Source organism: Rhinolophus sinicus, linkage group LG02, assembly GCF_036562045.2.
Source record: "Rhinolophus sinicus isolate RSC01 linkage group LG02, ASM3656204v1, whole genome shotgun sequence".
Lineage (NCBI taxonomy): Eukaryota > Metazoa > Chordata > Mammalia > Chiroptera > Rhinolophidae > Rhinolophus > Rhinolophus sinicus.
Genome location: NC_133752.1, coordinates 130,345,570 through 130,489,748, shown reverse-complemented (window position 1 = coordinate 130,489,748; position 144,179 = coordinate 130,345,570). Strand labels below are relative to the sequence as shown.

At 39.5% G+C, this 144,179-nt stretch overlaps 2 protein-coding genes and 1 long non-coding RNA gene across 10 annotated transcripts; all 3 read right to left on the bottom strand.

The window, feature by feature from the left end:
- Positions 1 to 16,387: 16,387 nt before the first annotated feature.
- PHLDA1 (pleckstrin homology like domain family A member 1) lies at positions 16,388 to 23,733 on the bottom strand. Its single transcript, XM_019755059.2, is given in 3 exon segments — positions 16,388 to 20,588; positions 21,038 to 22,109; positions 22,112 to 23,733. Coding segments are annotated over 2 exon segments (1,590 nt in total). The 5' UTR covers positions 22,656 to 23,733; the 3' UTR covers positions 16,388 to 20,588; positions 21,038 to 21,063.
- Positions 23,734 to 42,459: 18,726 nt separating this feature from the next.
- NAP1L1 (nucleosome assembly protein 1 like 1) lies at positions 42,460 to 72,578 on the bottom strand. Of its 8 annotated transcripts, none has more exons than XM_074325397.1 (16): positions 72,380 to 72,567; positions 70,529 to 70,644; positions 63,197 to 63,233; positions 58,842 to 58,927; positions 56,805 to 56,907; positions 50,894 to 51,035; positions 50,553 to 50,633; positions 49,686 to 49,814; positions 48,813 to 48,884; positions 47,885 to 48,024; positions 47,313 to 47,458; positions 47,202 to 47,221; positions 45,450 to 45,572; positions 44,665 to 44,694; positions 44,109 to 44,432; positions 42,460 to 43,536 (listed from the first exon to the last, which is right to left on the bottom strand). In XM_074325397.1, exons 3-15 carry the CDS (start codon positions 63,211 to 63,213, stop codon positions 44,370 to 44,372), a joined length of 1,152 nt encoding a protein of 383 aa, XP_074181498.1. In that variant the 5' UTR covers positions 63,214 to 63,233; positions 70,529 to 70,644; positions 72,380 to 72,567; the 3' UTR covers positions 42,460 to 43,536; positions 44,109 to 44,369. The 8 variants fall into 8 exon arrangements, with proteins under 8 accessions (XP_074181498.1, XP_074181499.1, XP_074181500.1 ...); XM_074325398.1 differs by having other exon boundaries at positions 70,529 to 70,638; XM_074325399.1 differs by lacking the exon at positions 70,529 to 70,644 and having other exon boundaries at positions 42,460 to 42,780; positions 43,465 to 43,536.
- Positions 72,579 to 75,844: 3,266 nt separating this feature from the next.
- On the bottom strand, positions 75,845 to 102,439 carry LOC109460033 (small ribosomal subunit protein uS5). Its single transcript, XR_002139472.2, has 6 exons — positions 102,350 to 102,439; positions 97,853 to 98,056; positions 97,348 to 97,523; positions 92,460 to 93,271; positions 91,395 to 91,481; positions 75,845 to 77,201 (listed from the first exon to the last, which is right to left on the bottom strand). It is a non-coding gene; the product is annotated as a small ribosomal subunit protein uS5 (long non-coding RNA).
- Positions 102,440 to 144,179: the final 41,740 nt, after the last annotated feature.

Below are 144,179 nucleotides of genomic sequence, written 5' to 3'. Positions count from 1 at the left end.
CTCTACCAGACCCCTCAAGTGACGTTTATTGGTTCATTTATTTATTTGTCAGTTAGTTCATTTGTGGCAGAGACTGTGTCTTATTCAAGTTCGTATCACAGGCCGACCTCATGAAAGTTCCCGGAAAGTAGAAAATATTCAATAAATAAGATAATGAAATATTGAATGATATTTATTCAATATATATTGAATGAATAAATGAAAGGGGAGAGAGAGATGATGAACTAGAAACACACCACAGTGGCTTCCTGTCCTTCGAGTATTCTCAAACACACAGATGCACAAACACACAAGTGTACAAATACACACAAACACCACACGCACACACACACACATGCACGCACACATACCATCACCACCACCACCACCCACACATACAGTTTCCCAAGGATTGGCTCAGGAATACAGTGTTTCCCCGACAATAAGACCTAACCAGAAAACAATCCCTAGCATGATTTTTCAGGAGGACACCCCCTGAACATAAGCCCTAATGCGTCTTTTGGAGCAAAACTTAATATAAGACCCGGCCTTATTTTTGGGGAAACACGGTAGCTACAAGGAGCCACTGCTTGGGATAAGTGGCAACAAGGGCCTCTAGCCCTTCTCGCTAAATTCTTTCAGAGGCAGCCAGACCAGGAATCTTCTCCTTTTCTCTCCTCACAGGTAGGAATAGGACAGGGTTCCTTCTTGCATTCCCGAGCCTCAAGTCAGCTCCAACCCTCCTTCTGCTCACGACTTTCAGGCCTAGATTTTGGTTGTAACTACACTTAAGTTCCCTCCGATTAGCACTGAAAGTCTTGCTAATCCTTACTTTTGTCATCCTAAATTAAATACCATATACTACCTTCCTTTTTATCCTCACCTCTGGTAATGGAGTCTCCAACAAGATGTTGTGAAAAAACAGTGTATAATTAAGAGATACTGTGATATCTATCCTTCACCATAAGACTAATAATGTCCCACATAAACAGAAATAGGAAGAGCAACGGGTGGTATGTATTAAGCCTTTACTAGGTGCGAAGGTCTTGCGTGTACCGTCTTGTTGAATCCTCCCAACAATTATTAGAGGTTGGTGGTATTATTATTATTGTTATTACTATTAGTATTAATCATCCCTTTTTATAGATGAGAGACTGACTCTTAGAAGCATTAATTTGCCCACAGTCACACAAAGGGGAAGCTTGGACTAAAATCCATGAAATCTGACAACAAAGTCAATGTTCTGATTTCTGATATACCAATCATTCTGAACATCTGTGCCAATCATCTGTGGTAGCAGAGGGAATATTGGAAAGACCCTGGTTTGAATCCTGATTGTGTCGCTGTGTGTTTGGGGCAAGGTCCTTGACCTCTCTGTTTCCTCATCTGTAACGTTCCCATAACAATAACTAACTTCCAGGGTTTTTGTGGGAATTAAAAGAGGTAAGACACGAGAAGCATCTTACCATAGTGTCTGGCACCAAGAATGGATCGATAAGTATGTCCTTCATTTTTGCTACCTCACTGTTGTAGCCCTCGTTCAATGACGACGTCAGAGAAAAATGTGTTAAATCCTCTGTCTGTATCCCAAAGAGACTCGATCACCTCAAGCCACCAGCCAGGTTGAATAATTTAAAAACAAAAACAAAACTTCCTACCCCAGAGGAAGCACAGGGCAGAGAGCCTTTACCAGACACCCTGCAGAAAGGCCTGAGAGAGCTGTGGTGTTTGTTCTGCACAGACTCGGCCTTCCCTCCTTGGGTGAGTGACATCCCACGGAGAGATTTTTATTCAACTGGGTGCTCTTACACAACTCAGAGTTGAGGCACTCTGTGTGAGAATCATCAAAGCTACTGATTCCCCACTTAAATGGATTGACACGTGATGTAGCAAAGCTAATGATTTCAGACTCCTCGCAGATATAGTCTAGAACAGCAAATGACTCCTTTCTGCTCATTAAAGAGCCCAGAAATTTTGGATAAATGGAAGGTGGTATAAAGAAGTTGTATCCATATAAGAAGTAGAGTCGAGAAAGATTATGTTTCATAGTAAAATAATTAAAACAGTTGATACCTAATACTTGGATTTCCATTACTTACTGTTTACCCAAAAGCAGGTTGTTTTGTTTTCCTTTTGACCCCTAGGTTTTTAATCTAGCCTGTAGAGAGCCAACTGTCTCAATTCTTAACATCCATGTAGAAATTTAGAAACAGGCTTAACACCTGCTGAAATATGATATTGTTTCTTGGCACCAGTACAGATTGCTTGTAAAATATAATGAGTGAATTTCAGGTAAGCAAATGCAAACAGAAATGTCAGTCTATTCAAACCTCCCTTCCCTGGCTGAGACTCGTATTTAACTAAATTGATATATAGCAGCACACCACTGTATTAAGAACCATGATTTTACAAAAGTCTTCTAATGGAAGTGGCGACCACAAAGTGTGTATATTCACAGTATTAATTCTGTATCAGCACATAGTAAGGCCTCACAAGTCAGCAATTACTTTACAATAATTGTAGAAGTAGTAGAAGTGATCCTAATAACAGTAACATCTATCTCCTATGTACCAGACACTAAAATACCTTCGTTTATATACATTTATAATTTCCAAATAAGGTCTATCCATGAAGCAGGAATTACCCTTCCCATTTCACAGAGGAGAAAACAGGTTCATTAAGGCATCAAGTCTGCTGAGTGACAGAGCTGAATACTGGCTGTAGAATTGTCCAATTCCAAAGCCCGTGCACGCCTTGCTCTGCGCGACCAGGCTATGCCGAGCACATTACCAAGGTCGTGTCAAGACCATGACCACCAGGACCTGCCCTGTGTAACATCAAAGGCGATCCAATAACCTGGCCATCTTTCCTCGTGTTGCTACCATCTCTCTTCTTCCCCACCCCAGGAAAATCTGGCTGAGAGATGGGTGGATCCCACTAGGGAGGGGTGCTGTGGGGGCTGGAGGTGGGGTAAGCAATGGTCCTGGGTAACAGAACACGTGTGTTTGCTTAGTTAAAGTCAGAACGCCCTGGCATAAGGGGTGCTACGAGTTGATAAAAAGCCAGGCGGGCATTTTTCTACTTGCCGAGTGGCTGATGCTGGTATGTATATGGATCGCTCTTCTTTGAAGCCGTTCTGTTTTGTTTACCGTTATGCCCTAGTCATGAGCCAACAGGGACTTTGTAAGCAGAGTGTTCTGGGAATCCTTGCTGGCAGGTTTTTCCCAGCCTCTCTGTGGAATGCCTCTGCAATGCACTCTAACTCTGGGGGTGGTCCAGTGTGCCCCAAGGGACTCTGCCTAGTGTTGCTCAAAAGGATTCCCAGCACTCAACCTCAAAAATAGCTCGGGGCTTAAAGAGACTTCATTGAAATAGTCCTTGTTTTTGCTTAAAAACACAAGTCTGGCCTAGTTGCTGCAAGTCACCCACAAAGAATTATGTTGCTACTTACTTTTTAAATTATATGTCACCGGAGGGTACTGATCTGTATGCTTATTTTGGAAACTCTGGGAAGTGGGACAGGCTACTAGGATTCTTTTATCTGTGTGAGGAACCCCTAAGGCTCAGCAAAGGAACTTTGGTCTTGACAGTCAGTCAGACACCTGGGATGCTGTGATTAGCACTCCCGAGCAAGGAGGGGAAGGAAGTAAATGCCGCCCTGATTTCCTGGAAGAACAGAGGAAGAGGTAAGAAAGATGAATTGGTTATCAGGGACCACCGGAGGAAAAGGCAGCTAGAGGCAGGTCCTGTGTGGGGACTGACCCTGATGGACACTTCTGAACATCACACATGGTGGGATCTCAAATGACATCTGGCCCAAGGAAGCCTTACTAAGTTTCTCAGGGGATGACAGCGCTTTCTGAGATGCTGGAGTTGAGTCTGGCTTTTTAAATTTATATCATCGTCCTCCTTTCCCAGAAGGTCTAGACAACTCGTTAGCTGCGTGGTGTTGACCCTTTGGTCAAAGCTATTATCAGCCATGGCTGCTGCTGTGACCTCTGTCATAGCCATCTCAGTGTGTCCCTCCGGGACCTTTTAAGATCCCAGAGTTGTGTCTGGCTTTTTCAATTTCCATTGACACCAAGCAACCAATGAGTTGTCCAGACCTTCTAGGAAAGGAGATGAGGAGGCAAAGGTGATTGGGCGGAGGAATCAAATAAAAAACTACGACACTGCTGCCCAAGCTGCAGTTATCTCCATGGACGGGGGGCCTGGGGAAATTTGGATTTCTTAACAATTCAAGGAGACTAAAAAGGATTGTATCAGCAGCTTCCCCCTATGCTTTGCCCTTCACCACCTGTGCTCCCACCTGCAAGTTCCCACAAGGCCTCAGTCTTTTCTGAGCCACTTGTGATTCTGATTCTCCACTGAACACCATTTCCATCTCCAGCTTCTCCCCTTGGCTGGTGATGTGCTGTCACACACTCTGAGTCTGTATGCTCACTACCAAGGAAGTTAGAACTGCTCCGTTTCTGGAATCCTGACCCTCTCAAGTTCCAGGCATTCCATGAGAGAAGCCTCCTTCTGGAAAGTACTGTGAGCACCCTCATATTAAGTGGTCAGACGTGCACTGAGAGCTGATCATGTGAAGTGGAGTGGGCAGGGGGAGGCACAGACTGTGGAAAGGAGTCAAAGATGAAGGTCCCATCCACATCTGGGCAGATGGTCCAGATGTCCAGGGCAAGGGCTTGGGAGAGATGAGGTTGCAGGCTGACCAAGGGGGAGGTGCTGGGAGGAGTACAGAAACACAACTCTGGAAAAGATGCCCGCTGCTGGGCAAAACGATACCTACTTTAGAAGGCACAGAATCAGGTAGAAATGTGAGAGCTTCCTCATTACCCTTCTAAGGCTATTTGCCTTTAATCCTCTCTTTCTAAGAGCTGTGGTTTGCGTCTGCACTCAAAATCCCTCCTCTTTCTCCTACCTGAAAAACTCTTACCTTGCTTTTCACATCTCTGCCTTCTCTATAACTTGTACAACCCCCCAGAAAACTGGTCCTTCTAGGAAAATGTCCCCAACACACACACACCCACTTCCACCTTCCATCTCACCTACCTGACACACTTAAAAGCTCCCTACATCCTCCCAATGGGAGATGGAGGGACCCCGGAAGACAAGGGGGTGCTTCTCATACCTGAGGAGCACCCTGGATTGCGAAGACTTACCTAAGCTGTCACTCTGCAGACTCAAGAGCAGCTCTGCGTCAGGGCTCTGCAGTCTCCAAAGGCGAGTGAGGCACAAGCTGGGATGAGAAGCGCCTGTGCTCCCACACGGAGCCTCAGCGCGCCTTTGATGCAGTGGGGGCACTGCCTTCCCGTCCTGGGGCCCTGAGGGTTACGCCTGAATGCAGTGACCCCCAAGGAATAAGGAAGGAGCTGGAGGAAACCGACCTACCGGGCCTCACATTGATATCTCTGTAGCCGGAGCACCCACCCCGCTGTCAGACGCAGTGAAATGGGTCAGCCCAGGAACGATGGGCTGCAGGTGGGCGTCAGCACAGCGTCACGTCCGCAGCGCCGCAATCATCCTCAAAATTCTGATTTTTTAAAAAGGGGAGGAGCAAGAGGGCCAGAAGGGGCTTTAATAAATTACCAAATAATCAAATAAAGTTGAGAGACAGTGAGAACTGGGTGAAGGCTGAGTGGGAGTGGGCCAGCTCTAGAATCTCTGTCTCCCGGCCTAGATTTTAGCCCCTTTTTGCTTGTTCTGCGCAGGGGCCGTCGCCCCCCTGGCTGGACGGTCCTCCACCAACAGGCCTCCACCAAGCATTCCCATTAACCACGATTCATGTGTTTTCCTCAGATGCAGCCAAGGGTGCAGCCTTGGAAAGGATGGGCAGGGGGCTTGTCTGGGACGACAAGATGTTCTTATTAACTCCCTAGGAAGTGGTGCTTGTTGACACTGCCGTTGGGAAACAAGGTTTTCTCATTCCTTAAAGAAGCATGTGTTTTTCTTGAATAAATGCTAAATGAAACTAGTCTTCACGTTTTTTCCCCTTGATCTACAACCCCATTATTCCGTAAATGAAATGATGCCTTCAACGCGCACAGACTGCTTTGCAGGGTGGTCTGGGGAGGCCATCCGCACGGCCTGTGGGATGGCCCTCTTCTCTGCAAAGTCATGCTGCCGGCAGAGCTGCCCTCTGCCAGGCTGCTCCACCCAGAGAGAGGTGAGCCCACGTGCACGCGGTCCCCCCATTCCTGCTGACTCTGAGGGGCTGGAAGGCAGCCTCCCATTGGGAAAGGAGCAGGGCCTCGCGAGGCTCCCACATCCACATAATTGCCTTCTGATCATCGGAACTTACTTAACTTTTCGGAAGCTTCTGTTTTCTTATCAGAAAAGGGGAGATAACAAGACCTGTTATGATAAAGGAGATCCTGCCATAAAGGAAATGCTTGAAAAAATAGTAACTATTGTTGTTAAATTTTTATTATTTCCTCAATCATTATGCTCTCCAGTTACATTATTGAAGCAAAACACTGCTCATTAGAGTGTTCAGGCAAGAGAGAATTTAGCTTAAATAAATGTTCTGCCTAATACAAGTCTTTCAGAGGACCCATTTTCATTTCAGGCCATGGTGTAGAAAATAATTCTAGATCATGGTAGAATGCATCCCAACTTTAGAGAGTAATTGGGTATTTTGGACCATTTTGCATCTTTCATCACTCTGGTCAGTAGTTTTCATTGTGCAGTTGGGTTTTCACTGGATGGGAGCTGGAGGAGGCTGAGTTGAAGGCATATTGAGCTGTGAAAACAACAAAACTAAAACTACAAAGTGGTGTGTCTTGTGGTGGTTTCCTTTTTCCTAAAGGTAGGAGTGGGGGAAAACACAGAATAAAAACAGATGGTTTTGTGAGCTGATGGCGATTTTTGCTGCTTGTTGCTCCAATGGATTGAAATAAAGAGGTCATGAGATGGGGATTCTCTTCAGCAGACACTGGAGACGAGCTCTTCCTAGAGGCTTCCCGGCAGGGAAAGAGGTCTTTGGTGTTGCATCTAAACTTGCTAGATGAACTGGAGACACCATTTTTCCATCTATGGTTATAAGTTGTAAATCCCTTCTTTTCTCTCCCAATATACAGAGAGAGGACATCAAATCTCTCTCTCTCTCTCTCTCTCTCTCTCTCTCTCTCTCTCTCTCTCTCTCTCTCTCTCTCTCTCCCCCCTCCCCCCGCCCCCGTTTGGGTGTAAAGTACATATTAAGCATTAAGTACTGAAAGAAAGTGCTAGGATATGTTAATGACATATTTACTGATCACATTTATTGACAATCTACTACTATACAAAGTGCTTGCACATATTTATTTTAATCCTCACAATAGCTATATGGGACAGATTTCAAATTATTTCCACTTTACAGGTAAGGAAACTGAAGTTCAAAATGTTAGGTGACATGTGCAAAGTCACACAGCTTATGGGAGGCAGAGCTAAGAGTCAAATCCAAGTCCTCCAAATTCAAAGTCTGTACTCTTTCCAAAGAGTCTAGAAACTGAGTCTAGAAATAACTAGTAATTATAAAATATTATAATTGAAAGGGAGCAATTGAAGATATAGCTTTACTTTCAAGATGTGTCCAGAGAGGCAAAATCATCTGCTTCAGATCACACAGCTCATTAGCAGCAAAGCCACATCTGGAATCCGGGATTCTTTCCATGATTCTTTGCTGCCCCTTGAAGTAACTCCCTCAAGAATAAAAAGCTCTCAGGACAGAGTAAACACTAAGGTGCTCCTCTCATTGAGCATGAAAGAAAAGCCATCACTTCTTCTATTTCCCTGATTTGGATCTTGTCATGGAACCTATGAATGGTAGTGGACGTCAGGTCTCTAAAAGGACTGGCTGCTGTAAACACACAAAGAGGCATTGATGTGTTTTTAGGACTGCAGATTTCCTCTGAGAACCTTAGATCTTTCTCATATTGCTCCTGTGTCAATATGACTCTCATATGAAGGCATGGAAAGCCACTACATGTCACTGTTATAAAAATTAGTTGTGTCCTGTTTAAATTGTTCAAATGTAGAAAAGAACCAATTGCACATCATTACAACGGTACCATATTTGAAAGGAAAATATAAAATCTTAGTAAGAGTTGTGAACATATGTAAAAGACTTTAAGTTAGTTTTCTAAGCATCTGCCCCTCTGTGAGAGGTCGGTCTTATATTTCCTTTCCAGCACATGCTCATAGTTTGCACAGGAGTTAAACACAAAGGCAGTGGAGGTGGAGAGATGCCTGGGTGATGATCCTGGCCCCACCATTTGCTGATAAATTTCTTCAACTCTAATCCTCAGTTTCTCATCTACTAACTAGAAGGTGGTAAAAACTGTGGCAGAGAAAGCTAGTTTCTTTCCCAATAACCATTTTCCCCTTCTGTGCTAACAGAGTCCTGATTTTATTTGGGATGGTAATATGCCCAGATGAAAGAATACATTTCTGGCTTTCTGTGCAGCTTTGGATAGAAAATAAATGGAAGACATCACATGAGGGTTCCAAAATGTCTCTAAAGAGAATTACACATCTAGACAGTATTCTCTTTTCCTCCAATCCCGACCCGTCTTTCTTCCTGTCTATCAGGAACTCTAGCAGCTATCTTGCATCGTGAAGATCCAAGCTCTGTCCCAAGGGTGGGGGAAGAGAAAGGTAAAAGGAGTCTGGGTCTGCGATAACCAAAATGATACCTTACCAGCCCTGGAACACTCACCTCTGGATTTCTTGTACATAAAAGGGAAGTAAATCTTTATTTTAATACACTTATTTGGAATTACCAATTATATAGTCATATCCCATGCTGACTGAAGTACCTAATTCAAAGATTTTTATAATGAGTAAATAAGATAATTCATATAAAACATGCGGTGTAGGGCCTGGCATTTAGTAAGTACTCAATAAATGTTAGTTGCTGCTACTGCTATTACTAAAGTTCTATTAAGTACTATGATTAGAACTACACCACCAATAGTATTACATCTTATCTTCCCCAAGCTTCCAATGTAAGTTCCTTGAGAGCAAACCTTGTATTTTACTATTTGTGTCCCCTGCAGACCTGCCACTGTGCCCTGCACCTATTTTTTTTAAAGGTATCTTCTACTTACAGAAAAGGTAATGTTAAGTTGATTTTTTAGTTAAATCTGCTGAGTAGAATCAAACTTATCAATCATTGATAATAAAACCTGGACAAATAGTTCCAATTTTTACATAGGTATTTGTATTTCCAAATTCTTGTTTTAAATTATGTATTGTCTCATTTATATGTGAATTAGTGACCAGTTTTGCTAAGGTCTGGTATTAATAAAACATTACCTTTTTTTTTTTACAACCAAATGTGCAAAAAACAGAGAAAGTCTGGCCACTGGATGCAAAAACCATCATCCACCTCTGACTGTCTCGTGTTATTATTGTGCCTATCCTTCATTGAGCTCTTATTACGAACTTTGCAGCAAGCTAGGCACTTTCTGTACATCGCCTGAATTAATTGCTGATATCCATCTTGTGGTAGACGTATAATTACCCTCACCCCTTTTTGTAGGATTACGACCTAGGAGGAAATAATCTAATAAATGTCAGTTTTTCAAACCCAAACCAGGTTACAGAAAATGTTTCTTAAGAGACTTGAGCCTATAGAAAATACACAAGAGTTTTGCTTTAGTCTGTATTTATTTCTTTTCCAGAGACTCATTTAGAGGAGAAACAAAGTCTTCAAAAGAGAAAAAAAAAAGCTTCATTTTTTTTGTTTCCATTTTCCTCTAAAATAATCTCCATTAGTTAGAAAAAGATGCTCCACGGGGTGGCCGGATGGCTCAGTTGGTTAGAGCGCGAGCTCTGAACAACAGCGTTGCTGGTTCAACTCCCACCTGGGATGGTGGGCCGTGCCCCCTGCAACTAAAGATTGAAACCAGTGACTGGTCTTGGAGCTGAGCTGTGCCCTCCACAACTAGATTGAAGCTGAAGGGCCCTGAAGAAACACTGTTGTTCCCCAATAAAATTAAAAAATATATACATATATATTCTTAATCACTAGTTAGAAACAAACCAAAGACTTAAATTTCATAGGAAATTTACATCCTAAGAAAAAGGGAAATTTTTATTGGTACTTGGGGAAAACATGAATTGAGGAAGTCTTTAGAAAAATACCTCCCCACCCCACCTCCTCCATTTTCTTGCAAGATCTCACTTCCTAGGCCTGCCTGGGTCCCTTGTGCCTATGGGGAGGATGGAATCCTCTTGCCCACTCATACGACTCACACCCTGTATTTCATACTCGATTCTTTCCATATTTCTAATTCACAAACGCGTTGTGTCTCATTTTTGTTCTATATGTTAATTTCTGTGCAATAAGCTTGAAGTAAGAATACTGATTCTGTATGTCAAGTTAAATGCATACAAGTAAGAGGGTAGCCTGCTTTTGACACCAACATCACCGCGAATTTGTTTAGGGGCACTGAGAGACAACTAATCCCACAAAAGCTGCTCTGTGGACCTATTTTACACAGTCATTTGGTTCAACTGGGTATTGTTTTTTAAAGCCGCATTGAAATCAAAGTGTTTTCCCAGGCTCTTGGAGTGCCCGGGTCAAGAATGCTGACAATCTGCTGTCAGAGAGAGGCTGTCAGCATCACCCCCTATCAAGCCCTCCCAGTCATCACTTGCCTAAGAACAAGCAGGCAACCCGCTGCCTTGTGACAAGGGCTGTGACTCCCGAGGGAGCCAAGTGCTATGAATGAAGCCCTGTGAAAGGTCATTTTATGTAAGAGGAAATAATGGCGTCACCCCGGGTGCATACACAATTTTGAATTAAAAACCTGTTTACTGGATGCTGGAGTACGTGTACTTACTAGGGATCTCTCTCCTTATTTCTCCCCTATCCTCTCATTAAAAGGTACGAGTTCTGAAATCTTTTCCAAGTTGTCAAGTATGGGGTATTTAATGTACTAGGTAGGTCATAAACTGTTATTTATGATTGAATTTGGGGCTATGTGGATTACAGTCACCTATTTCCCTGGAAGGGAAGCAACAAATTCAACCACAACACCTATCGGGATGTCATGGTCACCCATAGATCCATTACCCTTGACACACCTTCTTAGGGGAATATTTCTCCCTACACCCACACAGATAGGTGAGAAAAGCCAGTTAGCTCCCTCCTCAAGTAACTGTATAAACATTCAAGTCACTTCAACATTTTTCAGCTCCAGAGATAATTTCAACACCTTGTGTGTGTGTGTGTGGGGGGGGGGGGGGTTGTGTGGAAGGTGGGACTAGTAATACTGGAAACATTCCATGAATATTTTAGGAATCATGTGATAAAATAAATTCCAAACAGCTTTTCAACCTAGTTTCTAAATAAATGATTTTCCATTCATTTTTGAAGAATATATTCTGAGAAGCATATTTGAAAATATGTTTGTTTCAAAATATATATCTCCTTTGTTTTGTGAATTTTTCTCTTGCTTAAGGTTTCTGGTAACTCACATGGATTATATTTGGAAGGTCTAAGTCACAACTCACTTTTTAAAACTGTAGAATTAAAAAGTTTATTTTCAATTTTTATAAACCCTTTTAGACAGTTTACATCATTTAAATTAAAATTTATAGTTTTGGAGGAACAATATGATGTCTGAAAGCTTTAAGTGATTATTTGCAAGAATGACAATACCTTGAATTTACATAAATTATCTTCCAAGTCGTACAAAGCAGTGGTAAAGTGGAAAGAGCATTAATTAAGAATCAGGGAGCTGGGTTTGGTTTCTAATCCTGTCCTTGACTTTAATTGGTTGTGATCATGGGGAGTTCACTGGTCCCTTGTACGTTCATTTTCTTTCTCTGCTAAAAGGGGAGGGATGAATGAGACTTTGTCTAACATCCGAAAATTCCATTTTCGGCTCAGGTCTCAAACTCACCATTTATACACGTAGAGGAGATATGATTGCCTACCATTTTATAGAAGGCAAATACAAACCAGGATCCATCAGCTTGAGACAGCCATGCAGCTCAGGTCTTCCAGTAGCTACCTGGCACGTTTTTTAGGCATCAGGAATTGAATTCGAACCTCTGGCAATAATTATAATTATTCTATAGTGAGCCAGTGCATTGTGGCAAGGATCAGGTTCACCCTCACACCTGCAAACACAACTCATACTTATCGCCACCTTAAGAGTATCCTTTGCTGTCAGAAATTAAAAGAGTAAGTTACTAAATTGTGCTCCCACTGAGACTAGAGCCATTCCCTCCAGTGGTGGTGTTGAAACAGGGCAACAGGCAATTACAAAGGGACCTGGCACCACCACAGACTACTGTTTTGTTAATATGGGTTTCGGCAGGCTGGGGCTAACCCTCGAAGCAGGGTGTTCAAAGGTCTGAGGAGGCCAGCTCTGCCCAGTGCTCTTCCAAACCCTTCAGATGTCAGGTTCCACAACCAAAAAGTGACCAACTCACCTTTATGAGCCATGCAAGTTACTAGCAAGAAAAGTGAATATATAAACACACACACACACACACAAATGTATGTACTGGGGGTTACTTGGAAGGATCATTAAAGGCAGATGTATGTTTATAAACTGCAGCCAAGCTTTGTAGAATTGAACATTTCTACATTTCTTCAGCAGCTAAAGAGTGAAAAAGGAATATGCTTAAAACTATTACATGGTCAGTTTCTTTCACTGTGATTAGTTACAAAGCCGGGTTGCTCTTTAGAGGTGATGAGGCAGCCCTGACAGCGTAAGCCACACCACTCGACAGGTTTTGCTATAACCGAGGACAAAATACTTGCAAAATAACTGAACTGCTTGCTGGCTTCAGTAACAACTGAACTCTGTATGTATCAGCTTCAGGAGAAAGTCAGTGGAGGACAGTGACACAATGAAAACTTTGAAACTCCTCAAGGGTCAGTTCCTGTTTCTTCCCATATGATAGTTGAATATTCATTTCTCAGTTGCTTCAGAAGTGCAGGCTGACTGGTCTGAAAAGACTGCAGCATGTGTTTCCTCACTCTGTCATAAATGACTTTGGCAGGGTTTGAGAGTATGCAACATAACCACATTGATTTTTTTCAAGTTTTCATTTCCAGGGTCTAACTAAACATCAAATGCTTCAGGTGAACGCCCCAGCGGGGAAGAAGTCACTTCCACATCTACCCTATCTCAGAGCAGACTCTGTATCAAGGTGTAGCCAAGTGGACCTCTCTCTGTCTTCAGGTCCTAAAAATCCCTTCAAGATAAAAGCTGAAATAATTGCAAATCAGATTCAGAGCAAGATAAAACCAGACTCAGAACAACCCTCCGACCAAGGAGACCTGCCTACTCTAACAGCCCAGCACGCCTCAGCAGCATGCATCATTTAAATCTCCAAAGTCCTTTGGCCCCACCCATGCCATCTTTGATAACCAGACTCACTTTGTAGGCAAGGAAGGCCAGGTCTCCAGCACACTCACCATGGCATTTATTTGCCTTTCTGTGTGGTGAGGGTTTCCAACAAGGTCTCTGAAAAAGAAACAAAGCAAGGAAGAATACCTTGCTGAAGAAACTCATATGATCAGTGAGTTCATTATTCACCGAGTCAATAATTCTGGACAGCTGTAATGTTGTGTTCATATGATTCCTTCCTCTTGAACATAAATATAAATTTGGTTCAAGGTCTACAAAAAACAGGAATTACTTAGTGCTCTTTTTTTAGTAGCAATAATATCCTGTTTCTTAAATCCAAATTATTTGGATTGGAATACACATTATGCATACTATATACACATGTAATATCTGTATCGATGTAGGTATAATAGAAATATAGATATAATACCTAATCCCTCTTAAAATGGTCTCCAGATAATAATGTTTTCATTTACATAATGGTTTACTGCAAGTCAAGTGGTTAAGCGGTGGCTCTGAAACTTGAACTTATGTAGATTTCACTGCCACTTTCATCCGTATGTGCATAATAGTATGTGAAAACTATCCCTCAGCAGGGCTATTATTCCCACTTACAAATGAGCAGACTAAGGTGCAGGGAGATTAAGAGAACTGCTAATGTCACAAAACTAAGCAGAGTCAGAACTAGAATCCAAGTCCATGCTCTTTTCAATAAGATGTATGCATGAAGATAATAATTATTGCAGCAGTATTGATAACAGCATAAATACAGAAACTCACTAGATGACAATAGGCAAATGAATGAAATAATACATCAACTCAGTAGTCATTAAAATGATAACTTTAGATAGTAATAATGAGGATGACAGCTGCCTTGTATTGAATGCTTACTTTGTGACAGCAGCAGCCATAGTTCTTTATGGGAACTATCTGATTTGAGGTTCACAACCCCATGACACAGGTATGATCATTGTCTGCATATTACACAGGAAAACTGATGCTCAAATAAATTAAATCACTTGATCAAGAGAACTCAGCTAAAAAGAACATGATATCTGACCCTAAGCAGGGTTTCCCACCTTAGCACTCTTGACACTTTGGGCTGAATCATTCTTTGTTGTAGACAGCTGTCCTGTGCATTGTAGGATATTTAGCAGCATCCTTGACCTGCACCACCAGTTGTGAAAGGAAAAATTCTCCAACTTGTCAAATGTCTCCTGAAGAACAAAATCCCTCCATGTTGCGAGCCATTACTCTAAAGCACAGGCTTAACCATCAGGCTAAATACATCCTTCCAGACACCACCAGCCTTCCTGCAGAAACATAGAGGTAGAAGTATATGTATATGGTGTTTCCACACACAGTCATAGACAGAATTCCCTGAGAAACAGGTTCTGGGACTCTAAGATTTGACTACAGGAGGTTTGGGTGGGAAGAAGGGGAGAAGGGGCAGTGTTCTTGGGAACCTCACCTGTGAGTGAGCAAAGGAAATAGAACTGGGCGGAGGGTGAGTTGAACTATAATGCCAGCTGATTGTTGAGACAGGACTCTGCCAATTCTACAGGGAGCTCTGGAGCTGGGATGGCCCTCGACAGTTGTCCTGATTCAGACAACAGGACTTGGTCTTTAACCATTCTCCATAGACCAGTCATTGCATGTGGGCTACCCCCAAGGGGTGCATCCTAGGACAAGCTGGTTCTCCCTGAGACCAGGTAAGGATGGTTCTGAGAAAAGGGCTCACCAAGAGTACAACAGCCACCAACACTACCAGACCTGTGGCCTGAATGCCTCTCTGTCCTGAAGTGGCAGTCGGGATGGAGCACTACAGCTTCCTCTACAAAATACGTATATGAATATTTTGATTGTTTCATTATAACTCACTTAAAATACATAAGCATATGAGCCAAGACTGGAAAGTAATAGGCAAATTAAAATGGTAATACTACAAATAATGCTTTTTTTCAAAGTTGGATACAAGGATGTTGCCATCATAGTGGTCTTATTATTTAAAAGAAGTGCTGCGGTTTCAAAAAATGAAATTCATAGCTTTGAAACACCATACATTATATATTCATATATATTCACATAATGATTCCCAAGCCAGTTTATGTGCCATAAATTCAGGGAGCTTCTAAGCACTCTTATGTGTACTAATGCATTAAATCTTCTCAATAACCCTAAGGTGGGTACCTTTATTAGCTACATTTTATGGAGAAGGAGATTGAGTTTCCACAAGGTTAAGTAACTCAAGATCTACATGACTAGTGAGTGGTGGACCTGGGACTTGAACCCATGTACTGTGTCTCTCAAACCCTAGCTCTTACCAACCATGCTTCACCACCTATGACATACCTTTATTTCACATAGTACCCCTGAAGTCCCCTCACAATGGCAGTAGTGTGTCTTCTCAGATTTCTTCTTAAAAAATAAACAAACAAAAGAAAACAAAAGCCCTGGAGAAAACAGTAGAGTAATAAAACTGTCAATATAAGGCTACACTAAGGGATAAAAGATTGCCTTCAAATTTTCTATTTTAAAGTCTTTTGAGATTTAAAGGCTTTAAGATGCCAGTGGAGATTGCTAGAGTGAAGTTATGCTATTTTCCTTTAAAGAATCAATTCCCTCTTCTGCTCTTCACATAAAACAGGAAGTTGCATAGATACCTGTTTGAAGGGTGATTCTCTTAGTGTCAAGGCTTTTTACTGTCTCAAAAGACCTAGGAGGACTAGAGTCTCTCTGGGACTAAAGAGGAAATTGCCTTTAAGCTCATCACTAAGAACCATTTCTCATCCTCTGGGGCACTACAGAAAATTCAACTCAAAATCATTAGCATTCAGAAAGGTAATTATTTCTCCAAAAGATCTGAGTGGATTTCTATATGCTATATTCAAAATGCTCAGGTAATGTTTTTAAAAATCAATTTCCAGCCTCAAAAATGGTCTTCTTCCCAGAATGGTCATGGCCTTGATAACAGATAAGCCCTTTAGAACCTTTCTCCCATAGAAACACATACATCCGTGCCAAGTGAACAAGGCCTTTAAAAGGTCCACAGATTGGTCATCTCAATACTTTATTTGAAATGGAATGCATTTTCTTTTAAATATGAAAAATAAATCATATCTCTCCAAAACCGTGTAAGAGACGTATTTACACAAATTAGGATCACACTAAGTTCACAAATGTGATGGTAAAGCATTTGGTACATGGTGATACTTGTTTTTCAGAAGCTGACATCTGCATATTCTGAAACTTTAAGCGGAAAGCTGACAGTGGAATGTAATCGTTGTTTTGTCTTTCTTCTCAAAATAAATACAGTGATCCAGAAGGACCATCTATTATTAAAACCTATTTCCTCACCACCCAGTTGATCACCAACAGGCCAGCTTCAGAGCAGGTAGGAGTAGATCTTTCCAGCTTTTATGCAGATGCTTCTAATGACCCAAAGTCCTTTTGCTTCCTTCATGGGACAATAATGCCTCTCTGAGAAAAACCTGATGGATCTTATACTCCATTTGGCAGACGTCCTACAAAAAGTCACAGCTCACTTTGTCGTCCAATATTACGTAGCTCTAGATTGGCTGTTCAACACTGCAGATCAAAAACTCACCTTTCAACTGTGTCCAAACTTTAGGAAGTAGTTCTTAAAAACCCATCTAACACAATTTCACAATTAATACATCTTAGGTTGCTTCAGGCAAATAGTGTATTTCTCTTGAAAGAGTCACTGGTGGATTCAGTATCAAGCTCTACAATTTCCAAATTTAAATTTTAATCTGCTGAGGGCATTTTACTGGTAAAGCAAAAACAAATTGTTTGACACTTATCAAAAAAAGAGAGAGAATGAATGCTCCCAGGCCCATTCTCATCCTGCAAAGCTCTGTGTTCTGCGGGACTGCTCCAATTTCAGTCAAGCCTTAGACCACTCTTCAGAGCCTGCCATTGAACATGACACTGTAAACACATGGAGCCAAGCTACAACCCTGGGGACAGAAAACAAGTGATGTGTTTGAATTCCCACACTGGCAACAAACTCGTTTAATGTCAGAATTAAATTGAGGAGTCTTTAAGAGAAACAGTGTTTGGTATATGAGAACAGAGTTAAAACAGGCCTTTCAATTTAAGCCGGACTTCCTAACAGTGTTTATATGTGAGCGGAACTCTGTTAAGCAACGACTTGGGTTTTCTGTCTGTGGGTGTTGTTTTTTTTTAACCTCCATTGGAAAAAATATGTTAAGTGAAATTATAAAGTGGGTTCGATTTCTACACGATAAGAGAATCCCAGATTTCTCTCTGAGGGAAATGTTCATTTTGAAAGGGCCCTTTATAGCCACTTATTCTCTGACCTCAGTACTCCCTGTAGGGCATAGGCAAATCTATGTGATTTCCGCTGAGAAAGGATCCCTAAGGAGCTTCGTCATGTGGTGCAGCCTGATCCAGTATTAGTTGTTCTCAAGGAATGACATGAGAGTGAGTAAAGGAAGTACTTTGTGAGGCAAGAGAAACTACCTCCTGGGTGCTGGGGAGTTACACATTTTTTCCTTCTTTCTTTCATTTGTCCCAACAAATAGTTATTGAGCTCACTGTGTATGAGGCTTGGTGCCAACCCAAGTTCAAGGACAAAAGTTCAGTTTCCAGATGGGACATTCCTTTTAGTTTTCCAGCATTTTACATTTTATGTTTATTTAAGGGGTGGGTTTTCTATTAGACCTGCCCTTTCCTTTTTCCTTTTCTTGAGTTAAAAGTAGTTTTACCTTTTACCATGAAGCTGATTTGTCAGGCCTCATAATACCTTAGGTGGTTTGCATCATTTTCTTATGGGTAGAATAGAGCACTGACACATTAAATGACTTGCATCTGTATTTTGTTTTCTTGAGCTTTGTTAAGCAGATTTGTTTTTTTGTTCTGGAAAAATGATTAAACCATAATGAGTTCAAAGTGTCAAACAACAGAAACCACCTTACTCCTTTCCTTTCTCATTTCTGAGGTTTCAGTTAAATGCTAAGAGGCATTCAGACTAGAGAGCCACTAAACGGGTCAACTCAGCATAAATATCACAGCAGACCAGGGACTAAGTGCTGTGAGGACCCATGATTCTGGTGGCCTCATTAAGAATCATGGCCATTGTGGGAAAAAAATATTCCAGCAGCCAGCTTATTTTTTTCGATGACACTACCTAGCCTGTATGTAAACTAATGACATACAAGTGCCTTTTAAAAACCTTCATGAATCTTAATTTTAAAAGTGCTTAGTATGGATTTTACTTTTTTTATAGCACAGGACTTTGAAGGAAGAAAATCATTCTATGTGGAACAAACACTGTGGTTTAATAAGGGTTATATGATCTACATGTATTAAAACTACAGTACAATGAGGCATTCTATCTCAAAAGTCCAGCAGTGGTTCCAAAGAAGCCAAACCAAACTTGACTTAAGGACTCTTTAGATCTGGCTCTCTGAGCTGCCCATAATATATATGTTTATAAATGTCTGAGTTTTTAAATCTTTGCAGCATATTTTTCACAGCCACAACGTAAACAGCCATTGGAAGTGGGAGTCTACTTAAGTTCTGCTTGCCACTTGCTCAAGTTTCAGTTTTCCCCTGTAACTTTTTGGATTAGAGGTATGAGCTCAAAATTTCATCATTTATATATTGCACTAAAAAGTAATTTGACCATGAAACTCCTTTCAAGATGGAGGGAGAATAAAGACATCTCTGGCATAAAATTCTGTTTTCATTTTTGGACTACATAACTTAGCACAGGCCTGACCTGACCATTTCAAATTGGATGCTGGAAAAATACTGATCAAGACTTTGTGAAAAAGATAATGGAAAACAGAGACCTGTTAGTAAAGCCATGCAGATAGGAAGTGATTTTCAGCCCCAAGAGGATTTGGTATCATCTATGGCTCGTTTTAAACTGAAGTAGCATCTGCCCTTGTGGATTTTGACCATTCTTTTGATTTAACACAGAAGAGGGTTTGTTCTACCTTTAAAAGCACATCCTCCCCCACCCCAACCCCTCCTGAACAAGTGGCTGTTAAAACAAGACTGGGGTTGTTTTCTTACTGAAAATCCAGTGTTTATCCAGTCCTTCCCTTTTCAAGTTCTGAGTTTAGTTAACCTAACAACAAAACACATAACCCTCTAATTTTTCACAGAGCAATAAAAAGCAAAACAGTTGGTTTCTCTGATCAACATTATTTTCAGTGTGAAAACAAAGGTATGACTCCTAGTCCTTTGAAATATTTATAAACTGTGTTTTTGAACTCCAAGATTCTAGAGTATGCTTCTAGAGTAAAGTAAGAAACCGTGGTTCAAATAATGTATGCAAAGCCCTTGGAGAAGGGGTATCTCTAGTGTGGACAGAGCACAAACGCTGTCTCAAGCGAGTTGAATGATTCCCTTTCCCCCCTCACTATGTTTTTGGAAATGAAACACCTACTGCTTTCATACTCAGAAAGCATAGAAATCTCCCTATTAAAGCCTTCACACACAGATCATACAAGCAAGGCTTTTCTTCTCCTCCAGTAGATGCAGCCCTACTACACATTCATGATAAAACCATCCTGCCATCAGTTGGGTTATGTTGTAAATATTTTGAATTAGGTATCATTACTACCAATTTCCTTGTAGAACAACAATGAGGTTTTCATAATTACACAATTATGAACATTTAGCTTCTTTAAACTTCTATTCTACACAAAATATATGCCCAAGGGGGGGGAGAAAAGAAGTTATATCACAGAGTTTAATTTCAACCACCTGGTATAACAATGAAAGTGTCAGACACTCTGAAAATGCCCTAGAAATAATGAATGACTTCTTAATGCTTTCCCCTCCACTGCCCTTTTCTTTTTCAAGATTAGAACTTACTAGAGAATAGGTTTTTGAAAATAAAGTTTCCTTTTTGGAAAACGGCCTACATTCAGAAATGTCTAAGAACAAGTATTTAAAAAAAACAACTAATAAATAATCATAAATCAAAATACATTAAAATAAAATTACAGTACATCATCGCTCCTAGAAGGTCCCCGCTCTAGAAGTTCCTTTCAAAGGTTCATAAATAAAGCTTCTGGACTCAAAATCGTTTCCTGCATTGTGATGCGTATGCAGAAAACTAAGAAGAATTCCAAGTTATCAGTCGGGTGCCGTCCCAGATACTTGGTCTCGTGCGGGGCGGGGAGAATGTTTTGTTTTCCATCCAAGTGAAGACAATAGAAAGATGCTCGTCCCACTTCCTTAAGTCCTCAAAACCTGGAAAGAAATGACACGGAATGAAGTAGGTGGCTCAGAGTCCTCAAATACCCAGTTCTCTTCGGGCCAGTCGGCGGACAAAGCGCGCTCGGAAAGACACCACCATCGCTCCCTGGAGTGCCCAGACACGGTCCAGTGGCGCTTGTGACACGGAGAGAGTAGCGGCGTCGCTGGGGAGCGCAGGAGGGAACGCGTGCAGGGTAGCGTGGGCGGGGAGGCCACGGGCGAGGCCTCTTTGCCTGGCCAGAGTCCCCTTGACCCTACCCTCTCGGCCCGGCCTCTCCTGGCTCCAGCTTGTTTCCCTTCTTTCTACCTCCCCAGAAACTTGGAATAACTAATCATTTTTCCACCCAAGAGCCAAACCCGTGAACTCCTTTCTCCTCCTCCTAACAGCCGCGACACCCACTCCTCGGAACTGCCCTTCGTAGCGGGACTTGCCGGGACCTTACCTTGTCGGGCCCGTGTGCTGCCCCCTTCAGGCAGAGTTGGACGTGCTGCGGAGAAGCCGGTGGCCGTGCGGCTGCGAGAGCGGCTGTTGGTGCGGGTGCGGTAGTTGATGCGGGTGCGGGTGCGGGTGCGGGTGCGGGTGCGGATACGGATGGAGCTGCTGGGGCTGCGGCTGGAGCTGAGTCTGAGGCTTGGGTTGGGGCTGCGGCTGAGATTGCGACTGGAGCTGGGGCTGGGGCTGGGGTTGAGGTTGAGGTTGGGGCTGAAGCTGCGGCTGCGGGGGCTGCTGCTGAACCAGGTGCTGCTGCTTCTGCCGCGTGGACTTGACCGCCAGGATCGCCTGACGATTCTTGTACTGCACCATCTGCAGCGTGATCTCGGCGTTCCAGCCCTGGTCCTGTGGGCATCGAAAGTCGATCTCCTTGCCCTCGGTCATCACCACAGTGAAGTACATATACTTGCCCTTGCGCTCTACGCAGTCCACGGTCTTCATGTTGGAAAAGTGCAATTCCTTGAGCTTGACCGGCGGCTCGAGGCTGGCCACGGCGGGGCCTCCGGGTTGGGACGGTTCGGCCGGCCCCTGTCCCGGCTGTGGCTGCTGCTGCTGCTGCTGCTGGTGTTGCAGCTGCTTGGGTGGGATGAGCAGCAGCCCCTCCTCAGTGAGGATGCAGCACTTTTTCTTCCAGAGCTGCAGCAACCCGTCGCTTCGCTTCTCCAACACACCCTCCTTCAGCGCCTTGCAGCCGCTGCTCTCCAACATCCTATCGGCATAGGGGGGGCCGCCGCTCGGCTCGGCCTCTCCACTTCCAGCCGCCCGGGCCCGGGGCAGCAGCAGCAGCCGCGCGCCGTCCTCGCCCCAGCGGCTCCCGCGGCCGCCCGCCCGGAGCGCGCAGAGGAGGCTAACACGAAGGAAACAGAGCGGCCGCGGCTCGGGGTCCGGGCAGAAGGGCAGCCGCGTCCTGGTGCGCCACAAGGTCCCGGAGCTGCGAGCTGCCGGGCCTCTGCCGTCCTCTTGCGAGCGCTCACTGAAGGGCACTGGCCGGGCCCCCTCGCGGCGCTTTTGAATGGGCCATCCCCCCACCCCCGAGTGACACCCAGCGGAAAAGGCGGCTCCTGGCGCCCGCACCGCGGGGGAAAGCCCAGCTCCGAAAGGCGCTCTGCCGCGGGCGCACGCCTCATTAACTTGGGGCCTTTCCAAAGCCGGTCGCGTCCACGCCCCCCGCGTCCCTTGCTCCGCCTCTCGCCGCCCACTCGCTTCCGCGCTCCTTCCCCGGGATGGCAGCAGGGACCCAAGCCCCGGAAACTCCTCTCCTTTGCCAGGGGCGACAGCCGAGGGCGCCCCAGCTGCCCGGCGACAAATGCCGACGCATAGAGGGCGCTGACAGGCCATCCCCACCGTCCCGCCTCTCCCCGACCTGCTGTCTGCTGAGGGTGTCTGCTGAGAGCCTCAGAAATGGAAGATGGGGCTGCGCGGTGGGTACAGCTACCAGACAGTGCCTGGAACGCCAAGCTGTCTCTCTGCCCTCGGGAACCAGCCCTGGGGATTTGCGCTGAGCTCCGGGATCCCGCAGAGACAGTGTCCTGGCCAGGGCGTGCAAGGAGGCTGGGGATGAGGCTCATGTGCCACGGAGTCCCCGGGAAGTGTGCCTACCCCGGACCCTATGTACACATCAAAGGCCGAGAGGACACAGTGTCTCACATTCGCTCACGGTCATTAACTAGGTCTCCTTGGCATCGAGAGGGTGATTGGTAAAGCAATAGCGCTACAGTCTGTCCCTTTTGGAAGGGGTAGAGGAAGGTGACCCACTTCAGATGGCATCTCGCCTTCCTTTTCTCTGCCGGCAGTGCAGGCGCTAGCCTACCTTCATCGGACACAAGCTCTCCAGCGTCCTTCTGGACTTATCCGTGCAGTCTGCCACATCTCAAAACAGTTTAACTACTAATCAGGGAACTGTCCCGTCCTGAGACCCCACACTTCAAGGCACAGCCCAGCCCTTCAAACAGCAGATTGGCATCTGCGGTTCCTTCGCTTTGCAACCATCTCACGGGCCAAATCTGTTTCGCAGTCTTATTTGTGAGCTGGGGAAGGTAACGCTGTACTCGCCCCTAGCTCTCTCCTGCTCCCACATTCAAACAATTTCTATAGAAATTCTGGGAGACAAAGGAGAATAAAGAGCACAAACGGAAACCAAACCTCTTTTTGGGGGAAATTCATCCATTACGTAAACACAGACCCCCAACTACGTATTTTCCCTAAGGATACAAAGAATCACATGAAGAAGAAAACCGGGGGTGGACAAGCCAGAGTTGGCCAAGGTAAGAGGAAAGGCTGCGGCTTGTGCCTCAGAAGGAAGAAGGGAGAGAGCTTAGCTTATCTGCTAGATTCATGTGGCTGGAACAAAGAACTCAATAGGGGAAAAGAAGTGAGTGATGAGCTTGAAGAGCAGAGCACGAGTCAAATCCTTTGTGCCATGCTAAGAAATTCAAAGTTAATCCCAAGGCAATTGAGAACAAAGGGTAATTTTTAAACACAGGAGAGTCCTGAATCTTAATCTAAGTAAGAATGTTTTAGCAAACGGGACAATTCCAGCGCAATCCTGAGTCCTACTGAATTGTACTTGGCAGGTTCTCAGAGCCTTCACATTGTTAATGGATTAGCAGTCTTTTAAGGGAAAAGGAAATTATTAAAATTACATAAAGATTTCTAGTAAGATTATGAAGAAAAAAAAAACACCAATTCTCTATACCAATAACAAACACTACACCTAACATCTCAGTTCTTTCCTTGCCTTTGAAGGACAAGTGAGCATTCCAGAGAATTTTTACGTGACCAGCTGTTCGTCTTAACAGAATGCCATTCTTCAGTTCATTTGGAAAGGATACTTTCTTTAGGTGTGTAATTCAGAGTCCCTGAGGGCAGGTGTAGTTGGGAAAGACATTTCATATAGAAAAATGAAACAATACAAACTTGACTGGGTAAAAAATAAGACATAATCTGGAAGCCCAAGCCATTTCCTTAGGAGAAACTCAATATATTTGGAGTTATCTAACCTGCAGTTTATCAAGATACAACAAATGCAGTCTATCTAAATTACTTCAGAATGTCTGAACAAAAAGCACGGTTTTCAAACGCACTTATTTTTATTATAACTAGAGACTTTAAAACTCAGAATTTCCTGGTGGGTATTTCACGACTTTGTGACCAGCCTAGAAGTAAGTACAATGTGCTCACTGACCACAGTGCACGGATTATTGGAAATCTCAGTAGTATACAAATCTTGTAGATTGGTGACAACTTTGATAATTTATTTCAACAGTCACCACCAACTCACAAAACCGGTCATATTGGCAATGAGATAAATTCACAAAAGATGAATTGTAGCAAAAAAAACTATTTCCAACACTATTAAGTTTAGCTGTAGATGTAGTGAAAATCTACGAACGTCGCTTAAAATTTACTAGTTAGAAAGCTAGCTAACAAAATCATTGCTTTGGTAAACAAATTTGAAATGGCCAATTCAAACTGCACATTATGGATGGCTGCATCAAGTTGTCTTGTGGCATCTGACAGTCGATCATTTGCTCCTCTGGGATACACTTCTTCCGTTGGCTTCAAGGACATTACTCTTAGTTTTCCTTCTACTTCCCTGGTTACTGTTTCAGTCTCCTCCACAGGTTCCTCCTCTTCCCCCCAATCTCTTATTCGAGAGCCCCAGAGCTGAGTTCTCGGTTCTCTTATTTATCTACATTCACTGCCTTATTGATCTCATCCAGTCTCACCATTTTCAGTAACATCTATGTGCCAAAGACTCCCAAGTTTATATCCAACTGCTTATTTCCAAAGAATAAAATAAAGACTACCAAAGTTTAAAAAAAAACAAAAACTAATACGCCAGGCAAGAGAATACATACTAGTGAAGACGTTCGCTGAGTAGTTCACTAAAGGGAAAAGTCTGAAGGGATTTTAGGTCATAGAAAGGAGGGCTCATAAAGCTTTGGCTAATTAAAAAAATTCTGGAAAACTGGATAGGATAGAGACCGTAGGTTTATATACGATGGGTTAAAACAAATTCCTCAGTGGAACTGGTTCAGTAAGAGTCTGGAGTCACTTCAAGTTCATGGTTTTTTAACAGCTTTAGCTGGTTAGGATGGCTCTAGTGAAAAACTGCCTTCAGTCTCGCTTGATATATTATTCCAGGCCAGTATTACTGTGAATTGAAAATTTTCCTTTTACGCTTCTCTACGGTACCATTTGGGTATCAAACAGAGAACTTAGATATATGTGCTCCCAAGCTTATCTCCTCACCGATTGATCTCTACCTGCACCCCCCTTCTCAGCTGATGGCACTTCCATCTGTACAGTTGTTCAGGCCAAAATCTTGGAGCAGCACTGCCCTACAACCAGCCAAGAGGCCCTCACCCAGAGACCTGAGCTTTAGAAAAATCAAAATGACATGTCTATCTGGAGCTCATACCTATTCTAGACTATACTCCAGGTACTCAGGATTCCAAACACCCTGCCTATATGGCCTTGACATTTGCACGGTCTGCATTCTATCACCAGTGCGTGCGTTGGTATGTAGGGGGAGAGGATTTTGAAGACACAGGCTAGAAGGCCCACACAATATGCAGGAGGCCCCCTGCCATACAATTCAGAGCCAGGGATGGGAAGAGAAGGTGGGAACATGGGCTCTGCTCGCAACTAATGTTCTGGCACTGGGCTTTAAGAATCTGAAATTCAAACCGGGTCCTCCAGGTACTTTTGAAGGTATATTTGTCAAGATAGGAGTATTGAATGTATTTTCACTTAACAAAACTTCCAAATATTTAAGTATTGGTGTCTTCATTGTACTCTTGCCCCAGGACTGCAAGTGTTTAGAAGCCTACCTTGCAATACTCCTTTACTCATTTCTTTTTGATACCCAACCCACAAATTGAGTCAGGAAATCCCATCAGGTAAGCCTTCAAACTACATCTATATTCCATCCATTTTTACCCGCTTCTTTACCACCCTGACCCGAATCACCATCACCTCTCCCCTGAATTACTGCAGTGGCCTTCTAACACGTCTGCCTGAGGCTAACTTTGTTGTCTTAGAATCTATTTCAATACAGCAGTTGGGGTCATCCTCATCCCTTTCTTCATCTTTGCTCAAATGGCTTCTCAATGAGGCTTACCCGTCACTCTAAAAATGGCAACCACCCAATTCCCCTTAATTTTCACCATAGCATGTATTACCTCCTAACATACCGTGTTTCCCCGAAAATAAGACCTAGCCGGGCAATCAGCTCTAATGCGTCTTTTGGAGCAAAAATTAATATAAGCCCCAGTCTTACATGAGAAACTACATTATATAAGACCGGGTCTTATATTAATTTTTGCCCCAAAAGATGCATTAGAGCTGATTGTCCGGCTAGGTCTTATTTTCAGGGAAACACGGTAATATATTACGCCTATTGCTTATTTCTGTCCTCCCTTGTATGGAACATATAAGCTCTTCAAGAGGACAAGGATCAGATTCCAATCACCTAGAACAATTCTTGGTACATAGTAGGGACTCACCCCATGGAGAAATTTAATTTGAATTAGAAGTTCCTGTTATAAAAAGAAAATCAATGTCTTTAAATGCTTTGGGCAACTTTTCATAATATATCCTACTTTAAAATTTTTTCAAACTGTAATAAGACTATGAAGAAACGTCCAAAACCAATATGTATTTGGTATAATTTTCTTTTAATGGATTACTACACATGGTAGGCCTCTCTCTGAATCTTAAACGCTATTTATTCTATAGGTGCTACCTAAAGTCAGTCCTACAAACCTTTCCTTTTCAAAGCAACATATAATTTAATATTGTGAGGTAGTTACATAAACTATCACCCTATCGTTTTCTAGTAAGAGTAACAAAGGATGAGAAACACAGTGATGGAACTTAATTGGTAGCAATTTCTCTTACTTAGCAGTTAAGTGGTCCATTGATTAATACTGGCTTAAAGACATTTAAGAGAACTTCAAATTATTATTTACTTTCATTTTCAACTTGATTACAAGATCATAAAGTCTTTATAAACTTCACAATTTGCAATATACAGTAAAAACCCATGACAATGATTATTAGTAAATATTTGGATAGAGCGAAGTTCAAGTGTCTCTCAAAAAATAGTTTAAAGCCAAATAGTCTACGAAAATGTCAGGTTACCCTCATCAGTGCATAGACCCACGTTCAAAGAGCAATTTAGACTTCTTAGCCACTTATTTCTTCATTATTAAATACTATACAGTAAGAATCCATCATAAAGACTGTAACTTCCAAAATGCCGAGTTGAAAAGGTTAATTCTCTTCAATTGAATACGGAACTATCCAGACTTGTCAGGTGCATGGGCCAAGCTGCCTTACTTGATGAACTGACGCCTCCTAGTGATCAATTTGTGTAACACAGCTTACATCAAGTCAGAAAAGTCAACGGTGTTCAGTGCTGTATTCCAGCATTAAAACCCACTTGTCATTACAACCCACTTGTAGATCAAGCACTGTTTATCAGCTGTCTTTTCTATTCTGCCAATAGGCTAATTCAGGCTCTCACTTCTCTCATTTATGCTCTTGTAACAGCCCAACTACTTGAAACCACCTATTCCTAAAACCATAGAAAACTCTGTCACCTCCCACTGTATATAAGAGAACATTCCAATTCCTTACCCCGGCATGGAAAACCCTCCACAGAGTAAGTCATACTTGCCTTTACAATTTTAGACTCTCCTTCCACTCAACCCTAAGTGAGCTTGTCACTATTTATTTGTGTTGATAGCTTAGCTTTCCCAAATCTTATGTAACCTTTTGTTCTCAGATTTCTTTTGGCTAATTCCTCCCTAATCATATTCCACTACTTCCAAAGTGATCAGCAGTTAACGTCTTGAGTGTTTTCATCATCGTATCTAGAAAGTGGATGATGGACTCTGATTGACATCATTTAAACAGAAGTTTAAAAAGTTAGTTCTGGCTGGAAATATATTGCTATTATTCAAAACAGGGTAGGCAAGATGAAGAGACGTTTCATTTCAGATGTTCAAAAAGTAACTGGGTTCAGGAGAGTCTGGTGATGCATTAGATACTTGTTAGGGTGTATTAGCTTTGAAGTGGCAAATTAAAATGAATGGGTAAAATGGAGCAGGGGTTCGGCTCTTTCTTTTTTTGCCCTGAGTTCAACACACATGAGATGGGAGCAGAGAGGAAGTTTGCCCAATGAAGGAAACTAAGAACCAATACTATGGTGTCACAAAACTGCTATTACCAAGTATTGACACTGACTTCTGCGACTTCAGGGGTGGCAGCAGATTCCAGTGACTGACAGTGGAAGCACTGGTGAACTTGTTTTAAGTTCCCTTTGCGTATTGCCATAGCTGAGTAACATCCAAGCCTTTGTCCTCCACTAAGAGCCCCAAAGCACCGAATAGCCTGCCCTAAGTCCTCTTCTACTCCAACAAGGTAAATGCTCCTGCTGTTTGCAACTCAAGTATCTTATGGACAGCCACTTGGGCAAATCTCTCCACTTAAGGGACTTGATTCCAAGGACAACGCTCTCTTTTGCAGTCTTCTGTTACAACATAGCACGCAGTATGACAACAGACTATTCAATTTGGTCATTATTGGTATCTGTAAAAGAAAAAAATTCAGTAAATGAGCAAAGGCCTTTTTCTAGGCATTAGAGGAAGAAAAGTAGCAGTGAACATGGATAATTATTTTCAAAAGTTTGGGGACGGGGGCAGCGGGATGGCTCAGTTGGTTACAGCGCGAGCTCCCAACAGGGTTGCCAGTTCAATTCCCACATGGTATGGTGGGCTGTGCCCCCTGGAACTAAAGATTGAAAACGGCGACTGGACGTGGAGCTGAGCCATGCCCTCCACAACTAGATTGAAGGACAACTTGACTTGGAGCTGATGGGTCCTGGAAAAACACACAGTTCCCCAATAATAATAATAATAATAATAAAATTCAAGGATGCTAAGACAAATTTGTAAATGGTAAGTTTACTGTAGAAAAGGAACTCCGGTTTGTTGGCCAAGGATTGGAGTGTGGAGGTGGCATCACAGATTACAGAATGTCAGAGGACCAAAGAGTAAAAGGGATGAAAGAATTCTGTACGATAGCCAGTCCCAGAAAGGTAGAGGGATGCCTGTACCAAAGATAGAACTCAGGAAATCTTCTTATGACAAGCTTCCACACTGGTTCTCAAAAACCTATTGGAAAAGGCAAAACCCCATGTTAGAGACAACAAAATCACCACACAATTCTTAACTGCCTGACTCAAATAAATCATTATTAGAATAACTTAGCATCCTTTAATAGCTCAGAAACTAGAACATGTAGTAGTTGCTTGTAATGAGATTCCAGTTACACCTTGAAGTCCCTGTCCCAACGTCAGTAGTGTGTGCTCGGTTCTAAGAAAGGTAACATACAAGACAAAGCGACAAGCCTTGAGGACTCCAGTCAGAACGCACCCTTTGGGCTGCATTCTTTAATTACCGCTCTGGGGCCCATTTACCTATTTTTGAAATGCAGTTATTTGCCTCATGTGTTCCAGGAAATTATTCATCAAATAATCCTTTTGTAAACCTGCAGTTCATTGTATGTGGCCAATGTGGCGCCAACCCACCCTCCACTGTCCAGTTCCAAACAAATCCAGCTTTGGCTCTTGATGTCCAGGTCTCCATCTACCCGCCTGCTGGGTGCTGTAAGCGTACATCATAAGTTCTTCTTTAAAGATGGTTGGATGCCAGGACTCTTTTGCCCCGTTCTGCCCCACGCACTACCTAGAACCTGGGCATGGCAGTGAAGAGCTACAGCAGCCATTTCAGACAATAAAGCAACTTTAACGATGGAAGCCATATGCCGAGGATGGCAAAGCAGGGGATGGAAGCCTCTTTCTCTAACTCTAAAATGAAATCCAGCTTAATTCTGGTCTCTAAAAGATGTGATACTCTGAAATCTCTAGCTTAAAGAAAGTACCTATTTAACTACTATTTGTGCACGTAGGAATATCTGCAAGGAAGCCAGTGCGGGGGGCCTCTCAGAGCAAGTAGGATAGGCAGAGGCCAAAGAAATATTGACTCCAACTTGTGGCCTTGTTAAAGTTATTTAACTTCTATCCTCACATATAGAGAGGGAATTACCATCCTCAAAGTATGAAGATTAAATAGAGGATAATTCCTATTATCTTAAATGGTTAAACACCCACATGGGTCTTTCAAAAATGTTTTATTAAAATAGTTATAGGAGCGGGGGCAGTGACATGGCGACTTGGACACACGTTTGTTGTGGGGCTGTGCACAAGATACAGCATTTCACAATCTAAATTGGCATTCAAGAGCAAGGCTCCTGACTACAGGTTCAAGATGGCAGAGGAAGATCCCAGGCTCAGCTCGTATCATTGACACCAGAACTACACCTTCATACACAACAGCTCTCGGAGAATGACCTGAAGACTAGCAGATTTCCTACAACTAAGGATATAGAGAAAACCACACCAAGATGGGTAGGAGGGGTAGGCTCAATCCAGTCAGGACCCACCCTGCCCTGACACCCCATGTGGTGACCCACAGCGGGAAGAATATCACAACCCAGGTTCCCCCCCCTCCAAAGAGGTATAGGTCCGAGACCCAGCCCAGGGGACCTGCACTGCACGGGGAAGGGGAGACCCTTAGCATCTAGCTTTGAAAACCACTGGGGTTTATGTCTGGGAGAGTCAAAGAATTGTAGGAAACCAAGGTTGCACTCTGAGTCCCAGGGCAGAGGCAGCAGTTTAAAAAGAACCCGGGTTATATGTGGAGGTGATACAATGATTAGTGTTGGAGGGGCAGGGATCTGTTCCCTTTCTCCAGGGACAGAAGTGCTGGTGGGCGCCATATTTTTTTTCCTTTCTTTGTTCTTCCACCTACCTGGTCTGACACTGGCAGGCACCATTTCTCACATTCCTCACTAACCTTGCTATCACTGTTCACCCCACACTGGCAATTCCCTAAGGACCCACCCCAGCGAGCACCTCCAAAATGGCTCCTGCCCTGCCGCATCAAGTGGGTAGCCTCAGCCGTCACTGGTATCCCCTCAAAGCAGCCTCGCCACATCTGGTGGGCAGCCGGTCAGCACCAGTGCACAGCAATGTCTGCAACCACTGAAGTTGGGCCTCGCAGCCAACCACATCAGAGGTTCGTCCTGCACACCAGAATGCCAGCAGCAGTGGCAGTCAAACCCACCAGCCAGCTGCACCAGGGGGGCTGCCCTGCACACAAGCACACCCACAGCAGTTGTGGTTGGGCCTCATAGCCAGGGACCAGCCTTGCTGGCCAGTGCATCTACAGCAGTTGTGGCCGACTACAACAGGCCACACTAGTCCACACAGGGAACATGTATGGAGCACCTGGTTCTGGTGACTGGAGAAAGGGTTTGGGGGTGCAGGGGAATTGCACCACTGGGCGCCACAGGACACCTACTACATAAGGCCACTTTTTCAAGACCAGGAGATATACCTAATACACAGAAACAGACAGGCAAAATGAGTGAGGAGACAAAACAGTAAAACAGTATGTTCCAACCAAAAAAGTAAGACAAAACCCCAGAAAAAGAACTAAACGCTGGTAAGCTGTCTACTAGCTAGAGTTCAAAGTAAGTCATAAAGATGCTCATCAAACTCTGTAGAACAGTGGGTCAATGCATTGAGAACTTCAAGAGATAAATAATGTAAAAAATATAACTGAAGTGAAAAATACACTAGCGGGAATCAACAGATCAGGTGACGCAGAAGAATGTATCAGCTGTCAGGAAAACAGGATAGTGGAAATCACCCAATTGGAAGAACAACGTGAAAAAAGAATTTAAAAGAATGAGGCTAGCACAAAGGAACTCTGGGACATCATCAAGCATACTAACATTCACATCATAGTTGTCCTGGAAGGAGAAGAGATCAAGAGACAGAAAACCTATTTGAAGAAATAATGGCTGAAAACTTCCCTAACCTGGTGAAGGAAAGACATCCAAGTCCAGGAAGCACAGAAAGTTCCAAACAAGATGAACCCAAAGAGTCCCACACGAAGGTACATAATAATTAAAATGTCAAAAGTTAAAGAGAGAATCTTAAAAGCCACAAGAGAAGAACTAGTTACATACAAGGGAACCCCCATAAGACTATTGGCTGATTTTTCAACAGAAAATTTGCAGGCCAGAGGGAGTGACACAATATATTCAATGTGATGAAAGGGAAAAAACATAACAGCCAAAAATACTCTACCCAGCAAGGTTATCATTCAGAATTGAAGGAGAGATAAAGAATTTCCCAGACAAGCAAAAGCTAAAAGAGTTCATCACCACTAAACTGGTATTACAAGAACTTTTAAAGGGAATTCTTTAAGTGGAGAAGGAAAGGCCATAACTAGAATACATGAAAAAATATTCTTAACTAGTAAAGGCAAACACATATAGTAAAGGTAGTAAGCAAACCATCTGTAAAGCCAGTACGTACAGAAAATGGTGAAAGTACACATGTATCAATAATTCCTTTAAATGTAAATGGACTGATAGCTCCATTCAAAAGACATAGGGTGGCTGAATGGGTTAAAAAAAAAAGCCTTACATATATGCAGCCTATAAGAGACTCATTTCAGATCTAAACACACCGACTGAATAAGATAGTCTACGCAAACAAATGAAAACTGGGGTAGCAATACTTAGACAAGACAGACTTTAAAACAAAGACTATAACAAGAGACAAGGGCAAGACATAATGATAAAGGGTTCAATCCAACAAGATTACACTTGTAAACATCTCTGCACCTAACATAGGAGCATCTAAATACATAGAGCAGATATTAACAGACAGTAATACAATAATAGCAGGGGACTTAAATACCCCACTTCCATCAATGGATAGATTATCCAGGCAAAACAACAAGGAAACACTGGCTGTGACATATTAGAATAAATGGACTTAATAAATATGTACAGAACATTGTCTGCAAAAACAGGAGAATATGTCTTCCTTTCAAGTGCATGCAAACATTCTCCAGAATGCATCACATTAGGCCACAAAATAAGTCTCAATAAATTTAAGATTGAAAATTATCAAGCATCTTTTGTGAACACAATAGTATGAAACTAGAAGTTGTAAGAGGAACACTGGAAAAAACATGGGAGGCTGAACAACACGTCACTAAACCACTAATGGGTCATGAGGAAATCAAAAATAGCTTGAGACACATGAAAATGGAAACATTACAAAATCTATGGGACACAGCAAAAGCCTGTTTAAGGGGGAAGTTTATAGCAACAGAAGCCTACCTACCTCAAGAAACCAGAAAAATCTCAAATAATCTAGCTTAACACCTAAAGAAGAACAAAGCCCAAATGTTAGTAGAAGGAAGGAGATAATAAAGACCAGAGAAGTAAATGAAATTGAAGTTGGCGACCTCATTCTGCCTTTACTACAAAGCGTTAGTAATCAAAACAATATGGAACTTGCACACACACACACACACACACACACACACACACAGATCAATGAAACAGACTAGAGCCCAGAAATAAACTCACGCTTTCATAATCAATTAAATTTACAACAAAGGAGGCAAGAATATGCAATGGATAAAAGTCTTTGATAAACGGTGTGGAAAAACTGGACCACTCTTACACCATATACAAAAATAAACTCTAAATGGATTAAAGTCTTAAATTTAAGACCTGAAACCATAAAAGTTGAAGAAAATATAGGCAGTGTGGTTTCAGTGTTAAAAATATAGTTTGGAATGTGTCTCCTTGGGCAAGGGCAACAAAATAAAAAACAAATGGGAATACATTAGACCAAAAAGTTTTGCACAGCAAAGGAAACTATCAACAAAATGAATGGAAGATATTTGCAAATGATGTATCTGTTAAGGGATTAATATCCAAAATATAAAATGAACATAAAAAAAACACACAAAAAAAAAACACCCAAATAATCCAATTCAAAAACTGGCAAACAATCTCAACAGACATTTTTCCAAAGACATGTCAACTGTGGACACATGAAAAGGTACATAACTTCACTAATCATCAGGGAAATGCAGGTAAAAACCATGATGATATCACTTCACACCTGTCAGAATGGCTGTCATCAAAAAGACAAAAAAGTGTTGGCGAGAATGTGGAGAAAAGGGAATCCTTGAGCACTGGTGGTGGGAATGTAAATTGGTGCAGCCACTATGGAAAACAGTATCTCCATACCTCAAAAAATTAAAAACTACAATTCAGCAGTTTCAGTTCTGGGCATTTATCTTAACAAAAAAACTAAAAAAAGATACATGCACCCTTATGTTCATCACAGTATTATTTACAATAGCCATGACATGGAAGAAACCTCAGTGTCCACTGATAGATGAATGGCTGCATTACACACACATATACATGCAATGGAATATTACTCAGCCATAAAAAAGAATGAAATCTTCCTATTTGTGACAACATGGATAGACCAAGAGGGAAGTATGCTATGTGAAATAAGTCAGAAAGACAAATACTATGTCACTTCAGTGGAATCTAAATTAAACAAATGAACAAAATAAACAGACTTAGATACAGAGAACAACTTAAGTTGCCAGAGTGCTGGACAGTGGATGGAATGTACAAAAAAGGTGAAGGGGATTAAGAGGTGCAAACTCATAAAATAACTCATGCAGGTGTAACGCACAGCACAGGGAATAGTCAGTATCGCAATAACTTTGTACAGTGAGATGGTTACTAGACTTCTCACGGTGATCACTTCGTAAGGTATATACATGTTAAATCAATATTGTACACCTGAAATATGTCAACTATAAAGAACTTCATGTTAAAAAAAAAAAAAAAATAATGCTATAAAAGCAAAAGTCCCACCCAGTTTAGAGAAATACTTAATGGTCACTTATACTTACCATTTTAAGGTTTCTTTACTAATCAAACTTGATTATTTTTATGATTCACAATTATGTAATTATGTGTACATTTGGGACTCTCAACTGTGCAGATAAATTCAAATGATAAAATATTCCAAGATGACAAAGTCAAACATTTTTTCTCCACAAACAGGCATACAATATAATTTAACCTTTCTTGATATTTCTGGTCATTCTGGAAGACTATTGCAACTTTTGCTGTATCAACACTATTCCGGCCAACAGTCTTTTCCAAAAAAGACAATTTATGGCCACCAGAAGATTCCAGTTCACTTTTCTAAAATCTTATCCCTCCAGCAAGATGTGGAGTCCCCTCCAATTTAACAACCTCAGTGGGTTTGTGGCTGACTCTATAACCAATAGAACACAGAAGTAATGACTTCCCAGGGTAGGTCATAAAAAGGATACACTTTTGTCTAACTCTTGGAAACTGCCAGTCCTGTGAGGCAATGTCTAGGTAGAGTTCTGGCCACATCCCAGCTGGTTTCATTTAGCATCAATCACCTGTACACGAAGAGCCTTCAGTAGAGTGAAAATGAACTATCCAAGCAGTCAGCAAAATACATCTTGTCAATGGTTGAAGTTTTGGTAGTGGTTTTGTTATGCAGTACTAGGTAACTGCCACAATTACTGATATACTCCATTCTGATAGTCCCACTGAGTTTATGAAACAATATAGAGTCCAGCTTTGTTTTGGTTTTCCTCAATACAAATGACTCAGTATGTAGAAATGTGACTACAAAGGATCTTGGAGTATCTTGGTTGAGTTACGAGACTGAACTAATGAGAATCAATCATTTTACTTGCTACAAGGCCCCATATAGTATTATGGTTGGTACACTGGAAGTTGTTCAGATAAATCCTAAGGAATCTACATATACAAAAACTTGCTATACACCTACCATGTTGCAGGTCCAATACTGGACGTTAGGAAACACAATAGCAAGCAAGTATCCCTAGGGTCCTTCTTGAACAGGTAGAACCAGTTCAGAACTGAAGAACCAAAGAGTGGGTTAAATTAATTCAATGAAAAGGTGACTGTTGAACCAGTAAGATACGCACAAAAGACCAGTGGCAGGAAGTGAAAGAAAAGGCAGCCAAGCAGAACTGAAAAAGAGCTCAAATGTAGGTTAGATAGGTCAGGTTGTTGATGTTCAAGTTGCTCTCAAGGTTCTAGGTCCACTCACCAAGCCAAATGAACAGCAAGACAACAGATCCCGCCTCTAGTTTTGAAACATGTATTGATTAGCCTAAGCCAAGCCTAAAATTACATCTCAGGACCTCTCAGTCTACCCCTAGGCTGTCCTCCAATGTCCAGGGCTCCAGGGAGATGTTAGGGACGTGCAGAGCAGACTAATGACAAGATGGGTGTTTTGGAACATAAGCTAGCTAAATACAATCAGACTTCATTTACTTTTACCCAAAATCACTTCTGGATTCAGCCAAAGGCAAATAAATCAACATATGAAGTTTTAAAAATGAATCATAAAAAAACTTCAGGTTAAGGGCAGCAAATTATTTTAACTTCCATATGTATGTATATATATTTTACAACAAACATCAAAAACCCTTCAAAATAGGGGCATACGTTTCTAATTATTATGCAGTTTTAGTCTCTGCGTTCTTTTGTAACCAAGTATGGCACCTCCTGGCCACAAGCAATTTTACCTTTAAAACAAAAAACCCACCGAATTCTGAAATTAACTGCCAAAGTCAATTTAAAAGGTGATCCCAACCAAATTCTAGTTTTTCTTATGTTAGGAAGCACATTTACACAAACACACACACGTAATCAGCTTTTAAGTACTCTTCAAGTACTCCAAGCACTAATATTGTCTGTTCACCATCTTTCACAAGATGAATCAAAACATCGAGCCTGAATGAACAAGTGGTCAATAGACTCCAAAGCGTTTAATCCTCCTACTACCTAATGTTATCAACTATTTTACTCCCATATTCATTAGTCATTTGTTTAGGGGTTACAAGGTTTCAGTATAAAATTAGACCTTTTCCATTTTTATTAATTTCTTATTTCTATATCGAGCAATCTTACCTACATTTCTCAACTGGATCAGCTACTAACCCCACCTATTTGAAGGTAGTTACAAATATGGACTAGGGTAAGGCTTGGAATCCTGTGTTGGGTTAACTTTGAAGTATTCAGTGTGTATTTTAGTTTTTGATCTATTTCCTAAGTCTGTCACGTGAAAAGGCCTAGGAACAAGGACATCCCAGAAATAAGCATATCCAGCACCCAGACTTGGTTTCTAAACACCATCCCCAATTAAAAGAACCAGGGATCCTAGGAGAAAAAGCCTAAGAAAAGCCCAGTGTTTCAGCTGAAGTATGATAAGTGCTCAAACGATGTATACGACACAACAAAAGAGCAGAGGAACCAGCTTGAAAAGGATACCACTGGTCATATCTGGATGACTTAAGCATCAAAATGAATCGTGATCGCATAGTTTAGATTTCCTGAATTTGATTCATTGTACTGTGATTCTAAGAATGTCTTCGTGCTGAGAAAACACAGCATTGAGGTAAAGGCACGATGCCAGCAACTTTGTCAGAGTTTTAAAAAACACTGTGTACATACATGTTCGTATAATATAAATGTAGCAAAACCAATAAATGGCAATTTAAGTATAGATCTCAACTACAACAATTTCAGAGAAATTGTTAACACCAATAAAGACCCCACCACCCCAAATCATGGAATTTGACTTGAAGAGGATTGAGTAGATAACCCTGAATCCATTGAAAAAGATTCACCCCTTACTTTTGACAAGGTAGATAGACTACTTTAGACCTAGCCTCTAAATAGCCCTGAGCATAAATGTTATTACCTTCAAATGGCTCTTATTAGTTTAGCATGTCTTAGTTTAAAAATTATCTTCATGGAAAGGTCCTCCTCACTTGAATTACTCTGAACAGGTGGTTTTCCGTGTTTTAAAGCCTTTAAAAGGATTTCTATGGCTAAGTCTTCATAGCTTGGCCCCTTGTATTTCCACCCATTCTTTCAACACCCTGAATTGCCCTACTTAAGGACCCTCATTTGTTTCCTCCATTTGTTGCTCTCTGCTCAGAGGCTCCATTCCATCCCTCACTACACAAACTCCTACTCATTCTTGAAATCCCAGTTAAAAGTTCATACAAACTGAGTATTCTGGCACAAACTATTTTACCACTCCATGAAAAGTTAAGATCCACAACCGCCTAACTTCAGTGTGACTGACAAAATTATGAATATCAATACCATTAACTCTTGCTGAGATACGTTAACTTCTGGCACTATTTTTGATCACTTGTCCCCAGTACCTCCTTGCTTTTAAGTTTAAAATACGTGAAGAACTAAAAGTACTGTTTTTATTTTAAGCAACATTTTATCCTGAGTTTAAAAATTAAACAACTGGATTAAGGACTTATTTCCTTCAGTCAATTTATTATTTCTAAATTGTTACACTGTTTCTCATTTCATACTTAAGAAAATTAGTCAATAACTTTTTTTAATCTGAAAAACCTAACAGCACAGTATGTCAAACAGAAGAAACACAAGATACAAAGCATGCTGTATTTTTTGAAAATATAATTAACTGAATACATCAATTAGAATTTCTCATGGATAAACACTTATCCTTAAATAATTTCACACTCCAACAAAGATGTTTGCATTTCTCTGAAGTGGTCCTTAATCAGTCCAATAAGTTGTTTTTTTATCCAAGTTATAGTTTAATATTTGGATTTTAAAACCAGTAGACAAAATCACTATACAATGATTAAGTTAATCTCACTGTTATCATTTACATTTTCAGCTATTAGAGACTTAGGGCTTTAAGTAGCAAATTACCTAAATTATGAACACATTATTTTCAAAACAAAATCCAGTTTACAATTACCAAATATATATACAGTGCAGATTTGTTAAAAAACTAAATTTGCCATGTGAATTTTCCTTTCTAAGTTCCTATAAAGAATGTATGGTTCCTCTAAGCTATCCGTTTATTCTGTACATTTAAAATAACATCTCACTTGATTTAAAGTCAAAAATATAAAGGCTAATATTTTTATAAGACTAACCCACAAAAATGGACTCGAATTCTAAATCAAGCCCTGAAACCATTCAAAGAATATTTGAATATTAAATAGTTTAATATTTCTGCATGGTACAATAAGGTTTTCACAAACAATAATTCCAAGTTTTATTTTGTCAATGCAAATGGTCTACAACTCAGATAAACCCACAATTGTATTACAAGCAACAGTAATATAAAGTTAATTCAGTTATCTTAGGGGACTTATTGCATACCAATCAATGTCATTAACCTAGTCACAAAATGAAAATATTTCTATCAAACCTATTGTCTCCTTTTCAGGTTTATCTGTTATTAAATGAGCTAAAAAAGGAAAGAGGTAGAATTCCCACTCAATTCCATACAGTTAAGATACTTTTTTCACAAATACTAACACTGCTTCAGTGAACCAGATAAACTTACGTAATTTCTCAGAATTCTTTTAACTTCCAGACACCCATATTAAACTACAAACTAACAATTTATGGAACTATTCTGTTTACTTACCATAGTTGACTGACCATAAAATGTCAAAAACGTTTTCACAGTGTTACTTTTTAGGTGATCATATTGGATTTTACCATTTCTAGAGGGAAAAAATGAGAGAACTTCTTGGTAGCCAGTGCCAGGACTAGAGAAAACTATAAACTGAAAATGTAATATAAAGATAAAATTTGAAGCGTCTCAAAAATGTCTATGGTTAGGCTCAAGTAAAATTTGTAGAACTGCGGAATTCCTTTCTCATCTTCCAGTAACAAACTCCATTTAGCAAGATTTGGGAGGTTGCTCATAATTTGAAATTATGCAAATTTACAGGCCACCATGGTCTAACCGAAGAATAGCCTATTCTAAATATCTCTACTCTTTGTTCTTCAAAAAAAAGGCATATAGAAATTTTTTTTTAAAAAAACCACCCAAAATATCACCAGTACATTTTATAAAATTAAATGCAAATTTTATTAAGGATTTCAAATTACATATTTCAAATTTCTAAAATGGAATAGAACCATTTTGGAACTGGAGAGATGGCATAGATGAACACTGATAACCCTTGAAACTCCAACTTTATTGAGAGAACAATTCCTCTGCAAACCACATCACCTTTATAACAAGACGAAACAGTATCTACTCCTTCACTTTGGCAATAGCTATTTCCTAAAGGAATGGAAAAAATAAAAGTAGTGGCTTTGCTACTTTAAGGTCATTAAAAATGGAATTCTATCTTTAGATTAAAAACTTTAGGTACAAAAAAAAAAAATCTGCACAGAATGTCTAATCAAAGCAACCAAAATCATTTTGAAAATGAAGAGGAAAAACATAAGGTGCTTTCATAGCATTTTTTCCCCTGACAAACTATTGCAATTGGTTAAGGATTTCCAGTAGTTAATTAAAATCTCAGGAGCAGAATGGGTAGTACTATAGAAATGGCAAAATATGTTCACATTCCAAGATCTTAATACTAAATTTTCAAAATGGAAGCTCTATTACCTCTAAAAATGAACCTAATGTAATTTCATTAAGTGCAGAAACTCTGTCCTCTAATTACAATCCAATTAGTCCACTCTCACTGTCAAAGCTTTAAGTTCACCACAAAAAATTAACAGTAATTAGCCTGAGGTATTTTAAATGTGGCTCCAGTCTCAAATTTAATGGCATTTTTCCCCTAAAAATGGTCTTATTTCTATTTTAGTCCCATAATCTCTACAATATGTTTGTAACTAAAATACCTAAAAACAATCCTTGGACCTTTTGAAATAGTTGGTTATCCATCTACTTGTATTAAAATAGGAGCCACACAAAGGCCAAGAGTGCTGCCTGACCAGATCCAGAATAAAGTACTTAACTTTTGTTTCCCAGTTTATTTATCAAACCCTGGTATGAATAAAATGCTGAATATCATACTTGTGATGCAAATAGGTCCAAATTGTTAAGGTTGAGAAACATTTCATAAAATTTAACATAATGTGCCTAACACATCTGTGAGGTAGTTAAGTAAACAGTACTACCCATTTTAATACACAGTAAACAGAAGCATGGGTAAATAACATACTTACACTTTAAGCACTAAGAACTGGAATTAACCATAGAGGCCTGGGGCCCTCTCTCATTCTAACCAAAGGAAATAAAACTTAACTATTTTTAATTTTTTTAAAAACCACCCAAAATATCACCAGTACATTTTATAAAATTAAATGCAAATTTTATTAAGGATTTCAAATTACATATTTCAAATTTCTAAAATGGAATAGAACCATTTTGGAACTGGAGAGATGGCATAGATGAACACTGATAACCCTTGAAACTCCAACTTTATTGAGAGAACAATTCCTCTGCAAACCACATCACCTTTATAACAAGACGAAACAGTATCTACTCCTTCACTTTGGCAATAGCTATTTCCTAAAGGAATGGAAAAAATAAAAGTAGTGGCTTTGCTACTTTAAGGTCATTAAAAATGGAATTCTATCTTTAGATTAAAAACTTTAGGTACAAAAAAAAAAATCTGCACAGAATGTCTAATCAAAGCAACCAAAATCATTTTGAAAATGAAGAGGAAAAACATAAGGTGCTTTCATAGCATTTTTTCCCCTGACAAACTATTGCAATTGGTTAAGGATTTCCAGTAGTTAATTAAAATCTCAGGAGCGGAATGGGTAGTACTATAGAAATGGCAAAATATGTTCACATTCCAAGATCTTAATACTAAATTTTCAAAATGGAAGCTCTATTACCTCTAAAAATGAACCTAATGTAATTTCATTAAGTGCAGAAACTCTGTCCTCTAATTACAATCCAATTAGTCCACTCTCACTGTCAAAGCTTTAAGTTCACCACAAAAAATTAACAGTAATTAGCCTGAGGTATTTTAAATGTGGCTCCAGTCTCAAATTTAATGGCATTTTTCCCCTAAAAATGGTCTTATTTCTATTTTAGTCCCATAATCTCTACAATATGTTTGTAACTAAAATACCTAAAAACAATCCTTGGACCTTTTGAAATAGTTGGTTATCCATCTACTTGTATTAAAATAGGAGCCACACAAAGGCCAAGAGTGCTGCCTGACCAGATCCAGAATAAAGTACTTAACTTTTGTTTCCCAGTTTATTTATCAAACCCTGGTATGAATAAAATGCTGAATATCATACTTGTGATGCAAATAGGTCCAAATTGTTAAGGTTGAGAAACATTTCATAAAATTTAACATAATGTGCCTAACACATCTGTGAGGTAGTTAAGTAAACAGTACTACCCATTTTAATACACAGTAAACAGAAGCATGGGTAAATAACATACTTACACTTTAAGCACTAAGAACTGGAATTAACCATAGAGGCCTGGGGCCCTCTCTCATTCTAACCAAAGGAAATAAAACTTAACTATTTTTAATTTTTTTAAAAAAAACAACATTAACATCATTTAAGATTTTGTCTCTCTTTTTTACTTTCTTATTAGGAGATGCAGTACACCTCTTCCAAAGTTGGCACCCTTTTCTTCAACATGGTAAACTGGGTACAATGCTTAATTCAAGCTAGGACTTTGCTTCTACCTGAATTAGTACAAAATTAAGACATTACCTTGTGAGAACTAAAATTATATTTGACATTTTTATTTTAGGCTGCAAAAACAAAAACAAGCAAACAAACAAACAACAAAAAAACTTGAAATACGCTTGTCAAATGATGAAAATTCATCCTTTCCAGGGAAGCAGAAGGTAGACCCTACCACAAAGAAAAGATGCTTAGTTAATGGAGGTTAAATTTAAAAGTACGGTTAAAATAATGAAGCTTAACTTCTGAAAATACTAGGTTTTATTCACCTCTCTGTGGTAACCAGTAACCATACTACTGAGTTAGGGTTCTTTAGTTAACTATATCACCTAAAATACCAAAAATCCATTAACAATCTAAGTCAGTGGGTATGGTCTTACTGGAAATTCTTAACCATATACTTGTCTTGACAAGCTTTGCTTTTGTTTTTTTTAAATGATGAATTGTCTTAGTATAAGCACTGCATTTCTAAAACTAATGAAAGTCAAAGCTAGTGCAAGCAAACAAACTCATTTCATTACCAGCTGAAAAAATACTTTGGTTCTTCAGGAAAAAAATTAGCAAAACAAAAAATCTGTTTCATTTAACCACTGTGTTTATTTTCATAGCTGTAATCTAATAGTTACAGGATAAAAATACTCCAGAAGAACCAAACTATGTAGCAATGAATGAAAATGTGTAAATTTCTACATTCAACATACCTGGCAGAAAAACTAAAGTTAAAATGCTAGTTAGAACAAATTGGTCTTTAAAATATCAATTCCCTTCCTTTAAAAAAAATTCATTACTGAGTCTACCAAGGAAATACAAAAACATAAGGCTGTAAGTAAATAATAGTTGTGTTTAGGCTATTACAGTGCAGGGTATCCTCAAGGCCACATACATCCTGCTTCACTGCTGCTTGCACTCTGCTGGGTTTTGATCCTTCTGTTAAAGGAAAACAACAAGTCAATCTACCTTTTTCTACCTGCTTCAGTTAACTTTTCAATAGTAATTAACTTTATTCAAACATTAGCAAGTCACAAAAATGCTAAAATAAAGCCCAAATTTTACATTGTAGACTGAGACTCCGAGATGGAGAACAGAGGTCGTTGTTCCCAAGCACTCCTGCATTCGGATGATTTAAAAACTGAACTTTGTTTATAAGAAAGGTTGTTTTCTCTCCAAAGGAAAGCTAAGACCACAAGCTGTAATTAAAAATGCTTCTAAAAAACCATTAAAAATGTGCAAGATGATGTGCCATTAAAATAGAATCCTAGGGTTTACTTAGCCTGAAACTATGAAAAACACCAGGTCAGAACCAAAAATGTTTCTTAGAAGAGGTGCACTGAAATTACATGTATGTTGAAATGCCACTGGAAGTTAAAGTATATATAATCTCCAGTCAATGGGCTTATTAAAGACTTTAATGGACAAATATAAAACTGTATATTCAGAAATAGCAACTCTTATTTAAACCTGCCTTAAATTTAATAGAAAGCAGGACTAATTCTGCTCACCTTTGAGTCATAGTCTGGATCATTTTCCTCATCTTCTTCTTCCCCTTCCTATATTAAAGTTCAAAATGCATCCATGAAGTAGGTACACAGTAGCAAGAAATGGCTCACAATGTAGGGAGAATTTAATACAAGTTACTCTATAGGTCAACAGATTTTCATGATTACAGAGTTTGGTGACAATGTAATTTAATCTGAAAGCTTCTAATATGAAAAATTTCCCAACACAACTTGAGACATCCAGACAGCTTTTATTGAAAAGATTTACTGCAGCCAACGTTGAAAAAGTTTACTGCAGCTTTTGACTTCTTCAAAGAGCTGATAACCCTGCAGCAGAACAGAATTATTTGAAATAAAAAAAATGTTCTGAGTTTCGCAATTTATTTATTGAAACCTTATACATACATTGTTTGGCTGTAGAATTCTAAAACCATAATTTTTCCAAAAATGCTTTTATTCCGTATCACAGAATAATGATTATAGCAAAGGAATACATAAGTCATTCAATTTGCTTCTCAATGTGTTAAACAGAATTATTTGCTCATTTGGTAAACATTACCTCATCCGCTTCTTCACCTTCTTCATCATACTAAAAAAAGGAAAAAGGATCAAGTTTGAATGAAGCTAACAAACATTTGAGAACAGCACATCCATCATTGTATCCACTAATATCTAAAAAGAGGAGAAACACTTCCCCTAAGGTGACTGATTATAAGTTAAAACAAGGACAATAGCTGTAGGAATCACTCAGCTTGGTGCCATTATATAAACCTGACAATCTGTAAAATTAGAGCACAGTAAAATTGTGAATAAAGTGTGATCAGACAACCATTAGTGTAAATATTTTACTTGCCTGTACTTATGTGTGGAACACAATGCACAAAAAGGACCTAAAGCCTAACTGAATGATTGCCATTTAGCAGTAAATATCCAAAACATTTGAATTTGAGGGCAGCCTAATTTTACCTTAATCACTACTTAACATTCCTCCGGATGAAAATTCTACGCTTCCTAATAAATATTGTTATTTTAAGCACTGAAAAAGTCCTAAGCATGTTTTATTTGGTCAAAGACAAGAGCATAATAGATCTGTAACAGTAAGCAAACATAGTAAAGTTTCATTAATTTAGAGTAGTCTTCTTATTAGCAGCAAAATAAAAACAAATGAACCCAGAGGACCTATTTATAACAATTCAGGAAAATTACCTACAGGACATCAGTAATTATCTTAATTGCATTATCTGTTTTGCTTCCTAAAAAAATACATATATTCATTAAACCCCTCACCAATTCTGACCATCACACCCTCATCAAATGATTTTATTGTAGGGTTGATTCACTCACATCATCATCATCATCTTCAATCGCTTCTCCAGTAAAGTATAACACTGATCTTGGGATTATACGCTCACGTAAAAAGTGACCAATTTCAAAGTCTGCAGCAAGGATAGCTTCAGCATCATCATCCTATTTAAGAAAAAGAAAAGCACAAAATTTAGTAACTTTATTTATTTTGGTATATGTGAGTCTTGGGTTTAAATCACGAAGAAACTCTCAACTTCACTTTTAACTTCCCATCACTTTTACACTAGCGTACGTGGATGTGATCAAATAGTCATCTACATATGCCCTAGGTTTACAATACAGGTTTTTAATAAAGTTAGCAGGCCAGCGTACAAACTCAGAGAAACTATGGGAAATAAAAATTAGAACTGGTTATTGCTTATTCTTTTTTCTGGCTTAAAAGACATCAAAAAAAAAAAAAAGCAACTGTTGTATGACTGCAGTTTTCCTTTTAAAATATTAGTTACTGAAAACATCAAACAGAGTAACAGAAGAATCGCACGCAGGCTTTTGTAAATAACGTTAAGTATATGACACATAATAAAAGACTACAAGAGGATCATTTCACACTTCCTACAAGAAAGCACCCAACCAGCTGTATAATGCTAAATGAGGAGACAGATTCCTACTGGATAAAGACTAAGCCAATCTAGGATTTCTATTTAACAGCAAAGTACAGCACAGAAAAGCACAGCACAGAAACAGCGTGCTGTTTTATTTTTATTCAAAATAAAAATAACCCCATTTAAGCTATATGACACTAAAAACTGACTAAACATTCCATGAATTCCATCTTTATTTTGATTCATCAACAAAATCTACTAATAAAGCAACAACAAAAACACAAAAAGGGGGATGCAGACTTTAAAGGAAAGAATTCTATTATAATCAAAGGTAGACATATTCTATCAATAACTACTCAAGATTGTTTTGTTACCATCAATATTTGGTAAAAATCTTAAACTCTAACCCATCAGTTGACATAAAATAGTGCAGAACTTAATAAATGCTCATTAAGTAGTTCTTTTGACCTAAAATTCACATGCTGCTTTATTTTCCCCATTTTTGTCCTATAAAAGACATTTTCAGCCAAGAAGTTGTTACTCTTTACAACATACAGAAATACTTGCCTTTTGCAGATCTGGTCTAAGTCTTAGCTAAAACTATTCCAAATCAAAAGTATTCACAAACATCATTTCTAATTCCATATGTGTATAAAACTATTAAAAAACCTGGCCAACAGAAAACCAAATTCAAAACATACCTAGCCTACCCTGCATGGATAGACTTCTTTGAGGTTGTTCCTCATTCCAGGCTGTATGCCAGGCACATCGTAGGTCCTGGCTATATAGCCATATATATAAAACTGTATTTCCATTGGAATAACAAACAGAAAAAGAGTTCTAACTAGAATGTGGTTAGACAAGTTTAGTAAATAACACACATAATTTAATACATTTTATTTTCAATAAGAAAGCGAACTATTGTCTTGAAAACTTGAATCCCTCACAGCAGTACTTGTAAGTCTCAAAAGAAAAGAAAATCTTTAGCTTTCCTTTAGCATTTCCCAGTGGAAGGTCTGAGCATTTTGAATGCAGTAACTTTACAAATGCATAAAGGTCTTCCCCAAGCATTGCACGCCTCAGCACAAAATGCTAGCAGCAATTACCTTACCCCACTCCCCACTTTTGAGAACCAGACCTTTCATTTCATTTATAGTGAACAATTCAACAAATAAACAATTTAGCTTACCAGATCTCCACTCTCAGGAACTGCAAAATTAAGAAGAGAAATTCAAATGAATAAAAAAATTAAACTTTATAATAAAACAATCATCAATACCCACACTAAAACACTATTTACCTTCAGGAGGGGCAAAAAAGTTAAAGAAAGAATCATTGGAAACTGTTTTGGTCACAGTACGAACTGTTCCACGTCCCTTATGTTTCTGCTTCTTTTTAATGGTTTTCAAAGTGACATTCTTCCCCTTTTTCCAATCTATCTGACACCTTCCAAAACAAAGGGGGGGGAAAAAAATCACAATTAACACATTACTTTCCATTTCGAGAAGAACTAAGATTTTTTCTAATTAAATGGTATATTTAATTTCACATTTTAGAGAGCAAAATTGGTTCAAATTTTTCTGGAGCAGTGTAAAGAGAAAATATTTCTAAACACTCTTTTTCTAAATAAATATATTTGCAATTACCACAAACTCACAGCATAATTTAAATGTACATTTCCTTTGGAGACACATCTATCACAGTCTACAGGCCAAGGAGAATTCTAGGAAAATCGATAAGGTCTTCTCAGAAAACATTTTACTCCAACTATGTATATATGTTATCAAGCACACACTAGGAAATACCAACTATCACAAATCCTAAGTAAAACAAAAACATAACATTCTACTATAGTAGTAAAATTAAACTCACCCTGTACAACCCATAATTTCTGGTCCATCAAAAGAAAAGGGATCAGAATCATCTGGTTCTGACCTCATCCTGTATGTCTTTGTCAACACTTCATTTGTGAAATATTCATTGGGTTCAAAGTGAAATTCTAAGACAAAACTCTTTAAAAAAAGTATAAGAACAAATTAAATTCCTACATCATCAATTTTGATGTTTTAGTAAGTAAAGCTTAATCTGTGATGTTTATAAACATAAAATTCTAAGTGATCTATTTTTCCTACTCTGGGAAATGACCAGATAAATCCTAAATTATATTAAAAGCAAAATGAGGCACAAAATAAACGGAATAAAATTCAGCTTACACCACTATTTAGCAACATGTTTTTGAAATAGGTTAGGCACACCTGAATAAAGTGACCAAGTCCCTCTTCCTCACAAAGAGGACTTTAAATCTTACACTAGAACCTGAGTTTGACAGAGAAAAAGCCCAATCTTATTACATGCAAACACACGAAGCTACACCTATAGGATAGCTCTACCCACACTTTACATTATACTGATGGTTCTGGAGAGAAGCTGCTGATCTTTCATGATGGGGAAGTGGGCCCTGAACAGCTTGTTTCATGTAATTCCCAGACACATGCCTTTTAATACAGAATTAAGTATTTTCTTGCTTTTTAAAATTCATTTTTAATTCAGGATGAAGGATAGACTATACTTTGAAAATAGTTATGTTCAGAGGGAGGAAAAGGAATAAATGTTACACCACACTATCAACATCCAAACATTTATTTCCTACCAACAATTAAGAGTACCAAGTATCGGTTTCAATTTCCTTTTACCCCCATCTCTAACACTTGTATGTCACACCTCTTTTTAAAAAGTTCCATTTAATCTACCTGTTAACATCTAACGTTACAAAACTAAAAGTATTACAAAATTCTTTTACCATAGGCTGGCCAGCATCTGAGAACTTCACTTTAATATCTTTCAAGTGCTTCAGAATAGGTTCATCATGTTCCTTCAAATTAAAAAAAATAATTAAAGTAAGTATCTAATATGGCATTTTAGTATTAGTGTTCTGTTATTGGATAATAAACCTTTGGCTGTCTGATATTTTATAGTGAAGTTTTATGTAACAATGAAATCATTATACAGACTGAATGGGCTGACAAATACAGAACCAAATCTAAGAAAGGTATATGTCTGCTTTTAGAAACATTTCCTGACTGTAACTGCCTTTAGCTGCTCTTGTTCCTTTCCTTCTGCCTGATGCTTTCCTACTTTGCTAAAGTAGAAATTCAACAAGCAATCATTGTTTTGAGATAGTTTTTCTTGTTAAACTTCCATCACAAGTACAATGTAGATGGTAGTGACTCAAAAAATGCTTAGGAGAGGCAAAGTTTCCAGAGAAAGTGACAATCATAAAAGAGTTAAAGATATTTATAGTATTCTTTTAAAATGCAAATGTCCCTTGGAATAGTTGTTTCAGACTGAAAAAGTCTTTTGGATAAGACAACTGAAAGTGCTAAGTCTCTGTCATTCTACCTCCACACTAAGCATGTAAAGACAAGGCTATGAGAAAGCACCAGGCAATAATAAGCCATTATCAAAAGGACCATTTCATTACCTAATTTTTGAAAATGAATTATAATTTATTTGATTATATCAATCAAAGCTGCAATTTTCCCTGTACAGATAACAGCTATTTCAAAAGAAAGCAATCATTGTACAAAGGTCAACAATGAAGAGACTAGTCATTACAGAATTTAAATTTCAAAGGTTTACTGGGGTAAACTGGTACTTTAATGAATAATATTACCTGAACCATATCACTGAGCAAGTCAACATTCTTAAAAACAGTCAACCAAAATTCAGGAATTCCCTTGGGGTCTTCTTTTTCTTCATCTTTTTTCTCATCTTCAATCTTGGCCTTTTCTTTCAGCTCCTCCTTGTTAAATGACAGCATACATTATTGAATACCTCGATCAGACCTCTTGATATAATATTATACATGCCCGTAACTTAAATGCAGGGGCAGTTTAGAAACCAACAAACCCTTAATCACTAATTAGGTGGTAAAGGGGTTCAGAAGTTCAGCCCAAATAGTTCTAGTCTAATTGTGCAAACACTGCTGTTATATCCATACCAAATCTTACTTGTGTAAATATTGCTACTATGATACCCGTCCCAAAAAGAACCACTATATGGATGAGCAGTTTTAGGGGGTAAAGAAATTTTAACTTCATGAAAAATAGAGACTTTTAAACATCATAAACAGGAAAAGTGAAAATGTATAAACCCTGTTCAATGCCTCACCCCTTGTTTTATTTTATTACATATTGTATTAATTTAATTACATTAAAATAGCAATTCTGGAGAGACATGTTCATGTAACGAGCACTGGTTTTATGTCACGGCTCTGCCATTTATTAGTTCTGGGCAAGTCACTTAGAAGCTTCCATTTTTTCACTTGAAAAGGGAACAATCCTTTGTATGTCCATCATGAAGTTCAAAGAAATTTATATAACTCTACATACATTAAATACTATAAAAATGTAAGGAAAAGTCAATCTGGATATAGATGATGGTGCCACCAAGTTGAACACTGGCTCATTTGCACTCACTACCCATCTTATAATAAAGAAAATATTTCCAAGGTATAAAACACATTAAAGTTAATACCAACCGAAATTTCATCTTCCTCATCTAGCTTCCATTGACATTCTTCTTCTGTAGGTTCATAAATTGCATTAATGATCTCAAATCGCTAAAATGATTAAAAAAAAAAAAAAAAAAAGCTTGCATGAAAACACTGGCATCCAAGTTAAAAACTAGCCACTTCTCATTAAGAACTCACGGAGATTTAATTAATGCATACCACAACTTGAATTGCTATTACTGACAGTTTCCCCAAATACATCTAATACTGGTAACCACTTTGCTGAGAGGTCTAAAGCAAGTTTATGTTTCCAGAGCTTTATGTTCTCTAATTTTAGATAAATAAAACAAAGTAGTAGAAAGCATTACCTTATCAAATAAAGGCTGATAGAGAACAGCGTACTTTCTTTCAAGATCATGAACTTCCTCATAGAACTTGGCTTCTATGTGTGCACATTTAACTTGAAGGTTTTTGAGAGCATTCACTCGTCTTTTAACTACCCTAGGCAAGCTGAAAGGTTAGAAAGCACGAGTTATATAGCATCACGGTACAAGTCACATTTCATTTATCATATTGAAATTGAAGCATAAAAGTTAGTGAATGATAGGTTTCCTATTTAAAGCAAAAGATAGACAAGTCAAAGTAATTAAAATTCAAGAGATATTAGTACATGGACCTCAGGACTGTAAGAGTTCTAAAGCAGAAATTTAACCAGATACATACAGTGAACTAGTAGGAAAGTATAAATTATATCAACCCAAATTGTCCACTGTACTCAAGTTCAGCTTTGTTCTTATCAGTGCTGGCATCTAAGCTGTAAAATGTAGTCTTATAAAGCGAAGAAGTCATGGAATGATGATTCTAACTCTAAGAACAATAACCTGAATTTTTAAAAAAACATAAATATCTCACCTCTAACCAATTAGTATTAGAGAAAAGGAGGGGAGCATATGTATATTGGCAAAAAGGACAGTACCCTACAGCATTATTTCCTATTTTAGTCTCTAATTTGGAATTTGAAACCATATTAAATAAGAATGTAAAGTTTTATTGAGGGGACTTTTTTTTTTAAACAACAGCTTTATTGAGATATAAATCATATAATACAATTACTATTGGGTATATACTTTTGAAGGGTTATACACATGTAGTCTGTAAGTCCCTTAAAGAATGTTTAAACGTATGAACCCTCTATCAACAAAATATGTTTATACTCAAAATGTACCTAACTTCAGGGAATCTGTGCAACAGATCCAGAATCTAAGTTACAGTTTCCTGCCATAGACAGATGTTGTAAATCAAGTAATTATCTTACTTAAACCAAAACTTAAGCTAATCAGAAGTAAAAAACAAATACCTAAAAGATATCAACCTTTTTATTTCTTACAATTAAAAATAAAAAGCTTAATGTTCTGTCAAGGTCAAATAGCATGGGTTGCAGGCCTCTCCTCCCACCCTCATTTTAAAAAATAACCAACCCTAGAAACTTTAGAACCAAGAAGGAAACTATTTCAATGTACATGTACATACACGTACATACATGTACACATACACAAACACACCACGAGCAACTTCTGAATGAGACTGAAGCTGTCTTTAACTGGGACAGGGTGAGCTACTGCCTGGGGAGGGAACGGGATGGTCAGAGGGGGCAGCAGTGAGGACAGTTTGGAAGAAAGTTGTTTGCGTTCTGTGTTTGCATTGCAACACTCACCCCTGTCCCCTTCACCCTTCGCAAAGCCCAGTGCGTGTTACTAGGGTAACATGAAATAGATGAAAGCTGGACTGGCTCAGAGCCCACACTCACTCCTCTACCCCTCCAATCCAGGTACTATGGATTACCATCAAAGAATACTTTAGTATACTTTAGCCCAGAATTCTTCAGCATACTTTGAATCTGAGGTGACTGGAGCTCTCCTTAGCTTAGACTCATCTTATCCCCTTCTTAAACTCCACAGGACTTCACAAACCCGTCTGATTTTCATTCCTCCCTCAATACTCATTATAGGAGTAACTTGCCCAGTATTCCTGAGCTCTAAGCCAAAATAACTAGAAACTTGAGGAGCACAATTTCTACGACAGAATGAAATACTTATTATCTGAAGTAGCATTATTAGACTAAGACTTTCAGCAGAATGTAAATATATGTAAAGAGATGAGGGAAAAAGAGACAAGACCAAGAAATCTAAAACAGGGTGGGAATATTATGAAAAATACAGTAACTAAAATAACCAACAAACAGGATAAACAAGATAAGGTTAAACTGAATAAAAAGTCCATGAGACTAAAAAGCTTTTCAGAAAGACAGCAGGAAAGACGGACAGAAAAAATGATATGGATGACAAATTTACCAACAGCTGAAAAACAAAGAGAGGTGGATAGCTGAAGAAATGAGAATTTCTTAAAGCAATATGAAAATCCTTACTTGAACCCCAGACATGCTGTGATTTATCTCTATCTAAAAGAAAATTCTAAGAGTTCAACGAAGAAAGCAAATAACCTACAAAAGAAATGGAATCAGACTTCAAAAGAAAACACTATATACAAGAAATGAAGTAAATTTTAAAGATAATTAAGAACTTCGAACTTACAATTTTATAGGCAAATTATTATTCTGATCTGAAGGCAAAATAAAAATTGTATGAGGTATATCAGGCTTCAGAAAGTATGCCAGATACTCATTATACTCCCTAAAAATAATTTTTAAATTAAAAAAAAAAAAATCCACGAGATGCTATATAAAGGTATGGGTGGTCAAACATCTTTGGTAAATTTTACTGTTGTCTTGAAGGAAAGAAACTGGACTAGAGAAGTTCTTTATAAACAATACAGACAGGTAAATTTTAAAAAATCACAATAGGGCTAAATAAATTTAGGTATTAGGTTATAAGTCACTTTACCATAACAACAACAAAAAAGGAATGCATTTACTTTAAAACCAGCTGAAGATAGACAATTCTATCTGCTTAATGGAAAGCAGAGAAGGAAAAAAAAACAAAGTACTATAAATTTAAAAATTAAAGCTGGGGTAGCTATCTTAATAACAGACAAAACAGAATTTATGAGACAACCCAGAACTGATAGAATGACATGGAGAAACAAATAAATTTAGAGATTTAAAAACTTCCCCAGCACTGTTAGATAAAGCAAAAACTCAATCAATAAGCAGAAATAAAGAGAACCTGAACAATACAATTACTAAGCTTGAGCTATTAATTTCTACATATAGCTCTTCACACTTTACACTCACAGAACAGAGTACTAAGGCTACAAAATATACAAATTAATGTTTTTAAAAATTAAATGAACTAAGCATTCACTTAAAGAAAATGGAAAGAGGAATAGAGCAAATACAGATAAGAAAATAATATTAAATCCAGAAGGAAAGCAGCAATAACAAAAAAATATGGAAATGGAAAATCACAAGCTGGTTCTAGAAAACATTAACATTAAGATACCTGGCAAAATTAATGAAGATTCAAAATACAGAATATAAAAGGAAAACAATTGAATTTTTTTAATATCATAAATTGTATATTAATCAATTTGAAACCTAGATAAAATGCACAAATTTTTAAAAGAATATAAAACTCCAAAATTGGCATGAGAGAACTTGAAGAGCTCAATATCCATGTTTAGGGAAAAAAAAAAAAAGGACTGCTGTGAGCAGTTCAATGACCAACTGCCTTAGCCAGGGGGAGCGCAAGGCTCCTAATACCAGCATGGGCCAGGGGGCTGTGTCCTACACAACTAGACAGAAACAGCGGCTTGAACCGCAGTGGGGAGGCAGGAGGAAGAAAGGGGGGGGGGGGAGGGAAAAATACCCCAAGACCTTTAGTTCCCAAATCCTAAAGGCCCATGCAAATTTTAAGGTGTTCTAACAACTATTCAAAGAACAGATAATTCCAATCTTAACACAAGTTGTTCCAGAAAACAAGGAAAAAGGTAAAAGCAACCATTCATTTCATTAGGCAGTTGAAATCTTGACTCTAACACCAGGGGATACAATTACCATCCCTGAAAAGATTTTTTAATGTACATATATACATGCACACATGTATATGCTCATTTCACTAATAAATAAGGACCCTGAATAGGTATTAACTACCCAACTCAACCGTGTTAACAACACATCATGATTAAGCTTATTTCAGGAATGCAAGGCTAGTTTGATATCCAATATATGTACTTCCAAAAAAATATATACTTAATAGGTTCAAGAAAATGTCAAAAGACCAACTGAATTGATACAGTAAAAAAGGGTCATAAAAATCATAAACAGACACAAAATTTAATGGAGATTTTATATTTATCCCTAGTTAAGATTGGAAATAAGACAAAAATGCCCACTTTAACACTAATGTTTACATAATACTGGAAGTCCTGGCCAATGTTATAAAGAAAGAAAAGTAAACATGCAGCGTAGTGTAATATGGAAGATGAGAGCTAAAACTGCCATTATTTGCAAATAGGCTCTTTTGCCAATGGGAGAAAAAAACATAACAAATCACTGTTAAGTGTAGTGAGACTTCTGTATACAAAAATCAACTTAAAAAAAGGAAATCAACAGCCTTCCTTCTCTACATCAAGAACAGCTAAGCAGAAACACATTAAAAAATAAAATACCAATCACAATAGCAACACAACTAATGTATTCAGGGATTAACCTAGAATAGATTATGAAGAAACTTTGTAATAAAAGATACAGAATATGATCTGCATAAACACAGTATGGATAATCTAATATCAAAAAGGATTTCTACCATGTTAATCTATATATTCAATGTAATTGCTATCAAAATTTCAGTTTAGAGAACCCCGATAAACATACTGTTAACCATATGTTCAATAACCATCTACAGACAGTTAGGTCAACCATGGGAGGTTGGGGTGGTGAAAAAAAGCAACTCCCCCTCCCAGATATGAAAACATACTATAAAGCCATAGTAATTAAGTGTGACAATGACAAAAGAGACAAAAAGATCAATGAAACAGAAGAGGGCTGCTCAAAGACAAACACAGCTGTTTATAAGAAAATGATATGCAATAAAGGTGGTACCATAAATAAGGAAGAATGAACTATTTAGTGAAGTGTTATAAAAACTAGCTCACTAAAAAAGAAAAAAGAACTGATGCCTATTTACATCAAATACAAAGATGGATTCTAGAGGGATGAAAGACCTAAAGGTGAAAGGTAAAACTAGTCAATAGGAAATGGAGAAGGAACTAGGAAGGACTTAACTTCAAAGAACAAACCATAGGTCAAAAAATTTAATGAAAATAAATTAACAATTTGTTTAATGAAGGATGCTATGGATAAAGTTAATAGAAATGACATAATAGATTATTTACAATGTCTAAAACCGGTAAGGGATTATTAATGCCTAGAATACATAAGAACTTTTGCAAAACAAGAAAAACACAGTAAACTCCAATAGGTAACAGGCAAAGGTTACAAATAAGCATAATCATTATGAAGAAAAGCTCAAAATTCATAAGAAATCAGAAAATACAAATTAAATAAGCCTGCACCTGGTAAAAAAACAAAAAAAAACAAAAAGCTATAAAGCTGAATGATGCCAATTATTGGAAAGGACACATGGATAAAGCACCTCCATGTACTAGATACAGTCATTCTTGAAAGCAAGCTGGAAGTACTTAAGGCTTGCAAACCCGTAACTAGCAATCCCACTGATAAGTACATATCCCAAAGAAATTCTTACAGTTCCTTAACAGGACATGTGCAAGGATGACCATTACAATAGATTTTGTGTTGATGGACTAATCTTGGTGTCCACCCAAGAAAAAAGCATACAATAAAACATGGAGGACACACATCAGAGAGTTAGGCCAACAAGCTAGAAGCTACTAGAGATACATACAGATAGCAACATGAATGGATCTTAAAATCATAAAGCTATGTAAAAAAAATCATAAGCAGAAGATACTTGCATTGTTAATGATTTATATCACCAACGAAATAAATAAGAAATCTGTATTTGTAATTCAGTGCATTTCAAATAAACCTCTAAACAAATCTCAGAAATGGTAAAGCTCAATCTACTTCCCGTGGAGATGAACCAAAATAAATTTTAAAAGACCAACTCTAAATTGGTGGTACGTAGCAAAACTTTCAACTCCAAATAATCCTATACTAGATACTAACAAACATTAGCTTTCCACTATTATATACGTAAGTCGTAGACGGTCTTAAAAATAGACAGACCTGCAATGTTAATTATAGGAAGATAGGTAAGGGCTATGAAAAAGAACTTGTACCTTTCAATGTATCCTGTTGGTGTTTCTACCAGACCATCAAGTCTTTCTTGGAGGGCTGCAAGAATCTGAGGATTTTGCATCATCTGAACAGTCAGCTGACGCGCTTTGAAAGGAAAAAAAAAAAAAAAAAAAAAAGGGCATCGAAAGAAGGATTTTATGAAAATACATTATGCTTTTTTAAAAGGACAATCCAATCTTGAGGTTTTCCTGACTAGTCCATAAATGACTTGTATGAGTAGAGACGAGCAGCAAGCTAAAGAAAATTCTCTAGGAAAACCCAATGTACAGGATAAGTTCAGATTCCTAATGATCTCTAATGCATGCCATTTCCACAACTATCAAGATCTTTCCTCTTCCTACTATCTCGTTTCACTTATCTTGCATTTTGGGAAGCTCAAAGCTTCACCCAAATGCCTATCTATGACTCTTGACAATCCTTTGAAGGCAGACAATGCATTCAGAAAACTGCAAATATGGTTTCAAGTTTGGAAGACAATGGAATGAGTGACCTGAATGTTTACTTGGTGATTGTATAATGTGCCTGTGTATCTCAATAGGGAAAATAAAAGCTGAAATAGTCAAAGGTTATAACCAAAGCCAAACAAAAACTGATTATTAATGGTGTCTAAAAATTACACTCACTCCAAAAATAGGCTTGATTTAAGCAAAACAAATTATTATGTCATCTTATCTTCAACAGACATTACACAAAATTGCCATTTAATTTTCCCAGTTGTTTTAAAGTTCAATTTACTTCTAATACTAATTTGATTACTAGATGATGTGCAGTTGTAGCAACAAACATGCCTTTAGAAATATCAATATTGGCCACTAAGGATACAGTCTTTACCCTTTAGGAAAATGTCCCAAGATGAAAGCTAAATCTAGAAGTTCAGTAGTCTTTTAACAATTACTGTATTTTGCCATGTATAATGCGCACCCACGTTTTTGGCCCAAACTTTCTTTGGTTTTAATTTCTTAATTCAAAATTTACATTTAGATACTTGTTTTTTTGTATTATAAAGGAATTTCATCATTTTTAAAAACATATTATGTTACAAGAAATTTCATGTAACAAATATTTACAAAACACAAGAGCGGATACAAGATATAAGAAATTTTATGTACCGGTAACAAATTTACGATCTTTACACATTAAGAAAGCCAAGAACTCTTCATTGTTGCAAGTTCATCGTAAGTTCAACAAAACCAATTATCTTCCAGGGAATTATTTTGCATACAGATACCATTATTGATTTCTAGAGTTACACTTTTAACTCATAAGCATAAATTGAAGAATTAAAAACATATTTATAGATACAGAATTAGTACTACCCATGTATAATGTGCATCCTTTTTCCCGTACAAATTTAGCCCCAAAAGTGCGCATTATACATGGCAAAATATGGTAATCTCATTCTGGCTTAAAAATGAAGTCATCTGGTACACCTTGATATTCTTGGCCCATATCTACCAGGCATTACCTAAAGCAGTGTAATTCCCACCACCATCACTAACCCCCTTTAAAATCATCTGCTTAAAGAAATATTGGAATGATTTTGTCTACACTTAATGTCTCTATTTTGTTGTTTGGTTGGAATGGATTTAAAAAGACACACACACACACACTACATATTAAATACTAAACATTTTCAAATAAGTCTAAGTTAGTGGTCTTTGTCTAGAAGCACCACCAAGAACAACCCCCACCAACACGTGTAACATTTCTAAATTCAGACAAAACTCATGGGTAGCTGTTGGACACAGCTTATGCCGTGCCACTCTCTCAGTAGAGGACACACAGTGACTTCTGAGGGGTCACTGTATCCATCCCTTCCTCCCTTACTACCTACCACTTCATCTCCAGCTCCCTCTGCCCACCCCCACTTCCCCAACACACACAAACTGTTAACTGAACTGAGGAATGGGCCACTGGATAAAGCAGACAAGGCTCCAAAAGGAGAATGGTATTTATTACTACCCTCTAGAAGACATGTGCCAGCAATCACTGGCTCCTGAAGAAATTTAAAATAATACCTTTGATTTTTGTTTCTTCACCAGTTTCTTCTTCTTCTACTTCTTCAACATCATCCAAATCTTGATCAAGTTCAGACTGTTCTTTGCTACAATATCATAGTATCACACCAAGGTTCAAATGTACCAAATTACCAAAAAATTTTAATTAAAAAAATATATATAAACTTGAATTTATTTCCTAGGTTAATATGCCTTTCAAAAATAGGAAATCCAACGGTAATTCATTTGTCTTTCTAATTTCATATGTAAACAAGTACAAATAGGAAGTACTTAAAATTTCATTTAAAATCAAGTGGTCAAATATAAAGTTTAAACTTCAAGCTTTAAAGATGTGGTTTCATAGGTTTTGGTTCAGAGAATGAGATGTCAGGAAATACGCATTTTCTATTCAGTACCTATTCACCATTTTTCTTAGTAACAGCACGCTAATTTTGAGATGGCAATACACCAAGCTAAAAAGTCTGTATTTCCCAGCCTACCTTTTAGTTAGATGTGGCTATGTGACTATGTTTTGGCAGTGAGATAAAAAAAGTAGTAGCGTAGAACTTAGAGGAAGCTTCCTTTATAGGATGGTGAACAGCTGGGAGGCCTTTTTGATCTTGCTTCCTCCCTAGAATAGGGATCTGATGGCTAGAGCTCTGGCAGCCACATTGGACAATGAGGCATCCTAGAAAATGAAGTCACCAGCTAAGAATGAAGGAGGAGCTTGACAAAACAGAAGGATCCTGCATGGCTGTGGAGTAACCACTGTCTGTACTATCTTTGTGGACTTCCTTTTTTTTTTCACTTCATAGTGAAGATGGGGAAGAACAGTAAAAGCTAAGGAGAAGGCCTGAGTCTACTTCATGCTTAAAGCAAAGCCAGGAGGATGGCACCATGGAAGAAGGTAAAAAGTAGTAAGATAACATTCTTCCCATTTCATCCTAAAAATCTAGTTTTTGAACATGAGACTACAACAGGCATTAAAAAGGGGAATAAGAATTTTATAAGTCAATGTACAGGTCATCATATAATTCCCTCTGTGATTTTACCTTTTAACATTTGGTTTAGCGATGTTGTTGGTTTGCATGTATAGAGACAGCACTTGAAAATTTTTCATATATGGGTAAATACTATCTGATTTTCACATAGGGCAAGTACAGAAAAGGTCAACTGTACTCTGCTAGCAAAATTTATGTTCCTGTCAACTAAGGGGAAAAAAAAATCAGCCTTCTCATCATAAATGATACAGATTATACCTGGAATATCTCTGACTTAATATAAACCTAAGCATGCTCACTCAAAGTTAAGGGTAACTAAAGATAACATAACATGGAACAGCTCTTTATTCAACCATTTATTAAACATCTAAATCTTGAAGCTTTGTAACAGGTCAACCAACTATGTCAAATGGCCAAATCCAGCCCACTCCTATTTTTGTAAGTCAAGTTTTACTGGAACGTAGCCACATTAACTCATTTACATATTGTCTACGGCTGCTTTCACACTACAACAGCAGAGCTAAGTAGTTGCAAGATGCCATACGGCCCCAAATGCCTAAAATATTTAAGATCAGGTCCTTTACAGAGAAAGTTTGCTAACTCTTGCTTTAAAGAACAAGAATCCCCTTTCCCCCCCACCCTTCTAGGGCTCAAACATCCAAAATTAAATAATGAAATAAGGAATCTACTTTTTTCAAAATTCAAAACCAAATGAAGGCTAAGACGGCAGACTGCACATACTCATCCAATCTTAATCCTTCCAGAATCCCCACTAAAATTACAATAAAGGGGTTTTTAAACAAACACTGGACAAGGATACAAGAGCAGCAACTTCACTGAGAACTGAAATCTAAGCAGTGGGGAAAGCTGAGAACCAGTCCAAAAACAGAATCTTAAAAAGGCTACTTCTATAACTACGGCTGGGATTAATGTGGCTAAAAAGAGAGGACTAAGCAAAACCTGATAAGCAGTTAAATCCTTAGATCCTCTTCCTCACTCTAGCAGAAGTATGGCAATTTCTTTTCTGGAAAGCGTTAAACTGACAACTTAGACTACAGGACCACAGACACAGTTAAAGAGTATCTAAGATATGACAACATATACACTAGAATGCTGAGAATGGAGAGACCCTCCCTAGCCACCTTCTCCCAGTTTGTCTCCCAGAAACACTGGAAGTCAGATATTTACACACTCTTCATTGAGAGATATCTGACCAGCGCAGAAAAAAAGACCATTCCGACACTGGGGCTTTTCACAAATGCCCACCCTGACGACCTCACATTAAAATCCCAAATGGACAAGCATCCTCCTCCACACACTCAAATTTTCCACTCAATTTTTAAAAAACATCCTTCAACATCCCCACCCCACCCCAATCTTCATGAGCAGACAATCAAGGATTACCTCTTTTGAGGAAAGCTTCTTACAGTGAGACCAAAGAGGAAAGAAAAATTTAAGAGCAAACAGACTATACAGGAGAAAAAACATGCAGAGAAATTATGTTACAATCCATGAAACAAGAACAAGATGCTATAAAAACAGGAACAGAGAGCAAAGGAGCACTTGAAAACTAAAAAAACAGATTCAGAAACTCAATACAAGAGTTGAAAGATAAAGTTTCTTTAGCTCTGCCTAGAAAGAGCAGAGACAAAGATGGAAAATAGTACAAAAGGTAATTAGAAGAAGCAATCCAACACACAACAGGAGCTAGAAAGAGAAAACAGAAACAAGACAACCAACAAAGAATGTTCCCCAGTACTGAAAGCCATTCAATTGCCACATGAAAGGGGCCACCACTGAATGCCTAACACAAGAGATTAAAAAACAGGCGTAATGTGAAAATTTCTGAACTCTGAACAGAGTATCGTCCAGAAATGAAGATACATGTTGTGTATATTTTTTAAAAAACAAAGTGCCACATACAAACGATCAAGAATTGTAATGACTTTGAACTTCAACACAACAGCAGTGGAAGACATGTGACAATGGAACAAATGCCTTCAAAATTCTGAAGAAAATGACTCCTAAATTAGAATTCTACACCCAAACTATCAAGTGTAAGAGTAGAAAAGTAATTTTCATTCATGACATTTCAAAATAATCGACTTCCCTTGAACTCAAGGGAAGAAGGTACGAAAAACCAAAAAAGAAAACATGGAATACAGCAACCAGCAAACCCAAGAAAGAAGGTGGTAAAGGAAGGAGAATAGATGCACAATGACAACTTTGTAACCAAGGCTAAGAAATGCAGATCGGAAGAATGTGATTCAGGAGACAATCACTTGAGAGCCATTATCACTAAAACACCTGCTGCCACTGTCTTTCTGTGCTGAAGGCAGCATGCCCGGGAGATTAGCTGGATTTTTCTATGTACAGTACCTGAATGTGCTGTCCTTGTACTGAAATTCCCAGCCCTTACACCTCCATGTTCTGCTTCCCACAACAGTTGCAGGTAATTCCCTCCAACCCCACTTTTGTTTAAACCTACCCCACTAAGTTGGCAGGCTACTATAAAATTACAAGCAACAAATAGAGCCGCGCATCCCGTTTTCCCTGACCATATTTCTGCAAACACCCATCCACACGACAACCCTGCCAGATGCCGACTTCATTAAACCTGTTTCCAGGATGAATGTCCTTGCCCAATGACTTCTCCAAAATAAGCCCTTAAGAAGCCTCAGGAAAGGTGAAGCCACACTATGACCTAGATCGTTTCTTTTGCTTTTTATTTTCCGACCTTAGAGCCATCAACTAATAGTGGTAGCGCTGCCTTTTTCTTTACGTATCTAAAGTTTGTTACTGCTATTCAGATTTTCAAAATTAAACACTAAAAATCGGTCAGTGGTAAAACTAAAGAAAAACAAAGAAATGAATTAGACAAAAACCAAGACAGTGCTTCCACTTCCTCTGGAGAGGAAAGGTAGAAGGTGCAATTAATTGAGAAGGGGGCACACAGGACTTCTAATCGTAATGTTTGTTCTATTTTTAAAAACTTATACACAAGTGTCTTATTATTCTTTAAACTCTACATATATATTTTATACGCTTTTTATCTTGTATATATACATTACAATGTTAGTAAAAATCTTTGGGAAACGTATGGTAAAAATGGATTCTGCAAGTATTTGATTCATTGTTGTGCTCAGCACTTTCCTAAGAATAAACACTGACAAATGGCTTACTATATTTATGACAGTGATTATGTATACTATGATTTTGTCTTGGATACACTGTACCCAACTTTCATAATAGCAGGCACTAAACATAAGTCATTACCATACATTTTCACAAACATAATTAGTACTGCTGTTAACTTTATCACAGTACAAAATGATGACAAATCTCTGAAAAAAGAACCAACTATCTGTCACTTACTTGTCAATGTCTGCCATGTTTTAAGAACGCCAAATATCTATGGAGAGAAACATCAATGTTAAAAAAAAAAAAGCACACCATTTAAAACCAATAAAAACATTTAAAACCAAAACCCCTTAAATCATAGTACATTGAAAACTATCCCAAGAAGAAATGGATGGATACTCCCATTAAAAAAAGGATCAGTATCAGGAAAAACCATGCAACATAGACACTTGCAAACTAATCAAAGTAATTTTTTCAGAGGATACTGCTTAAAACAAGCAAGTTACTAGTGGGCATTTAGAATCTATCACTTAAGGACTTTCACAGTAGCACTGTTGGTATGCTAGAGTGACAGAAAAGAATACAAAAGGTCTTTATTCAAATTCCTGTAACAACCATGAATCATCAAGTTTTGCTTATATTTTTAGGTTACTTAAGTACCTCACAAAAACAAACCCACTTCATTTTTAACAGCATTAATTTTTCACTCCATGTTAAAAAGCCAAAATCTGCCACCTACTTACTACACTCATTATGCTTCTCTGAAGATCTTTTTAAAAAAAGTTTAATAATCCCCATATCAAATGTCAGCCTTTTAACCCATGTCAAGTAAACCTTACCCATCTCTTCAAATGCACTTCATGTCACATCACTGATAACCACACCCCCTACCTACCCCGGAATATGCTGGCACATTGTCAACTATGCTCTTGGTTAGCAGATCTGAATACTGTTAGAACTGATCAGAGCACGTCTAAGTTCTTTCTCTCTGTAAGACTAGTATTAACTAAAATACTGCTTTTAGAAAACCAAAACTTAAAATGTTACATTCAGGCAGAAAAACTGGCTGAATACCACAGGTAATGCAGATTACTTTAAAAAGAATTTTTTAGGCAGCCAGATGGCTCAGTTGGTTAGAGCGCAAGCTCTTACCAGCAAGGTTGCTGGTTCAATTCCCACATGGGATGGTGGGCTGCACCCCCTGCAACTAGAAACAGCAACTGGACCTGGAGCTGAGCTGCGCCCTCCACAACTAGACTAAAGGACAACTACTTGGAGCTGATGGGCCCTAGAGAAACACACTGTCCCACAATATTCCCCAATAAGATTTAAAAAAAAAAAAAAAGAATTTTTAAAATCAAGCTTAGAATCCCACATTAAAATCAAGTTTTTATCTTTTAAAAATTAAAACATTAGTCTTTAACTCAGAAAATGCTACAAGATGTGATTCCTTATACCGACATGCTTAATACACTTAGTACATGGATTTAAGAAGTTACTGATTCTAGCAGCGCAGAGCTAATAGTTGGAGTATTCCTCATATACTGCTAACCCTCAGTGTCCACTCTGTGGCATTACATTCAGAATTCAACCTCTTACAACGAAATTATTTTGATTCTTTATAAAGAGGATTCAAGACAGAACAGGATGGCATTTACTTTTTCAGAGATGCCTTCTCCAATATGCCCATTCTGGATAAATTAGATTTCTTGGTTATACATACTTAAAAAAAAAAAAAGTATTCCCAATTTTGTAGTCAGATCATTTGGGTTGACACCAATCTTGCTTTGGGAAACTTCTAGCCTTATTTGATCAACAAAATTAGGAAAAAAACTGTTCTCTCATTGGCCTTATTAAGAAGCACATTCATGTAAAAGACTTAATTCACTGGGATGACGGTTAAAAACAGATTCTTTTAGTTCTGACAAATGTATAGACTGACCAGTAAATGGACCACAGTAAGACATTAACATTAGGAGAAACAGGGTAAGGGGTATATTGGAACTCTCTAAACTCTCTCTACAACTTCTCTGTAAATCTAAAATTACAAGTTAAGTTTATTTTAAAAAGAGATTTCAATACCAGGACTCTGAACCAATAAGTCTGACGGAACGGACACAAAAATCTGCATTCTAAGTAAGAAGCATAGCTTCTGAAGTAGGTAATGTCAGATAATCAGATTACACTGAGAAACACAGGTTTAGGTTAACACCTACATTAATTATTTTACTGCAATCAGCATTAAATAAAATCAATGAGAATTTTATTAATCAAACATAAAATTGCTAAGAGATCTGAAGAATTTCAATTCCTGTTAGTGACAAGCTAGATTATGCAGACCAATTCTACCAATGAAAAATAACTGAAAGTACACACAAAAATATCTGTTAAAATCTTAAAAGCGTGGAGAATGCTAATAAGGTAGTAAGGAATTATTAACACCAAACTGAAGGCAAAACAGGAAGCAAAATGATAAGCAGAAGGAAGTCACATGTGCCCTGAGGGCAACTGCCAACCTCAAATTTAAACTACGTGGGGTGATATCAAATGCACTGGACTTATCCAAGGTAAGGTATCTTTATTGCAACCTTCCCAAATTAAGCAGGAGCCACAAAGTGCTAAATTCTCAGGGATAATAAACCAATTCTAGACCAAAGCCCAAATTCACCTCGTAACTGTTGCCCTCAAAACACCTTAAGCAATGAGCTTCACGTGGTCTTTCTTCCCTGGGCCTCAAAGGATTCAGAAAGGAATTTTCAAGAGCAATGGGGGCAACAGAATACAACAGAAACCAGTCTTATGAAGACTTAAATATTGTCAAAAAGATTATAAACAAACTTGTAACTACAAACTGAGACAACAATAACCGTGCTTACTAAGTTTGAAAATACAATGTTTGCAGACTCATCTACAAGGAACAGTCACCTATTAAAAGGAGACATAGCAAATGTGGCAAAGGACTAAACAGAACTTCTAGAAATAAAACTATAATGAAAATCAAACTAAACAGTCAGGTTTAACAGCAGACTAAACACAGCTGGAGAGAGAATTAAGTGACCGGGAAGCAAGTTTAGAAGAAATCTCAAAATATGGCAGAAAGTAGAGGATGGAAAATACTGAAATTAAAAAGCATTTTAGTATACAATAAAGTCTTGAAAAGATTTACCACAAGTTCTAGGAGACAACAGAAAGAATATTTGAAGGAATTAATAGCTAAGAATTTTCTAGAACTAATGGAAGATAGCCCCACAAATCCCAATCAGGATAAATAAAAAAGACACCCACACTTAGATAATATCAGTGAAAAGGCAAGGCACTAAAAACAGAAGTCACCTCAAAAGCACACAGAAGACTTAGATTAACTTCAAAGGTACAAGACAGCTGTTTTCTCTTCAGTAAGAGACACCAAAAGACAACAGAATGTACTGTTGTGCTTAACATGCCTGAAAATAACTGATAATTTTAGAATATTATACCCAACCAAAACATCCTTCAAGAATGAAGGGCAGCCAGTTGGCCCAGTGGTTAGAACGCAGCGCTCATTAACACCAATGTTGCCAGTTCGATTCCCACATGGGCCAGTGAGCTGCGCCCTCCACAACAGATTGAAAACAAGAGCTGATGGATCCTGGAACACTGTTCCCCAATAATAAAAAAAAAAATTTGAAAAAATAAATAAAGGCAAAACAGATGTTTTTAGGCAAAACTATCTTTAGCACTAATAAATTCTGTAAGTATATATTCTTCAGGAAGAAGGCATGTGATCCCAAATGGAAGGTCTAATATAAAAGAAAAGAGGGGCAAAAGGGATATCCACATATATCTAAGTAGTTAAAATATTTTAAATATAAGTATTTTAAATAAATATTTTAAAAGAAATAGTATCACACTGTGTATAGTGTTAAAAATTTTAAACTACCACAACATGAAGTCAGTGGTGAGAACAAGGAGACAGGAAATGGATTCAAGTATTCTAATGTTCTTCTTTATTCATGCGTATTGTTAATTTATAGTGATCCCCAAAAGATTAGAAACAAAACACGTAAGTTCTAAAGTAGAACAATTAAAATATATGTAGTTTTATATCAACTTAAAAATAGGATGGACAAACAGCACAAAAAATCAGCTCTATTCATAAACACCATAGTAATTACAATAAATGTAAATCACCTAAAGACTCCCATTAAATATTATCAGTGAAATACAATCCTAACCAAAAGAGAGCTGGTATTACTGTACTAGTATCAAGAAAAAGACTTTAAGGAAAAGCATTACTAGAGATAAAAAGGTGAAAGGTTCAACTCACTACCTAATATATTACAGGAAATCTCAATGTAAAGACATGGTTCTAATAACATCACTGAAGGCATATTTTAACCCGAGAACTTGAACACAAAGAAAATCTTTTAGTGCAGAAAAAGAGGGGGAACAAGTTACTGAATCAAACTATAAAACTGATTTTGTGATCTTGTTGTAACTAGATGTCCAGACATGTGCTATCAAATAACTTACCATTCTAGTAAACCTGTTCTGAGTAAGTTCTCCTTACTTCTAATGGGAACGAAAAAAAGCTAACATTTTCTGGAGCCTACTCTGTAAGGGACTATCAGACTTTCCTCCTATTTGCAGATAAAATATTAAGCAACTTGTTCAGCAACAAAAGTGAAGAAACTAGAAATTAAGAAATCAGACTTCCAAAACCAATGCCCAGTTCATTATTCCAAAAACCAAGGGGCCTTCCCTATCAGCCTACTACTCCATAGATTACGTACACAGTAACAAACTGGTTACTGTTCCTTTGTGGAAAATTACTACTTCACGATAAAACAGGCAATCAGTAAAAACTACAAACGTTTTAAGCAAAAGAGTTCAAGAGAGCCAGTAATAAACATCCCAAGGATAATAAAATGTCCCTTTACCTCAGACCTCATATCTCATTCCAAATGCACTGTAACAAATCTTTCAGACATTGTTGTTCCATTAACATTTTCCGTGGTCCAGGGTCTCAGTACTTTATTTGGCTCCAACACAACCTCGTAGTCAGAATATCATATTCTCTATGCTCACTTTTTCAGTTAACTTACAACTGACTTTATCAGAATCCCAAACAAAATAGACTCTCGTTTGAGAACACTATCTTTTGTTCAAGGGATCGCATTTATCTAGAATATTATCTGATCCAATGGCAAAGAAACATACTGGGATGAACTGGTATTTGAAAATTCATCCAGCATAAACAAACAAAAAAACCACAATTTATTCAAGTGGAGTATATACGACATGTTTGGAAAACGACTTCATAACCATTAAGTGTTGTAGCTTTTCCTTGGAGCACAGGAGAACCCAAGCAAGAGTGCTTTTGAAATCCAAACTGATGTACAGCATTAACAATTTAAGGCAAGGGAACTCCCTTTAAAACCAATACAAAATCCTCATAAATCATCATTGCTCCCTTATGTATCCTTGAGTAAATTCTTTACTCTGGACCTCAGTTTCCTCATTAGAATGTTCATAGTATCTACCTCCAGGAGCACTAGATCAGTTAATAATATGCGTAGAATAATTTTAAATATTGCCTGAATAACCACCCCGTAAGTACTATTACATTATCCACCCATTGTTCTCTTCTGTATCTTCATCTTAGAAAATACAAAATAATTAATACTCTTAAAGATTACAGTCCCCTTTCTCAATAAAAATCAAAACATACAAAGGTTCTGAACAAATAAAAATGTATCAAACTATGTAGCAGTAAAAGGAAGAGTTGGTAACCACAAGCATACAGACTACCTTCAGTGGCAATCCCAATAATGTGACCTAGTGGTCTACTGTCAATGTACTAAACAATTTAAAAGGATGAATAGCAACAGCACTCACCTTCTAACTCCTACTCTGCACAAGGAAAGAACACATTCAGATGAAATCAGTATGAAATGGGACTTAACATCACCATTGTTAACAGGTTCCTTCATGTAAAGAATGTTATAAATGCCCAAATAGGCACTAAAATATTTACTCAAAGAATCAACTAAGAACACAAGTAATTACAGAGTTGATTAGACTTGAAGGATCTCAATAGATGATTATTGTTCTAAATTGATCAGGCTTCATTCCCTCTAATTCTACCTTTCATTAATATTTCAAATTCACAACCAAGCAAACAAAGAACAAAAAAAGCAAAGTAGCATTTTGACATTGTTAAACAGAAAACCAAAAGTCCAAAATGGCATCACTCATGCTAAAAGCCCATGATACCAAACCTAGATTTAATATCTGATCTAACAACTGCAGTTTTAACCTCTCCCAGAAACATAATCTATTAGTCTGGAATTTTCTAGTCAACACCAATGAGGTAATTTGTCACATGGACCCTCTGCCCCCAACCCACAGAAAGAGGCAATTCATGATAAAAACACCCCTGCAGAAAACAATCCTTTCTTTTCTTTTGTTAATAGCAACCCTGCCCTACTCTTCCTATAAAAACCTTCCATTGGCTACAAACCCTCAAAAGGCCTTTCTGGTTGCTGGATGGGAAATTGTCCATCATTTTAAAAAGCCAATTAGATCTTCAAATTTACTCAATTTTGTTTAACATCTTCATTACCTTGAAGCTGAACAGATTCTGCCTCTTTCAGCCCCCTTTCCTACAAAAAGACTGTATATTTAAAAAATTTTGGGATGTTTAGAATCAAATCAGACACGTGGCTACTATGGGCAATCAAGTAAGTAATGAAATAAGCAACAGCATTTTGGATTAAATTAGTTCTGGTGCAAATATTTGTTATTTTTTCATTTTGTTTTTTTAGTCTCTAGAGGACAAAGAAGTCCAACACCACATTTATTATTAGCTTAATAACGTTCTCTGTTAATAGACCCAACATCAAAAATAGATACTTTGCAACACGTAAAATTTACCGATTTTCAAACAGGTATAGTGAATTTTTAAAAACTATTTACAAAATTAACGTAACATTGACCTGAAAAGACAATGAAGTCAAGCTTTTTATATTACATGTCCAAACAGACCTACCAATGTTTAATTCCACCTACCCTCTAGCTTTCTTAAAAAGTGAATCGCACATTTTAGATTTGGCCCATTTGAAGTCGGACAACTTTGAACAAGCATTTGAGACTTAGTACTCCCAGATCACTGTAAACCTCTTTTACCTCCTATCAATTTTAAACAAATTATTGTACATACAACAGGTTTTCAAATATCATGGTTTCAGTCAATGTCAGTTGATTCTATACTCTGACAACTTAACCCTCGTTGATAACCATTAGCCTACCCTAACACTGGTTTCCTTATACATCGTTTCACTTCAAGTCGAAGAACCTATCCATGACATTGAGGATTTACAGTATAAAGTTTTCCCCTTATTCAAAGATAATGTGGGGGCAGCCAGGTGGCTCAGGAGGTTAGAGCTCCATACTCCTAACTCCGAAGGCTGTCGGTTTGATTCCCACATGGGCCAGTGGGCTCTCAACCACAAGGTTGCCAGTTCAATTCCTCGACTCCAAGGGATGGTGGGCTGTGCCCCCTGCAACTAAGATTGAACACGGCACCTTGAGCTGAGCTGCCGCTGAGCTCCTGGATGGCTCAGTTGGTTGGAATGCGTCCTCTCAACCACGAGGTTGGCGGTTTGACTCCCGCAAGGGATGGTGGGCTGTGCCCCCTGCAACTAGAAAAAAACAGCAACTGGACCTGGAGCTGAGCTGTGCCCTCCACAACTAAGATTGAAAGGACAACTTGACTTGGAAAAAAAAAAAAAGGCCTGGAAGTACACACTGTCCCCAATAAAAATCCTTAAAAAAAAAAAGATAATGTATATTATTTCCTAAGTAAAATAAGTATAGAAGTAGTGTTAATTCAAGTTGACACGAAAATAAGACCTAAATACTATTTTGAAACGCTATTTTGATGCTAAATTAAAAAAATAGCAAATTTCGTTATAAAGCTCAGCTCTCCACAAACCAGGCAAGTGGTGTTTTCGTTACAAACGTAACTAATCAGACAGTGATAATCTAAAATACGAGCTCCTTGAGGACATCCTGCACTCAGTTCATTTTTTGTACTCTGAAACCCTAACATTCCCAGATAATGTATCCAGATGGGACCCCCTTACCCACCCCCTTTACTGCCTTCTTTTTTAAGGAAAAAGTGGGGTCACTGATAAGGCAGCAGGTTACAAACTTGGATCAATAAGTTTACATTAACTATTCATTCCATTCCCTAGTTCCTAGACCATACCCCACTCATCTTAAAAGAGCGAGTAGTATCTCTTTCAGGGAACTACAATAAAAGAATTTGTAAGAAAATATTAGTCCTTGACAAATTAAAGACATTGCAGACTAAATCCTCCAGCATTGCCATCTTAGAACCATTTAGAGGACTACACTGATTGGGATCAATTCTCCCCGAATAAAAAAGCCTGGTAGAGACACCCATCCAAATTCTAACTATGCTTGAGCTACACAAAAAAATCTTTTGTAAGAACTAACGTAAGCATTAATTCTTTTAAACATCTAGCAATGATGGCCCTGCTTCGTTATCCATCACCTAACATTCGTACTTTCTTCCAGTACCAATAAAAAGGTGAAGACCAAAGAGAAGCAGGCCAAAGAGAAGCAGGGATGAGTCTGAAACCCAGGGGCTGAACCTATGGGCTCACTATTCCTTTTCACATCCCACCGTCTCTACAACTTTCAGTAAGGACAACAGACACAGGGGTCGCCAACCTGTCCTAGGCGGCGGCCACGTGTCGAAGGAAGCCGCCGGGGTTTCCCCGCCCAGCACGGTCGCCGCCTCCAATGGGCGGAGAGCCCCAGAGCCTCGCAGCCTCCCCGCCCCCTCCCAGCCTCGGGGCCTCGTCCCTTCACAGCCCCTCCCTCCCATCGGAATTCGCAGCCTCCACCTTTCTTTCCATTCCCCAGCGGCCCCCCTCCGGGTATTAATTTTGAGAAAGCTGGGACAGCGAGGCGGCAGGAAACTAGGCACTCGCGCCCGGCCCGCACCCCGGGAGCCTCCCGGCCTCTAGCGGCGCGGCCGTCGCCTCTTCAGGGCGCCTTGGGCGACGCCGCGGCCTCGCCCCCGTCCGCGCGTAGAGGCCGGTGGAGCTCAGGGCACCTCCGCGCAGACTGGCACGGCCCCCGGCCCTCCCGGGCCGACCAACCCCCGCATCTCCTTAGCCCGTTCCCGAAAAATGCGCCGGCCGATCCCAGCGGCCTCCCAGGCTACGGGGTCGCAACTCCGCGGACGGCTCCGGCTCTGACCTCTTAGGACGAGCCGAGAGGCCCGGAGCGGCCAGCAGCCGCTGCTCTCGGTTCCCTGTCCCCCATCCCCCCGTCCCTCCCCTCCGCGCCGGCCAGCCGGCCGACATTACGTTCCTCCTTCCCTTTCAGGCCCCCATCCGTTACCGGTGGCCAGCACGGGGAACCAGGCGGCCGGAGCTGCGCAGACAGTGACTCAGGGAAGCGGCGGGAGGAGCAGGAGGCGGCGCCGCGAGCAGATGGCGCTAAAAAAGACCCGAGAGCCCGCTGCTCGCGCTCATATACAATTAGCGTCAGCACGTAGGGCCCGCTCAGCCGCCCTCCCCCGGCCTCGCCGTCTCCTAGCAACGTGAGCGGGAGGCGGGCCTAGGGCGGGTTGCATAGCAACAGAACTGTCCTTCTTCCCTGGCGACCTCCAACCCTCTGCGCCTTGCTTAGGTTCCTTGGGTTCCTGCCGCCGCCCCCTACTACGTACCCGCCATCTCTTCCCCCACCTCCCCGTGAAAGGAAATCTCAACCCCTCCCGTTCTGGGACGGGCCCTGACCCGCGCGCCTCGACCGGTCCACCTCGCCCGCCTAAGTGTGGTGCAGGGAGGGATGAAGGTTGGGGCCAGCCGCCCCCTGTGGGCTTGCCGCATCCTTAGGGCGAGTGCTCTTTAGTTCCCGTCCTCTTCCCAACCTAATTCCTGCAATTCCCCTTCCCCGTAACCATTTTCTCTCCCTGCCCACTTTTTCCCTTTGGCGGAGTCTTCTACCGGTTTTGCTTCTCCTAACTCAGTGGACCTCCATGGCTTCCGGGGATGCTCCTCATTCCTACTCCAACATCCTTTTACTTGACGTGCGATCCCTCATTTCCGCTTTAGTTCTTTTGATGGATGTTTTACTGCATGTTTGTGTATTCTCCGGATGCTGTATAATGAGGACAGTCGTTTCATATTCCTGAAAAAGGAAACCCTATGTAAATCCTCAGGACTGTGAAATTGCTTAGCTAGTTTTCAACTGATGCTGGATTGACTAATATCCACTTTAATAATGACTAATATTAAAACAGTGGTCCTCAAAGTGTGGTCCGAGGGTTCCCAGACTCTTTCACAGGTGAAAGTCAAAAGTATTTCCTAATATTTACTAAAACGTTATATGCCTTTTGCACGCTCATTCTCTCACAGTGGAGTTTTCCAGAGGCTACATGACATGTGATGTGGAAACATGGAAAACAGAAGCCGATATTAGGATCCAGCCATCTGCTGTTAAACCAGAGAGAGATTTGCAAAAATATAAAACAATGCCATTCTAACTTTTTTTGTTTTAAAAAATAGTTACTTTGGTCAAACCATGGTCTTGGCGTCAATTCAATGACAACAGGAACCCCCAATTTGGGGTAAACTGCATATAACTCAATCCTAATACAGCATAGCTATAGAGCAGTTTAATTATGTACGAAATAGCAGGACTGTAAATCCTGAGCGGAGTCCCCTCTCCAATAGATAGCTCTGTTCTGCCCTATTCCACTTAGGTTCATTCTGTTCTGCTCTGCTTTTCCCAGGTCCACAAGCCTCTTCAGTATTTCAGGTCCAGCCAGCGAAGCAGTCTTTAATGGAAAGGAAAAGTGCTCTCTCTGAACCACTGGGGAGCTGACTTATACAGAGAGAGGTACCCACCCCTGGTCCCTGATTGGACCATCTTCATGCAAATGAGGACTTCAGATCCTCACAGTTTGATTGGTCCAAAAAGCACTGTCCTCTTTGGTTAAAAGGGAGCAGCTCTGATTGGTCAGTGACATACAATCGGGCTTATAGAGCTGTGCAGCTTTGATTGGATGGGGAAAGTCTCAATGCTATTGGTTGAAATGGGATTCCAGAAACTCCTTTAAAAGGGTTGATATTTATCATATTAAGATATGAGGCAGGCAGGAGGCAAACGGCTTAATGTGGGAGCTAGGCAGCTTAGTACAGACTTAGTACAGGCTTCTCCCTGAAGCATATGTGAGAAATATTTAGAAAATGGTTGCGAAACTTTGGTTTTAAATTTGAGCCTTTCTTAGTGGGTATCTTCTGTTTTGGGGTCAACGTTTTTTGTATAAAATATTCTTTATGTTAACATTTAATTGGCTTATTGTTTTAAAATAAGATAATAACTCTTAAAATCTACTCGTAAAATTTCTTAATTTTAATTCTAATATGACAAATATCAGGAAATGCACATAAAAGTTCTTTGTAATCCTCAGTTTTTTAAAAGTGTAAAGGGCTCCTGAGACCAAAAAATTTGAGAACCTCTTCTCTAAATGTTTCATTCCTTGAAACTTCAAACTGCCTGGAGTCCTCTTTCGTAATCCTCACTCCCATATCTCATTGAAATGCATTGCCTTTCCCACTCCGTGCTACAGATGCTCAGTTTATCCATTCATTTTTATTCTTCATAAGTGATTCTTTTGTATTTCTTAACCTTATTTCTTCATGTACATCATACTTGACAATGATGTAAGGCTAACAAGGATTATAATAACATCAGTGATGATTCCTCATGAAGAATCCACAAAACATAAACTAGGTAGACCAGTGTCCAACATGTACATACACTTGGCACTAATTTCAGTGGAGGCCTCAAGAGCACTCTGCATTTTATTCAAAGCTATACATAATGCAAGATAATTAACATATTAAAAATGAACTAAATAGATTTCTCCTTTCCATAAACCTTTTCAGGGGTAGAACTTATGAGACTGAATTGAGAAGTTAGCTTTCATGATGGTTTCTGTCCCACTCCAGGGACCCCCACAAATTTCAGGCACTGACCAAAGTCTCCAAATTTCTGACGTTTCAACCCCCACTCCCATATTTAAGGGCTTATCATTACCAGTTTATATACATTATTTCCCCCTTTTCTACAGCACCCTCCTCCAGCTCTTTCCTCCAGCTTCCTCCTCCCTTTCCTTTAATGTATCCTAGACAACCTAAAAATGAAATACTAATAAAGTGCTAATAATGAATATCTTTTAATGTGATCTTTTCAATCATAGGTTGTAAGTCTAAACCTTGGCTACTTAAGTCCAGGGAAGGCCAATCATTTATGCATTCATTCAACACATACTTATATGTTGGAAACAACTTGAGACACTAGAAATACAGTATTGAACAAGATAGACAAGGTTCTTGATTTTATTGAACTTATGTTCTAATGAGGTGGGGCAAGTGACAGACGAGAAATGAAATAATTGTAGATATTAGTAAGTGAAAGTGCTATGTAGAAAATAAAATGAGACAAAGGGATAGAAGATGACTGACTTAAAGAAACCATTGCGCTTTGCACATTGACCCAAGTCACACAGTGTAGCTAACTCATCTAATTACTATAAATTGTGGCCCTGGTCACTGACCTTGGACCATGCTAAACTTTAGGTTAAACTTCCTTTTTCCTTCATCTCCCGTTATTTTCAGTTGGTAGATTGTTATAGCATTGTAAAAGCCTGGTGGTTTAGAAGTGTGGCTATTTGGGAGTCAAACAGCCCAGGTTCTGTCCCTATTTTGTTGTGAAATTTTAAGCAATGTGTAAATTGCATAGCGTGGTACCTGACATTTAGTAAACACTCAACAAAAGTTAAACATCGTAAACCTCTTACATCGTAAACTTTTATTTTTGTTTTAATTAATGGTGGGAGAAACTTCCCTTAAGTGTTCTAATAGTATCTAACACATTTTTGTGAAATATTTTATCAAAAGCTATCTTGTCGCAAATTTTTAAACATGTTTTCCTGAGCTGAAATAATCCACACTGATTATCACAAAAGTACAATATCCCATATTTCTAAGTACTGAATACAGACACTGTAGAGATCAACCAGATAAGACAGGTGACAGAGATGATATTTTAAATGTGCGTGTGTCTGTATTTCAGCCCCTAAGGAGTAGGAAAATGCATAGGCTTGAAAGTCAGACAGGCGTAGATTCAACCAAATCGCTGACCTCCCACATGTATTTGTGCACTCTGACCCTTAGGTTTTCCCCATCTGTAAAGCGCATTAATAATTCTTTTTTTTTTCCTTTTTAACAGGATCAACTTTATTTTTCTTGTATAAATTATGTGGTGGCCACAGCTGGAGCCTGGGTTCTCTACACAGAATCTCTGGTGTGGGTCTTTACAAGATGGTCAGTGAAGGGAGACTTGGTGAACACGGTCTCTGTCCAGAGGTCAGAGGTGAAAGAGCTGTAGGTCTTTGACTTATCAAAGGTGGCCTCGGAGAAGTTGCCCAGGGTGGTAGTGCAGCCCCTGGCTGAGGAATAACTGTTGACGATATCAGCCATCATAAACAGCTTCTTGGGCACAGGAGCTGAGAGATGCCAGTGCCTCTGGGGGCAGGGATGAGGTGCACAGCACAGAGCCACAGCTGCAGGTCACCTTACAAAGGACAGTGTGGGGCTTGCCCATCTTATTACCCGGTAGCCTCGCTGCACAGAGACAACGGAGAGCTTGGCCAGGATGATGGCCCCACGGATGACAGTGGCTACTTCCTTGAAGCACTTAACACCCAAACCCACATGTCCTTTGTAGTCCCGGATGGTGGACAAATGCCTTGAACTGGGGCCTCTGGCCTGCACAGGTCTGCTTTTGCACCGGCATACTCTTCAAACCCTCGTTCTTGAGGGATGCCCCCAGGAAAAAAAAAATCAATGACTTCAGATTCCTTGATGTGCAGAGAGAGCTAGATCTCCTGCAGAGACTTGATCTCCACGTCCTTGACCAGGAGTCCCAGCTTGGTGATGACGATCCACTCCTGGTCCTCAGCCTTGCCTCTGCGAGCTCCCCCACGTCCCGCATGACCCTGGCCAGGGACCCCGCTGCCAAATCGTCCAGGGCCCCTCCCCCACCCCATCCCAGGCCTCAGGGCCCTCCTGGTGCACTGGTGTCATCCCGGTGTCATCCGTCATTTGGTGTTTTTTCAGAGAAGTAATAGTTCTTCTAACAACACCTGCCTCTTCATTAGCATGAAACAGAGAAATATGTGTAAGCCCTTAGATCAATAACCTGCACTTGAAGTACTCAGTAAATGTTTATTTTTTCCCTTCGCAATTAATCAGTATGTAAAATGTCTAATGGCACCAATAATTATCTAAAACTGTACAAGTTACATTTAAATAACTGTTTTCTTAGTTTTGAATCTGGCTGGTTTTAATTTTTTTCCAAATTGTTATATAAATGCAATATAAAATCAATCTAAATTCCAGTGGAGAATTGTGGACAAGTTGCCTTAAATTCTTCCCCTATATCTGAAAAAAAAAAGAGGGGAGGAATTAATAGAAAATATCTTTATTTTGCTATCATTTCAATTGAAACTTTTATTGAAATGATTGTAGAGCCATATGCAATCGCACAAAACAACACAGAGAGATCATGTAAACTTTATCCAGTTTACTACAATGGTACAAACAATCCATAATCTTATTGAGACTTCCCCAGTCTCACTTGGACCCACTTAAGTGTGCCTGTGTATTTAGTTCTTCTATACAATGTTATCACATACGTAAGTTTGTGTGTCTCCACAGCAAGATACAGAACAGTTCTATCAACACCACAAGGACCTCTGACGTTGCCCTTTTATGATGATTGGGGTTTGTTTTCCTAATTTACAGCCAAATATAGGCCTACCTTCCCAGATTTACTTTTTCCCTTTGTTTCTCACAAATAGATCACTTAGGCAGAAAGTAGGCCATTCCTTAGTGTGGGTTTTCAATATTTCTTACCTGAACTGTGTGCAATAGCCTTGCCATTAATCTCCCTAATATCTTATTCCTCTCTGGTCTACATTGCCAAAGCTATGGTTCTAAAACACAAGTCTAATCAAATCCACTTTGTCATAAAATGTTCAATGGCACTTTATGTCTACATGACAAAATAAGGCCTCCAAAGCCCATTCCAATCCGAAGGCATCCTATTTTTCTAGCATACTTCCCACTATCAATAGTCATGAACCCCATACTTTATGACTTTGAACTACTCACCAGACTCTCCACATGTTTTTATGCTTTCTGCGCTTCCCTTCTAGTTCAAATTTTTATCTTCTCTGGAGAAGCTTTCCTAACTCACTAAAGCATATCTGGCTGCGCACTCTTATCTATTCTTTTTTGTATGTATGTTTGTTCCCATGTTTCCTTCTCCTTCAACACACATTATCCTAGATTGTTAGCTGCTACAGGGCAGTGTCCTTGCTTTTGTATGCCCCTGGCTTGGACAGTGACTAGCAAGGCAAAGACTTCAATAAATAATTGTTTGAGAGAACGAAATGAAAGGAAGAAAGCAAGAGAGGGAGAAAGAGAAAGAGAAGTCATAATGCTTAAAAATAAATCAGAAGTCATAATGCTTTATTAAATAATCCTTTGTTGAAGACAATTGTACCAATTCTATATTTATCAGAGAGTCTATGTTTCATAGAGAAATGTTTCCATAGAGAAAATTTCACAATCTACTCTATGCAAGATAGTATTTGGATATGGTTTGGATATTATTTGGATATTATTATTTTTCCTCATCTATGAAACAACTTGCTGGTAAAAAGAAAGGAAAGAAATATTAAAATCCTTGAGATCGTAATGACTGAAGACAATAAATCACATGATAGTGTTTGGAGACAATTGGAGGGTCTGTTATTGGGAGAATTGATAGTGAAATGCAGTGGATGTATACCAAAAAGTATTATGCAGCAGAAACATTGATTGTAATATGCAACAGGGATGAATCTACAAAATGCAGTGCTTGCAAAATATCACCACAATTAGGTATCATTATACACTCATTTGAATTGCTCAAATTAAAACAAACAAACAAACAAAAATCCTGACAGTACAAAATGCTGATAAAGATGTGAAACGACAGGAACTCTCCTTCATTGCTGGTATAAATGCAAAATGGTACAGTCATTTGGAAGATAGTTTGGCAATATCTTATAAAGTTAAATATAGTACCTTACCATATGACCCAGGTATTTCACTCCTGGGTATTTACCCAAATGAACTGAAAACTTACACACACACACACACTCACACACACACACTCACACACACACACACTCACACACACTCACACACACACACACACTCACACACACACACACACACACACACACACCTGGAGGTGAATATTTATAGCAACTTTATTTCTAATTGCCAAAAACCAGAAGCAACAAAGATGTCTTTCCACAGGTGAATAGATAAACAGTGGAAAAATGGAATACTGCTCATAAATAAAAAGGAACAAACTACCAATTCACTCAACAATACAGATTAATCTCAAATACATTTTTGCTAAGTGAAAAAAGCCAGTTTCAAAAAGCTATATATTATATAATTCTATTTATATGTCATATGACAAAGGCAAAAATATAGTAATGGAAAACATATCAGTGGTTGCCAGCGGTTCAGGAGGAGTGAAGAGTTGACTACAAAGGCACTGAAGCAGGAGGGGATTTTTCAGGGTAACAGAACTGTTCAATACTCTATAAATAGTGGATACTGATATACTTTATACCTATAGGGTTTATCAATTTGTCAAAATTCATATGCTGTATTCAATTTTTTAAAAAATCAACCAGGATGTTCAAGGATCCTAGGATGGAACGCAGACTGTGACAAATTAATCTAATTGCCTTACAAATATACAATATAACCTAATCAAAGGGACAGGTAAAGAAGGAAACAACTTTGGAAAACAGTGTCTTGACCAAATACTATAAGGCTAAAAAGCAAAAAGAGCTATACATAAACATTATACTCTAATTAGTAAATTTGTTTCTCATAGGGGTACTAGGAATTCCAAAACTATGTGCATACTACCAAACTGGGCAGCTTAAGCAACAGAAATTTATTGTCTCACAGTTCTGGATACTAGCAGTCTGAAATCAAGGTGTTAGCAGAGTTGCTTCCTTCTGAGAGTTGTGAGGGAAGGATTTGCTCTAGGCCTTTATATCTGGCTTGTAGATGTCCATCTTCTCCCTGAGTCTTCACATCATCTTCCCTCTATGGATGTGTCTGTGTCCAAACTTCCCCCGTTCTAAGGACACCAGTCATTTTTGATACATTAGGGCCCACCTTAATGACCTCATTTTAACTTGCTCACCCTTTACCTCTGTAAAGACCATCTCCCAATAAGATCACGTCATGCGGTGCTGGGGGCTAGGACTTTGGGAGAACACAATTCAACGCATGGGGTCAAACAAATAAGTAAATAATTGTAGCTAATGGGAGCCAGGTCTCCATTATCAGAGAAAAAGTCACAAATAATCAAAGAAAGAAGGCTGAAATGAGCCCTGTGATGCTAGATTAGGGATCACGATACCAGTATGAACTCATGTTTACAGATAGATGGATGTGTACATATACAGGTTTGTATATACACATATATTTCCTAGCTTTGTCCAGGGCAGTAAGCATGCCAGCACCCAGGTTTTTATTTCTACATATAATTTACCTACAATGTACTAATTAACTACAAATAGATACATATTAAACACGTTGCAATGGGAGTAGAAGGACATGAGAGTGGAGTACAGAAAGGAAAGGGAATCAATTTATTTATCTAGAAGGATCTTACCAGGGCGTGGTGAGGAGTTACAGGATAAGTTATTTAAAAGAATGGAATGTGACTGCACCCTTTGCCAATACTAGACATTCCATATCTTTCATTTCTCAATATACTATCTTACAAGATCAAATTGTGATTCATATTTTGAAAGGTGAGTTCTGAAAATAAAAGAAAGGGAGAGCAGTAAAATCAGGTTTGCCATCAGTTGTAGCAGAGTAAATCTGAGCAATTGAAGGAAACCAGAAATAAGATATGGAAGTAAACTTTTTAAAAATCAAGTCAACAGCAATGATAATAATAATCACTAATATTTAATTAAATGTCTTCCATGTGCCAGACACTGTTCTATAGAGTTTTACAAATATTAGCTCATTTAATCTTCACAAAAAACCTAGAGATTATTATCCCTATGTTTTAGATGAAGAAATTGAAATTCAGAGAGATCCGGGACCTGTTCCAAGGCCACACAGCCCATAAATGGCAGAGTCAGGATTTGAATCCAGGCAGCCTGGCATCAGAGCCTGAGCCTGTAGTTATATCCATTCTACTTAAATGCATACAATGTCCCAGAATTCACGGAATTCACTCCAAGAGAAACACATGTAAACAAGCAGTTACAACTCAACATAAGCACTAATAATAGAGAAGAGGGTATCAGGAAAGATGTCACAGAGTGACACTGAGAGCACATCTTGCAAGGGATGTAAGAACCTGCTGTGGGACGAGAGCAGGGCAGCACTCTTGACAAGAGAGCAGCCATATGGATGACGGTTTGGCTTAGTTGTTCAAGGTTATGCAGGAAATACATGTGGAATACAAAACTGTTCAAACAATGACTTCCGCTTTGGGCTAGGCACGGATTTCGTGTACAGAAAAACTAGTCAATTCATGAAATGTGTTGGTATCAAGTGTTTGCCATTTCATCGTGGGCCTATCATTCTCACTACTTTTAGTTGTCAAACTGAACCTTTATTTAATTCCAGAAATATCAATTCTTAGTAATGAAAAAATGCATTTACGTAGTTTCACACAATCCAGGTTATATTCTTTACAGGTCACAAACCAGATTAAATCTATATTCCAACCATTTCTTTTAGAAAAAGTTTTGAGAATTATGTCACAAAAATCCAGAAGAGAATAACAAACAGCAGGGGCTGAGGCAGCCAACACTATGCTTTATGATTTGTTGGGCATTGTTCTAAGTTGCCTGTGTGTTTTAGCTCACTTAACTCTCACAACATCCCTGTGAGGTAGCTAATTTCATTATCACTGTTTTATAGATGAGGTCACTGAGGTCCAGAGAGGTTAAGTAACTTATGCAAAATTGTAATGAGTTTAGTAACTGGCGGAGCCAGGATTCAATAAAATCAGGCAATTCCAGCCTGAATAGGAAAAGGTGATGTTATTTGGTCCTTCACTTTATGTCTCACTTCAGCAGGTGGTCCAGTATGGCCTAAGTCAGTGGTCACAAACTCAGACATCTACAGGTGCCCGACAGAGAACATACTGTGTGAAGTCAGCCAGGTCCAGGACATGGGGTGGTGAGGACTGAGAGCAACAGGGGACCACGGGTTTCATTTACGGGGGCAGTTGCTCCTCAGCTCCAGCCAGGTGTCCTCCCACACCTCGCTGATCATTCAGTATTATCAGATTTTCCAATTTTTCAAGAGAAGCTGACTTTGATGTGACATCTTCCAACCTGGGAGACGTGTACAAAATGAGTTGCGTTCTGCCATGCTGTGTTTGAGATAGCTGGGACACCTTCAGCACTTAGAAATTTGAATGTGCAATTTCAGGAGAATAATTTTGCAGGCAAGTGTGGATGTAGAAGTCTTAAGCGCAAGGAGTGTAGATGAGGAAGCCCAGGGAAAAGGAAGAAGGAACTAAGAGGACCAGGAATTCCAGCATTTAAAGAGTTGGTGGAAGAGTCAGCAAGAAAGAGCTGGAGTGGCACAAAAGGCAGGAAAGAGTAGCGTCCGAGTTGCCTGAGGAGGAAGGTGAATGGGCAGGCTCTATCAGTCTATTCTTGCTAAGAGTTGATGTACTGATTCCCTTGGGTGGAAGAGATCCCAGACCTCAGTAAGAAGAGCTATTACAAGTTCAAAGAATAAATGTTTAAGTCCAAGCAGGCTATGACTTTCCTGTATCCAAAATTAGCACTAGAGGAGTATCCCAGCACTTTCCCACTGCCAAATCACTTAGATGGCTCTAATTTGAAAGGCAGAAGTATTTTACTTCCATTTTTCTAATTTTTGTTGATATTTTATTAGCATCATTATTATTATCCACTTAGTCGGGTGTTCTTTTTGTATATTTGGGTTGCTCCTGTGACGTTTTGAAACTTCTCAAATACCAAATTTCACCAGAACCACCAATAACAAACACTGTGATTCTCTGGGGAAAGCAATACCCATTTAGATTTATAAGGACAGAAAGGAGCTTTTCACACCTACAAGTTAAAACTTGATTCATACATCTAAAATTATTTATCCCTTTGTTCAGATACAATTTTACAGTGAATTTAGGACACCTTCTTCTATGAATAAGGAAAATAAAAAGAATGCATTTATTTGTTGGGTTCTGGGGATCCAGTAAATAAAAGCAATTTTCCCTGCCTACCTTTAGAATCAATTGAGAGATGCAGGAGGCAGGCAAATGGAGATCAAAATAACACCTTTCTTCCAGATAAGTCAGGTTGGAAAACATGGTTTTGTATCTGCAGTGGCTTCACCTCTGACTAACACTGGCCTCCTTGCAGACACAGCCCCCTTCACACCCACAGCAAGGCAGAAGGCAGAAGGCAGACCTCCACCGATGAGTTCTGAAGAAAAGGAAACCCAAGATGGGACTGGGCTTTGCTTGCCCAGTTCTTTCTCCCAAATAGCCCAATCTGATACATCACTCCTTCTGTCCTGAGGATACGCAATCCAGACTGGCAATGGTAAAGCAGATTTTTCCAGTGGAGGTTCTTCCACACTGAAGCCTGAGGCCAGGGAAATGGAGGCCCCTCTGTAAGGTTCCCTATTGCTTCATCTCCTCTCAAGCTCCTCCCACAAAGTGGGTCGTATTATCCCCACAGAGCTAAACCTGGACTCAGACCCCGGTCATAGGATTTCAGAACAGTGACTTTCATGCAAACCCCAGATGCTATGCCCGAAGTCTGTGGTTAAATGGAATAATCCCATTTAAATTCATTGGGTGGGCAGTTAGGGAACAGGCAGTAACGAAACCGCCATTTCTGAAATTCGGGAGCCCTAGAACATGGTTGCAACAATGTTACCAACTGGTTGCTCAGCAATGGTCAAGTTATTAAATCCTTTGTTACTTAGTTTCTTCCTTTGTAAAACCAGTTTAGCAAGTCTTGCCATTCTACTAACTGTTACTAGAGGATCAAATGAGATATTTCATAAAAGCACTTTGGACCAGCATCGTGCTATTAAAAAAAAAAGACATTATTTGGGACGAAACTATTATTTTAATAATCTTAAATAAAATAGAGAAATCAGACTTTTTCTGAATGTTTACATTTTAAAAGCAGATGCGTTAGAGGCTAGCAGACGTGAATTTAAAACTCAGAGTCCTTTACTCACTACCTGAGTAAACCTGGACAAGTAATTTAATCTTTCTGAACTTTGAAGAGGATCAGAATATGCCACCCTAAAATACGCCACTTTGGCATAGAGACTATTTTGAGATGAAGGCAATTGGAAGTCAACAGATGCAGGAAGGGTTCTCTGCCCTCCCCTCATTGCCTAAAAGCAGGATATAGATTTCCCATTGAGTAAGGTACCCACCCTGCACCAGGGAGAGAAGAGCAACTCCTATCATCGAAGATGGGACGTCAATACTGAGATGAGTTTGTGTAAACAGGCCTTACTAAAATAGCCTTAGCTTCCATTAGCTTCCCCCATAGAATTCCTAGTCATTTCCCCACAATTTATTGTCCTCTGAAGCCCAAATTCTCTTCCTTATTTAAGAAGGGTATAAAGCACCTAAGTATAGCTACTTCTTTGAGATTTATGTTCTGTAAACTACTGTGCATGTACATATGTTAGAATTGCATACCCTTTTCTCCTGTTAACCTGTCTTTTGTAAACGTAATTTACAGGCCATCACACACTGAACCTAAGAGAACAGAGGAAAAGATTTTCCTCCCCATAACCTCTTTCTGAATTTGTGAATAGTTGTATGTTCTTTACCTACCAGGGTTTTGTGAGGATTATATAAAGGGCCTATCACACAATTAACTCAGTATTAGTTTTCTTCCTTTTTCTTGTTCTTATCTTCCTTTTTCTTGTTCTTATCTTCCTTTTTCTTGTTCTTCCTTTTTCTTGTTCGACCCTATGTACAGAAGGCTTTGCCTTCTTATCAAGTGGTTTCTATGTGTATAAACCATTTGACTGAATGATTAAAAAGTAGGATTTTTTGACTAGTTTGTATTTTTGTAAATTCTGGGTTAATAGACAAATTAAATAAACATGATTCTATGACTCAGCATTATAGAAGAAATTAGCAGCCATCTCTGATACCCTTTAATAGCTGTCTTGAGTACCTGAATATTAAAACATTAGTTCTTATCAAAATAATTAACCTAGAATGCAGCAAGTAGTCTGTTTCTATTAGTTTGTAGCATCAGCACATAAATATGTTTATCATTAATTCAGTCATTCAATTAGCAAAGTTTTATTAAGCAATTGCTATGTTTAGATGTTGAATTTTATAGTGTTGCAGGCACAATTTTATGATCTGGTTGAAGACATATCCCAAACAAACATAATAAGAAGAAGAATGTACTATAACAAGGAAAAATATTCTCTGATTTACATAACCTAATGCCTCAATTTCCTCACCTGTAAAATGGAAATAACACCTTTGATCCATAGAACTGTTAAAATCATTATATAAACTGATGAAGTTGATAGTAGAAGAATGATCCCCCACAGCCCAGTCAACCTTGGTGAAGACTATTATTTACCCACTAAAATTCATTCTCCTTTCCTTCTGGGTACATGGCTGCCCTCTTAAATTCCTCAGCCTTCTGCACATTGAGGTATGATTTTGTGATAAGTATTTTCCTAGAACATGAGCATAAATGACATGTGCTGCTTCTAGGCTTGGTTTTTAAGACATTTGATATGCCTTCTCCATGTTCTCATTGACTTTCTAGCTACAGAGCCTGGCTTGGTGGCTACGGCTCTTTGAGGACATGCCCCGAGGGTGATGGAGAAACCTAACAGCTGTCTTGCTGACCTGGAACACCCTCTTCAAAATGGTTACATGACAGAGAAATAGACTCTATGTTCTTTAAGCTGCCGTAGTACTGGGTGTCTGTTATAGCAGTGTGGTCTCACCCAAACCCATGCAGCCTTGGTCTAAGAATTCAGCTGGGCTTTTACAAGTTTTCACGTGTGTCTTCATGTAACTGGGAGACTGGCCATAAGAAGTAATGGCTCAGTGATGAGTCTGCTTCTTATTTCTGGCAGGCCTAAGCAGATAAAACTGGAAACTGAGAGATAAAAAGATGAAGGAAAGGAACTAATACTACTCTTTAAGCTATTGTGAAGTATTGATTCCAAAGTAAATTCGCAGCATTGCAGAGTATGGGATAATTAGGGGGAAAAAATGTTTCTCTTCCTCCTTACAAATTTACTAGATGGTACAGTTTTGAGAACAAATATTTTTCTCTGTGTGTGTGTGTGTGTGTGTGTGTGTGTGGCGGGGGGTCACCAGTGTTTGTATATCAGAGGGGAGAGAGAGACAGACAAAGACAGAGACACAGAGGCACAGAGACCCAGCAAGACCAAAACAGAAAAAGAGAGAGAGACAGAAAGATTTCAGATCCAATAGTTACTCTCTGAATAACTCTGAAAAACTCTCTGAAAAAGTCAAAAAGAACAATTTAGAACTCATTCTGATGGGGAAACCTCAAAAGGTATACATTTGGAGTGCGCACATATATTCTGGCTGCCCTTCAGAACCTGGATTGCTAAGTATTCTCCGCAATCATTGGGACACCACTTTAGACTGAATGTCTGTGCCCCCCACCCCAATTCATAATTCAAACCTAACCTCCAACGTGATGGTGTTAAGAGGTGGGGGCCTTTGGGAAATGATTAGATCATGAGGGTGAAGCCCTCACGAATGGGATTAGGGCCCTTATGAAGGAGACCCCAGAGAGCTCCCTCACCCCCCGCCATGTGAGGACAGCAAGAAGATGGCAGTCTATGAATCAGGAAGCTGGCCCTTACCAGACACCAAATGTACCAGCACCTTATCTTAGACTTCTCAGGCTCCAGAGCTCTCACCTATTTCTCGTGAGAAATACACATTTGTTGTTTAAGTCATGCAGTATGTGGCATTTTTGTTCCAGGAGCCTGAACAGACTAAGACAGACACCACCAACCACACCACACAGACACATACTTATGGGACTTAGAATGACGAAGGTCACCATTAGTAGCCAAAGGCAATTTCTGAATGCTATTCTGCGCTGAACATCTCAAAGTCAGGGCAAGGAATAAGGGTCCTGGGCCAAGCTCTGTGGGTAGAGGATGAGTATGCAGATGGGTAGACCTAAGAAGAGGGGACGTAGATGAGGAACTAGAGATACCTGCAGAGTCTGCAGCTGCTCCATCCAACGCAGTAGCCACTACCTACAGGTAGCTATTGAGCACTTGAAATGTGGTTAGTCTGCATTGAAATGTGCTATGAATATCAAATTCCACTCACAGCACAAAGAACGAATTTAAGATATTTCATTAATATTTTTAATGTTAATTTCATGTTGAAATGAGAATATTTTGGACTAAATAAAACATTATTAAAATTAATTTTACCTGTTTTCCTTTCCTTTTTTTTTTTTTTTTTTTTTAAATGGGGCTGCTAAAACCTTTAAAATCACATTTGTGGCTTGCATTACATTTTTATGGCATAGCACCGGTCTAGACCAGGGGTCAGCAAACTTTAGCCCACAGGCCAAACCCAGCTTAATGCTTATTTTTGTAAATAAAGTTTTATTGGAACACAGCCAAGTCCCTTTGTTTGTATATTGTCTGTGGCTGTTTTTCCTTCAATAGCAAAGTTGAATTGTTGCAAAAGAGACAAACTATCCAAAGCCTAAATTATTTACTATATGGTCATTTACAGAAAAAGTTTGCCAAACTCTGTTACATTTAACACAGTTTAAAATTATTTTCCTTTGAATTCTATCATTTCTTTTAGTAACCCCAACTTCAGAGAAAGCCTGAAAAAACTATATAGGCTGCAATAGGATGTAGGGGACAATAAAGTCAAGACAATAGAAAATGCGAGAAGGCATTTGTGGAGAGGCAGCTGCATCCTCTCAAGTAATGTTAGGTGGAGACCAATATCAAAGTGTGTGTGTGTGTGTGTGTGTGTGTGTGTGTGTGTGTGTGTAGTGATGTGAGCCCTGCTTGAACCAAAATGCTAAGGCGGGACCCCAAGCTGACAAAGAGTTCAAAACGAAAATCTTCAAAAGAAAACTTTCAATTCTTTATAGTAGAGGGCCTCAGGGTGGCTTGTAATCGAGGGTGGGGGTGGCAGATTCACCCATCACTAACAGATGACACACTATACACAGCACAGAACCGTGTCCTGGTTAAAGAGTGGAGAGATGTCCTGCCACTAACTAGCAAGCCTGCTCAAGAGTTGTGAGGATGAAATGAAATCCTGCTGAAATGGCTTACATAGCGCCTGGAACATACCCAGCATTTAGAAGCTTATTATTGTTTTCTTGTATAAACAAAATACAGTTCAATTTAGAGAGAAAGAAGTAGAAATAGTCTTAATTTTTCAAAAGAATAGCAGTTTTATTGAAAACTGCAAAGGCAATGAGGAGAAATGTCATTTGATTTTTGTTCTTAAATCCTACCTGACTTAATCATATACGCAACTGTGTGATAATAAATGGTTTCTTTGCTATTGGCTATCATTTTTTATCTCTCTCTGTCCTTCTGCCTGTGACATCTAGGTCTGCAGAAGGAATAGAATAATGAGAATAGCCCTACATGAAAATGAAATGCTGCTTTGGGTCTTCCAAAAGGTTCCCACTTTCTGAAATTCTCCCTCTCCTCCCCTAGCCTCCTGTGAGAGGTTATTCCATTTCTACTGGGCCTGAAATCCACCTCCCCCACCCACAGAATTATTCTAAGAGTTAGACAGTATAATGGACTCCACAAGGTCACTGCTACAATACATCTGAGAAGAAGGAAAGGAGGAGGCCCAGATATTTATTTTGAGTGTGTTTGGGGTGGAGGTGGGGGTGAGGGTTGGTGGTTATTTTCCTGCTATTGAAACTTGATTTGTTTCCTATTTCTAATTAAATGGTTCTTCCTTGAGGCTTGGGCTATTGCACGCGTGTGTGTGTGTGTGTGTGTGTGTGTGTGTGTGAGAGAGAGAGAGAGAGAGAGAGAGAGAGAGAGACTGTTAGAACTGTGCACTAGCAGGAGTAGTTTGTTTCAACCTTTTTTCTAGGTATAAAATGCAGGTCTTCTGTCTTGAGTTGCAAAGGGGCACTCAGCTTTGACATTCTGCATTTCTGCCCTAGTTCATGGAAAACATTGCCCCGGAAACCCATCAGGTTCCCTGTGTTTATGAATTCTGAATCTTGCCTCCCAGGAGTCCATGAGAAAGGCTCTCCTAGACTCTTCTGAGATTCAGAACTGCAAAATTAATGACCCTAAATAAGGTCTGCATTTGACAGCAGTCCTCACATGGCCCCTTATCTGACAATATTCTTTCCACTCAAAGTTTCCAATCCTCTGTCCTTTTCTTGCTTTCTCTAAAAAGAAGTTTAAGTGAAAATAAACTCTGTCTAGGCTTTGGATAAACCTCCTGAGCTCTGAGGATTTTCTGCTTTTTTTCCTCAGGCTTTTTGGAGAAGTTTTTCCTTTTGTGATACCTCAGTAGACTGGCTGAAGCCAGCCATCTTTGTGGGGTGTGAAGATGAGGGAAGGCCTGGTTATCCATCTCTTTGTCTGACATCTTGAAAAGCAGGTACCATTTAAAAAAGTGTTTTCCAGACTTTTATAAATAATTACATTAGCAATTGAAACTACCAAAAGTTCTTTCTCAACCTCTCTTTTAAAACACTGAATTAGATAATAACAGCAAACATTTATTGAACTCTTACACATGACCAAGCACTGTTCCAAATGTTTCACATACGCCTAATTTCACAACACTTGGAGGTGGCTACTACTGTTATCATTCCCATTTTATAGATGAGGAAACCGAGGCACAAAGAAGTCAAATTGTTTGTTCACGGTCACACAATTAGTAAGTGTGGGAGTCTAGGTCAAGAATCTAAAGTGGCTCAAAAACAGGAAGCATTGTAATGATTTTCTCTAGTAGAGAGTCTGCTGAACAGTGAGTGCATAGGGCTTTGGAATTAGACAGCAGAGGATTTAAATTCCTATCATCCCCTTACCAACTGAATGATTTGGGACAAGTAAATTCATCACACTGAGATTTACTTTACTCATCTGCCTTTTGAAAATAATAATACCTACCTCATGGAAGGTATTACTGTGTAGGTTTAATGAGAAAACCCATGCTTTGTAGAGACCCTGGTAACAGCATTGGTTTTGGAACGAGAAATTGTTCTCAGCTGTCAGGACAGAATTATATATCGCATGACATTTGTAAAAGGAATCAAAAATTACAAATTTCCATTGATAGTTGGACAAATTACTCCCTTAATCCTACCACCTTAGAATGATCTCAGTACTTTATAAGGTTCTAGGAAGCATCCCAAATTGGCAGCCAGTAATTTTAGTCATTCTAGTACAATACTGTTCAATAAAACTTTCTGCAATGATTGAACTGGTCTGTATCTGCACTGTTCAATATGGTAGCCACTAACCACTTAATGGCTCTTGAGCCCTTGAAATGTGACTAGTAGACTTGAGGAACTGACATTTTAATTATAATTTTAAATTAAATTTAGTTTAGATAGCCACATGTGGCTGGTAGCTACTGAATTAGACAGCTCTAAATAATCGCATCAATTATTAACACCTAAAGAAAAAAATCCTAGAAAAATCTCTAGGCATTAGAAAATTTAATTTCCTGTCCTAAACGCAGGATAGAAAATAAAATTGCTTAACTATTTACTCTAATGAACCATATAGGTATAGCCTAGATGGATCAAGGTGGATCTATTCTCACCCTTAAGTTGTAGACCAATCAATGTTTTGAAGCAGCTTTCTTCCATAATTCTTTTGCAAGTTCTGGAAACATTTATTCTTTTATTATCACTACGATGCCTTAGTCCATCACATGGATAACACAGCTAGGAATAAAAACTATATCATATATCCATTTCATTTTAATGACTAATACATGATTAGAATAAATTCTTTTCTGCTGTAAAAAAAAAGAGGAAGATGAGCACACCTTACCATTTCTTGTAGCAAAAGTCATCCTAAGAAACCATGAGATCTATTGGATGATTGACGTCACATCTTGGTAGTCATTACACCTGAGCTCAGAGAGTTGTACCTGTAGGCAGTTTGTGAGATTTGAACAGAGCCCTTTAACAGTACCTAAGGCAGGTGGGAGCTGCAGCTTTTACCTGATTCATCTGGCAATCCAGGATGACAGTGTTCTGTCCTTTCTTTTTATGTGGTACGGAACTTGGGCACCTCACTCAAGTACGTATCTAAATGTTTGATAAAAGAGTTTGATTATATTCACAAGCATTCTGGCTATCAGCACAACTGAGTGGAAATTCTGTCTGGGTCAGAATATGAGTTGGAATCTTTTTCTTTCTTAGCAGAACAAATTTGCCCCCGACTACCTAGTATCTAAAAATGACTCTCTGTTTAACCATTAACCATCACATTTCTTCATTTCCCACACTTACTAGAACAATTCAATCAGGAACTGAATGAGAGATGTCACTTCATAATGCTTACATAAACCTCTGAGACAGGGAGAAATTGTTTTTATCATTATAGTCACGATTGATTTCTTTAGATTCCACTAGTTTTGCTTCAGTATTGTTAGCTAATAATACTTCCCTCATATATTGAGCACCTACTCTTTGTCAGAGGATTACATAAATTATTTTTTAATTCACACAGCACACTGACGAATAGGGACTAGTGTTACTTTTTACAAGTTGAAAACCAAGGCTCAGAGGATGAGTAAATTGCCCAGATCATACAGCTTGTAAGGGTACAGCGAGCATACAAACCCAGATATTTCTGAATCAAAAATTTGAACAATTAAACACCAAACTATGTTTTGTCTTGGTTAACTAATAACAATGTACTTGGACCATGTAATCTGTTATCAATAAATAATACATTGTTGTTAGTTAAATGTAATCTTAACTTTGAAGGAGTGTCTGTGAAATAAATTATTAGAATAGCATTTGGTAGTTCTGCAAAAAACACAGATGTGGTCATTTCTGTTCCTGGGTGTCTCTGAGTTTAGTTCAAAGAAAATTGTCTCTTTATGTGCATGCTATTTTTAGCTAGAACAAAAGCCCAAGATGTTTTGCTTGAGCCTTAACTGCTAAGAAACTTTTGCCAAATTCATTGCTTAATTATCACAATGAACTTATCACAGGTGCCTTGATATATCATTTGTTTACTCGATGTACGATAATTGTTTGTATGAAGACTTTACTCACCCTGAGAATGCCAGGGGCTTTCATCATACTGGGAATGCAAATCACGAAAGTTCCTCAGGCAGCCCACAGCCAAATAGGGAAGAAAGAGATCATATAAATAGCAACACAAATGATTAACTATAATTGTGACAAGAGTCATAAAAAGTAAATGAAGGTGGTGAACACACAATGGGATTTATAGATGATGTAATACAGAATTGTACATCTGAAATCTATGTAATTTTACTAAAAATTGTCACCCCAATAAATTAAAAAAAAAAAAAAAGTAAATGAAGGGTGGCATAAGCTGACCAGGCAATAGGCCTAGCTTAAGGGCCTAGTTACTAAGAAGAATCTCTGAAGGTAAACTTTGTTATCATTAGTCAGCAATTCTATTGTGCAGTGATATTGCATTGTACATAATTTGATAATTAGTACATCAGAAAAAACACAAACATAAATAGGAGGCATAAATATCCCTTTTACTTATCAGGAAACACCTAATAATTAATTATTGCATTTGTTTTTCTTTCGGTTCTTTTCCAGAGCTCCAATTTTAAAAATTATTCTGGAAAGTATATAAAGCAGTTTTACTATAATAAATATGGAAATTGAGTTGGAATGATGTCATTGCTTGGGACATCTGCATTATTAATTTGGAGAAGACAAAGACTAATAGCCTTAGCCTTCTGTTTAGAAGTTAAGGATGACAGGAAAAGATCATACCTTTGTGAAATAATTAATTCTTACTTCAGAAAGTTATACGCAAAAGATGACTGAAAAACCAGCATGTCCTGCTTTGGAAAGCTTTAGTCCACCATCACCATTAAGAACTGAGATAAAAAAATATATATCAGCATAGGTTAAGAGTTCTAGAAATTAATTTAAGACTTTCTTTTCTCCTTAGAGCTTCCCCGAATGGGGGTAAATGTAAATTAATTTGTACATGGTCAGCCAATGATCAACAGGTCCAGGTTAGCACGTTAACAGCAATAGTAGGAAACCTGCACCTAAAGAAGACACCCATAGTTTATTTTTTTTCACAATATCACTTTCCCTGCCCTTGCCTTGGTATGTTCTGTAGAATTTAAGAGAAGCTGAGTGTGCTAATTTATCTTTGCTGGTATTCTTCCCCTGTGTTTTTCTCATGTTCAAAAGTAGAGAAAAGATGATGCTTTAAAAAAGAGAAACAGCTCTGAGCTGTGGCCTCCACCCCTCAGAAGGGCCAACCCTTCCACCAAGTAACTTGGAACGCCTGCATGCCTACTCCTCACTGCTGGACCCACTTGCCTGAAATATCACCAGATACACATTTGATTTATGCAGTATCCTCTTTGCACATGAAAGCATCTCTGGAAAGTTTCTTTCTAGCACCTAAAATCAGCCACACACAAGTAATGAGAATTTTGATGAGTAGGGGTTGGAGAGTAGAGGATTTTAGAGCATGGAACACCCAGGAATATCAATCTAGCCAGAGCAAAAGCCAGAGCAGAGAGCACAAGACAATCCGTGTGCCCTGGTAATGTGGAGAGAGGACATATAAAAGTCAGAAAAGAGTATAGAAGGAAGATGGCTGACAACACAAACCAAAACATGTCTCCTTAAATGAGTTACTTTATATAAAGCATTTAGAATAGTGCCTAGCCCGAAATAATAAAACAACTTTTTAATAAAGGCATATGCACATAGAACAGGAATCAGGGACATGCCTATGTAAATGGAACAGGCTACCAAAATATCGTCACCCACAAAGGTTTTCAATCAGAGAATCAACACTTAACAAGTTACATTCCAAAGAAAATTCACTGCAGCTACCAAGAATTTTTCCTTTCAGATTCTGCATGGTACTCAAGAGAAATGACTGCCTTCAAAATAAGAGCCCAAGGCACCATTAACCCATTTGTATTGGTGACTATAACTACTAGTTTGGTTCATGACACAACTGATTCAACTGTAGCAATTGCATTCAACATGAAGACAGCATAAATGAATAGGTCCATCATGCCCCAGTCCAGCATGCTAGCCACAGGACGCTAAAAATAAACGTCATGGAGGAGAGCTTTAGAGAGAAATGTTATCTACTAAAAAGGATATATTAGCCCTTTGTGTTTTCCCAAAGTCATTACTGAATGACTAGGCCAATTCATATGCCTCAGAACTGCACTGTTTGTGTTTTGATCCCTCAGCAGTATTTGGGTTTAGTATTTTTTCTTAAAAGGCAGTGTTAGGAAGCAGCTTGCTTTGGGGTTTCCCAAAGTGTGCATGCTTTTCAGTTGTGCACAAGAGGAAAAGTATTATATTCCTGTATGTAGGCCTCTCAGGTCAAGCTTGGAGACGTACGGCACCTTCAAATGTATTTGATAAGCAGCCTTCGGTTCTCAGAGAGAAGAATTGAGGCAGGGTGGGAAATAAGGGTTGACCAAGACCTCATAGGGCGACTAGAGACAGAAAGAAAACCCTTTAAACATCACAGTGAGGTGGAAACAGGTCAGGATGAGCTGACAGACAAGCATTTTACCCATGGAGACTTTTTATAGTTACTTTTTGGTTATGATCCCAGAAACAGAATTTCCATCTATGGCAGTATATAGTTTCCTTTTTAGAGAAATATTTGAAATTTAAAAAGTGAGTTGATTTAAGGTAAAATGCTTATTAATATGGCATTCAGATATGACCAAGTGTCTGAAGCTGATACTGAAGCGAAGAGCTGGCACGTAGAAGGTGGTAGCTTAGAGGAGAGCGCTGGGGTTACAGCCACTTCCTCACTGCCCTGTGGAACCTCAGCGATTCACTTACTTTCTCTGAGTCGCATGATCCTCAACTACATAAAACTCTTGGATGCGAAACACGAACCTCTCGGGGTGATTGTGAGGAATAAGTAATCGGTGCTCAAGAAGGCTTACTTCTTTTCTTTTCCTTGGTGAAGTGTGGGAAAAGCAGCAAAATTCTCTCTTTGCGTGGAACCCTCCTGCCTAGGCTCTAGACAATAAAGTGTAGGCAGTGATTGTTCACATCACCAGATAATCTTTTATACAAGCCGACATAGGCTATATTTGTAGCCCAATGTAGTAGATTTTCAGAGAAGGCAGAAAAATTAAGTATCAGTGCAACACTTCTTGTCATCGAGCAGTATATTCTGGGGGCTGTGCCCCACTTCTTTTTTTTTTTAATTTTATGTATTTTAATTTTTTTTTGTTTGATTTTTTATTGGGGAAGGGGAACAGGATTTAATCAGGGAACAGTGTATATTTCCAGGACTTTTTTTTTTCCAAGTCAAGTTGTTGTCCTTTCAATCTTAGTTGTGGAGGGTGCTGTTCAGCTTTAAGTTGTTGTCCTTTCAGTTTTTTAGTTGTGGAGGGTGCAGCTTAGCTCCAGGTCCAGTTGCAGTTGCTAGTTGCAGGGGGCACAGCCCACCATCCCTTGTGGGAGTCGAACAGGCAACCTTGTGCTTGAGAGGACGTGCTCCAACCAACTGAGCCATCAGGGAGCTCAGCAGCAGCTCAGCTCAAGGTGCGGTATTCAATCTTAGTTGCAGGGGGCAGAGCCCACCATCCTTTGTGGGACTCGAGGAGTTGAACCGGCAACCTGGTGGTTGAGAGCCCACTGGCCCATGTGGGAGTCCAACCGGCAGCCTTTGGAGTTAGGAGCACGGAGCTCCAACCACCTGAGCCACCAGGCCGGCCGTGTGCCCCACTTCTTATTTGCATCCCCAGCGATGAGCATAGCGCAGCAGACACTTAAAACGTGTTTGAAGAAATAATCAAGTGATCTCAATTCTATTACTTTCTGTTTTTTTAATGCTGCACACTGCATCTTGGAGTGGATGCCTATTATTAAAAGATTTTCTGTATTGTGGATTTAAGGTGACCACACTCAGGGATGAAACAATGACTGGACAGGGACTACCTTTTCCTCTCTGCAAAGTGGCATTTTAGCAACTTAAAATTCCAATACTAAGTAATTTCCTTCTTAACATTTCTCTAGAGAGACTCACTTCCCTGAACAATTAGTCATCTCTGAGGATAATTCCCCTTTCCTTCCTCTCTTTAACCAAACTACAGTGACTGAAACACATGCTGCTGCTGAAAAGTCCAGATAAAGGTCTTTCTAAAATATTTGGATCTGGAGTCCATAATAACTTCTGTTTTTAATTTATGATTGTGTGTGTGTTTATTCATTAATTTACCACGTGTGACTGTTTTTGTATGAGTGGTAAAAATTTAGAAAAAAATTTTTTTATAAATGTAAGTAATTTTAAACCATGTAGTAATTATTGCGTGAGCTGTGGGAAACTGGACAGACTGACAAATTTTCAAAAAAAAGGACCAAATGTAGATTTTGAGCTGCCTCTGTATGACATTTATCCTTACCCATAAGTATTTATGACCTACAAATAGCACGAAAGTAGATTTAAGAAGAAAAAAAACCCACAGTTAACCCTTGAACAATTTACTGGGGGGTGATTAGGGGTGTTCACTCTATCCCACTGTGCAGGAGAAAATTTATGTATAAATTTTGATTCCCCCAAAATTTTACCAATATCCTGTTGTTCACTGGTAGCCTTACTGATAACATAAACAGTTGATTAACACATATTTTATATATTTTATACTATATTCTTAAAATAAAGTCAAAGCAAAGAAAATGCTATTAAGAAAATTATAAGTGAAAATACATTTACATTACTCCATGTATTTATGGAAAAAAACCCACATATAAGTGGACCCATGCAGTTCAAACCAATGCTGTTCTACAGTAACAAAAATAACAAGGAAGGCTAAGAATTTTAGGTACTTTCTTTGTGCCAGGAACTGGGATTTGCAAGCATTTTGACAGCATTCTTGCAATGAACTCGAGAAAATTATATGTTCTCTGCAATCCTCTCAGCACTGCTTCAGGCAGTACTCACCTTGCTGCTGGTCACTTGTTGGCACTCCTGGGCATGGTTTCTTCCACTGGATGCTTCTGTTTCTCTGCAGGTGGGTTAGGTTCACCTTCTCCTTTACTGCCCTGTAACCTTTAGAATCCTCAGCACCAACATACAAGATGGTGTGGACTTCCACCGTTTCCTTCATGTTGGGGTAACTGAAGAAAATTACATACCAGGAGAGGGACAGTTGAAGCTATTGGCTCAAAATGGCTCTTTAGAGTACCAAAGGAAAAGCATGTGATCATTTAAAACGTTTACTGTGACCCTCTTTGGATACGCCACTGTCCCTAAATTGCTTCTTTGGTCTTCAAATTTGCATCCTTCTCCCCAAACCCTTCCTTTTTCTAGCCTTCCCTGGAATCTCCCCAACCTCTGAAAAAACCCCACACACTGAACCCAGTTATTGACACTGCCTGTCCGTCCTCCTTCCCTACAGGTCTCTCCACTCTCCCTGTAGCCATAAGTTTTCCTGAGTCCAACTCACTCAGTCTGGGATAACGTCCTGGGAGGTAGCCTGTTACTAGTACAGTCAGTGTGGTCTACTGGTGTCCACCTCCCACAGAATAGTCTCTCCAAGTCTTGTGATGCCATCTCCAACACGCTTGGATTCTCCACATAAAATCGGATTCTTCATGGTCTCCTCACAAGTATGAAGTGTAGGCAGGCTGGCTGGATCAAAGACCAATTCCTTAAAGCATAAAAACAATACAGTCAAGCCTAAGTAAGGAGCAAGAAATAAAGTGGACTGAAATAAAAGCTTTTGTATGATTGTGTAAGTCGTGAGGATGCTGACAGCCTTGGGTTCACATACTAGATCTATAAGGGGCAGTCACTGTCCAACCCAGCCAAATGTTACCATAGAGAGGTGAAGTGCTGTATTTTAAAGTTAAGTTTCTTTGTGTTGGTTCATTTTTTTATTTTTTTTTCATGAAAGACACTTTACTACCTTCAGGTTGGATATGATTAATGTTTTGCCAGTCTATGACTCCCCTCACTAACACCATACAAACCTGTAAAAAGGAGAAAACATTTTTCTAACCATTTCCTAATTTACAAGGCATCTTTCCCTCCAGAATCTATACTCTTGTAAGTCATATTTTTGTGCAAAGCAATGGTCTTGCCTTTATCCACCCCCTTTCTCTTCACATCTATCGAGAATGAGAAAGAGCTATTTTCTTAATAACACAAAATGAATCTTTGAGATTTGATGACGTTCTCAGCCAGCATCCTCATTTCCATTTCCTCATATTCTCATTTCCATTTGAGGGCCAGGGAAGGAGTGATTTTTCTTTCACTTCCACTGGGTAAGAGGCAGATTCCAGCGTTGGGGCCCTTCCTGTGCACTGGCCCCTTTCAAGGTGCTGGAAAGGGCCTACTGTTGTTTTCACATGATCAGATAGATTTTGTAAAATTTGCAAAAGTGAGATATTTTAACTATAACTGGCTAAGACCATTCTATCTTCCCATTCCAACGTCTCCTCTATCACATTTTTCCTTATGTCTGATTGGTTTGTTGCAGTGGCTGCAGGCATTCTGGGGACTTGGATAAGGAAAATAGATTGGTAATTTATGATGTTTGGGGTATGTTTTTGGGGTTTCATCACTCCTATGTGTAGGTAAGCCATTGTTAGCCATTCTGGTGTAGAAATGGCTTCCAGAAATGCTCTAATAGCCCGTTATGCAGACTTAGCAGCACCATAACAAAGGTTCAAAGCCAGAGGTTTCTCACAAAAAGTATGTGTCCCCTTAGTGGCCAGCACAGGAAGGTTGTGGGTAGATCATGAAAAACATTCTAGAGGCAAGACTAAATTATTTTTCCACTTTTTCTACAGTAAGTGATAACAAAATCATTATCATATGAAGAGGCAATCAATGGGCATATAGGGGAAAAATGTAAGGGAAACAATTATAGAGGCACATGAGGATATTAATAAAATAATATTTTTATGGGTTTGTGATATTTGTGGTATTTGTCACTTTTGAAAAATTGCAATTTGTTTTGATTTCTTGTTCTAAATAAATATTCGCTTCCATACATAATTCGATACTTGTGATTTTGTGTTCTTCGTCTTAAGGAGGATTCTACTACCAAATTGCATACATTTCAAGCTCCATAAATCTGGATCAACCTCTATCTACTATGGTTAAGACTTTTTATTTAAACAAAGTGTTGTGATTGCATGTTGCAAAAAGGTAGGCTATTAAAATAACCCAAACACATAGGAAAACCACTGGTGAAACAAAGCCATGATGGATGGCAAAAGGAACTATTTTAGTCAGAGTTCATTCTCTTCAGGAACTCAGCAGATATGACACAGGACTTGCATGATCTCCTGCAAATTCACCTCCAAGCACTGTCTCCTACGCAAATTCCCAATGATTTACATTTAATTTCTGTACTTAACCATAAATACTTAACTTTCCCATTCTATTTTCTGAATAAAATCTGGGGTTTCAATTGTATAAATTGTGTATAGTCTTTTGTTTAAGTTGTACAGGTTTGTTTGTTTCTTGCCTTCTCACACAAATGTCATCTTCTTTAGACTGCAGTTTGGAGCGACTGGGGATCATATTGATTTAGCATTCAGTCATCCATTAAAGAGGTACTATGCCAGGCATGGCAGTAGGCATTGTGGTAGTTTGAGGGAACAGTGAGAGGAACAGGAATATAAAGATGAATAAGACATTGCCATTGCTTTCAAGAAGCTCACTAACTCATGGTCTAGTGGGAGAGACATACTGAAATGCTGTGGGAAGGAAAGATGGAAGATGATTAACTGGGGTGGGGGTGGTCAAGAAGACTTCTTATAGGCATTAAAATTTGAGCTATGTCTTAAAGGGTGAAAGATAGCTAGTCAGGAAAGTGAATTCAGTGCAAAAAGAACAGTAGAATCATGGCAAGAAGGCAGGATTAAACATGGTTTGTTGGAATAAAAGGAGCAGCTGAATAAGATGCACTAGGAGAGTATCAGGAGTGAGAACACAGTGTGGGCTGGGGCCAGATTACGGACTTTCCTGAAAGGTTTTTAAGCAATGTGTCACGATTATATTTGAGTTGAGACTATACACTCTAGTTAACTTTCTTTGGCTCCATGAATACAGGAAAATTTAATATGCACATATACTTTTAGTTTCGCGGATCTATGAGTATGACAAAACGTAACATTTTTGGATTCAGTGTTGTTGACTAATAGTTGCCAAGACATGATATCCCTTAGATGGAGTTCAAAACTATATCAGAGAGCTCTAAAGCATAAATGTCTAATTCTTATGAGCAATGATGTCAGTGACAAGTAGCTTGGTCAAAATTTCAAATTTTCAGAGCTGAGCAAAAATTAGTATTATTTCATACTGGTACCCTTTGACCTGTGGTCCACTCACCTAATTCCTCCACCTCAAATAGACTTGTCTGGTTTCTTACATAGTATTTAAAATCAGGATCATACAGCGGTTATGCTACTATACAAAAATTCCTTAGTTTCCTATATTCACAGCATTAATTTGCAATTTAAGACTAAATAAATTATGTTTCATAAATTCTACCCAACAGATCCTGAAACAATATTTTGGGTATATTGTAAGTACATTACATGTACTTAAAATGTAATATTGCCAAAAAATTACACCTATGTAGGTTTTTAGCTTTTTGAAAGTAAATTAGTACAAGATTATGTTTAATTTTGAGCTAGTTTTCTTTAGCAAGAAATTAATCATTTAAGTATTTAAAAATGTACTTCTATTATTATGATCTATCACCTAGGCTAAGAATAAAATTAAACAAAATCTATATAAAAGGCAATGCAAAATTAATTTACCAGGCTTTGTATGCATTTCTTACCTTGTCTAAAACAAATGCCTTCCTTAATTTTTTAATCTCTACAAGTGATAAAAACAAAGCCTTATTTATGAATTAATATGCATCCTCAAATGATGACGATGAAAGGATATACCATACTTATGCAGCCACAGCAGACTGAAAATGAAAATAATATAATTATTGATTTATGTAAATTCTTGCCCACAACATGTCTAACCTGATTCCTTCTTTGCCTTCTCTAAGATTCATGCTAATAATTATAACATAGAGGCAGAGAAACTGGTAATCACTACCTACCCTCTATGAACTTCCCAAAGTAATTTTGTCTTCTTGGTCATTTTTTTTTTCTTGGTCAATTTTTAAATAATTTATCCTCTAAATCAAATTTGCAAATTAAAAAATGAGTGAGGTATGTATATTTTTGTGTGTGTGTGTGTGTGTGTGTGTGTGTGTGTGTGTCTGTGTGTGTGTGTATTTGGAAATTCTCCCTCAGGTGATTCTGACCTCCCAAAATACACTATTGGATCATGAAACCAAAGTTTTCAGAAAGTGTAAAATCACATTAATAAAAGTATCGGGCAAGCCCGGTGGCTCAGGTGGTTGGAGTGCCGAGCTCCTAACATCGAGGTTGCTGTTTCAATTCCCATAGGGGCCAGTGAGCTGTGCCCTCTACAGCTAAGATTGTGAACAACGGCTCTCCCTGAATCTGGGCTGCCGTGAGCAGCTGGAGATGGGCTTGAGCTGCCATGGGCTGCCGCGGGCTGCTGTGTGTTGCCGCGGGCTACCATGTGCTGCTAGGAGTGGCCGGTGGCCAGTGTGAGTGGCCGGCAGCTGGTGAGAGCTGCCGTGAGCTGCTGTGAGCGGCCGGCCGACAAATGGCGACATACTGCCTCAGCCAAGGGGAGTGCAAGGCTCATAATACCAACATGGGCCAGGGAGCTGTGTCCTACGCAACTAGACTGAGAAACAACAGCTTGAACTGGAGTGGGGTGGGAGGCAGAACAAGGGGAAGAAGAATAAATAAATAAATAAAAGTATCACATGCCAGGAAAGGAGTGTTGTTTCTGATTTGTAAAGCTCATGGGGAGGGAGAGGAACTTTTCATTTGTCATTCCTTTAAATTCTGAGGCAAGGGACCCTCTCATCAACAGTAGAGAAAATTACCTTGTTCTTCCTGAATTTCCATCACTATCACAGAGAAGCCGTAGGCTGAAATTGTTCTTTTTTTTCTCCCATCCTCAGATAAAATAATCTAAATTAAATACAAAAGGATGTTAAACACAGGTGTCTACAGCCCCAAGTCCACTATAATATGACTTATTAAAAAAGTGATTCTATACTGGTCATCATCCTCCAAATGAGGGCTGCTGAGGAATGCACTCACTTTGGGGTGGGCTGCAACCATCAATCTTTGTATCACAGAGCACTGGACTGCCATTAATCATTAAAATAATCATTCAAAGTGATTCTTGGTAGGCATGCATTTTAAAGGCACTAAAAATTTAGAGATCTAAGTTACAAAAATATAGAATTTTTTTGATCTGGTTAACTTCATTTATGAATTATTAATGATACCTAAAAATGTTTTCCTCTTGAGAGCCCAAAGCACTAAGCAGTCAAATTCCAATTCCTTCTTAGAATGCCTGACTCAACATATAGAGAGAAGACATTAAAGTGTGTCCATCTCCCACACAGAGAACTCAAGGCACTTGTGCATATCTCTTTCTTTATCAATATTTGAACCCTTAAAATGCTATTTGAAAATTCAGTATGATCAGAGTATTTTCAGAAGAAACTTTACAAAATATGGATGCCTAGGCAACCACCCACCATCCAATCACGTGTTCAGACATGGTGGAGATGAAGATGTGTAGTAAAGATGGGGTTGAGCTTATTCTTTGGTCTTTGTGTATTTATTATGTTTGGTTTGGCCCAAGTTCTCAGTATTCTTTGGAACATTAAGCTTAAATCTCTTGGAACTTCAGATATGTTATAATATTGAACTCAGTGTACCTATTCTCCTGGTTATATGCCCTAGAGAGAAATTTCCAAAGATGTTAGGTATAAAGAACAATATCAGAGAAAAAAGGAGGTTATTTAGTGGACACTCATTAACAAGCATTTATTAACTTTTTACTATATATTCTAGATTATCCTATTTCATAGGTACTATGAAAAATGGAGGGGAAGTCAGATTATTACTTACCTTTAAACAACTACAATTATAAAATAAGATAATAAAAAACTAGAACACTTCAAGCTTCTTGATTTCTGTATTACTAAGTAGAAACCTAGTAGAAGGTCTATTTTGTTTAAGAAAATATCTTCATGCAGTTTTTGGTGGCGTACTGAGTTAATCTGAATGGGAAAGACTGATATAGGAGGTCTAAACTGCACTGTTTATTCAGATATTGGGAGTGTTTTGTTTTCTCAGGACTCATTCATAATATATGAGTGTGGGAGGAAGTAACTCCCTAAAAAATCTAGAATGCTCACACACACACGCACACAGGAAACGGATGCTGTATAGGCCAAAACACAGATATCCACAAAACCCCAAATGACACTGGTGTTAGAGGACAAGGCCAATAATGATGCAAAAGGTTTTATGTACCACAGATACATAAAGAATAGGATTGGACCCACAGTGCGGTAGAAGGCACTTTATAATGGCATTACCTAGCCATCTATTTTATGATAATTAATCTTATCCTAAAGAGAAAACCCATCAATATGCCATTACTATATAGCCAATTATATCCATCAGATGATTTTTTTCCCTAGGTTTCTTAGTATTTCCTATTTTGTGTCTCACCTTTGTGTTTATTTTTACTTATACTATTCTAGTACCATGTTTCCCCAAAAACAAGGCTGGATCTTATATTAATCTTTGCTCCAAAAGATGCTTAGCGCTTATTTTATATTACGAGCATCCTAAAAAATCATGCTACGGCTTATTTTCGGGTTAGGTCTTATTTTCGGGGAAACACAGTAGGAAGATCTTTTAAAAGTGTCTCTCCAAAGGAAGCATAAATATTTTTAGAGGAAGGTAAAAGAATTTTCTCCACTTGAAGCATAGATTCTTTTCTTTTTTAACCCTTCTTCTCTTCACTCCTCGTATCTCCATCTATTGTCCAAAGATATAGTCAATGTGTGGAAAGAAAGCAATTGCGGAAAAAAGATGACCGGTACCTTAGGCATCATGGAGGAAGGTTCTGTGACATGATAGACTCTTAAGCACCTTAGATCTAGAAGCCACAGGCAGTGGGTAGAATTTAAGGGCAGGAGAATATTCGGTGTTTGGAATGTCTACTGTTTTCTCCTGTGATGGCATAGCTCTCTGTGCATTTGCTAGGAATTACTTGTTGTGTCGTTATAATATTAAAAACAGTATGTGCTTCAAGAATGTAATTCCAGTATTGTGGAAAGAAATCCTCTGTGGAAAGAAATCTTCAGGAATCAGAATTCAAAGAGAACAAAGAGAGGTGAACAAGGAAGTAACCGGAGCTGATGGGCCCTTGAGCTCAGGGCTGGCCAGTGTCTCTAGTTTGTTAAAAGGAGCGGCGCCAGATGAAGACTTTATGGAGGAAAATGGGAGAAAAACCTCAAGAGGAGAGAGAGCTTTCAAATCCATCCAGTGAAACTACTTCTGATAGTCCAGGCAGTCAGGTGAAGGCTGAGGTGAGGTTGAGCCTCACTAATGGTTCGGAAACCATCAGAATCACCTGGGGAACATTTAAAAAGCAGGCTCTTGGTTCCACCCCCAGCACAATGAATCAGAATGGGGGTGGCCGGATAGAGGATGGGGTGTTTCATCTGTGTTCTAGTTACTTTTATTATTTTAGGCATTACATTATAATAGCCACTATCATATGATTTAAATTCATTCAGCCATCTCATTAGTCAGGTGTTGGCCCCTTTTTACCAGTGAGGAAGCTGAGGCTCAGAGAGTTTAAATAACTGGAAGCAAGTCACAGAGCTGTGGTTCAAATCAAGGTCTGCTTCTAGAGCCTTCTTAACCCCTGCACTCTGACAGACCTGGAAGTGAGGCAATGCAGATACACTCAAACTAGAAGTTTTACTATTTTTATTTAGCACCCTGAAAAAAATTCAGAAATAGTATTCTTTCTTATGTATGCATTTCATATGTAATTTCTTTAAGAATAAACTTTAACTTTTTGGAATATTTTTAGATTTTCAGAAAGATTGTGAAGATAGTACAGAGAGCTCCCATGTACCCCACACCCATTTTCCCTGTTATTAACATCTAACATTTGTTACAAGTAATGAACCAATATTGATATATTATTAACTAAAGTCCGTATGTAATCTTTTTTCAAGTATACTATTTAGAGTCAGCACAGCTATATGCAGGACTCAGGGTTCCCTCTTAATGGCTCAAGTGGTCTCGGGGTGTTAGCTGTTGAATGTTACTTTACTCATCTCTAAAACAGAAAAAATAAAAATAATGATTTCACAGAAATACTAAAAATAATGATTTGCCATACCTAATACTCTTTTCCTTTACCTGGGTCTGGTAGAGGCAAAACGATTTCGTTTAGGACTACTACAACTTATAAAGAGACATGTGACTTTTATCTGCAGTCAAGTAGTGTACCAAATTCCAGAAAAAAACAGGTTTACACCACAGTTCACACTGACCAGGTAACACCTGGGAGGACAAAGGAACAACACGCAGTCATCCAGGAAATTTTCTTTCAAGGGGAAGAGGAACAAGGGCTCAGTATGCCCAGTTTCTCCATCAAACATCTCTTCAATCCACTGAAGTCACTTCCCTTTCCCTGGGGAGAAGAGCTGGGTGGGGAGGGGCCAGGAGCATATTAATGGTGATTGGGCAGCATTAGAAGTTAGATTTACAATTAAGACTTAATCTACGTATGCGAGCTCAAACGCTTGTATCCGGTACAAGGAGACACACAAAAAGCATTTGCTCCAAATAACTCCTTCTGCAACAGATAATGATTTTTATTTTTCAGCAAACACAGTAGTGTTTTTGCTTCGGAAATAGTCCAGTTGCTAATAGTGAGTAGGCACTCATGTAGGGTTGTAAAAAAATGTTATTTTGAGACGAATCTCTTTATTATGACTATGGAAAAGTAGGCCAAATGATTGCATTCCTTAATTGCATTTTCCCATAGTGATTTCCAAAACTGGGTCATCGACAGAGTAACCATTTTGAAAACACAGAATCCTAGGTACCACTGGATCAGAACATTTATGAGTGAGGCCAAGGTCTTTATATTTTTGAAAAGACTGTAGGAACTCTAATGACGAAAGAGTTTGGGACCCACTGGTACCCACTAGAGGGACAATTAACATTGTAGAAGGACACTTAACACTGAAATCTGACTGGGGGAAAAAGAAACTTTATTTCTTAAAAACAAACATAGTTCTGAGTTACCAAGATGTATAAAAATATCAATTTATTTTATAAGCCTTTCTTACTTTGGAAATCTTTTCAAATGAGAAACATATTTCAATCTCAGCAAAACTATTATATCACATAGTTTGCCTGGTTACACATTATAAAGTATGAGTAGGCAAGCTGTTGGAAAAGTGAAATTGTTAGGAAGTTTGTGATTTGGGATGTAAATGCTATAGCTATGTTTATATCCTCAGCATTTCCTGAGAAGTTGTACTCTTTGAACAGATTAAAATGTAGATATAGCCAACATTGAAAATAGAAACATGTTTGAAATTTGCACACTCATACTGCTCCGTGTACTTCCTGCACACACCCACGGCTTTCTCCCGTTTCCATCCCTGGCTGCAGAACCAGCACATCCCCCCTTCCCAAAGAGGCTATATATTAATGCAGGAAACACTGGCGCTGTTTCTGTGTCAGCGGTAATGCTTTGTCCTTCCTACCTCATCCAAGGAGCCCTGGATTCCTACTGAACAAGAGTTTTCATGAGTCATCTCCATACTTGCATTGGGGGGGGGGAGTGTCAGTATTTATTTTGAATAAGAGCCAGCATGAACTCAGCAGATTCACAGAGTAGGTCAGAGTAGAAGGTGAGTCAAAAGTTGGGGATACAAATATATTTCTGCTGCTTTTTGATTAATTCAGGGAGAAAAATCAGCTTATCCATTTGCTTACCTCTGCCTATTCTATTTAACAATTTTCTCTTTGCTGTGTTCTAAATATATATAATTATCTTTGCATTCTCAGACTCTTTTTAGACATCTGAATTAGCAATTATTTGTTAATTTGTACTATATCAGTTAGGTATGGCTGCATAACAAATCACCCCACAACTTACCTGCTAAAACAACAAGCATGCATTTAGCTCATAATGCTGTGGGCTGGTCAGGTACTTCTTCTTTAGGCTGGCTTTGCTGGGCTTGTAACCACAGAACTAGCTCAAAATGGTTCTATTCTGTTTAACTAGATACTGAGTTGCTTTTCAGAGACAACAGACCAAAACTGCAAGTCATGCTGCCAAAGCATGCGCAGAGGAAAGACCTTTGACCTCGAGCTGCACCCAGAACCAAATTCTCGCCCTCCCCACCAACCAACGGATTGGAGCATAAACAATTTGAACACACTAGGACCCCTATAGAAGTGAAGGATCCGTTGTCTAGAAAGACCCAGTGCTGAAGCCCCTTATCATAAAAGGCCAAACTCCAATGTCCTCCAATTAAAACTTACCCTGCCGGCACCTGTGCTCCCTAAACTCTTAAAACCCCGCCCCAATCCTGGATCTGGGAGTTTGGGTTTTTGAGTTATAGCGTTTCCCTTTCTGCTTGCTTAGCTCTCTGCAAATAAAATGACTCTAATTTCTCCACTGCAGTTCTCAGTGTTGAGTGTTTGGCTCTGCTACCGTGTTTTCCCGAAAATAAGACCTAGCAGGACAATCAGCTCTAATGCATCTTTTGGAGCAAAAATTAATATCAGACCTGGCCTTATTTTCTATAAGACTGGATCTTATGTAACATAATATAATATAAGACCGGGTCTGATATCAATTTTTGCTCCAAAAGACGTATAGAGCTGATTGTGCAGCTAGATCTTCTTTTCGGGGAAACAGGGTAGCACCAGGGGGATGAACTCCTTCTGTTCAGTAGCAGGCTGACTCCTGTCCTCGGTGGTCAGCTGGCAGTTTGACTGTAGGCTGGGTGGTCTGGGATGACCTCACGCGCATGTCTGGCTATTGCTAGGTTGTTGACTGGGGCCTGGGTGGCTAGGGTACCTCCAACCTCCTCCTTGCGCCCTGTCATCCTTTCACTGGCCAGTTTGGGCTCCTTCACATGGTGATGTCAGGGTTGTGACCCCAGTTAAAGATGAGGCCTAATGTGCAAGTCTCTGCTTGCTCCATATTTACCAGTCTCATTGTCTGAATCAAGTCACATGTCTAAGCCAGATTCAAGGTGTGGTGAAATAGATGCCACCTCTCGATGGGTGGAACTTCAAATTCACATTGAAGAGGTGTGACTACAGGGATGAGGGGGGAAAAAATGTGGCCATTTGTACAATCTACCACAAGTGACTAGTTTATAAAAAGCTCAACATTTAAAAAAAATATATAGATAAGACACCTGCTGTGGTTTAATGGCTGCAATTTATATTTTATGTAAGCCTCATGTGCTGATTGAGTTGCAAGTCAGGTAAGTGCAGAAAACAAAAATCCCATTCAGCCACACAAGTCTCTACTTACCTTTACCGTTTTAGTGTTAAGAGTCCCCACAGAACTTGTTGCTATGCAGAGCCCCTGCATTTGGACACAAGTGTGGTGATTACAGATGGGGTGAGCTGCCCATGCTGACAGAACAGGCTTCTCAAGATAATCAAGTAAGCTTTTAACCTTCCATGATGCCGGAATGGGTGAAAAGGTGACAGAACCAGAGGAAAATAGCAATAACACTTCATTTTTCCATGAATGAAAACTAGATGTGGCTTTATGGGGGGGGGGGGGAATATATGCATGATTTAGTGAATGGGCATATTTGGTGACTGAAAGAAAGGGTATTTAGCTGAAACCCCATCCCTGCATAAGAGATAGAAAATGAGACAAAAACTGGGGAACAGTCACAGAGTGAGCTCATGCTTCATGGGATACTGTCTAAGCATCCTTCAGACTGAGGAAGGTGAAGATTCTAATGAGTCTGGACATCAATACCACATGGTCCTATTTTTCAGTTTCCTTGTTTATAATGAGGGAGAATCAGGTTGTACTAAGAATCTTTTCCCCCTACCCCAGCCCTTTCTCCTCACCCATGAAGAGGTTCTATGGATTGTGGTTCTTAGATAATATCCCCTACTTTCCCAAATGGCCAACTCATGAAATCCTCTCGCCCCCTAAGCCAGTAGACATTAGCTGTCAGTTGTCAATCAGTCTTGGTGAAGGCCTCCTGATGGGCACTGAAGAAATATTTCCCTTTCTGAAATGCAAACAAGATGAAGCTTTGCTTGGTGTCTTCTGAGACAAAGCATGGTTTACGTGATGGATAAACAACAGTGATTTCCATATGCTTCAGTTTTCCTCCATTTTCCTCCAGTTTTTAAAAAGCCTAGGAGAAAGGAAATATTAAGATAGCAATGGAAGTGAATTTCCATTACATGGATCAATGCCCTTGGCTTAGAAAGGAACCGGCGTGAGCTATGGATCCAGGTGGGAAGAGCGTGACGAAGGACCATATGCACTGGGTCTCTTGGCCCCGCCTCCACCAGAGCACTCTGCTCTTAGCTGTTTTGTGCATTGGGATTCTGCCAAATATGTCTTCTGATGAAAGATTTCTGATGCTAAGACTTCATTTTGTAGATGAGGAGCCGCAGGCCCCTGTTTAAGTCAGAGTGGTGGTCAGGCACAGAGCTGAGGGCAGAAATCAAGTTTCAATATCTGTCCAATGCTCTTTGTCCTAAGGCATGCCATCTCCCACTTCTTCATCGCAAAGCTGGGCCACTTCTTTGCAATAGATGCTCACGCACAAGAGACTATTGCCAAAGTGTTTGACACAGATCAAAAGATCAGAAAATAAAAATTGTTTTTCATTTGAACAATTGCTAAACCATGATATGGGTTCTGGCTTCGAGTTCTTTCTCTGCCTTTCATGAGCCAAGTGACTGAATCTTCCCCTGCCGCAGTTCCTTCACTGTAAAATACAGACCATGGTTCTCGACAGTTGAGCTACTGCTCAGCTTTCTGTAAGCAAGCAGATAAATAACATAGAATATTGCTATGATTACTGGTTTATCGCTTTGGTTGCCCAAAAAACATTTGTAGTTCATGGATTGTACAGGCCTCCACGAAAATGAGTTGTCTTGTAGCAGTTTTGGAAAAACGGAAGGTAATAATCAAAACAGTCACCATTCACGTGGTACATAACTTGAGTTAATTAGACCATGATCAAAGGATCCACTTTCTGTCTGCAAACCATACACTCAGAAGTGTGATGAGAACTAAGGACTGAGCCTCAAGAAATCAGTGAACTGTTCGGAATCTTACAAAGCCTGGAATATGAAAGGAGTCCTGGAGAATTCACCTGGGCTGTTTTTTAAATGGTAAACAACAAAAGCATCAATAACCACAGTTGGTCCTGAAATTCTCTATTTGCCATTTAGGAGCTGCTTCTAAATGTGGCAGCTCTCCCACTGCCTAATTAAAATACTTTCGCTGAACAGCTTCAAATCTGACAAGATGAATAGTTGCCAATGAGCCCCTTTATTTGCTGGGCCTGTAGATAATTTGCCTCCAGCTAACAAGAGTTGGCACTAAAAGCCATAAGAGGTTCTACACAGGATTTCAGGCACTGGGTGAGGACTGCTCTGTGATGCTCAAATGTGGAATGGCACTGTGGTGTGAGCTCAGATTATTCCATCAGTAAATTGGGCAACTGCATGTTATGTTACATGCAATTGGACAAAGTTATGTTACAAAGGTAGGCAAAAGGGTATTCAGATGAATACAACTCTAGTGTGTACAATGGTTTCTAGTTGCTTTCATGATTATGTACAACATTTAGATTATGTCTTCATTTGCAGAGCAAGAATAGAAAATAACCATGAAGTAATGGATTAGTGTTAGAAGATTTGTGTTCAGGTTCTGACCCAGTTATTGGGTATGTTTGTTGGATTAACCTTTCGGCCTCTGCTTCCTCACCTGTGAAATGGATGGTGGGGCAGAAAGTTAGATTAAGGATTTCTAAAGTACTTTCCAGTTCTAACAGCTTCTTAGTTTATGGCTTAAGGTAGTAAGGCCCAACAACTTTCTTTCTTTGGATTATTTAAATTGCCCCCTATATGAAATCCCAATGGATTTTAAAATCATATTGAATTTGTGGTCTATTACCCTTCAATGAAGCATGTTAAGAAAGCTTAGTGCTTTGATCGCTGCCTGGGTTAGTGATTCAGTAAGGAAGTAAGGACTGAATTGTGCTGAATGGAACAGAGATCTGACTACTGTGGTTTAAAAACACAAGTGTTTCTTTTTTGGCATAAAAGAACCCTGGAGGTAGGAAATCCACAGCAGGTATTGTGGCTTTCTGAAGAAGTTCCACTGTGTGTGGCTGCTAACCTCAAGGTTACCTCCTAATTCAATATGACTGCTAGGATGCCAACCATTACATCTACATTTCAAGAGCAAGAGGATAAAAGGGGATTTATCCTCTGACTAGAAATTGTTGTTCTTTATCTGGACACAGTGCCACCCCCAATAAAACTGGGGTCCTGTTACTAAGAAGAAAGTGGACCAACCAGCAGAGCCTGTCACCGCCAATTATCTCAGTTGGATTCCTTGACTGAAGATCACTGCCTCAGTCCAAAACAGCTTTCTCCCAAATACAAAGCCTGGTGGGCGAGGGCAGGTGGATCTGAACAAACCCCTCTGTTTTCCAACCCCTTGAAGCCAAGAGAGGAGACAAGAAGCATGTATTCTTGATTGAAGGTCTGGAGGACCATTCTCACAAGTAGAAGAAGGAAAATTTATCCTCCTGCAGATGCCACTTGAGGAAATTAACAGTTTTGAATTATTATAATAAAAGTGTTTTCCAATTTTGTTTAGGAAATAAGCTAATTTCCACTTTCCAAAAAATATCCCAACTGTTTTACATGACTCTGTTATGACTATGGATGAGTCCCACAGTTTAGCGACAGGGAATAGAGGGGGAGACATACAAAGGCTTAAAATAATAGCTCACCCTGGAGCTTGGATTAGGTAAAACAGCCATTCAAGAAAATGGACCTCACTTTCTGAAGCTGTTTTTATGTGTGCTGCTAAAAGCCCACTGGTTACATTTCTCAGTATGGATTTATTTTGTTTTAATAATCTTAGTTCATCTGACTAGTCAAAAATGCCTAAGAAGCACGTGGGTTTTAAGAAATTAATAACTAAACCCAGTCAAAAACCTAAGCAATTTGATGGCTGAAATCAATTAAAGATAACGCTTCAGCTCAAACATTCCGGTTCTCGGTTCACATTTGCCACAGATCCCTACTCCCCACCTGTGGTGGTTAATTTTAGTGCCAATATAGTTAGGCCATGGTACTCAAATATTTGGTTAAACACCAGTCTAGATGTCGATACGAAGGTATTTTTTAGGTGAGATGAATATTTAAATCAGTAAACTTCAAGTAAAGCAGATTACCCTCCATAACGTGGGTGGGCCTCATCCAATGAGTTGAAGGCCTTAAGAGAAAAAGACTGAGGTCACCCAAGGAAGAAGAAATACTACCTCCAGACAGCCTGAAGATTCATGACTGCAATAGGAGCTCTGCCCTAGTTTTCCAGGCTGCCAGCCTGTTGGTCTTCCTTGCCAGCGTCCACAATTGTATGCGTCAATTTCTTAAAATCTCTCTATAGCTCTATATATGCAAATACATCCTATTGGTTCTTTTTCTCTGGAGAACCCTGACTAATTAACACACCACACCAAACTTTCATTCATGGATATTTGTGAACAAGCCCATTTTTGCTGCTTCTCGTTTCTGTAATCCATTTTTTCAAAGCTAACTGATAAAGACAGTGTGGTCTAGAGTGGTAAGGGGTACGGAGTCTGGCGTGAGACAGGGCTGGAATCACAAGACCGAGGTTATATCCTCTGAGTACGCTTTTTATCCCTCTGAACCTTAGTGTAGAACAGGTCATGATGCTGGCTTGAAAATTAAATGGTAATGGTAGTAATGACAACAACTAAAAATACCTACGTTTTCAGAGCACTTACTATGTGCCATGGGAACATGGATTCTGTCTTCCTTCCCACACAGCCTTCGGAGGTAGCCATGAGAACACTGAAGTTCACAGAGGTTAAGGAGCTTGTCCGAGTTCACACAGCCAGCGAGAGGTAAATGCAGAACCATAACCAGCACCTCGCTGCCTCCGTAACACACGTGAAGACTCTTCGTCTATGCCTGGCACAGAGCAGATGTTAAATATCAATCCGCTTCCATTTTCCTCTTCCACTGCCTTTTGTCTGGTTCCTCAGCTGTTTCTGCTAACGTCAGAGCCAGTGAAAGCAACACAGTGTTGTACCAGTCAATTTATAGCTCTTGTGCAGTCAGGCATCTGCCTCCAAGGTGATTCATTCTGCAACTTCCTTGCCAGGAACGGAATCCGAAAGCAGAGACTGCCTATTCCACTACATCACCTTGGGTTGTCTCAGTGTTCACACCGGCCAGTGGTCCACAGGGGAGTGTGGTGATGAACTGGACAGTCACTGTCTATACTGCTAAATTCCTCCCCAGAACCAATCAGAAGCCAGCGCGTTTGAAAGCACCCCTCACAGCCTCCACTTTCCTGGTGTAATTTGAAGTGAGAAGGAAGAGTGGATGGTGGTCTGAGTCTTCCCTCCAGGCCTGATGCTGCTGCCCAGAGAACAAGCTGCCTTTACTCATCAGGTTATGTTGATGTGTAAACCATGGGGAGCAGCAGAAAAGCTACCTTCTCTTTTTTCCTTCTCTCCTCTCTTTGGAAATTGCTAAAGAGATCTGTTCTTTAGATTGAAGAGTGAGTGCATTTATGTATTTTTAAGTGGTTCTTTGGTGAACCAGAGAGCTGCTGAATGACAGGCTACAGACATTTTGTCTGCATCTATTCATCATAATAATGGTGCCCTTACAATACCGATATCCCTGAATCGTAACCTCAGGGATGTAACCTCATCTCATTGAAAATTCATTTCATGTGAGGACACCGATGCTGGTACCAAGATATTCTATAATTCTAGGGGAAGCGATTTTTGTGAGTGTTCTGGAGCTGGCGTAACATATATCCGTGCTTAGATTTTGATCAACTTAAATAATTTAAAGTTCGAGACTATTCCACAAAGATTGGTTTTATTCCAGCTGATTACTTCAGGGCTTCCAGGATAAATGCTAACACAGGAAACATTGTTTTTGTTATTAAGATATTGCTGTAAAATACATCTCTAAAATTGAGGACTTATGCATGTTCATGGTCTAAGGCAATGAACGACGTTTGGCATTTGTTACAACTATACCTATAAACACAAAGTATGGCGTGGGTACAAACTCACAAATGTTGGAGCTTCTAGTCCTTTCCAGCTTCCTGTCCCTCCACACTTCCCTGATGATGGCAACTCCTTCCTGGTCCATGATCACATCATTCTTTTTCATGCTTTGCACATGCCTTCTCCTTGGTCTACAATGACCCACCTGTCCTTCATCCCTTGCCTCCCAATACACTTCACAAATTCCAGCTCATCCCTTGATACCCATAACAAATGTCATCTCCCTCAGGAGGCCTTCCTTCATTTTCCCACACTACTTCCTTGGATCTTAGTATCTATTCATCTCTTACAGCTCTCCAAAGGGATATGACTCCAAATATAGTTAACTAAACTATCAACCTAATAATCCTGGAACTCAGGTAGCAGCCGAAAATGAAATTCATACTTCTTGCAAGAAGGAAGTTAGAGATTACTAAAGACAGTTTTAACCAATGCTTTGAGGGCAAAACAATGTCTTCCAGGATTCTGCTTTCCTTCAAGGGCCAGATGGCAAGACTAATACAGATTCCTTGAAGAGGATTTGGATAGAGGAGCTGGAGACAGGAAAAAAAAAATTATCTTTGATCCAATTATTCAGTGATAACCTCTGTTGATGTTTAGTGAATATCTTTGTGTTTTGTTTTCAATGTGTATGTGACACAGTTGGTTTTCTCCATTCCTGAAGCCACAGAACAACCACCTGCTTGAACCAAGCACATTGGGCCTTGCCTTTCTTTAGTCAAGTTTTTATTGCAGAAATATATATATATATATATATATATATGTTCACACACAAGTCAAGTGTACAATGTGATGAATTTTTACAAAATAAACACACCCACATAACTAGCACCTGGATCAAAAACCAGTATGTTACCAATGCCCTAGAAGCACTCTTGGGCCCCCTTCTCGTTATTACTCTCCCTTCACAGGTAATCATTGTGTATACTTCTAACACTAAATTATATTTTACCTGTTTTGGAACTTTACGTAAACATAATCGATCATCTAGTATGTGCTTCTTTGTGTGTGCTGGGCTTCTTTCACTCAATATTCAGTTTACAAGATTCACCCATGTGCTGCAGGTAGTTGTAAAGAGTTCATTCTGAGGTAGTGCTGAATTTTATGAATATTCTACAATTTATTAGTCCATTCTAACATTGATGGGCAGTTGGGTTGGCTATGAATATCCTTGAACATAGTTTTGGGTGTACATATGCATGCATTCCTGTTGGGTGTACATCTAGGAGTAGAGCTGCTGAGTCATAGGGTATGTGCATGTTCAGCTTTTAGTAGATTCGGCCAAATAGATTTCATAGTGGTTGTATTGATTTACATCCCCATTAGAGTTCCAATTGCTCCACATCCTCTCCAACACTTAATAGAGCTTATGTTTTTAACATTAACGATTCAGGTGAAATGTATTTCATCACAGTGCAGTTTGCATTTCCTTGAAGTCTCCTCTTATGTCTACTGAACACCTGATTATATTCTTTTGTGAAGTGACTGTCCAAATCTTTTACCCATTTTTCTATTGGATTATCTGTCTTTTACTGGTTACTTACTAGGCATTGCAGGATGTAAATATAGCCAATATCTTCTCTCACTATGTGACCTGCCTTTTCACTCTCTTAATGTTGTCTTTTAATGAACCAAAGTTCATCATCTTCATAAAACCAAATTTATTCCTTTTTTCTTTCATGGTTAATATTTTTTGTGTTATTTTTATAAAATCTAAGCTCTCTCCAAGGATATGATGATATTCTATGCTTTCTTCTAAAATCTCTAGTGATTTGCCTTTCATCTTTAGACCTACAACTTAATTCAAGTGATTTATTTTTATGTGATGTGAGGTGGGAATTAACATTCATTATTTTCATGTCAATATTTAGTTGACCAGACCATTTACTGAGAAGTTGATTCTTTCCGCAGTGTCATACTTGTCACAAACCAGTGGTCTTACTTGTGTGGATTAGGGCTTTGTCTTTAAAAGTCCACTTTTTAGTGAGTTTTAGGTCTCCTTAACAAAAGCACATCTGCCTTCCTAAACATTTGGTCAAAGCAAGGAATTGGGTCCCTAAGTATGTTTCTTTCACTGAGCTCAGAAAATATTTGATAATACGGAATCATTTCCCACAACCTCCTGAATTCAAGACACTAAAACCATGGGTGTAGCTAATCAGAAAGCAACTGAACTGTTACTTAGTAAAGTTGCAATAAGTGTAGCTATTATCATCACTATAATAACCAATTTGGTTTCTCTATAATTCTAAAGTGTTATAGAAATCAGGCCTTTGTTCCAGGCCTACTCCACTCCAATTGACCTCGACTTGTTTTAAACTTATAAAAAAAATAAGTGGTTATGGACTTCTCCGTGATTTGTTCCTTAAAAGTATGCAGCTAATTCATATGCATAAAACATGACATTTCTATATTCCATATTCAAATAAAATTCTGTCAAATTAAAATCGTTGATTTTTGTAATGATTAATATGATTTTAAATTGAGAAAGAAATTTAAAGGGTATGTACTGGGGTGGAGATGGTGGGTTATTTTGCATATGTAAATGTGCCCAGGGTACAGAGAATAACTCACTTCTTTCATGAAAAGTGCTCTAGGGCCTCTATGTTCATAACCCAAGTCCTATGGTCAGATTTAGAACTCTTTCAGAGCCACTGAATACCACTATACCACCCTAGGTTCAAGAAATGGAAAGTAAACACCATCCCCATTTGCTCAAACTGGGATTACAATTCAATTCTTTTAAAAATAAAATACAGGACTAATCCAACAAATTATTTTAAACATGAGAGCATGAGAGAGGGCTTGGCTTCCTGGAAAGATTCTAAATGGCATATTTTCCTGTACCAGAAAGTATCAACCTATGGATCTGATGAATCAGATTTAGTTCTAAGAGGAAACACGATGATAAATCTAATAAAAATAGCTAGCTTTTAGTAACTGCCGCTCATATATGTCAGACACTGGTGTATATACACATCAACTGCTTTGTATAAATGTATTATACAGTCCTTGGGAGAACCCCAGATCTTATTATCCCCGTTTTATAGCTAAGGAAACTAAAGTGAATCTGCAGTTACAGATCACCAGTGCTGGGGTGGGGCTAGCTGGTGAGTTGGTGAAAGGAAGATTTTCAAAGGACAGTTATCTGTGTTTTTGTTTTTGTTTTTAATTAAAGTTTATTGGTGTGACCATGTTTAGTAACGTTACGTAGGTTTTAAGTGTACAATTCTGTAATATATCATCTATCTATCACATTGTGTGTTCAACACCCAGAGTCAGTTCTCCTTCTGTCACCATATATTACGACATTTCTTAAGAATGGCAAGACAGTGGGTATCTGAGTGTCCACTCCATAAGATAGGTTCTTTCCCTGCAACTACGTGGGAAGGGATTTAACCTCTCCAACTAACATGGAGTGGGATAGATTTCCTTGAGAAAGAGTCCATGTCAGTAGAAGCCTATAAAGGAACCCAATGCTAGATCTGAGGAGGGAAGGTAGGGTGTGATTGTATGGGCAGGGCATCATTCAGGGATTCTGGTCTCCCAGAGTGGCATCCAACTCTCCTCTGGAGGCATAGCAAAAGACCCTACTAACTCAGCCTAAACCCCTAGCATAATGCCGAGGAGACTCACATCCCATGAGGAGACAGTGAGGGAGTTCTCTATTACCTCCTAGAAATCTATTCTTCTGAGAAGTCCTCAATGATCCGGTATAGGATTTTAAATTTAAACAAATCTTGAAGCAACGGGATGAGTGTTCCTCTTTTTACAGCTCTGTTTGTGAGGCTGCCCTCAGCCCACGCCCTACAGCTTCTACCAGCCCACAGCACAAAGGAGAGAGTTGAGGCCAGTCACGGCCCAGAAGGCTCTTCCTCTCAACTTGCCAAGAGGGGAAGGGAAACATCCTTGGGAGAACGAGAAATGCAAGCTGGTTTCAAGCGGTGCCAAGACACTGGCTGTAGATGCTCTATATCGGAACATCCTCTAAGGATTTATTGAGAATTTGTCAGCCCTTCACCAGGACCAGGCCTGGAGAGCATCTACGTGGAGACGCCCCCTTCCAGGGTTGAACCTCTCCTGGGCATGGAGCTGGCAGTTCCCTTCAAATTCTTCACCTAAGGAATAGATGGTAAGGGATATTAACAATCAACACTGTCCCAACAAATCAAATATTCCAGCTACAGAATGGGGCTTGTTCCCCTGGAGAGAATTAACTGAGTTCACCAAATCTTCCACCATCAGGTTCTCTGGAGAACCATTTTTAATAGGTCTGAGGGATAATCTGATGAAGTAGCCTAAGGAGGAAAACTGGAGGGGAAAAGATAGCCTTCATCCTTCCTGTTCATAAAGCAAACTCTCTCCACTGTTTATATCCCTCTGACTTTCAACTTCCTAGCCATTGCAAACACAAGTGAGGAAGTGGGAGTGGGATTACAGGCATGAGGGAAGCAGTGGGGTGAAGAGGGAGGGAGAGGTAGAAGGAGGTGAGAACAAACGGGGTAAAACTCCAAATAAAAGATAGGTTAGGTGGTCAAATAATGCTTAAATCTACCAAGTAAATTAAAAATAAGCACATTGAAAAATTAAAAAGAAATTATGTGAGAAATAATACCTATTTAAAATTAGATTTGAAATGGGATATAGAAAACTAAAAGCAGCAAGACAAAAAAGAGTTAAATCTAGAGCTAAATATTCCAAATTAAGACTAGGAGCTTAGGGCCGGCCCGGTGGCTCAAGCGGTTAGAGCTCCGTGCTCCTAACTCCGAAGGCTGCCGGTTCGATTCCCACATGGGCCAGTGGGCTCTCAACCACAAGGTTGCCAGCTCAATTCCTCGAGTCCCGCAAGGGATGGTGGGCTCTGCCCCCTGCAACTAAGATTGAACACGGCACCTTGAGCTGAGCTGCCTCCCGGATGGCTCAGTTGTTGGTTGGAGCGCGGGCTCTCAACCACAAGGTTGCCAGTTCAATTCCTCGAGTCCCGCAAGGGATGGTGGGCAGCGCCCCCTGCAACTAAAATTGAACATGGCACCTTGAGCTGAGCTGCCGCTGAGCTCCCGAATGGCTCAGTTGGTTGGAGCCTGTCCTCTCAACCACAAGGTTGCCGGTTCGACTCCCGCAAGGGATGGTGGGCTGTGCCCCCTGCAACTAGCAACGGCAACTGGACCTGGAGCTGAGCTGCGCCCTCCACAACTAAGACTCAAAGAACAACAACTTGAAGCTGAACAGAACCCTCCACAACTAAGACTGAAAGGACAACAATTTGACCATTGCTCCCCAATAAAGTCCTGTAAAAAAAAAAAAAAAAGAAACTGTTATTTGAAATTTACTTCTAAAAAAAAGAAAAAAAAAAAAAAAAAAAAAAAGACTAGGAGCTTATAAAAATAGAATAAAATTTTTGTTCTATTTACATATTTATATCTTTTTAAAAAGACCAAGTACTGGTGAAATAAGAGATTAAAGTTTAGAAATGGAAAGCTATAAAATTAACATGGAGTTAAAGCCCATGTGATAAAATGAAAAATATGAAGGTAAATATTTTAATAAGTAGACGAAAGTAAAAAAAAAAAAATAAGGAACTTGTAAAAACAAAAACTCAAAACAACAACCTGACCAGACAGGCCAGTCAACGGAAAGTATGAATGAGGAAGTTCTTTGGATAGTCAGGCTTTCCTCAGAACAGAATTCTCTTGAGGCCACCCCTGGTGGCAGGTGTTTTAGTTTGGTTACCTATGCATCTATGCCTACTATTCATTCATACCACAAAAATTTATTGTGCCAAGACCTGGGAATTCAGTGGTGTGGGCCAAAGAAAAACTTTGCCCCATGAAGCTTACAGTCTAGTGGTAGTGGATTGTGGAGGGAGAGAACACAGATATTAAACAAATGACTGCATAGACAAACCAATAATTACAGAGTAATCAAGAAAAAGCCCAGGAAGCTATGGGAATATATGAACTGGCCATTGATTGTATGTATATTGGGGATGAAGATGTGGAGTGTAGGTAGATGGATATCAGGGAAGTCTTTTCTGCCATCTTCTGAGATCTGAAGTATATATGAAGAACTAACAGTCAAAGTAGGGGTGGAGGTGGTCAGTATATGTCAAAATGCTGAAAAAGGAATGTTTTGGTACATTTGAGGAACTAAAATAAGGTTGTGGCTGGAACAGACAGAGCTAGCAAGGGAGAGGTGTTGGATGTGGTTGGAGAGGATGGTGGTGACCATATTAAGTTTTGGTCTTTATCGTAGGAGCAATGGGAAGCCATTTGTTTATTTCCTTCATTGTACTTAAACCAACAACAAAAAAGTATTACATCCATTTGTTGACTTTTTTTTTTCCTTTTGGTGGGTGGGGAGTCCCCTTCCTTTGATTCAGGGACCATGTCTGTCTTATATATCACTGTATTTCCAGCACCTACACCATGGAGAATCATTAAATATTTTGAACGAATTAATTTAAGTAGGGCCACAAACAAAGTCCCGGTCTTCTCCGAAATCCATACTTCTTCCAGGACGCCATATAACTATCTTAGTAGTTTGCTTTGAGTCCCATCTGTTCATGAATATGGTAGGTGTTAGTTGTCTCCCTCAATGCTGTTGCTGTTCAATTAACAGCTCAGTTTCTGAAGCACCGGTTACTTTTGAAAGTTTTAAAAATTGCTAATGAGTTATGCCACCTCCAATGATGGTAGATGGATGCCATTGCTGACTATTGGGGACAAATGGTGCAAGTGGAAGAAGGAGTTTATTATTGTATACCCATGTGCTCTGGCATTCTTTTCCTGAACAACTAATACATGCAGCAGCAAATTGCTTGCCCACCAACAATTTTCACAAGTCTCAGAGGAATCTTAGTAACACTTGGCTTCTTAGTAAGTTTCCCCCCCAAATAAGGACACACCTAGGGTATTTGACACCTGGAGCAGGTCAGTTTTTTTTAACGCCCTTTTGTTGTATAAGACAGGGTTATTTTTAGTAATAGCTATGTAATAATCAGGAATAGTAATTCTTTTTAAAATTAGTTTTTCAGTTACAGTTGACATTCAATATTATTTTATATTAGTTTTAGGTGTACAGCAAGCATAATGGTAAGACATTTATGTAATTGATGCAGTGATCCCCCTATTAGTCTAGTACCCATCTGGTACTATAGGTAGTTCTTGCAACATTATTGACTATATTCTCTATGCTGTACTTCACATCCCCATGGCTATTTTGTAACCAATTTTATTCCTTAATCCTTTCACCATTTTCACCCAGCTCCCCAACCCTCTGACAACCATCAGTTTGTTCTCTGTATCTATGAGTCTGCTTCTGTTTTGTTTGTTCATTCTTGTGTGTGTGTTTTTAAGGTTTAAAACAAACCATAACTTAAAAAGAATAAATTTTAGTCTTAAAAATACTACTTTAAATTCCACAAACTACTTCATGCGTGAACTAAAATTTGCACTTAACAAAAATAGCACACCTTGCATTTTGCACTTTTTATCACAATTTAACATTGAAATACAAATAAGAAAACTCAGAGTGGTCACAGCGTCAGAACTGAAGGAAGGCAAATTCAGTTTCTTCGTTTTGAAAGTCACTATGCTGTGATTGTTTATTTCAAAGCTACTTGTTTAAATGAGGAAATGGTAGTACCAAAGGGGTTGGTACTACCCTGGCACCTAAAGTGAGTTCAAATGTTTCTGAATATTAGGGATGTATGTTCTCACAAGACTTTGTTGCTGAATTTGCATGGGGAGGAGGAAGGGGACTCGAGATGGGTGGGAGGGCAGGGGGAGGGTGGGGAGAGGCAGCCACTGCATAACTGTGAATTCTCCAAAGTAACCTCCATATCAAATACAACATTTATTAAAGGAGAAGAACAAAATATGTTCATCTGAAGCTTGAATATATTTTATTACACTCCACAGTAACCACAGCAATTATTTAAACCTTAAATTAACAAGATATTTTTTCAGGGAAGAGTATTTTATCACTGACATTGCTTAGAGTTGCGAGCACATAACAAAAAGCAGAGCAACTTTTGAATTCACGATTCAGATTATTCTTGTTAAATGCTCTCCTTGATTGTCTGTACCTACCTAGGACTGCCTCTGCACCTGCCCTTGGTAAGCCAGGACTGGCAGGGACTACAAACAATTAAAACAAAAACAAATCCCCATCAAAAATGTTACATGTTGTTTAAGAAACCGAGGGTTCCCCGACTTCCCTTCCAGCCTTTAAGGACAATTTTTAGAGACTAATTTTTCTAAATAACCGCACTTTGAGAAAATCTCCTGTGATCTTCTATTTTGGATAATTAGGTTGTTGTCTCTTTTCCATATTTTAAAAAGCACCTTGACAAACCTCCTGTTTGTTGTTCACTTACTGCTTAAAGGCAAACTCCTAAGTGTGGAATTGCTGGGTGGAAGCATACAAAGGTTTAGAGCTTTCCACGCTTTTACTACACATCAGACGAACTAACTTTATAAATACGAGGAACAATCATGACTTCCTAGTTCCAGAGTTTCCACTGATGCTGCCATAGAAACTGTGGCTTAAAAAGGCGCCACACTTGAAGAATCCTCAGATTCAGAAGCAGACAGGGCAGATCTGTGCTGGGTAGGGAGGTGCAGGGGCAGGCGGAAGGAAGGACTTCCAAGGTAGATGCCTAGCCTCTCTCAGAATAACGTGCCCCTCGCTCCCAACTGCGGAGACAGGTCTGCTTCTCTTAACAAGCTCCTAATTAGAGATTACTACATTCTTTCGAACAGCTTCTGTAATTTCTACAATGAGCACAGCAAAGTTTGATGGACGTTGCAGTTTGAATCAGAAGGCACATGGGAGGCGTTTGATCAATCCTATGGAGTATCACATTGGGGACCTGAGCCACACTAAGACAGTGGGGAGAGGGTGGGATCAGAAAACACCGAGACACAGAGATGCAGAGTGGGACTGGAAAGACCTCCAATTCACCTATTTCAGCTCTGCCCAGACTGCAAGCACTGTCTCAGCTTTTATTCTTGCTTTATCAAATGACTCTACTTACAGGACCTCAAATTCAAACTATAATAGGACACATTGATTTCATGATAATATGAATTAAATAGTGCTTTAATAGAGCCTTGAGCTTTCTCTATATATTTATATATAATATATATTTTACACATACATATCTGCATGTATGTAATATGGTTTACATGGAAAACTATTTGTAATTCTCTATAACCAATTTATTAAACAAATAACTGAATAACCAAAGCAATGCCAGAGTCCATATAATGGGCTCACACCAGTACTTAACACGTACGCATAGTAAGCGCTGACTAAATGTTAGCCATTATTATGCTTGGTTGTCCTCATGGTTATTATTCCAAGTGTCATTGCAAAGGGCATGGAGACGCGGAAGTCATGAATTGGGACCATCAATGTAATGTATCAACTCCTCTGGTAGACTGGAATTCTTTAGTATTGGATGCTGGGATGGTCAACTAGCAATGTGACCACCTCAGGGCTTGCACCACTGGAGAGGATTATATGCTTTGCCTCTCAGGGACTGGCCACGCTGCTTCGAATCAGGCTCCACTTCTCACCTGTGGTGTGGATGGGGGTAACTGACTTCACTTTTCTAAACCTCACTATTCTCACATGCAAATAGAGCTAATAGTAGTGTTTGGCTCCTAGAGTTGTGGTGAGAATTAACTGAGACATAAAGCAGCTAGCATGACACCTGGTCCTTAGCAGAAAATATTGGTGATTATTATGTATTCAGCCTGGTTGACTTTTTTGGTGTTCGTTTTTTGCCTAGATTAAATTATTTATCTTTTTCACCATTTAACAAAAAGAAACATGTCCTAGAAACTAGAGTCAGCTCATAGTGAGGCACAATTATCTAAGATGGTTGCCTCTAAAGGTATTTCAGTAAAACTTTGTATCTGTGGGTGCAGAGACAAGTCTCTCCTCATCTGTCTCTATAGCTGTCACTTATTTTTTTCCCCTCTTTTGTACAACTGGGCTATTTCATCAAATCTAATGCCCATTGAAAGTAACAGCTGACAAGTGCCATTGTTGTTTCACACGATACTTGACAGCATCGTGGGCTCATTTTTCCACCTGCTGCCAAGCTGAAGAACACTCAGAATTCTCCCTTTGTTTTCTTCCAGCTTTGGTATTTATAGATATGAGAAGAGATGTAGTGAAGATTCAAGGCCAAGCCAATTTTCTAATTATGTGAAGGTTGAGTTTGTAGGTGAATGAGAAATAGTGAGTGGGATGCCTGGCAAAGGAAGCAGGCAGGGAATAGATCACTGGCTTGGTTGGCTGAGTCTGAGACACTCCCCACTCCACACTACGTTCTCAGCTAACTGACCCCTTGAACCCACAGCCCAAACTCTAGGAGCTCAGCAAGGAGGAACTTACTGAGCCCACATGGCTCTGCCACAAGTCAGCCACCTCCCAGGTCGGTTCTGACGTCAGGCCCCAGTTCTAGCAACGTAATCGAGTCCTAGGATTATTCTCCTGACCTTAGATCTTCCCTGATACCACAGCTCTTCTTTCAAGATTGAGTTCTGACTTGTTCTGACCAGTACCCCATTTCTCCAAGCGGGCACTGGAATCCTACTCCTGACTGCCAGCCCTGTGACTGGGGCCTTGCTGATTCATGCCCAAAATTTCCAATGCCAATCATGATTGGCCACAAGACTGTGTCATTGTACTCGTCCCAATTTTTGGAACCCCCACAACTTGTCGACTTTGTGGCCAGGTCTCAGTTTTCCAAAAGAAGGTGAGAGAGAGAGAGAGAGAGAGAGAGAGAGAGAGAGAGAGAGAGAGAGAGAAAATTACCTGTTTTTTCAGTCTTTACAACTAATTCATATTCCAACCAAGACTGCAGGCCAGGTTTGGCTTATGAGTTGCCAGTTGGCAAGTGCTTCATAATAACCCCTCTGTGCCACAATTCCTCATCTGTGAAAGGAAGAAGCTTTTCTAGATAAAGGCTAGGGTCCCTTCCACCTTCAATATCCTTGTAATTCAGTGAAGAGAGAACCCTGGATAGGAATGGATCATGGACAATTTTCTATCTTTTTGGTAGGAATCAGGAAGTTGTGTAATGAGAGCAAAAGGAGAAAGTGGGCATGGGAAACCGGCTGATTCTGTCAGCTCCCTGTTATTATTCCTCATCCCTGATTAACTCCAGCCCTTCTGTGGTTTCTCTGCAGTGGGTGTCCACTGCCACCCCCCGACTCCAGGCTTCTTCGGGATATATCAGTCATCTACTGCCACACCCGATCAAGGTCTCTCCTGTCTCCTCTCCCTGCAGCTCCTGAATGCAGTTCCTCAAGCAGATTTGCAAAAGACTGTTCTAACCCCAGCATGGTAATGGATACTTTGAAAGTCATCTTCTCTATTTGGCTTGGTAGTCAGTTTACTTAATGCGCTTGCTTTTTGTTGAGAAAGTCATGGGTTTGTTCCAGTTGACAGTATTTTATTTCATGGACAGAGAATGTACCCTTCTCTCACCAACCATGTCTCAAGTGGGATTTGTGGAGAGAAAGAGTATGAAGAGCACAAATTCATCATAGCTACCAGGGAAGCCACTAGGCATGTTTTTGATGTTGTTCTTCTGAATTTTTATAAGAGTTTGAGTCAAACTGACAACAAATGCCAAGGACCAAAATTGCAAACGGTCTGGGAAATAGCAGTTTTGTACTTTTTTTATGCATTTGAAATTAACAAGGGAATATGGTTTTGAGTTCACTCACCATCTTGGGCTCTGTTCTGTGGGATGAAGGCATTGAGCCTGTGGTCACTGGTGCAAAACAAATGCCTGAACACTCTTCAGAGTAAGTGGATGTTAGAATGGAACTCTTCCTGCCTCTGTTTCAACTGTGGGGGCAAGATGTTAGATGTCAGATACCAAAATAAGAGACAAATACTCCCTTTCCAAATAATAATTTAAAAGGATATGTCTCCAAGCATCTGGTCTGCAATCCTTGAACTGCTCCATGAGATCAAGAAAGGACTGAGGAAGAAAACATCTTCCTCACAGGGTGTGAGTTGTGTGTAGTGGATGTTGTTACTGTCCCTCCAGATCCCCGTGACCAACTGGTCCACCCCCCTTCCCCACCCATAACAACACTCAGCTGCCCCCTCTCTGGAGAATGGCCCTCAGCCAGACAGCACCTGTAGGCTGCACCCCCTGACCCAGAGCACCCCAGAAACCTTGGCCCAACTGGCAGGAGGATATGAACTGTATTCCTTGCCTTCAGGTGGGACTATCTTTGTGATGCACTTTGAGCTGCAGGGTTTTCCTGCTGGGATCAGATGGAAGCTAGTCTGCAGCTGGGGTCAGATTATTGCTTAGCTTCCCCTCTCCCCTGTTTTTCCCACTCTTCTAATGAGAACATTTCCTCAACAAATCACTTGAACAAGAACCCCCATCTTAGGCCCCTCTTCTAGGGAGGCTGAGCTAAGGCAGTGGAGATCCACCTCCTAGATGGGGCAGGGAGTGGATCTTGAAGATGAGCGCTTCAAGGTAAGGACTTGGGGAGCATTGAAGTACCCCTGCAATCAAGGGACAAAGAGGACCAATTCTTCACTCAGATCTGAGAATGGTCAAGTGGCTGGTGAATGGTATCTGACTCACCTTGGAGATCTAAGGTCAACTGCCTCACTGTGGAGCCAGGAGGGTGCTGCTACGTAGAGATGGCTTGATCCCAGATCATGGGGAGATGAGGGATGCATGAGGGAAGAATGGGCCACTGTGGGCCAAGAAGAAGTGCAGTGTGGGGTCTTCTTGGTCTGATAGGACTGCCTGGAGGGGCACAGAGACCTCAGCTAATAGGCTACTCTATTAAAAGTGTACCACAGGGTGAAAAAGTTGTCATAGATGGCCACCGAGAATACAGAGCAATCGTTCCAGGTCAAAGGAGCTGTAAGAGCAAGGAACTCAATAAGAAACCTCTGAAGAACTCACAAAATTTCCCCACGAGAAAAGAATCAATGGCAACCCCCTGCCGACCCCTTCCAGGGATACCAGCTTTAACAATTGCCAGGTTCAGCCAAGTGGCAATGCCATTTTGACCCCTGCCAGAGAGAAATCACAGGTGGCACAGGTGAGCTGAGAGAAAAGAGAGAACAGACGGACCACAAACTCCTTCCCCACTGAAGGCTTGTGAAGCAGCCCAGGGCTGGAGGAGCGGTGATGGTTTAACCCTGACTTCAAGTTTGGATTTTTGATTATTATGTGAGACTAAGAATATATTAAGCTTCTAACGTGAGACTGTTTTACAACTAAAACTGACTGATGCTGAGAGTGACGCCAACACTTTATCCATAGACAAGAGAAGTTTATCCTCACTGAGTTGCATTTAAAGTGATGGAGGGAGATGAAAATAAGGTTTGGATTACATTCCACGGGTCATGCTTGTGCAGCATATGGTTACATAAGCAGGAAGCGGGAGTACTTCCCACTGCTTCCCGAAGAGAAGCCCTGCGCTGAGGCAGTCAGCGGCACCCTCAGACCTGGCTTGCAGGATAAAAATGTCTGTTGGCTAAGAATCTGAAACATCAGGTTCTGAAACTTTTGACTGGCCATGTGCCTGGTGACTCAGAGCTGTGTAATATAACCAAATGAGTCACAGCACCCCTCTATATGAGGAATCTGCCATCTTCAAAATGGTGGCCACCATTTTGTGTGTTCACTCATTGCCCTATTGAGCCCCTAGCAGGTACTGAAGATGAAAATACAGTGAAACACAGACCTAACTTGCAATGATACAGCTTGCTATGTCTTCTCCTTTTGGTGCGAAGGAGAAATGTTTCTATCAGAGGTGGAATGATTCTATCAGAGGTGATGATTAAAAGTGAGGCTTGATCTGGGCCTATTTAAATCAGTGGATTGTAACTTTGATGGAATATTGGAATCACTTGAAATGCTTTAAAAACTACCATGTTCCACCCTTGAGAGATTTTGATTTATTGCTCTGGGCTGCTGCCTGGGCATTAGGATACTCTTTAAAGTCCCCAGATAATTCTAATGTGCAATTAAGGTTGTGAACTATTTTAGAGTATCATAACAAAAGCAAGTGCCAAGGGAGCAATATGATAAGTGTATTAATTTTTTATTTTCCAATGAATAGTTTTAGTAGAAATTTTCATTTTATGAAATGGAAGCCAATAATAAAAATTTTAATGTATGCATGAGCCTTTTGCAGTCTTTTGTATTCTTCTTAAACATAGCCAATCAATTAATAAAAGAAACACTAGCATGTTATCATCTATCTGAGACCAAATGTTTTTCAATTATCATTAGAGTAGATTGCCACTTTTCTATAAAATCTCTTTTTGTCTAGTGACCCTGGTTTCAAACTGGTCTATAAAAACAAATTTCCTATATTAAAATGTTGACTACAAAATAATAAGACATATCTGTTAATAATTGATACGTAATCTCCTGATTTTTCTTAGGGATTTCAATATCCCTGACTCAATAGCAAAGACTGTCTTTAAGAAATCAAATAATAGCATGCATGATACCAAAACATTCAGATTAATTCCTCATACAGCTTGATTCTAGGTGTCAGTTATGGAAAGAAAAGATGAAAAAAATTCCAACAAGAATTTATACAGGTTTGCTTTTTAAAAACTTGGATTATCCCCAGTATTAAACAAATCAAAATTAAAAACAAAAAACCAAACAAAAAAAAACCTTGGAGTAGAGCTAAAGGTAAAGATTATTCAGTAGTAATTTCTGGGCCCATCATTAGTCATCTAATTTATTTTATACCCTAGAGGCAAATGTATAGTGTGAAATAGTACCAGGTACTTAACTTCGGTAATTTAAATAAATTGTTTTTTGTGTACACACACACACACACACACACACACACACACACACACATACACACACACACAGCAGCCACATATCGGACTGATTTTTGCCTATTCTATCAGTGAAATACAGCCATGGGGGTAGGTAGGAAATGAACTTTTTTTTTTTTCCTTTTTAATATCATTATGCACATTGTTTACAACCTATTTTTTAAGTTCTATACATCAATTTTCTCCGTATCTCTTTTTTAAAAATAGTCTTTTCCCTTTAACTTTTTTTGTTCCCCCGACTTACCTTCTATTAATCAGACTGCATTCTCAATTATAATAGGCCTGTCCACCCACTTAGTTCACTCATTCATCTTTGAATCCACCATTTGTGATATGATAATTAATTCTATTGTAGTCAACTGTCACGCCACAGATAACGGCTTTGAAAAGAAAGGACACACTGATTTCTTTATTGATAGATTGAGTAGCTTGCTTCGTAATCCAACTTTCTTTGATCAAAGTTTAATCATCAACAGAGCAACTTCTTAGTGGATAATAAAACCAAAAACTAGTGTCTCTGGGCAGTCCCCTTGCACATCCTCCCACCTCCTCCTTCCACCACACCCCCAGCCCCTTCCACCAAGTTGCTGGGAACCTGCAATGAACCAAAGTAACAGACTCAACTACATTCAAAGGTTGGAGAATCTGAGTCATAAACTGTTGCTCTGCTTTCAACAGTACTTAATTTTTTTCCTTTCTTCCTCTCTTCCATTTTGCATTCTTTTTACTCCCATTGTTTTGCTCTTCTATATACATTTTTTCTTTTCTTCCTTCCTCTTTCATTCTTCTCCTGTACCTACCCATGCGTATGTCCATGGCCAGGGATCCCTAGGCATTGTTGATTGTCACCAATATCTCTATAAAATGAACCCAGTGCCCTCTGAGAGACACCAAACCAGTCAGTTCTCTCTCAGCTCAGGACAATGGAAGGCTATGACAATCATAGAGGTAAATCCTGAATGTCACAGGGATGCCAGGAGGGAGGTATATTCTATAAACTGTGACCATAAAGGGATGCAGCGGATTTTCCAAAAACAACTATCAAGTCAGTTCCAAAAACAACTATCCCAAGAGGTCTGGGGCATTGGTAATAAAGGGTAGAGCATCTCAAAGCGACATCTTTCAAATGGACAACACTGAGTTGGATGTGTGACAGAACAAAAATAACATATGGAGGCTCCAGGTCATTCCCCTTTCACATGTGCCAAAGAGAATTCTAATTTGACCAACATGGATTCCTGTTCTGCCGCCAGGTGGGTCCTGGACCTTTCTGACGAAGTACAGAGAGATAACTGAAGATGGAAGGGAAATAGGAGCCCAGAGAGGAGTTTGCTAAGATGAAATCCTACCCCCAAAGGGGACAGTATTAGTAGGTGGGGCCTTTGGAAAGTGCCTAAGTCATGAAGAGCCCTCAGGAAAGGGATTAGTGCCTTACAAAAGAGACCCACAGAGATCCTATCTCCTTCTGCCATGTGAGGACACAGCGAGAAGGCACCCATTATTAACCAGGAAGCTGCCCTTCGACAGAAGGCAGCCATACTGGCGCCTTGACCATGGACTTCCCAGGCCCCAGAGCTGTGAGAAATAAATATCTGATGTTTATAAGCTACCGAGTCTGTGGTACACTGTTATAGCAGCCCAAGCAGACTAAGACTAGAAACCTCCTTGCCCCAACCCTGTTTCAATGATTTACTAAGAGGACACACAGGACCCAGGATATAGTCTTACTCATGGCTAAGATCTATTGCAGTAAGATGATACAAAGCAAATTAGCAAAGAGAAAAGAAACATGGGGCAAAGTCTGGAGGAAACCAGGTGCAAGTTTCCAAGAGTCCTAAATAACACGGCAGTTGTTTAAGCTGTTGTGAGACATGGAAAATGGTGTCAATCGGGAAAGCTCATTAGCAACTCAATGCCCACGGGTTTTTACTAGGGGCTGGTTTTGTTGGCACTCTCTGCCAAGCGTATACCAAAATTCCAGACTCCCAAAAGGAAAACAGGTGTTAAGCATAAACCACATTCTTTTACAAACAATTTAGGCCCAGTGAGCCACTCTTAACATTTAGGGAATGGAGGGAACCCTCCCACAATCTAAGTTCCCAGACACAAGCCAAGGGCCAACCCGGCGATCAGGCATTTCTGATGATAGCAGTCTCAGGCTTGCTATTGATTCCTTTCTGTACAGTAGGTATATTTTTATCCCCCCTTTATATGTATATGAGTAAAGGAGTCTTAGTGACATCAAATAGTAGTCACTTAGCAAGTTGTCGTGCTGGGATATAACCCCAGATCTCTGACTCCCAAGCCTGTGCATTAGCCTGTGAATTATACTACACTAGAATTTTACCAAAGAAATTTGAGAAGGACTCCAGTTCCAGCAGAATAGGTGGGTACTGAAGGAGTTCAAGACCTGTCATTCCAAAATATGCTGCTTGGCACATCAATTGTTTTGAAAAACAGCAGATACCAGAAGGGCACTCTAACCTTCCTTTTTTCCCCCTAAAAGCAGGAGATGAAATTTCCATGTGAAAGGTGCCCTCCCTATGCCAGAAGGAAGAAACATCTTATCACTAGAGACTGGGTGTTGAGGTTTAGGGAAATCTGTACAAAGTAAGCTTGTTAAAATAACTCTTAGCTTCCTTTGGTCTCTCCTCATATAATTAATGAATTTGGAAATTGATATATCATGAGGACGATCCCTGTAGCTTTAGGGAGAGATGCCTATGTTTTCTATTAGTGGGATAGGCCACAAATTGATTTAATTAACATACTCATTTATCTTTTGGGTATCTTTATGGGAAAGAGGGTAGGGTTGACTGGAGGCCACTAAGATTGACATTAGAAGTATATATTTCCATTTTTATGGCTTATTGGCAGGATTTTCTTTTTTTTTAATTTTGAAAATATAGTTATTTTGCATAAAAATTTATGTTAACATGTAATAGATTTGTCATCGCTATTTTAAAGTGATTTCATAAAGAAACCTTTTTAAAGTTCTCAGTTTTAATTTCTAATACAGTAAACTCGTGTATTTTAGTTACGTTTCCACAATTGCTGTTCTTTGTTCAACCCAGAATGGAAGCCCTGAGGCCTAGTCACTTCTTGGGGTCTCCATTTTTGTGTGTGTGAGGGCCATGCACATGTAAATAAAACTTGTATGCTTTTCTCCTATTCAATCTGTTTTATGTCAGTCCCAGCCAGAAACCCTAAGCCAGAGGAAAAATGTTAACTCCCCTAGAGTACATTCAGAGAAGTGATATATCTATACAGTGGTACCTTGGTTTTCGAATGTCTCCTTTGATGAACATTTCAGTTTACGAATGCTGTACATTTTATGGATCTATGGTATCATTAGATAGTAAACTTCATGCTAAACTTGCAGTTTCAGGGGTTGATTTTAAAGGTCTGCAAGGGATTAATCCATTTTGCATTACTTTCTATGGGGAAACCGTGCCTTGGTTTTCGAACGTTTCAGAACTCAAACGGTTTTCCGGATGGGATTATATTTGAAAACCAAGGTACTACTGTGTGTGTGTGTGTGTGTGTGTGTGTGTGTGTGTGTGTGTGTGTGTATACACATTTTTTTCAATCATTGTTATAACCTCTTTTTAACTTAGGCTTGGGCAGCTTAGGAAATGCAAGCCACATTTAACGAATGCAGGAAACTTTGTTATGTATGAGGAAAGAATGAAAGCAGTATGCCATGAGTGTGAATCCTTAGAAAATATCTGAAAATTACATAAGATCCTGATTTGTCCCAGCTCCTGGAGGTAAGACAAGGTTCAGACAGGAAAACAGGTATTTCAAGCAGAAAGACATTAACACAGGGATTCCTAGTTTGGCTCCTACTGTGACTCTCATCTCTCATGCCCAGGAGCTCCAGTGACACATCTTCAAAAGAATGTCATTTCCCATTCTTGGGAGAACAGTCCTGATTTCCCTGATTCTCTCTCCCCAGCTTGGTTTTAGGGCCAATCAAGGACAATCCCTATAAGAAAACCGTCACTTCTACTTAGCTGTTTCTTTAAAAGAGTACCCACTTGACTGTGGGTTCTTCCCCTCCCTTCCCACCCCGCTTGTGGATTCTGGTCAGAATGGTACAAGTTTTGATGGAGGAAAAAAGAATCACAGAAATATGAGCAGCATTTATTTCCCCCTCAAGTTTTGTCTGCTAAATGTGAGTCTGGAGTGTGGTAAAGAAAATAAAACAAAGGACAAGAGGAGACACACAGAGTGCAGCAACACCTCCTGGTTTTCAAGTCACAGATGATGAAAAAACCTCTCTGACAAAAGCGATTCTCACAGACTTGAAAGGATTCACTAGATTCACATCATGCAAATCTCACAACTTCACAAGGTGATGCTTCTCTTGTCAGAATCAACAGTGGAGGTTGCAGGAACCAGTTTTCCTGGTCCTGAGTTTCTCCTCCCTTTGTTGCTGTCTTTTGCTCACTTTGCTGCTTGTAGGGCCACAATAGCTGAATTCCCCCGCGTCTCCTAGTCTGCTACATGTAGACCATAAAATTAAGTGACACAAAATTGAATAAGGAAAGTAAAAAACAAATTATAAGATTAAAGTTTAGGAATGTCTGTGAATTTAATATATTTCTTAAAATGTAAAAATATGTCAAAATGAATTAAATAGTTATGTAATCACTGTCTCCTAAGGCCACATTCAAGAGTGGGTGGGTGATATTCATAGCAATCTCCAAGCCCTTGAAGCTGCCTGTTTTCCCCCCAAAATGGCTAACATTTGTTTTATTGTTACAGTGAGTTGAATTGCATCCCACCCCAAATGTTATGTTCATCTTAACCCCCAGTACCTATGAATATAACTTTATCTGGAAAAAGCATTTTTGTAGATTGATGAAGCAAAAAAGGGGTTAATACAAGCGAGCCTAAAGGGGGACTGCCCAGGCCTGCAAATTCTCCCCAGGAACTGCCCAGGCTCATCCCCTACAAATCATTCTAAGATGTCTAAACCCCTCTAGAAAGGGGAGATAAGACCCGACTGGTTTTAACTGGTTCTTCGCACATGCGCAGAATGCCAAAAACTGTCCTTTAGTTGAACTCTAGCCTAACTATAATGCAATTAGAATGGAATGAACATTAAGGCTTGCCCCCCTCCCCTTGGGTTTTTCTGTATGCATTATGGGCAATTGCATGCATAGAAAGAAATTAGTTATTTAACCAACATATGTCAATCAAATGACCGCAGTCTATGCGTCACATCTCCTGCTGTAAGGAAATTTACCTACCCTTTCTTATAAAAGAAAAAGCTACCCTAAAGTCAGGGACAGTCATCTGCCCCGACAACTTCTATGCTGGCTTCTTAAATAAACTTACTTCCTTGCTCTCCTCATTTCAGGCTGAGTCTGTGAATTCTTTTCACCTTTTGCAAATGACCAGGGGTTAATTCCAATGACACAACATAGATGTAACTAAGGTATGAACCTCAAGATAAGATCATCCTGGATTTAGAGTTGGTACTAAATTCAATGGCATGTCCTTATAAGAGACAGAAACGAAGAAGACCTGGGGAGAGGACAATGTGAAGACGGGTACAGAGATTGAAATCATGTGCCTACAAGGCCAGGAATGCTAAGGGTCACTGGCAGCCACCAGAAGCTAGGAAAGTGGCATAGGATCAATTCCCTTTTATCACCTCCAGAGGAACCAGCCCTGCCGACACCTTGATTTTGGACTTATGGCCTCCTAAACTTGAGAGAACAAACTTCTGCTGTTTAAGCCACCCAGTTTTCAATAATTTGTTATAGCAGCCCTAAAAAACTATTACATTTGGTAATTCTTGGTAATTTCTCATTGCTAGAGTTTACTCTCTACACCCAGTATGGCTGCTACAGTTTCATTATAACAGGGGTTGGCATGTTTTTTTGTTGTTGTTGTTTTGTTTTGTTTTGTTTTCTGTAAAGGACAGATCAGTAAATATTTTAGGCTTTACATGCCATACAGTCTCTGTCACAACTACTCAGCTTTGCCATTGCAATGCAAAAGTAGCCATAGACAATATGTAAATGAGCGGACATGACTGTATTCCAATAAAACTTTATTTACAAAAGCAGATGGTGGGCCATATTTAACTTGGGGACCACAGTATGCTGACCCCTGCATTATGATGTTTGCTCCTGAGATCCTGGTCCCCATCTCTTGGCAGTCCTGTTAGAGACCTCTCTACACCGTTTCTCCTTGAAGCACTAAGAGGTCTTCATGCAAAAGGACTTCATATGGCTTGCTTTGATTTTCCAAATTCTCCGATATAGATTTGCTTTTAGTCCCCATTGTCACCACAGCTTATTTTAAAACAATCATCTGACCCAATTTATTTTCCATTTCTCAGTTTAAAAAAGTTCCAGTCATGAAATGTCATCTTTCCTTTTCTTCTTACATTACAGAGCCATTTTCATAGTGAATTTGTGGAACTAATGATGGAGGAATTTGTGACTGTCATTTGTGTTGACTTGTCAGCTGCCGGAGATTGTGCTTCAAAGTGTGTGGGTGGCTTCAAACACTCGTGTACAAGCAGCCTTGCAGCCTTACAGCTTGCTGAGTGAAGGAAATAACAAGAGCAGAAAGAAGAGTCTGCTTATTGTATGGAACTTTTATTTTAAGATCAAGCACAATAGCAGGGGGGTAGGGAGAAAGAGCGAGAGATAGACTGATTCTTCCAAAACATTAAATGATTGGAGACAGAATATAAGCTTGGGGGAAGGAGGCAAACAAACAAAATAGAAATTTGTACTAGTAAGTCAGAATCAGTTAGTCTGTATAGGACAGTGGAAATTTACAATATAAACATCAAGGTAAGAGAAGATTTACTTGGATTTAGAAATATTTGGGTTTGAAAATGGAAAGGAAACCCAAACCCTTCATCAAAAATCGGAGACAAATAGGCTCTGAGCTAAACAGTTTGCCCTTTCTTCTATTGTCTAGTTTAGTCTCTAGCTAGTTTCCTATGGCTGCTATAACAGATTACCACAAACTTCGTCATTGAAAACAACAGGAATATATTCTCTGGAAGGCCAGGTCTGGAGGTCAGACGTCTGCAATGAGTATCACTGGGCCGAAATGAGGGTGTCAGTAGGGACGGGGGTACTTCCCTTTCGAGGCTCTAGGGGAGAATCCATTCCGCTTTTCAGCTCAGGTGGCTGCCTATGTTCCTTGACTTGTAGTCACATCACTGCAACCTCTGCCTCCATGGTCACATGGCCTCCTCCTCTTCTATCTGGCTTCTCTTCTGTCTGTGTCAAATCTCCCTCTGCCTCTCTCTTAGAAGGAGCTATGAGATAGATGGTCTTTAAAAACCATGCAGATAATCCAGGATAATCTCCCCATCTCAAAATCCTTAATCACACTTGCAAAGATTTCTTTTTTTTCATATAAAGTACAAGGCTCCAGGAATTGTGATGTAGATATCTTTGGGATCATTTTTCAGCATACTACAGCCCCCCTGCCCCACCCCAATTTTATACCCAAGAACAACAAAGGAAACCAGTGTAGCTCACAGACTCAGCTTCCTCAAAGGGCTGTTTAGCCCCTTGAGCAGGGCAAAGGGGGTGGGGAGCAGGAGGTTGGCTCAGTTTATCAAATATTTGTTTTAAATACATACAATATTTCAGCCCCCCCTCAGAGACTGGTTCCCCAGACATTGACATGGCTGGCCTTTTCTATAATCAGGCTTTGCAATAAGGAGTGATTATGGAAAGGACCTAAAACATGCAAAGGGCGGGTCATTTTTCAAATAGGCAGAAATCCAGGAAAAATTCCTACAGTGAACATTATTCTGATAAAAAAGATTATTTCTAAATATGGACATGGGAGAACCTGGGCTCTAGGGATGGGGCCCATTGTACTGATACACACCCACCCACTTCCTCTCAATTTAAACATACTTACAAAATCATACAAAACCAGGAAGCATTTTAAACTGCTCCTGGGACATTTCCACCTGAATATCCTGCCATATGTACCTCCAATGCACTACTATCAAGACAGAACACAATACCTCCTGCCAGCAGCGTGTTCTTCCTTTATTCATTGTTACAGCTTGAGAGCAGCTGTGTTAACCTGAGATGGAAGAGCTTTGGAATTCAAAACCCCATGAACTGTATGCAAATCTTTGGATGTAGTATGTGCACTGGTGCCTTTTTCAGGAGAGAATTCCATAATCTTCATCAGATTCTCCATCTTTGACCTCAAAAGGGAAATGAAAGTCTGCCTTGGTGTGGCAGTCAGCCAGGTCTACAGAAACATTTGCTGCATGCCTGCGCATTCGCAGTAGAGAAAACCCACTGCTTTGTTGTGCATGCATTTGTGTCATCATAAATTTGCTGGGCAGCTTGTTGGGGCTTCTTGTTCAGTGAGTCACTGTCAAACAGATTCTGCCACCACTCCTTTCTCGCACATAGGGCTACCTGTCCAGGATCAAGCATGAAAGTAAGGTTTTGACCTCTCTGAAGAAATGAATTTCACCCTTAAGAACACGAAAGCAAGGGATCATAGTGGGTACTTTTTCTGCGTCCAAGGATTATTTTGATATGCCAGCCTACACCTAAGAGACCTGCCCATTCTTGGAATGCTTGCCTCCTCCAACTTTGCCTAATTCATCCTTCAGGTCTCAGCTTAAATGTTCCTTCCCCCAGGGAAGACTTCCACGGTCAGCACCCCTGGGAAAGGACCATAGATTCAAATTGTGAAATATGGGTCTTGTTGCTTTTACCGAATACTTATGCAGGAAAGGGAATTGACCACCAGCTGGAAACTGGAGGCTGTCACTTAGGTCTTGCCTCTTGAAATAACCCAAGGTTTTCCTGCAACCCCATCCCTTCCCAGAATTGCTTTGGTATCCACAGGGAAATGAAAGTCAATAGGCTATTACATTAGAAACAATTTAAACAGACGTTTTGAAAACAGGGAGGGTTACAGTGCTCCTTTGGAAAACCAAGGAAGATTAAGGAAAGTATGCACTGAAAACAGTCATGATGAATGTTCAACGGAATAAAACATTAAGGATTTTTTCCATTGGCTTTTTAATTTTTGGAAAATATAGCAAAATTCTAGTTAAATAAAATACTAGCTAGTTTTCCCTTCCAAAAACATTCTTATATCAGCCCATATTTTTCGTTTATGGAATAATCACAATTAATTAAATAATAAGTTTGTATAATTTTATGTTCAATGACTTTCTTTTGGAATTGTCCTTGCAGAGCTAGGGGCAGAGGCTGTCTTATTCATTGCTTAGCAGTGCCATGCACATAGTAGATACCAAAAAATATTTGATAGACAAATGGATGGATTCATTAATTAATATAGAATTATGGTTGTGTCTCTTTCCCAATGAGAACCATGCTTTGACCATAGCAATTTACTGTGATATTTGATATGATTCTTGCAATGGGGTTGGTTCCACACGTCTCCCCTTAAAGCAGGTTTCCTCAACCTCAGCTCAATTGGCATTTTGGGCAGGATAATTCCTTGTTGTGGGGGGCTGCCTTGTACATTGTGGGATGTTTAGCAGCATCCATGGCCTTTACCTACTAGATGCCAGCAGCACCACTATCCCTAAGTTGTGACAACCAGAAGTCTCCAGACATTGCCAAATATCCCCTGGGGAGCAAAAATTACCCCCTTTCCTCCAGTTGAAAACCACTGCTTAAAGGAAGAAAAGAATCACAAGACATGTTTCTGAATCTGGTACAAGAGTCCCCTGGCAGGAAGAAGAAGAAGAAAAGGAAACTGGGGCTGAATGCCCTGAAAGCTATGCATCTGAGGTGATCTTTGTCTAAGCACTTTTTTTTCCATTTACTATAATAAATCTGTAATCCAAAAAACTTCTGGTTTTCTTATTTTGATGTTTTTTTATTATCTTTTGTTTCTTACTGAAAATATCTTTTGAAACATTCCAATTTTATCTTTGTTGAATTAAGAATCGGAATTTTATTACTATGCTTTTTTAATTCAGCAGGATGGTTACCTGAGACTGAGAGAGATGGGAACGTAAAAAGATCACAGAACTGGGTCAGCTGGGATGCGATCCCCAACATACCTGGGCCACTCCACACAGTGTGTTCCGCAAGAGCTTCTGACAGCTCCCTTCAGACAAGCAGCTGGCACCACAAGGAAAGGTAGCTGGAGCTACTGACAGTAAAGTTCTTCAGAGGGTAGGTGCTAGAAATTGGTTAGTAATCTGTCTGAGTTTTTTGTTTCCTCAGTTCTGGGTCTTTTTAAATAAAGCATAAGAAAAAGGGAGCATTTTGAAGAAATCATGGTTTCTGATGATGTGGGAAGAAATATTTTTGCTGTAAAAATGTAATTGTGGCTGTTTCTGCATCCTAAAGAGCTGCAGAATTCATCTCTGTAGGAAACCAACTGTTCAGTTTTTGTTGAGGAATCTATGAGACATGAAGTTGCAAACTGAGCCCAAACTAAAACTCAAATGTACAAAGAACATGCAACTTTATTTTCTATCACCGACCTAATCCTCACGAGCTCCCATCCCACTGGGCAGCAAGTAGCCAGCCTTACATCCAGTTTGAGGGGTGGGGAGAGCACGTTAGTTTTTCTAATTAATGGCATATTTGACTGAAAATAGTCTTTGTTGAGTAAGTGTTTTAGGTGCTATGTTGAGGACAGATTGGGAAAGCAGAAATCCAGCTTTCACAGGGAATTAAACGTTTCAGACTGGAAGTCTAACCAGTAATCTTAGTTGCGCCCCATCCCACCTTGAGCTCACAGCAACAGGGTTTCCTTGCCTCATCCCACACAGTGACATCTTGTGGCAAGTTCTGCAGCCTGAATTTCAACCTACATTCAGCAGGGCATCTGAGGACTAGATTCCTTATATCTGGAACACCCTAAGGAGTCAAGAGTTTTACTTCAGATGTCTCTTTGCATATCTCCCTTTCCTGTGAAACCCTTTTCCATCCCACTCCAGAACCCCCATGGAACTAGATACCTCCCAGCTTGGCTGTCTCCCGTAAGGCTTCCAAATAAGGAAAGGACAAAAACCCCTTTGCTATTTGCTCTCCTCTTATTGATTTGATGACCTCCCTCATCCAGGATTTCAGCCTGGAGAGGACAGGCATGGAACAAATGTCTCACAGCCTCCTTTCTCTACCTATTCTATAACCTGTGTGTTCCTTCTTCTCCCCATAATCCTTCAGGGTCAGGAGGTGGGCTTTCCACACCACCACCCCTTAACCCCCATACCCTTTGTAGCAGGGACTTTTCTTACTCTGAGTTCGCTCTCCCTGGACTAATACTTTCATTTCTGCCCCCTGGACTCTGCTCTTGATATGTTGATAATGGCTCAAGGAATTTAGAAATCATTTCCTCTCCTGGCAAAGACTGGCTTTAAAACCTTGTTTAGTTTTTGACACCACTGGGAGTCAAAAGCTCGATATTGATTTCCCCTTCTCCTTTGCATTCCTAATGCTTCAATCCTAACCCTCCCAAAGACAAGCAGAGAGTTCTGGCAGAGCAGAGGCCATGTATAGAAATGTATAAAAGATCAAAGTGGAAGTTATTATATGAATAAGAAAAAGCACGAAGTTAATCCTTGTTATTTCCATTTCACCTTTTAACAAGCCTTTTAGGTGTGGAAGCCAAGGCCCAGGGCCAGTAATGTGAGCGGGGAGGTTAAGATAAAGTTCAGCAAGATACAGTCAAAATGCTTCTCTCTGGGGTAAGGAGATTCTTCTGATGGAAAACGACATTGGGTCTCATCTGGATAAATAGAAGAAATGGAACCTGTGTAAGAGAGGAAGTGGGCCAAGGAAACCTGAGAGTTAGGACACTCCTCAATAATATGGGGCAGGAGAGCAGCCTGGGGGTGAGGGAGGGCTGCCAGTAGGGCATTCCCTGTGGGAATGGAAACTGGAGACTGTAGGAATGCAGGTGCCTCATATCTGATTTCCCCTCCATTGGCTGCCCATTGTCACCCTTGTGATAGCACTACCTTGGGGAATGGAGGTACAGCTATGGGTCTGCTTGGGGAACAAGTAGAACAGAAAGAAAGAAAGAAATGGAGCTTTGATAATGAAATGACCAGAAGCAATGGAGAAAAATCTGGGAGTGGGACTTTGGGGTGAGAGCTGACATGCTACACGAGGACAGTTGTCTTCTCCACTACCAACTCAAATCTGGGTTCGTCCAGGTCTATTTGAAGAGGACTGAGTTTTTGGATGCTCAATATGAGTGTGGTAGATTAAAGATGGCCACCAATTCTTTGTCACTCCACACATCAACAAGTGGTGTTTCTTTTCCACAATCTTGACTTCGGCCTGGCCCTGGGACTCTTTAACCCAGAGAATGTGATGGTAGTAATGCTGTGCCAATCCTGAACCTACATCTTGAGAAGTCTGGCAGCTTAAGCAGCTTTTCAGAACCCTGTGTCACCATGTAGCTATTGCAAGGGAAGAAAACTTGTTTTTCTTTTTATCCTCCTAGGTTTTGCTTGCCCCAGCAGGAAACACCTTGACTGACAAAAGACAAATTAACAAAAGAAAAACAAAGAGAAGTTTCTTAACATGTGCATCATGCATACACATGGGAGCATTCAGCAGTGATGAATTTAGAGATGGTTAGAACTCGGGCTTATATAACATCTTAGCGAAGGATGAATGCATTTTTAGAAAAGTGACAGGACAAAGGAAAAGGACTGAGTTTCTAGTGTAGCAAATTATGGGAAGGTAAAAATATGGGAAACTAATGGTAAATAAGGGCTAGTTTTAGCAAGGTTTGCTATGTAGATTCCTGTGGTGCAGTTGATAGGCTAAGCGTCTAAAGTTGCCTCGGGTGATTACCTTCCTCTTTCATGGCAGAGGGGGGGGGATACCTTTACAAATTCATGTCCTGCTTTTAGGCAAATAGGGAGAGAGAAGAGAGCTTTTCTTGTACTTGCTTCTTTTTGATTGCCTTCAGCTCAAAATAATCCTTCTGTCAAAGTGGCATATTTTGAGGTGGCATATTCTGCTATCCTTCACTATGTTCTAGAAAGATCACATCGAGAAACCATATGCAGTGATCAGGTAGAAAGTGAGAGGCCCTGAGATGACATGGAGAAAGAGAGAAATCTAGCCAAACCCAGACTTCCCACCATCCTTGCTACAGTGTCATACATGTGAGAGAGACATTGGATATTGTAGCTCTGGCCATGATCTGATTGCACCTTCCTGAGGGACCTCAAGAGAAACCAACAAAAGAGCCTCTTATCTGAGCCCAGTCAACTCACATAAGCATGAGATAGTGGTGCTTTACTTTAAGCCACTAAGTTTTGGGGTGATTTCTTATGCAGCAATTGATAAGTAGAACTGTGAGATAGGGCCAAGGGTAATTTTCTTCCATCATGGTGACAGAGAAAGAGAGCATGGAGGGTTGTGTACCAGACCTTACATGCTTCCACCCAGAAGTGACAGGTCAAATTTCCATTCACATTTCATTAGCCAAAGCAAGTCACATAGCCATGCCTAACCTCAAAGAAGTTGTGTCCAGGAAGGAAAGGACATGGTAATGTCAACTACACCACCTCTAGCAGCAAGAGAGGCTGGGGAAGCAGAGCAGGTTTGTCATGATTTGTTATGCCTGATCATCATTCATTACCTAGGGCTGGGCACATTGCAGTTTTGAACACAATCAGGATTCCGTCATTAGGGGTGAAGGCAGGAATAGATATTGGGGAGGTAGGTGATCAACTGAGAGATTGCAATGGCTGCCGCCTGTACCCTCAGCTCCCACTGACGTGTTCTCACCCACTGAACTCAAGCTCTCTCTCTTTCAATCCATGTGTTTGGAATTTAAGTTTGAATGAGTCTGGATGGGGGAGAAACGGGGGGGAGAGAGGAGAAGAGGAAAAAGAAAGAAGAGGAGGGATGGAGACAAAAGGTGGGGCGTGAAATAAAACAGAGCCCAGTGCTCCTGACTCTGACTTCAGCATTTTCAGAACCACTTTGGGGGGAAAAAATGTCTGCACAAAAACATCAAACAGAAAGACAAAAGAAAAGGGAATGTTTCAAAGAGGTGTGAAATGTGTGGCAGTCTGGGTGGTCTGGTTGGAAGAGGAAAATGAATGTTCTTTTCAAATTGTGAGGAAACCCTTGGAGGAATGCGCTGGAACATTCTGATCTCAGGCTCAGGCCTCGAGCGCTCCTTTCTTTATCCAGAGCTCTAATGTAGATAATTACTTTGTGTTTTTTTCTCCCATTTCTTCTGAAATTCCCAGTTCAGCTCATAGGTTCTTCCTTGTTGGTCAAAATTAAATCCAAAAAGATCAACTCCCTTTATTATTTTTATATTAAGAGCAAAATAAAGTTCTAGGAAAATGTTTAACCATTTTCAAAAGACGATCCTGTCTTCACAAGAAGTTTATTTATCATCCTTATTTCACTTGCTAGAAAATTAAGGCTGATAGAGGTTAATGTATCCAAAGTCATACAATACATCTAAAGCTAGATTTGTTCACACTTATGGTCTATTAAGCTAACCACCATGATACTCTGACTTTCAAGGATTTATTTGATGCGTTGCTCTACATCGAACCAAGGGTCTAGAAATTTTCTGGATAGCTTGGCCAGCGTTTGTTGTCTGACTCAGGAATGCAACTTCTATTTCCCATTTCTGATGGAAC

Bases quoted from the DNA above. Each gene is read 5' to 3' on its own strand.
- NAP1L1 (XM_074325397.1), bottom strand. The intron at 48,025-48,812 runs GTAAAAGAATTT...CTTTTTTTAAAG, and splicing joins CAGATGCTGGCCAGCCTATG to AGTTTTGTCTTAGAATTTCA. The intron at 47,222-47,312 runs GTAAATAGTGTT...TTAATTTTGCAG, and splicing joins CTTTTTTGCCCCTCCTGAAG to TTCCTGAGAGTGGAGATCTG.